General features: G+C 36.4%; 4 protein-coding genes, 1 long non-coding RNA gene and 2 pseudogenes across 7 annotated transcripts; 2 read left to right on the top strand and 5 right to left on the bottom strand.

Annotated features, from left to right (window-relative positions):
* Window positions 1-876: 876 nt before the first annotated feature.
* LOC105205357 lies at window positions 877-3132 on the bottom strand (annotated as a pseudogene).
* A 21175-nt stretch (window positions 3133-24307) lies between these two features.
* LOC120357716 lies at window positions 24308-33349 on the bottom strand (annotated as a pseudogene).
* Window positions 33350-50422: 17073 nt separating this feature from the next.
* Window positions 50423-52813, top strand: LOC105205356. Its single transcript, XM_011174709.2, has one exon. It carries the CDS (start codon window positions 50423-50425, stop codon window positions 52391-52393), a length of 1971 nt encoding a protein of 656 aa, XP_011173011.1. The 3' UTR covers window positions 52394-52813.
* A 4155-nt stretch (window positions 52814-56968) lies between these two features.
* On the top strand, window positions 56969-143172 carry LOC105206967. The gene is made up of 3 exons (XM_039449063.1): window positions 56969-57161; window positions 77073-77127; window positions 142081-143172. Exons 1-3 carry the CDS (start codon window positions 56984-56986, stop codon window positions 143093-143095), a joined length of 1248 nt encoding a protein of 415 aa, XP_039304997.1. The 5' UTR covers window positions 56969-56983; the 3' UTR covers window positions 143096-143172.
* LOC113005993 lies at window positions 92749-109129 on the bottom strand. 3 transcript variants are annotated; one of them, XR_005574751.1, is made up of 8 exons: window positions 108620-109129; window positions 108198-108282; window positions 107489-107734; window positions 102376-102764; window positions 102081-102287; window positions 101115-101444; window positions 93289-93464; window positions 92749-93207 (listed from the first exon to the last, which is right to left on the bottom strand). XR_005574751.1 is itself a non-coding variant. In XM_039449064.1 (7 exons), the coding sequence occupies exons 3-7, from the start codon at window positions 107717-107719 to the stop codon at window positions 99905-99907; spliced, it is 1194 nt and encodes a 397-aa protein (XP_039304998.1). In that variant the 5' UTR covers window positions 107720-107734; window positions 108198-108282; window positions 108620-108763; the 3' UTR covers window positions 99741-99904. The 3 variants fall into 3 exon arrangements, 2 of the variants coding, with proteins under 2 accessions (XP_039304998.1, XP_039304999.1); XM_039449064.1 differs by lacking the exons at window positions 92749-93207; window positions 93289-93464 and adding an exon at window positions 99741-99941 and having other exon boundaries at window positions 108620-108763; XM_039449065.1 differs by lacking the exons at window positions 92749-93207; window positions 93289-93464 and adding an exon at window positions 99741-99941 and having other exon boundaries at window positions 102376-102596; window positions 108620-108761.
* On the bottom strand, window positions 97517-98756 carry LOC120357728. Its single transcript, XM_039449066.1, has 2 exons — window positions 98561-98756; window positions 97517-98508 (listed from the first exon to the last, which is right to left on the bottom strand). Exons 1-2 carry the CDS (start codon window positions 98750-98752, stop codon window positions 98377-98379), a joined length of 324 nt encoding a protein of 107 aa, XP_039305000.1. The 5' UTR covers window positions 98753-98756; the 3' UTR covers window positions 97517-98376.
* LOC120357729 lies at window positions 123734-124512 on the bottom strand. Its single transcript, XR_005574752.1, has 2 exons — window positions 123957-124512; window positions 123734-123897 (listed from the first exon to the last, which is right to left on the bottom strand). It is a non-coding gene; the product is annotated as an uncharacterized LOC120357729 (long non-coding RNA).
* Window positions 143173-144179: the final 1007 nt, after the last annotated feature.

Here is a 144179-nt window from a genome sequence, read left to right as displayed (position 1 = left end):
TCTTTTGACTACTTTGCAATTAATCACCAGCCACACTCACAGTGCTTGAACAGTAGAAAAACTTTAGGCACCAACTGCTGTGAATGGCTGTGGTCAATTGCAACGTGGTTAGACAAGACGTTCTCATATACAACATAAGGCAAAGCAATAGGTGTGAATCCTGATTCATATAAAAAAATATGTATTCTGAATCACACTGTTCTTTAGTAATGTTATATGAAAATATTTTTATTTTATGCAGAAAAATCTCGGCAAATGTTGAAAAATATATAGAAGATCTTCGACAAGAAAAAAGTTTTAGAAAACGCTATGGAGAGACGTCACAGAGAAGTGATGCAGTCACGCAAACAATTTCTCCTTTCAATGGAAAAAATGCTCGAAATTATGAGCAAGAAATATTTAAAAAATTCTAAAATTTAAAAAGAGTGATGCCAAGATTTTATAAGCAGTTAGCCCTCTTATTATTTATAAGTTTAAAATAATTAATAATTATATAAGTAATAGCGATAAAAATGGTTAGAACAAGTTCATCATTGTGTGTTTTATTTGTGAATTTATTGAATAAATCAATATGACTAATTTTGTTACACCTCTTTTGATGCTCATTTTGCAATGTATATATTTTATTTTACTTGCAAGTAAATCGAGTTTCTTTAACCGAGAACCTACGATATACACAGAAGCCGATTTGTTCAATCTGACTTTTTACTTTTTTTATTGAATACAAGAAACGCCAAGACAGTTTTACAAGAAGTTATTTATAAGTTTATTTGTAGTTAAAAATAAACATAAACGAAAACATAAACATTTTGATTAAGATCATATATCTTATGCATTTCGAATAATTAAGTTATTGCAAATTTTATCTCTCTTTGTTTAAGCTCTATTGTTACTTTCTAAGTCTTTTAATAGATTATTGTGTGGATTATCACATTGATTATTTTCGCATATATCAATTAAAACATCATAGTTTAGCAAACATACGTTATATAAAACGCAAAAGGCAATAATAAATTCAGGAATTAAATCAACTCGTTCCATGTCTAGGATTGATAACAAGCTTCTAAATCTTCCTTTTAATAAGCCAAATGTCCGTTTGATAACCATTCGAGCAGATGAGTGGCAAAAATTATAATTTTTTTGTCTGTTTGTGAGATGTTCATTATCGTGATATGGTGTTAATAAGCATGCATAAAAAGTATATGCTGTATCACCTACTAAGTGACTATTATTAGGAACCTTTTCAAGCTCTTCCAAATAATTATAGATTTTAGACAAACGAAATACTCGTTGATCATGAACAGAACCAACATTTCCGGCATAACAATGAATAAATTGTTGCTCATGATCACAAATAGCCTGTCAGTAACAAAGAATTAATTATAATTAATTATATAACTGTATAACTATTATTTTATAAAAAGTATTAAATTATCATAAATTACTTGTAATTGTATTCTATGATGCCATTTTCTATTGATATACGTTTCGGGACTGATATGTGGAGCAGTTATATTTATATGTGTGCCATCTATGGCACCTAACACTTTAAGAAAAGCACTTGTTGTAAAAAATCCCTTCATAACATCTTCTGCTCTGTTATCTTCTGGCCATGTAATAAAAAAAGGAGATAATTTGGCAATTGCTTTAGATATCTTTCTTCCAGCGCGTAACGCTGTGACTTTACACATTGAATTTTTCATAAATTGATCTATTAGGAGCACAAATTGAAAACCGCCGTTTTCCAGTAGATGGCGCCAGCGGTAAATGCTGGCGCCAAACGTTAGATCAAAAATTTTAAATGTAAGGTTGGGCATCTGGCAACAATTTCTTATCATTGTAGTTGTGAATTTTTATCGGCGTTTTTTTGTGATCGAAAATGTTGAAATTTGTGCCCAATAAGCGTCATTTGCGGGAAGTTTTGCTTTTTGCCTTCAATTCGAAAAAATCTGCGGCTGAGGCGCGTCGAATGATTGTAAAAACTTATGGTGAGGCTTCCATTAGTGAAAGAACGTGTCGAGAATGGTTCCAACGCTTCAAAAGTGGTGATTTCGGCGTAGAAGACAAGGAGCGTCCCGGACAGGTGAAAAAGTTTGAAGACGCACAATTGGAAACATTACTGAATGAAGATTCATCTCAAACGCAACAGGAGCTTGCAGATTCATTGGGCGTGACTCAACAAGCTATTTTATATCGTTTGAAAACCATGGGAATGATTCAAAAGCATGGACACTGGGTGCCATACGAATTAAAGCCGAGAGACGTCGAACGGCGTTTTTTCGCGTGCGAACAGCTGCTCCAACGACAAAAACGGAAGGGTTTTCTGCATCGTATTGTAACCGGCGATGAAAAGTGGATCCATTATGATAATCCAAAGCGAAAAAAATCATGGGGCTACCGCGGCCATGCATCAACATCGACGGCCAAGCCAAACATCCATGGCTCGAAGCTCATGCTGTGTATTTGGTGGGACCAGCTCGGCGTGATTTATTATGAGCTGTTGCAACCGGGTGAAACCATCACAGGAGCTTGCTACCGAACACAACTAATGCGTTTGAGCCGAGCATTGCAGGAAAAACGGCCACAATATGAGCAAAGACACGAAAAAGTGATGTTGCTGCACGACAACGCTCGGCCACATGTTGCTCAGATCGTTAAAACCTATCTGGAAACATTGAAATGGGACGTCTTTCCTCATCCGCCGTATTCTCCTGACATCGCCCCTTCAGATTACCACTTGTTCCGATCAATGGCGCATGGCCTGGCTGAGCAGCACTTCCATTATTACGAAGAGGCCAAAAACTGGGTCGATTCGTGGATCGCCGCAAAAGACGAGCAGTTTTTTCGACGCGGGATTTGTATGCTGCCCGAAAGGTGGGAGAAAGAAGTGGCCAGCGATGGACAATACTTTCAAGAATAAGTATGTAACCATTTTTCAACAATCAATCCTCAAATTTTGACAAAAAACGGCAGTTTTCAATTTGTACTCCTAATATAAATAATTAAAGGACATTATATTTACAATTAAATTGTATTTACAAATTAACGGACAAGTATAAATATTTTAATGATGTACCGATACAAATTTGGTGTAGCCATTTTCCAAATTGCAATAAAAAATTGTTTTTCTGCAAATATACTTTTACGTCCACTCTTTATTCTTAATAATGATTTTATTAAATTTAATATCAAATTAAATGTACTTTGTTTCATTCTGATGATAAACAAAAAGAAATTAATTTGAAAAAAATATGTATGTGATGCTTACCGGAAAATGGTGGAACTGGTAAAGTTTAATAATAAGATTTTAATGATTTTATTTATACATATAGACAGAAACATTAAAATCTTATTATAGAATTTTACGGGTTCCAACAAAAATTACGATCTGCATAATCTAACCTTTATAGCATCTACAATTCAGACTTTACTTTTTAACATGAAAAAAAAAGGGAAAATATCTGTGCAAAAAATTTAATTAAAAAAAAACAGGTTTTTTACATAAAAAGACGTACCTAAAATGTAATTTGAATAACTCATCGTGTATAATAATATAACATAGTTTTTTAGCCGTAATATTGAACGTTTGCAATATTTGTTAAGATATATAATATTTATCAAATCTTCATCATAATGCAGATAACTTTCGTCGTCAAAAAATAATTCTAATGCAATTAACATGAAACATAGCAAACATAATAATTCATACGGCGGCATTTTGAAATGTACGCTCACGCAGGCTTACCAATGCTCACGAATCAAAAGAAATGATTTTACTTAAGCTCGTATAAGTGCTCAAGCGTCAAATGGAACGATTTAAAATAGCGCTCAAAAGCATAAGCGCTTACAGGGCGTGGGCGTTCAAACAAAACGCACCCATATTTTATATATGCTCGTACTTGGTTATTTTGTAATTGTATTTGGGAAGATACTTAGGCCCATATTCAGAACGCGTTTTTAACGATATTAGCATTTGTTTGCATCATTCTAACCTTGATTTATGTATAATATAATGAATGATAAAGATAGAATGATAAAACGTTAACATCTTTATAAGCTCGTCCTGACTATAGATCTCCGTTTATGTTGATAAAATATAATTAAAAAACGAAGTAGTATGTAAATATTAGTGATTTTCTTCTAGAGAAAGTTGAAGAACATACACATAGGGAAAAGGAGGGTAAATACGAACGCGGGGAAATCCCGAACTGAACGATTGTACTGTGTTAGAAAAGGATAAAAATATTGTGCTTGACACCATCTTACAAATCACGCCACCGCTAGTGCCAGACCGCAAGCGGAGTGAATCCGACGTGTACATCATTCAAAGTATGAATTTTTAAAATATTTTCTTATATACAATGTAAATTTTTCATAGATAAAACTTCTGGTAAACCTTTTTGTCTATAAATTGTTCGAGCGTAACATTTACAGGCCTAAATAGTAAGTAATCATAAACTTCATTATGAATGTTAGAAGGGGCGAAACCAAACCTAAAACAATCTTACATTTTTTGATTTTTAACCTTAAGGGGCAATGGCGAACAAACTAGGTCGGACAGTCTCAAACGTTCAACATTAGCCTATTCTATTGTAGTAGTTGCATACTTAGCTCTAATATATTTACCACTGCGCATCGCTATTTATTAAATATAATTTACTTTGTTTTAGATGCCTCGAAACTATAAAAAGAAGATAGAAATACGTTACAAATTAGAAGATCTGCAGAAAGCCATTGATGATGTTAGAAGTGAAAAGTTAACTCTAGGCAAAGCAGCAATTTTTTATTCGGACGGCTAAAACTACCGTCTTTGATTACTTGAAAAAGAAAATTATAAAACAGCCAAGATGTGGTAGGAAATCAGTCTGTATTTTACCAAAAATAAAGAAATGGAGTTAATGAAACCTATTATAAAATGCAGCAAAATATTTTACGGGTTAACAATAAATATGGTTCGTAAAATTGCGTTTAAATTTGCAGATCAAAATAAACTTCTGCATTCATTTGACCGAACAAAGAAGATGGCAAGCAAAGATTGGTATCATGGTTTTATGCAGAGCCATCCTAGAATTGCTTTGAGGAAAGCCGAGGTTACTTCACTGAATCGAATTAATGCCTTCAATGAAACCGAAATTAAGATATTCTGCTATAATTTGGAAGCTATACAGAATAAATACCACCTTGAACCAAGTAGAATTTTTAATGTTGACAAAACGAGTATAACAAATGTACAAAAGAATTCAAAAATTTTGACACCGAAAGGACAAAAGGCAAATAGGAAAGGCAACAAGTGACGAAAGAGGAACCACCACTACAATGGTATGCACTTTTAGTGTAGCTGGTCAGTATATATCCCTATTTTTTATATTTAAACGAAAACGAATAAATGCGCAGTTATTAAAAGGAGGTAATGCTGACATGATTGTTGCCGTGTCAGATTCTGGATGAATCAATAAAATCTTATTTGTAGATTGGCTTCACCATTTTATTTCTTACGCAAAACCTTCTAAAGATCGACCAATAATGTTGATTTTAAATAATCATGAGAGTCATGTCAGTCTTGATGCATACACACTGTGCCGAAACAATAGTATAATTATAGTGACTTTGCCACCACATACATCCCATAGATCCCAGCCCTTAGATTTGACATTTTTTGGTCCTCTTAAAAATGCGTACAATCAAAATTGTGAATATTACATGGTGGAGCATCCTAGAAGAAGTATAACACAATACGATATTGTGGAATTATTTACAAAGGCTTTCAATCGATGTAGCAATCTTGAGAAGGCTGCAAATGGTTTTACAGCTGCCGGTATTTATCCCTTGCGGCCAATAGGTTTCAATCAAGATAAATCTCAGACAGTTAGCACCCAAATTATTACCGAAACGCAGGCATCAAGAAACCAACTTGAAAGTAACCGGATAAACAGGCTACCAATACTCAAGCTCCTGATGCACAAGCTCCAGATACTAAATTTCCCGAAGCAGAAGTGCTATCCGTTTCTGATCCTCAAATTTCTAATGAAGATCCAAAAACCTCTGATACCCAAAACCTTTCAGTTCCACCAAATGTTCTACTCAATGAATCTATTCCTCTCACGGAAATCGTAAACCTGCCTACTATCCCCGCTAGAACTTCTAAACACAATATCAGAAAAAAACATTTAATCATTTTAACTTATACACCAGTCAAAGAAAAAGTGAAAATGAAACAAAATAAAACGTCACAAGAGAGTAAAAAAACCGAGAAAATATCAAAGAAATAAATTACAGTCAAGAAGATGAAAACCGAAGATCAAAAATTTAAAAACAAAGACACCAGAAAAGCAGTGAAAAATTTCAGAATCATACAAAAGTTTTATGATTCTGATAACAAAAATAAAAATATGGAAAATAAGGACAAAAAAAGGATGATAGTGACAATTGTTATTGTATTTTTTGTGATGAAAAATATATAAGCCTTCTTGATGAAGATTGGATTATGTGTTACATGTGTAAAAACTGGACACATGAAAAATGTACAGATGGACAGTCATCGTCGGCGGGCTATCTATGTGATGTATGCCGTAACTGAAGACTGATAGCTGTAAACTAGGCTAGGTCGTAATTACCCCACTTAGTGTTCTTGTTTAGCCGACATATGTCGAGAAAACACGGACACTAATGACACGGACACTAATGGTTTTGTGTTTGTTCTAAAATTTGATTTTTTTTTTTTTTAATTTTATTAAGTTGATTGTTTAAGTACCTAGATAGATAACAGACATGCTGAAAAAATAAAAATTAAATAACCTATCTCTAAATTCGTTCATTTTATTTTAAATTTCTCTTAGGTGTTCGTAATTTGCCAGCAGCTGAGCGTCTCGCATCGGAGATGACACGCGTTGCGGGGGGCCCGGGCGTCCGGATCACCTGCCCTATGCGTAGGGTGGGGGTCCGCGTGTCCGGGTTCCTCGACACCGCGACGCCGGAGGAAGTGGCAGATGCGCTTGCCGACGCAGCAACGTGCAGCGCCAGCGACATCAAAGTGGGTAGCGTGATTCGCGGCCGCCGGGGCTTGGGCTCTGTGATCGCGCAGTGCCCGGTCGCGGCGGCGGCGAAGCTCAGCCAAGATAGGGAGAGTGGCCCTGGGCTGGGCGGCTGCGCGCGTGGAGGTGCTCAAAGCGCCTCCTCAGCGCTGTTTCCGCTGCCTGGCCCAGGGGCACACGCAGCACCGGTGCCCCGGTCGCACGGACCGGGCCCGGGGCTGCTTCAACTTGTGGTGGGTTAGGTCACACTCGGGCTCAGTGCGCGAATCAGCCGCACTGCCCCGAGTGTGCGAGTCGAAGCAGGGCATCGGACCACCGCCCGGGTGGTCCGAACTGCCCCAAGATTCCCCCCAAGCCGAGAATGGCTGGGGGGCCTCCTCCCCCTCGCCCGGGTCCGGGGACAGGGGAGGAGATGGAGGTGGAGCGGCCGCCGTCTCCGCCGGACGTCGGCGCTGCTCGCGGCGCTCAGGCCGATGGGGGCGTCGGGTCCGTGGAGCCGGCTGCTGATGACGAGGTGGTGGCGTACCCTACCGAGGGGGTCCCTTATCATGGGTCCCCTTCGGCGGGGGACGCCGGGCTGCCGGGATCCTCCTCGGACGTGGAGTCCGAGGCGGATTCCCCGCCGCCCAAGACGTACAGGGTGGAGAGAGCGGCGGAGGACGTCAGCGTATCCGACGCTGTCAGCGTCTCTAGCCGCGCGTCGGAGGATCACCTCCCCGAGGCCAGGGTGGTTCTCGCACCCATCTCCCTTCCACTCCCGCAGAGGGAGAGAAGGGAGACTAGGACCTCGAGGGAGAGGCCTAGGGAAGGTGCGCCAAGTGCGCCCTCCCCGGGGCCGCCCGTCCTCGGCAAGGGGAAGCGGCGTTGAGTGCCGCTCCTCGGGTGCCCGTCCCTAGCTGCCCCCAGCGCTCGGGGGATGCAACGGGCGGGGCCCAGGCTGATGGGGCCGGGCGCTAGGCGAGTGTCTCTCCCCTGGCGCCCGGTCCGGCCACCAGAGCGCGGTGGACGGGGAAGAGGCGGGGCGGGCGGCGGCGACCGCTTGTCCCAGGGCGTGGGGCTCGCACTGGCGGAATGCCGGGAGCGGCACCACGGCCCTAAATGAGCGCGGGGGGTTCGGGACGCACCGCGACGTTCCCCCCGGGGTTGGGCTAGGTCCACTCAGCTGACGTATCTCGGCTGGGCCAGCAAAGCCCGACTCTCAACTCGGCGAACTGGCGCGTCGGGGAGCTTCACGCTCCAACCCCTGTGGGGGGACCGGACGGTATTCTGCACGAGTTCGCGGTCCCCTCCACGCACTGGGGTGAGGTGGGCTCGGTGGGTTTTTAGTGGGTAGGCGGGCCGGTGCCCCCGTCGCCTCTGTCGCGCGAGCGGCAGTGCCGTCGGGGTACCCGAGCCCGAGTCCCACACTCCCGTGGTCTAGCCAACCCGGGGTGCCATGAGCATTTTCCCCCCGTCAAAAAAAAAAAAAAAAAAAAAGGTGTTCGTAATTCCCCTACCTTCCCCTATATGGGGCATTCCACGTAAAAGGGGTCCACCTAAAAATAAACTGTTTGGGATTTTAAAATGATAATGAAAACATGTTTGTGGATGTATTGTATAAGGTTAATGATAAAAAAAGTAAGCATTATATGCCTTGCATTAAAAATATTGAAGGCTAACGTTTAAATTAAAAAAAACTTTTTTCTTTTTTTAACATTTTGTGCTAAAATTAAAAAATTTTTAGAGACACAATTTTTTTAAGATTTTTTCCGTACTTTCAGATAAAAATATTAATTTTAGTGACAAAAATTTTATAGTATGAAAAAAAATTATTTTTTTAGTTTTAAATCAAAAAATGAACAATTTTATCTATTTTTAAAAATCTGAAAAAATTCTCAAAAATACTTAAATACATGTAAAATATTGCACCATAAAGCAAATTTTGGGATCGCAATGGGATCCTCTCAAAAACAAATATTTTTTCCAATACAAAATTGTAATTTTAGCCGAAAGCTAGATAGTATCAATTTTTATTGATCAATTATTTAGTACTACGTAAATAACATATTTCTAACAAATAACTATAAAATAAAAAATAGTTGTGACGTCTGCATTATATATTATTTAGACTTATTTATTTTTTTCATTATTTTTTTGGAAAAGTCTTGTTTCTCATCAAAATTGAATTTTTTGAAAATTAAGGCTCCTGAGTACTCGCTGCGGCCATATTGAAGTCGTGATGACAGAAGCGAGAAATTGCGTAAAATGACACGTAATTTTGCCAAACATGCTATTTGTAAATAAAACCAATTTCGATAAAACAAACTAAGCAGATAGCTTTAAAACACTTCTAAATATCGGTCACGACTATCTTTTTTCCGCCTAACAGTCAGTAAATAGTCGTAAAAAGCATGTAAAGTGAAACTATTGAAACAGAAAAACACACGATCACATAATTTTATTAAACATGCCATTTGTAAATAAAGCCAATTTGAATAAAACAGACTAATCAGATAACTTTAAAACACTTCTAAATATCGGTCGACTATTCTTTTTTCGTAAAGTGACGCCTATTCAGACAGAAAAACACACGGATAGCTATTGAAAGGCGTGAAAAATGTACTTTTATGTATAATATTCAAAGAAACTTTACTCGCGGTCCATTTTTACGAATTTGATAAATACGAGACAAGTCATATTTTCACAATGAAACACATAATAAACCTAACAAAATGACATGCACGACAACATCTCATCGTCACTCTGTCACACGTTTCACGTGTATTAGTTCTAATTTTGTTCGCGACAAAATATCGCTACCGTCAACGCGGAGTTCTCGGCTAAGGAATCAGAAGCCTTAATTGATCTTCTCTCACAGAAATAATTGCATGATATTTTAATGTATCCGGAATTGTTTTCGCTAATATGAATCTTGGTTCCAAAAACCTACTTAATTTGTCGTGATTTGTCTTCAAACTAAATATAATTGTTGTCTCTTTCATATCTCTTTTTTAGCCAACGTGTATAATACCTCAGCATTGAGGTTTACTTCCTTGCACTTCTTTGCAAAGTAGCTTTTCTTACTAATCGTTAAAAATTTCCACCAATACCATCACCGAGACCTTTCCCATGTGCTGTACCAAAGAAGTGCCATTCGGCCGTAATATCAAAAAAATCACTCACATGGTAAACCAAATTCTAATTTAATAATTATAATTTAAGAATTGTAACTTGCTTTACCATGCGCAAGATTTTTTTATATCACGGCCGAATTGCACTTCTTTACTTTAGCACATAGGAAAAGTCTCTGTGAAGGTATTGGAAGAAATTTTAAACAATTAATAAGAAAAGCTACTTTGCAAGGAAGTGTAATCCTCAGGCTGAGCTATTGTACACGTAGGCTAAGAATGATATGAAAGAGACAACAATTATATTTAGTTCGAAGACAAATCACGACAAATTAAATAAGTTTTTTTGAAACCAAGATTCTCATTAGCAAAAACGATTCCGGGTACATTAAAATATCATGCGATTATTTTTGCGAGAAAAGACCAATTAATTTTTAAAAAAATTCAGTTTTGATGAGGAACAAGACTTTTCTAAAAAAATAAAGAAAAAATAAATAAGTCTAAATAATATATAATTCAAACGTCACAACTATTTTTTATTTTATAGTTATTTGTTAGAAATATGTTATTTACGTAGTACTAAATAATTGGCCAATAAAAATTGATATTATCTAGCTTTTGGCTAAAATTATAATTTTGTATTAGAAAAAATATTTGTTTTCGAGAGGATGCCATTGCGATCCCAAAATTTGCTTTATGGTGCGATATTCTACATGTATTGAAGTATTTTTGAGAATTTTTTCAGATTTTTAAAAATGGATAAAATTGTTCATTTTTTTATTTAAAACTAAAAAATTACTTTGTTTGATACTTTTAAATTTTTGTCACTAAAATTAATATTTTTATCTAAAAGTACGGGAAAATTCTAAAAAAATCATGTTTCTAAAAATTTTTTAATTTTAGCAAAAAATGTTCAAAAAAGAAAAAAAATTTTTTTAATTTAAACGATAACTTTTAATATCTTTGATGCAAGGCATATAATGCTTACTTTTTTTTATCATTACATACAATACATCCACTAACATGTTTTTATCATCATTTAAAAAATCCCAGTTTATTTTTAGGTGGACCCTTTTCACGTGGAATACCCCATATATATATACTCGTATATATACCCTGATAGCCATGCATGTTTTGCAAAATCAGGCAACTTAATGCTGAGCATGAATTTTCGACTAGTTGCTGTGTATTTGTTGAAAACGTAACGCATAGTCCTACATATCCAACAACATGAGAGCAGATTTGAGACATTTTATGTCAGCAGATTCAAAACAAACGGAGAGCAACTGTTGCTTATTGTGTTGCCAACAAAATGACTTCTATTCGTGGAAAACATTTTGCTTCATCAATCATTTTCAACAACATAAGAGCAACGTGACGATAATAAAAAAAAGATTATGATGCTGTGCTTTTGCCGTGTATTTGTTAAAAACATTAAATATATTAATTATTGTCTTGTACCCAAATAAAATGTCGAAAATGATTTGTGTGTGTGTGCGCGCGTGTGCGTATGTGATTGTGTGTTTGCGCGAGCGTGTGTAATGAAATAAATAAACAGGTGTAAATTAATTATTTACTTGGCTATGAGATCGGATTGAAATGGATTTAACAAGTGAGTGCTGGCGTCACCGCTAGACGGCCACGCTGCGGGAGAATTTCTCGTGAGTCGAGTGCGGCCACAGGCGTTATATTTAGGTGCCACCGCGGCGGTCACCCCAGCTCATACTTCCGTAAGCTTTTAGGACTTGCTTGTTGTAAGCTCGAGACAAATACTCGCTCTCATTCTTTTCAAACGTAACGTGTGTGTGGAACATTGGTCCACATAAAATTTTATATTTTTATATGTAAATAACAATTTGTATTGTTATTTAATCTTATACATAAATTAAATGTTTAATTTAAATTTAATTCTTTTTAACGAAAAGGATACAAGAAATATTTTTTTGTAAACTAAACATTTATTACTTTTACATTAATGTATTCTGTTTTAATAAATCTATCTGGATTCCGATCTCATTTTCAATCAGTCTTAATACCGTATTTTTGGTGTAGAAATCTCGATCGATTCGGATTACTTTTTTGAATCGGTTTTATCGCACATTTTTGGCAGGGTGGTGACAATTCAGCAGAAAGAAGAATTAACTTATTTATTTTTTATATATTTGAAAAAAAGTACAAAACATATATTTAACCGTTTTCGACATGTTGTTGAATTTTTTCTGAAATTTATGACTCAGCACATGTTGTTGGCAACTTGCTCTTATGTTGCTTTTTATGTATAGCGATAAACCATTGACAGCAAATACGCAGCATATTGGCAGCAAAACATGCTGAATTCATATAATGTCAAACCAAAGGCAAATGAGGCACACACCTTGTACTAAATTTGCTGAAAACTAATGCCCTTTGTTTTCAGCAATTTTACAGCAACAACACAGACAGGTGGCTATCAGGGTATATATTTACTTATAATTTTTCCTGCATAATTTTTAACTTGGTTATTATCACTAATTATCAAGATAAACTCTTAATGTTTGCCATAAATGTAGTTGTAGAAAAGCGACATAACCCTGATGGCCATGCATGTGCAAAATCGGGCAACTTAATGCTGAGCATAGTCTTACATATTCAACAACATGAGAGCAGATTTGAGACATTTTATGTCAGCAGATTCAAAGCAAACAGAAAGCAACTGTTGCTTATTCTGTTGCCAACAAAATGACTTCTATTCGTGGAAAACATTTTGCTTTATCAATCATTTTCAACAACATAAGAGCAATGTGACGACAATAAAAAAAGATAATGATTCTGTGCTTTTGTCGTGTATTTGTTATAAACATTAAATATATTAATTATTGTCTTGTAGCCAAATAAAATGTCGAAAATGATTTGTGTGTGTGTGCGCGCGTGTGCGTATGTGATTGTGTGTTTGCGCGAGCGTGTGTAATGTAATAAATAAACAAGAGTAAATTAATTATTTACTTGACTATCAGATCGAATTGAAATGGATTTAACAAGTGAGTGCTGGCGTCACCGCTAGGCGGCCACGCCGCGGGAGATTTTCTCGTGAGTCGAGTGCGTCCACAGGCGTTATATCTAGGTGCCACCGCGGCGGACACTCCAGCTCATACTTCCGTAAGCTTTTAGGACTTGCTTGTTGTAAACTCGAGACAAATACTCGCTCTCATTTTTTTCAAACGTGACGTGTGTGTGGAACATTAGTCTACATAAAATTTTATATTTTTATATGTAAATAACAATTTGTATTGTTATTTAATCTTGTACATAAATTAAATGTTTAATTTAAATTTAATTCTTTTTAACAAAAAGGATACAAGAAATACTTTTTTGTAAACTAATATTTATTACGTTTACATTAATGTATTCTGTTTTAATAAATTTATCTGGATTCCGATCTTATTTTTAATCGGTCTTAATACCGTATTTTTGGTGCAGAAATCTCGATCGATTCGGATTACTTTTTTTTAATTGGTTTTATCGTACATTTTTCGCAGGGTGGTGACAATTCAGCAGAAAGAAGAATTAACTTATTTATTTTTTATATATTTGAAAAAAAGAGTACAAAACATATATTTAACCGTTTTTGACATGTTGTTGAATTTTTGCTGAAATTTATGACTCAGCACATGTTGTTGGCAACTTGCTGTCATGTTGTTCTTTATATATAGCAATAAACCGTTGACAGCAAATACGCAGCATATTTGCAGCAAAACGTGCTGAATTCATATGATGTCAAACCAAAGGCAAATGAGGCACACACCTTGTTCTAAATTTGTTGAAAACTAATGCCTTTTGTTTTCGGCAACATTACAGCAACAACACAGACTGGTGGCTATCAGGGAAGTAATAGCATAATAATTAAATATACTTTTATGAAGATCTATTCCTACTCTATCAAATGTTTATCCTTGTGATTTACTAATTATAGCAAAAGCTAATTTTAACGAAAGTTGTTTTCATTTAAAAGTAAAAAATTATACATTTTTGCAATATAGCATATGATTAAATAAAAAACAATATCTCCTATTTTACCACCTAAGATTTTGCATTTTAATAAATGATTATTACGTCTGGCAGGGCCGAATTAAGACTTTGCGAGGCCGAGAGCTATAGGGAGGAACAAGGCCCTTTACGGACTAAAAAAAGGGGGGGGGATAATTATTGCAAAAAAAGTGAGGAACAGATATACAGAGCAGTGACATGTAACATTTAGCAAGAGTATTTATTATATTATATTATAATACGTTACGATATAATATTGTATTATATTATGTTATATTCGTTTACAATTTCGATTACAATTGAATTACAATTTCTTCCTTGCTTTTGCTTTCGCAAAATCTTGTATTAAATCATAAAAATTAAGTGATCTAAGTAATTCAGTTTCAATAGCTAACCTTGTCAAAGATGATAATCGATCATTTAACATTGTTGATCTGTACATATTTTTTATTCTTTTCAATACTGAAAATGACCTTTCCGCCTCACAATTTGCTATAGGAACGGTTACAATTAATCTATAAGCTATATAAATATTTGAAAAAACAATGATCATTTTACGATCAACTATCCAATTTAAGACTTTAAGTGGACATAATGTATTGTCATTCTCTTTTCTCTCTTTAATTTCGTAATTAGAAAAAAAACCTGCAGGCTGTAACTTTAGGTGTGGTATAAACTGTTCCAATTCAAAAACTAAATCATCTTGCAAATCATCTGAGTATACCTGTATAAGTTTTTTTGCACTAGATTCTATTTTATGAGCATCAATATCTAATAATTTAAAAAGAAAGCCAAATAATTGTGTCATACTATCGTAAGCTTCATTTCGTTTTTGTAACTCTGCTACAAGTTTGTCGATGATTACGTAAAATGTTTAAATTCTAAATTTATCAGAACCATGTAAATTATCGACTTCTGTTTCATTATTGCTCAATTTTTTTGTAATTCTTTTTCCTAAATCGGCATAGTCTTGCATAATAAATGAGCTTAGCATTTTAGCTTCGTCTTCTATTTTTGAAAATTCATTTCGTAAATTTTTAATAAAATCGACTAATGAAAGCAACATATTATTAGCTGAAATTAAGTCTATATCAATTTTTTGCAGATACTTGCTAGTAACATTAAATTGATTTAGAATACGATGCCAAAACACTGCCATAAAAACGTTTTCAAGTTTTATAATGTTATTTAGCAAAGCTGTAGCTTCATGTCGAGTATCCGATTTCTGATCTTGATCTTTAGCTATAAGTTCCAAAGCTTTATAAACACCATCAAAATTTTTTATTAAAGCTTTCCTTGCATCTGCTCTGCACGACCATCTAGTAACTGATAAGCTTGTTAATTTAGAATTTTGTTGATCTGTTAACACGTTCCATCTATGTGTGGAAGCAGTAAAAAAAAACATACAAGTTGTAAAAGACGAAAAATTTGTAGCATTAATGCATTCGTCAACACTACATTCTCCAACTAAATTCAAAGAATGGCCAACACATGGAACATAAAAAGCCAACTTATTTTTTTCTTTTAGACATGCTTATAGTCCAGAACATTTACCAGACATATTACTGGCGTTATCATAGGTTTGCGCTCAACAGTTGGCTATGTCAATGTCATGTTCTTTGAGCAACTCTAAGATTTCGGTACTTAGCAATCTACCTTTATGACGTTTAATTTGTAAGAAACAGAAAAAACGTTCATAAACGCGACCATTTAAATAATATCTAAAAATAACAGATAATTGATCGACATGGGAAACGTCGGGAGTAGAATCTACAATAAGTCCTCAATATTTTGCTTCATTTATGTCATCTTTGATATGCTTCATAACTTTTTTTGCCATCAAATCTATGAATTCCTCACAAATAGTTTTGGATAAATACGATACTCTTCCACGACCTATATGTGCGTATGAATCAATATGTTCTTTCAAAAAAGGATCAAACTCAGCAATCAATTCTAGTATACCAAGATAATTTCCATTATTTCGTGATCTAATTACTTCATTAGTGCCGCGAAATGAAAGTCCTCGTTCGGCTAAAAATCGAATAACTGCAACTATCCTTTCTAAAATTTTAGTCCAGTATTTTATTTCATTTTTCATCGTATTTATCATATTTTTATCTACATGCGCATTTTCTTGGATGTAATCAATCCATTCCATCATGCATCGATTGTGTTCTTTATTATTATCGTGAGAACACATTATTTTATCTATTTTTTCCAATTTGAAAATCCGCCTTTTACAAATACATTGTCATGGTCCTTTGAAAATAATTTACAAGCATAACAAAAAACTATCCCAGTAGATTCGGAAAACATTAGCTATTTTCTCTCACATTTTTCGCCATTTTGTAGCTTTCATTGGAAATAATTAGGAGAAAAATATCTATTTTGTTTTGCATATTGTCGTTTAGAAGATTTAAATGAAGAATTTTTATTTTGAAAAAATGCATATTCTTTATCTAAATATTTCTTACGTTCACTTCCATTTTCATTTAATTTTAATGGCCATAGAGCAGGATCTTGATACAAAAAATCTAGAAAGAGCAAAGAGCCGATCAACTTGACATGTGATGTAAAATGTAAAAATATTTTTCTTTTAAGAAATAAATAAAATAAAAGAATAATTTAATTTGAAAAAAGTTAAGAGTACATTCATTAGCAAGTTAACAATCTTGGAATATTGCAAGCGCAAAACACTATATACTATAATATGTATAAGAATATTCATTAAAAATACCAAATACCTGTATTATTATTATTTGCTGACATTGTACAATTGCCATTGCCATCAATAGTACACATATTACTTTCAGAAATTTCACTTGAAATCTCGTTACCACAGTGTCCACAGTCAGTGTTTTCAATATCTGACAATGAGTGTTCATCATGTCTTTGTACATTTGATTCGATCCGTGAAAAGTATTCTGTTACTTTAGGAAGCTTATTTCTTGATTCCTCTCTTTCTTTTTTTAATTTTCTTTTCTCAGCTTCACTACAGCTTCACGCAAATCTCTTCGACATCTTTTTAATTTTACATATAAAAATGACACCGCAAAGTTGAGAAAGAACGTTCCTCTTTCCAGTCTACACGTCAACTGTCGAATGTTATAAGCTCTATCTTGCTTACACATGGAGTTCGCGACTCGCGATTCCTTTGTTTTTCCGTGAACTGAAGCATGCGTCTCGCGGCAAGACATAAGACGAACGTTAACACGCACTGCCGCGTCCGCCGTCCGCTGCTATCTATTATTGCTGTGCTTTTCATTTATCGGCGTAATATCTTTTTTCTTTTAAGACTGTTCAAGTTTATGCTTATAGTTTAGAATTTAAAACATTATTTTATTTTTATTTCTCGATCTTTTTCGCGGTTGTTTTAGTTAAATTTCGGATAGTTGTCATAACAGTTTTATTTTTTTAATTCAAAATTTTCTTAATAAATTAGAAAAAAAGACTTTTATAAGGCGAGACCTATGACCTATGATACCAATTTAAGAGCCTAAGATAACAAATCTATTAAATGACATGATTTGACTCCTCAATTAATATCAAAAACAACAATTTCACAAGATCTAAATCGAGATGTCAGATAACCATTTGTCATGGATTCTTCCTTAAAAAAATTCTGATTCTTCCTTTATTTTAATTTCTAATCCATTTCTATATTCTGTATCTGAAAGTTTATTCTAATAATTCAAAATTTTTTTCTTGATCTTTGAAGCGAGGCCGCTACACTGGGCTATTTAAATTTATCCCTAATGAATTAGCCCTCTTCCAATCCATTTCTTTTTGAAAAAATTTATTTTAGTATTTAAAAATTTTTTTTGTGCCTTGGACGGCGAGGCCCCTTGTAAAGGCGAGGCTCAGGGCCCTGACGTCTGGCGCCAAAAATTTTTTTAATTTTTCGCACCATCCGTATACATCCGTTAATATAATTTGCAGCTAAATTTTCCTAAAAATACAATTAATATTGATTGTAGCAAAAATTTGGAATATAAAAATTAATTCAATTTAGAAGGCATTTTCAAATCAGAAATTATATAATTAAAACCGAAATAGTTACGCGTAATCGTTTATTTTTTTGTAATACTTTTCACTATATTTAAAAATATAAATGATAATAAAATAATAGATTCAAGATTGCGTGATGATAACGCGCACTGACAGCTATCGCATCTTACACGTTAAACTGAGATCACTTATACAAAATAAATTATATTAAATCGAATAATATACGCGGAATTTAAGGAATACGTTTCGTGGTACTCGCTCATACCTTCCCCGCGCTTCGCGTCTTCCGCTGGAGCCACGCAACGCGCGCGCGCATTGATTCCTTATATATATATATATATATATATATTTCAGGCACAACGAAAAATAATTTACACATAGTAACAATAACAAAATTGTAAGTTTCAACCTGCAATCTTATAATGCGCGCACTCCGCTATCACACTGTGCTCGCAGAATTAAAATAACGTTAAAGTTAAAAGCGTTAAAAATATATCTAAAATTTTGGAGCAAGTAAAATTACTTTTACAAAGCAGCAATATTAAAACTCTAAGTTTTTGATAATGTAACGATTTTACATGTAAAATACTATTGTGCCGCATATTCAAAATTAAAATCTCTTAAAATTTGTAATTTATATTAAAGTTCAAAGTATTAGGAATTAATTTTAGAATCGTACGCGTTGCCCCGCGTCTCGCAGTCCCCGCGAGCGCCAACAAGTTCCCATGAGCGCGAATTACTAAGGCGCGAGCCGCGTGGTGCGCGGTGAGGTGCGGTAATTAAAGGGCCTAACCCATATTAAAAAATGGGAAACCTTCCCCTCATTATCAACCTGTCAGTATAAATAGGGGCAAAACCAGAACTCTGGTCGTCAGATTGAGCTTATGATTGGTAAGGCGCGAACCTAGGGCGACTTCCAAACACAAGATCATTTGTTAAATCATGGGCGAGCTACCCATTTGCAAATTACGGAGTTTTGCCAAGACTAAATAACTTTCAAGAAATTATTTTTCTTTCTTAAAACCTATATAAATTTATTTTCTTGAAATCTGTTTTCTAAAAAATATATTCTCTCTAAATCTATTTTCTCGAATTCAGTTCTCTAAAAATGTAATATTTTCTAAACTTATTTTTTTTAATCTTATTTTCTATAAATTTATTTTTTTGAAAATAAATTACTCTTACAAGAAACCTTTTCTACTTCTCTTTTTCACTCAAAGGTAAAATCAGGACGAGCACTTCCTAGCATCCACTAGGATAGCAAAACCCTGATCTGCCTCCTACCCGAATAATGCACCTATTCCAAAATCAGGACGAGCGCATGCTAGCCACCACTAGGATAGCGAAACTTTGATCATCCTTCTTCCACAAAATTAAAAGCTTATTTCTGAAAAATAAATCTCTTATAAAAAAAGTTTTAACACAACAATATCTCACTTTATTTCTCGCGCACATTCTCATATTGGTCTCGGAAAAAATCTTTAAATTCATTTTCATCTATTCAAGATAATTTGGATTTTGCCAATTCTCAAATCACTAATCATCTCTTTTTTTATTTTAGAAATTTTTCTTTGCTTGTTTCTCTCTCAGCAACTCTACAGGATAATTATTAATGCTTGTACCCATTTTTTACTGTAGGAGCATGCATTTGTAATTTCTAATATAATTGTTACGTCCTGCGGAGTAACGATTCTTTTCCTTCATGAACAGCGGACTAATAAACGGGACCGAGCAACAATGATTCATTTAATATTATAATCTCGCCCGATTCTAAAAATACGGTGACACATAGGATGTCACAAATTAAGAAATCATAAATTCAGTAATTTCTGGGGAGTTTGAGATGACACCGTTGCTCGACGTTGGAGTTCATTGCCAAACCTGCCGTTCTCTTTCTTGGGATAACAATTACCAAGAAATATAAAAAAGTCCTAAAACTGAATATTGCACGTGGGCATATTAATAAGTAAATTGGTGCACATGGCCCTTCATAGGACAAAAAAAATCATAGACGAAAGCGGTATAAATAGGCGAGTTTTCTAGTGGAGATCGCAGTTCTTATTTTATCTTAATCAGATCCATAGTCCGTGACATTTTATGTGTCCGAGTCTGTGACTTTTAAATCAGCGATCTCCAACTTCAATCTGTAACTCTCGGTCGACAAATAAATACTAACTTTAGGTCTCGCGAATTGTGCAACCCACCCGCCGCCCTACTCGACTAGTCGTCTCCCGCTGGGGCACGCATCAGATTCTACCTGCGGGCCCGAGGGTCACACATTGTCTGCGCCAACATCATTATATCATCAACACTACCACCATCAAGTAGTAAGTTCCGAATTACCCATTTATTTTTTTATTTGTTCTTGTTTTCTAACCACCTTTTCTCTCTCTTGAGAGCGACTTTGTTATAAACATATATATACTTTATAAATTTATTTTCCTTTCATTCTCAACTCTTTCTCTCTCTTTCCCTCTTCTTTTCTCTAAATTCACTCGAACTCTGTTCGTGTTAATCCGAAAGACTCCTTTACTTCAATCATCCTTTATCTTCTCGATATATCAAACTAATTATAATCTGGTCAAATCACCCTTGAACATGTCTCATAATTATACATAAGCATACTTATATATATTTTGTAACAATTGTCTAATAATCTATAAATTATAATTATTTGAGTAATGTTGTAATAATCGAATAATATTTTAGATTATAAATTGTCAAATATGTAACGTTCGCAATTAAATCATCTCTTATTTACAATTCAATGAGAAAAATTAACGATAATCCAATATTTCCCTGGTAATAAAAAAATGCGGAAAATCAAATTCTCAAATGTAAAATCTTCTTTTCTCTTTTTATAATATATAATAATTACCTTATTATGTACGATAGTTTTCAAATATATGTTATGTTAGTTTTATAAAGAAATGTAATTGTTAAAATTTATTTCATTTCTTCCTCAAATTAACTCGTCTTGTCGAACGCCTTCTCCTAGTAAGAGATTACGCAAGGTTCGATCCCGAGTTAAAGAGATTAGATTTTCTGACTCAAATAAGAACCGACAATCGCACGACTCTCGGAAGGGCTTTAAAGCGTGTTGTGACACTTGTTCCGTCGAAATTAAAATCACGATTCACTCTCCGAGCAACAGATCAAGTCTTGATTGGCTGCCATCGACCAACAAGACACGACCCTCGAAAGGGTACGTAGCCCACGCTAGGGTCACGAATCTGTATATATATAGGCTGAAAAATGCTGTAAAAATCAGATCGTTTTTGCATTCGAATCAGTACTGATTTGGAAGCCGAGTCTTCAGTGCGTCGATCCACGAGCGTTAACCATTAGCAATATCAAAAGCCAAGTCTTCATTTGTAATACGTTGGCATAAGGAGGGACCGAGTTCTCTCCGCGTCTGAACCAGCGAATACTGCGAGCAATAAATATCTACGCAACAACACTCTGACCCAATTTCCAGATGACCTTTCTTTAACCATCTTTCCTTTAGGGCTGGATGTAACATAATAATATGTTAGAAATACGTTTCCGTCGTTAAATCATGCTTCTGTGGTAAAAAATGGGGACATTCATTAATAATCACTCTGTATGTATATCTCTCTCTATTGCCAAAAACCTATAGCTATTGCTATTGTCTCCTGCTTTTTTTGGCATTATGTTTTCTACTAGGAAATCCGTAAGCATAAAAATAAAAAAAAGTAACATTTGATTATTTGCATGGCAACCATACTAGTCATTCTGTTTTTTAAAATGGATTACACAGAGCATAAGCAAAGACAAGAGAAAACGGAAAAAATGCGTTTATTAAAGGGCTGAAAAAACAATTGCACGCGGCCGTTGAAGTTGACCGATCCTCCGCTTTTCCCCTATCTCCACCGCAGATATATCCAACTCCGGCATCAATTTCAAATCGAACAAGAAGGACTCGACGATTAAAACGGATTTCCTCGCCAGTCCCAACACGAAGCGCGAAGCCGCGGGATATTTTCATCCTTCTCCAAGTATCAACCCGACCAACCCTCATGTACGTTTACGTGCAAAAAAACCCGTCGGCGCCCCTTGTTAAATTGAATATAAAACATAACATCGCAGTACAATTAAATATTTCTAGAACACCCGACGGAGATTTCTTAATATCATAAGAATCATTATATTCAGTAAAGTTATATTTTTGTTATCATGAAGAGTATATTTAGTTTATATTCAGTCATTATAAAGATTATAATTAGTTATTATTTCTAACAAAGATTATATCCGGTTATTTTTTCCAATCAAGTTTATTTACTCTTTTTTAATAAAAGTGATATTACTAACTCTTATTCAATTATAACTGTGTTATATGACTGAAAGTAATGACGCGCAGTTTGGTTGAGTCTGAGAAAGTATATAAAATCACACGAATACATAAAAGCACTAAGATCCAGCTACGACCAAAGAAGCCTTGTTTAGATTGTATGTTACATGTATCGGTCAAATATCTTTCTAGTTTAATCTCTTTTCCTTTTTTTTCTATTCATTTAATAAACGTTCTAATTATTTAAAACGCTAAATACGAGCATTTTCATTACACACTTCTACCACGCAATGCCCTCATCTACGCACCAAACGTAGAAAATCTCTCACACTCAGAATGCACATACATTCAAATATCCAAAATTAATTCCATTTCATATTTTAAATAAGATCGTTATTAATTAAATGAGGAAGATCCTCAATTTAAGTAGAAACTAGTAACAGCAGCCGAAATAAATTTTAATAAACCAATTACGCCACCAGTTTTTAAACTGCCGGACATAACAATGATCAATTAGTTAAATAATTGTTAGTGCTGTTGCAAATACTTTCATTGAGATTTTTACTCAATATAACATATTTCGGCCTTAAACGCAATTCAACATATGGTGGAAAAGATGACGGAGACAAAGTATTTAAATATTCTAACAAATAATATGTAGTTAATTCAGGACTCTCAAAATTTAAACAATAGAAAGATGGAAATAAAGCGAATCAATGCGGGTATCAATACACAATTACAAACATTAATATTAAAATAAATATTTATTACCAAAGTCAAAACATTCGTTCGTTTTTTTAATTTAGGATGAATAAATATTTATTATAATATCAATATTTGTGATTACGCATTGATACTCGCGCGACTCTTACTAGTCTTATTTCCTATTTTTTGTTTAAATATTTTAGTAACAAAGCTTCACCAACGTCACCATTATCATCACAGTTTTGAGAATTATTTATACAAAATTATCTTTTCAAGAAAAGTAAAAAAAGGCGCTATGTGTGTGGGTGTACCCTTTAAATCTTTATTCTTTTATAAAACCCAAGTGGTATTATCTTTGTATCCTCATTGAAAATATTTCCTAATCTAACCCATGTGGTACTCTTTTTAATTTCTATACAATCTAAGTAGTTCTATCTGTATTCTCATTGAAAAATTTTTCTATTCCTAGCTCAAGTGGTATTTACTTAAAAATAAATATATTAAATTTACTCCAACCTAAATGTATTTTTCTCAAAAAGTGTGTGAAATCTTTAAATTGCAAATATAAAGAGACTATGTTACTCATTGAAATAACTGCTGTACTACTTTTAACGAATAAAGTGCAAGTGATAGTATCTTTATTTTTTAAATCAAACCCAATTAGCGGTATCTTTAATTTCTTTTTAAATAAAATTTAAGTAATACTATCAATGTATTTTTATTGTAAACTTTTTCTGTTCTAACCTAAGTGGATGTACTTAATTTAAAAAAGTTTCAATAGCATATATAACATTTAATCTCAAGAAATTAAAAAAGAAACAGAAATGAGAGTTTTATTAAAATAAAAAATTTGTAACCTACAAGAGCTGTTTCGCCGAGTATGACGAATTACGAACTCGAAAATAAGTGACGAGCTAGGGTTACAAAATCATATCGTAAAACAGTTAACTTTAATACTAATGAGGTATCATCATAGTACAACACTTTTTGAATTTTTTGAATAAACTTTTCTACCCCTGAGAAAAAACCGAAAATATTCGTGGAAAAATAAAAAGGATCTTTTTTCTCGAGCTTTTGAAACTGTAATCTACACATATCTACAATATTTATTTGACGGTACTATCATCCTTTTTTGCAACATAATCTTTTTCCGCATTAGCCTCTTCTACAATACCACTTTCATTCCTGTCATGCCCTCAATATTCTGTTCGGCCTCCGCTCTAATTTTTCACTTTATTTAAAATCTGAATCACTTCTTTAAACTGTTTTTTATTTAACATACTATTTCATTTTTTAAATTTTGATAATACAGTAACTAATGTGTAAAGATAAAATAAAATATTTGTAAATATAGAAAACCAATTAAAAAAAATTTTATATTAAAAAATTATAATTGTAAAGTAATAGAGAGAGATATTTTGACCGTTGCTGTATCAACACAAATTGAACAAGAATGCCTACTACGGTCGTAGCTAGGTCTTCGTGCTTGTATTATAATTGTAATAAGAACACTTTCTATACATTTATAAAATTCTGTTCCTTTAAAAACCATTTGGTAAATATGCCGATGGGAGAAAGCAGCCCCGATGATTCTGACTTTGACATATGTTGTCAAGGTCATGGCCGTGAGTAACCTCCAACAAATTTTAGCCGTCGTTTGTCCTTTGTTAAAAAGTTATAATCATAAAGGTTTGTGAAAATTAAAAGTAATAACTACACATATACTCACATATACACATAAAAATGCGGTACAAAGAACGCGTGCGCGGGGAGGGGCTTTGCCCCTCCCCTTGCACCCCCTCCTGTATTTTTTCTAACCTAATCTAACCTATAATTTCAAATCTAATATCATTACAAATTACAACAAAAACAAGGGTAGGTTAGGTTAGAAAAAATACGGGGAGAGGGTGCAGGGGGAGGGGCGGAGACTCTTTCCTGCCTAGGCGTTCTCTGTACTACATGTGAAAATTTGAGTGTGTGTGTTTTGCTTTTTTTTTTAATAGTTGGGAAACGCCTTTATGAGTCCCCGGTCCTGTGGGGACAGGACGCGGGGTATGTGAGACTCTCCGACCTACAAGTGGCCGGCATACTCACTAAAACCCAACTTTTTCTGGCGTCTGGGCTCGGGACGGATTACAGGATCGAACAACTAAGCATGCACCGCGATCCTAGCCCAAACGGGTCCCCGCCCGAGGACAGGGACCCGGAAAACAGACATTCGTTCAGTTGCGTGCTCCGGAGTGCACGTGAAGAAATTGGGATTGTATTACGAAATTGTACTCGCAAAGTAGTTGCCGTTGTATTAACGCAATAACTTCGTTGCATTAGAAACCTAGTGACATAGTGTACAAGATCATTATAATAAATATTATTTTTACTAAGATTTATAAAACTTTTAGTCGAGCGTAATCAAACGCGGATGCTCCCACGCTCACACTGGCCTCTCGCTTCCACACTCTCCGGTCGCCATCGTCCTCGCTCTCTCACACGCATGCCTCCCATTCATCCACTCACGACAATACACCTCACGCATTCTTGCGCGGTTGACTCTTATCGACAACAAAAAAGGAAACCAAATCTCATTTTCGCACTTCTCATTACGCGCTCTCTCTCTGAGCGATACCGGCGTTTCGGTTCAACCAATCGCGGTTCTCAAACATAAAATTGTGGTCAGGGATCCGGAGTTAGCAGCCAGGACTCGACCGAGATCGAGCCTCAGCCGCCCGAACCGGGATGCCAGGAGTGCGACGGGCCCCCTTGGAAGAAGACTCTAGGTTCGCACTCCCGCATCCCACGCTCCAAGGCGGGTCAGCCGAGCAACTACCCTGCCGCTGATTCCGCCCGAGGCGTACCTCCTCAACAGTGGGGAGGGTAGGGCCCTCTGTCCGATCTAGTCGGCGCTGTGAGGGTCCCCCCTCCCCGCTATTCCTTCTCGGCTCGGCTCAAACCCTCAGATGAGGGGAGCATTGAGCCGCTGTGTGCATTTTCCTAATCCAACCTAATCCCATTTTAGTTACAATTTGGCTATAATTTCAAATCTAATATCGCTACGTGGTAAATTTGTTATATCACGCATGGGTTTGCAAAATACTGTAAAGCATATAAATGGATAAATATGTTATATTTATATACAGGGTGTCCTAGAAAGCTCGCCTCCCCTTTTATGAGCAGATTCTTTGGAAAATTCTAAGAAAAAAGTCCTAATACAAAAATATCGAAAGTACAGGGTGTTTCAAACCACCCGTACACCCCTTTTCTCTTCGCAGGATTAGGACCAATCAAAAATATGTTCAGAGGAAAGTTGTAGGGTTTCGAAAGATCTATTCAATGATCTTATCAGTTTGACCTTGGATGGAGTCGCCAAGGTCAGATCGAAATCACATTAAGTTTTTTAAATGAAACACCCTATTTTTGATTCCAGAATCTAATAGCTGGTGTCAAGACCTTTCCAAAACACTACAAGAAAGTTTATTTTCGTTGACTACTTTCCGAGTTGTGCGGCTTGAAAGTTACACTACCGCCAACACCATGTAAATAACTATATAAAATCACGCGTTACGCAGAAAGCCGTGCAGCCGACACAAAGAAAGTAAACACGCGAGCCGGGCCAACAAAAACAGATCATGAAAAATCGTGAAAGTTAGCTGTCGCGACCGTAGATAGTCACATACATATGTATGTCATAATATTATGTAATTACATTATTACTTTAACGGTAGCACACGAGCAATAACGAGCGCGGCTTTCTGCGTAACGATGTCTAACTCGTGATTTTATACATATTGTTATTTGCATAGGATGTAGTAGAGATGTATTCACCACAACGCTATTGTGACTCAACTCAACACGAGTGACAATAACTCTCTCAAACTTGTCACCTACGTCTTCAATAACCGTCATATCAGTATCAATCGCGCAACAAAAATCCGACCCTCTTTATTAGTCTAGGTTTATTTAGCCATGTCCTATTCCAATGAAGAAGCATATGATATGCTGCTAATTTTAGGTGAGTGTCGAGGTACATTCATTGCAGCGGAAAGATTGTGGCGGGAACGTTATCCTGATCGGACTCCTCACTCGCGAAATGTTTTTTCACGTTTGGCTAAACGAATCAAAATTAAAGGTGTCGTTCAGCCTCAACATAACAAAGGTACACAAATTCGTCGTCCGATTATGGATGAAAGAACAGTGGAAATTCTTGCATCGACAGAATTGAACCCTTATGATTCTTTAAGACGACGAGAACAAGATTCTGGTGTTAGTAAAATCAGTGTTTGGCGCATTCTAAAAAATAACAAATTTCACCCTTACAGAATGTCTGTTCATCAAGCGTTGAATTATAACGATATTAGACAGAGACTTGTATTTTGCAACTTTATAAGACAGCAACCACTTGATTTCCACTTGAAAATTTTATTTTCTGACGAATGTACACTTAAAAGTGATGGATCTGTTAATACTTGGAACTCTCGTTATTGGGCACAAAATAATCCTCACTGGTTGAGAGAAGTAGATCATCAAACCATTTGGAAAGTCAATGTTTGGTGTGGAATTATTGGAAGTCAAATCATAGGTCCTGTTTTCTTTGACGAAAATCTAAACGGTGATAGATATTCCGCCTTGATAATGACAGATCTTCCTGTCTTACTAGAAAATATTCCTCTGCAATTGCGCCTGAACATGTGGTTCCAACAAGATGCATGTCCGTCTCATACATCGAGAGTTGCTCGTGCGGCATTAAATACTATGTTCCCCGACAAGTGGATAGGCAAATACGGTCCAATCAATTATCCACCCCGATCACCAGATCTCACCGTCCTTGATTATTATTTCTGGGGAAGGATAAAAAACTTGGTCTATCATGAACGTCCGACTACGAGGGATAATATGATTCGTAGAATAAGTGAAGCAATTCGATCCTTACGTGCCGAGGAAATTCTTCGAGCAACCAATGATTTTCAAAATAGAGTTGATGCTTGCGTCGCAGAGAATGGTGCTCACTTTGAACATTTAGTCGCTTAACAAAACATACACTCATTCATTCCCGAACGTGAGAGACAAGGGGACTCACGTGAATCAAGCACCCAAAACGTGAGAGGCAAGGGGACTCACGTGAATCAAGCACCCCAAACGTGAGAGGCAAGGGGACTCACGTGAATCAAGCACCCCAAACGTGAGAGGCAAGGGGACTCACGTGAATCAAGCACCCCAAACGTGAGAGGCAAGGGGACTCACGTGAATCAAGCACCCCAAACGTGAGAGGCAAGGGGACTCACGTGAATCAAGCACCCCAAACGTGAGAGGCAAGGGGACTCACGTGAATCAAGCACCCCAAACGTGAGAGACAAGGGGACTCACGTGAATCAAGCACCCCAAACGTGAGAGGCAAGGGGACTCACGTGAATCAAGCACCCCAAACGTGAGAGGCAAGGGGACTCACGTGAATCAAGCACCCCAAACGTGAGAGGCAAGGGGACTCACGTGAATCAAGCACCCCAAACGTGAGAGGCAAGGGGACTCACGTGAATCAAGCACCCCAATGGGATGAAATTCTCGTCACGTCCACGTCGTTCATTCTGGATAATGCTAAGCACGGGAAAATGCATACAGTCAATCTGGACATGATTGATCATCAAACATAATCAATCCAGTTAATAAACAAAAGCAGAGTACATAAAACTTTGACTCCCCTTTTCCTCCCCCATACACATACGCATGCACGTATGCCTACACCCACACACAAGATTAAATCCGACTAAGTAACCACCACATGGTACATCTTGAGTAATGCTGATGCTGGCGGTAGTGTAACTTTCAAGCCGCACAACTCGGAAAGTAGTCAACGAAAATAAACATTCTTATAGTGTTTTGGAAAGGTCTTGACACCAGCTATTAGATTCTGGAATCAAAAATAGGGTGTTCCATTTAAAAAACTTAATGTGATTTCGATCTGACCTTGGCGACGCCATCCAAGGTCAAACTGATAAGATCATTGAATAGATCTTTTGAAACCCTACAACTTTCGTCTGAACATATTTTTGATTGGTCCTAATCCTGCGAAGAGAAAAGGGGTGTACGGGTGGTCTGAAACACCCTGTATAATGGTTTTCAAATTATTTGCGATTAAAGTTTATGAATCACAGAGCTGACATTTAGCGCGCTCAGGCATGGTGACATGACAAGGTACCATAAAGGTACCTCTTGATATTGTAGATGTCATATACGAGGTGTGTTCAAAAAGTATCGCGAATTTTGAATTTTCGCGGGTTACGTATATTCGAATTTCAATCTTTTTGTGGCGTTATGTTGGTACTCATGTCTCTCACTTATGCCGACAAGCTCGGCCATTTTGAATGTTCACTTAATTGTTGACAGCTGCTTTGCTTGCACGTGTTTTGGATCGTCTTCGATTTTTACCTATTCAAAAAAATGGATCAAAGAACCTGTATCAAATTTTGTGTGAAAAACGAAATTAAGTGCGCGGATGCATTCCGAATGTTGACTGTGGCATACGGAGAAGCTACCTTGGACCGAAGCAACGTTTATCGGTGGTACAAAATGTTCTCAGAAGGCCGAGAAGATGTGAACGACGAAGAGCGTGCCGGACGCCCGAGCACTTCAACAACAGACGAAAAAATTAATGAAATGGAGAAAATGGTATTGGCCAATCGTCGAATCACCGTTAGAGAAGTTGCTGAGGACCTAAACATATCGATTGGCTCGTGCCATTCGATTTTTATCAATGATTTGGGCATGAGACGGGTCGCCGCGAAATTCGTACCAAAATTGCTCAATTGCGACCCAAAACAGCATCGCATGAACATTGCTAATGAGATGTTGGACTCTGTCCGCGACGACCCAAATTTGCTCCAGAGGGTCATAACTGGTGACGAATCGTGGGTTTATGGTTATGACGTGGAAACCAAAGCTCAATCATCTCAATGGAAGCTGCCGCACGAACCAAGACCGAAAAAAGCGCGCCAAGTTCGGTCGAATGTGAAAGTTTTGCTGACAGTTTTCTTCGATTGCAGGGGCGTGGTGCATCATGAGTTCTTGCCACAGGGTAGAACGGTCAATAAGGAATATTACCTGCAAGTTATGCGCAATTTGCGCGAAGCAATCCGCCAGAAACGCCCGGATTTGTGGAAGAACAAAAATTGGCTTTTGCACCACGATAACGCCCCTGCTCACACATCGTTGCTTGTGCGCGACTTTTTGGCCAAAAACAACACACTAATGATGCCGCAGCCACCGTATTCCCCAGATCTGGCCCCCTGTGACTTTTTCTTGTTCCCTAAACTGAAGAGGCCCATGAAAGGACGACGTTACGCTACGCTTGACGAGATAAAAACGGCATCGAAGGAGGAGCTGAACAAGATAAAAAAAAATGATTTTTTGAAGTGCTTCGAAGATTGGAAAAACCGTTGGCACAAGTGTATAATATCTCATGGGGATTACTTTGAAGGGGACAAAATAGATATTCATGAATAAATAAATAATTTTTGAAAAAACACAAAATTCGCGATACTTTTTGAACACACCTCGTAAATACGCAGTGACATTTATATTAAAACATTATGACTGTAGCAAACATATTTGTACATTACATGTGTATAATTAACGTTTTCAATAAAATATGAATTCAATAACAAGATATTATGATAGCTGTTGAATCAGCTGTCAAAATCAATTTATTACTATGTTCATATGATAAAAACTTTTTTTTTAATAAGAATTTTTACTTTTTGATATATTACCATAACAGTTCTTATCGGAATCCGCTCCATCGGCATATTTACCAACCATTTTGCCAGCCAGTTGTATAACGGCGTTATAATTTTGTGTAACGTTTTAACACGTATATTTCCGCATTATAGTTCCAATGTTACGGGATCATGTACGATGTTCATCGACTGAACATTTTAGTAAATATCCAGAAAAGGTTACACCTCTTTTAATTGACCTTAGTATATGTTATAAGGGTGAGGGTACTGATCAATATTTTTTTATAAAATAATCGGTGTTTTCGTATAGTTTTTGAGATATAATACCTACATAAAGCTTATTTTCAAAATCTCAATGATAAATAAATATATCTATTAAATCGTCGCTTTGCTTGGAAAGTAAGTACTTGGGCGAGAGAAGGGCTCCGCCCCTTTCCCTCCCAACAATTCTAACCCAACCTTAAATTTTGGTCATATGCATATGCTCACATCTGCATGCTCTATCATCATATGTGTGCGGTCACAGAACAAAATTTGAGGTTGGGTTGAGTTAGGATTCCCGGGGGTTGAGCCATCTACCAGGCGCATCTCCAGGTGGCGAATAGAAGAGTGTTTGAAGGGGCCCCAGGGATAAAATCCCGCGTGGGATTAGGGCACCTTCGGCAGCTGTAATTGACTCCCAGGTATAAAACCCTGCGTGGGGCTGGGAAAACCGCTGCCGTGGACTGCCAGCTCGCTAAGCCAAGCTGTAAAGGATCGTGGCGACAGCTGTATGCCACTGACGGGGCAGTGTCTCAAACGATACCTTTGGTGCACTAGGCGATACCTTAGAGTACTTACAAGGAAACACAGGGAAGTGTCCGCCTCAGATTAAAACGAGTTTTTAATATGTTGTAGTACAGATAAAAATAAGGGACACGTACTTTTTTATACGTGCCCATACGCACTTTAAGGGGGTGAAACACCCCTTTGAAGAAAATCGGTTTTTTTCTTTCGAAGCGTATGCCGTCGAAACTATATAAGAGATAGAAAAAAATGTTTTAAATGAAAGTTGAATGGCTTGAAGAGTAATTTATAACAACGGAAAAAAAAATTTTCTTTTAAATTCTTTTTTATACTTTCCCTCACCACTTACATATTTTTTTCAAAATTTTTATTTTTTTTATAAGCAAAATAAAGCTTATTTTATTACGAATTCAACGGTATATGATAAAGCTACGATACAACATTCCCATTTTCCAAACATAATTAAAAATCTCTCTATACGCACGGTACGCGCACCCGTCCGCGCGTTCGTGCGCTACGGAAGTGACTCCCTCCGATTTCGACGTACCTTTAATATGTTGTACAGATTAAAATAAGGGACACGTATTTTTTACACGTGTCCTAATACACTTTTAAGGGTGAAACACCCCTTTGAAGGAAATCGGGTTTTTTCTTTTGAAGCGTGTATCGTCGAAACTATAAGAGATAAAGAAAAATGTTCTCAATGAAAGTTGAATGCATGTTTTTCTCGCATAAGATGACAAAAACATTTCGAGGATAGTCTGTGTCTAACATGAAAACGCAGACATTGAGAAAAACATTTACTACAAAATAAAATGACACTACACTAAAGAATAACAACAATTACGGTGTTGTAAGACATTAATTTCTTGTTTAAAAAATAATATGTAATTAATATGAGTTAAATTTATTTACTGGTCTACATGATTCGACTAGAATATTTGTTCTCTTCAACATTTTATAAATAAGGAGACTTGGATTACAAAAAATTATTACTTACACATTCCATACCTTTACTATCTAACGCCAGCTCATCAACTAACAAGAGAACTAACATAAAACTAATTAAAAAATTAGTTAGAAATTTCATCTTTTATACTGCATTTATACAATTCAATTAATGTGTTTATTAAATTCGGTTAGTGTAGAAATATGCATAACCATGCTACTGGTGCGTGCACTTAGGGTCATTTCTTATCTTGAAATAGAATTTACGTCTCGGCAGTATTGACATGTATAAATTCAAGAGTTACGTATGTAAGGAAATGACCCAAAGACAATCGCTGTAAGAGCCTGTGCTGTTACTTCTGGACGTGCAGGAGGATTTTTGGCCAGACGTGGTGGTTAAAGCCCATGATGATCTGTTGGATCTACACTGCAATACTTTGACCCAGGTTTACTTACGCAGCAGTTGTGTAGTTGCTCAGGGTGCGAAAAAAAAACAGCCATGATAACGCTAAAGCATGTTAGGGGTTTGATTTTAGGAGGGGCTCTGAGTACAATGCGAATCACGCAAATAGCAGCCATGGGCATTTTGCTCGGGATTGAACCGCTTCACCAGGTGGTGGTAGGGGCGACCGCTGCACATTGACTAGCCTGCAAATTGAAGTGGAGGGAGGAGATCGGGCACACTAGGTTCTCCAGTGGCATTCTGACTGACTCTATCTTCAGAGGCAGGATAGGATGTCAGCAGTTCGGGCCTTGGATAGGCGCTTTAAGGTGCATATCACAGGGCTCGAGGACTGGAAGGGAACCAAGGCATTAAATCAGGCTTGGGACGAGGACATCTGGTTTATAGACGGCTCCAAAATAGACATAAGCTCCGTTGCGGGTATCTTCTGTCGTTAGAGGAAAATGGCGGTAAGCCTGCCTCTGGATGGGTACGCCACAGTATTCCAAACGGAGATCGTAGCGATTCTAAGATGTGCTCAACTGGCCCTGGAAGAGAGAGGGACAGGAAGGCGCGTTAGAATATGTTTGCATAGTCAAGCTGCTATTAAGGCATTTGAGGCTTCAATCTATACTTCGCGGCTGATCTGGGACTGTAGAGAGTCACTGGAGAGGCTGGCGAAGGACAAAGCACTTATCTTGACTTGAGTCCCTGGGAATTCGGGATCAAGGGTAAGCTGATCGGTTTACCAGGGCCGCACCAAAGATGAAGATGTTTGCAGTTTTTACTTTATTAATAACACATCGTTCAATAAGTCCCGAGACTAACCCAGAGATAACGCTAGTAGTACCAAGCTGGCCACGTTTCCCTAGAATGCGAACCTTCACATGAAACGTGTACAAATTTCACGTCGATCGGACCACAAACAGCTGAGTTATTGAGGTTAGAGCAAAGTCACTTTGTAATTTGTTTGAAAAATGGAAAAAAGTGAGTTTCGCGTGTTGATAAAGCATTGTTTTTTAATGGGTAAAAACACCGTAGAAGCCCAGCAATGGCTTGAGAAATGTTATCCGGACTCCTTTCCATCTAAATCAACGATTTGTCGTTGGTATGCTGAGTTTAAACGTGGTCGTACGGACACAAACGATGCGGAACGTTCGGGTAGGCCATTGGAAGCCGTTGTACCGGAAAATGTGAGTGAAGTGTTAAAAATCGTAATGAACAATCGCAAAGTGAAGGTCCGTGACATTGCAGAAATGACACAGATATCATCTGGAAGCGTATTTACAATCCTTCATAAAAAATTGAGCCTGAAAAAGGTTTTTTCCAAGTGGGTGCCGCGATTGCTTTCAATGGAACAAAAACAGCAACGAATCGACGATTCAGAGAGCTGTTTATCGCTATTTACTCGCAATAAAAAGGATTTCCTGCGTCGATACGTAACCATGGATGAAACATGGATTCATCATTTCACTCCGGAGTCGCATCGGCAATCATCTGAGTGGCGCGCGGCTGGCGAAAGTCGCCCAAAGCGTCCAAAAACGCAGCAGTCTGCTGGCAAAGTCATGGCGTCTGTTTTTTGGGATACACATGGCGTGATTTTCATTGATTACCTGGAAAAAGGTAAATCGATCAACAGTAATTATTATATTGACTTGTTGGTACGTTTGAAGGAGGAGATCGCAGCAAAACGACCGCACATGAAGAAGAAAAAAATCCTTTTTCATCAAGACAATGCACCATGCCACAAGTCCATGAAAACAATGGTAAAATTCAACGAGTTGGGCTTTGATTTGCTTCCCCACCCTCCGTATTCGCCAGATTTAGCCCCCAGCGACTACTGGCTCTTTGCTGATCTCAAAAAAATGCTCCAGGGAAAAAAATTTGGCTCGAATGAGGAGGTCATTGCCGAAACTGAAGCCTATTTTGAAGCAAAGGATAAATCCTTCTATAAACATGGTATAGAAAAGTTGGAGAGGCGTTGGAAAGATTGTATCACTCTAAAAGGAGATTATATTGATGAATAAAAATGATTTTTGAAAAAAAATGTTGTTTTCGTTGTTAGTCTCGGGACTTATTGAACGATGTGTTATATGTATTGTTTTTACAATTTATTGCACTGCAACGCATAGGCATCTTGATAGTGGTAAATTAATACTGTTTTACAAGTTTACAGCTTTATATGAATTAAAAAAAATATATATGCAAAATTCGACCTGTTTGACACATTTGGTTTAGTTTAAAAAATATGTACCTAATGCAATATAGTGTAGACAATACATTCATAAAAGTACAAAACGCCATATTACTGTAGCTAACCAATCACATTTAGCGTAGTAACCACCACTATTTAAATGGCCTACACTCCTTCTTATTGTTTCTTACCTCCATGGAAGTAAGCAACTGCCTTATTGAGTAGACTATAATTTATATATTTTTTAGACTCCCTTATAAAAAAGACTTTATCTCATTTCTTTACTCGTGACATTAGCATTATATTATAATAGTTACCTTGTGAATACATGTGTTTCTGGGGCCAAATTAATAGGCTATATGATAAGAATGTTATTTTTTACTTTGTAAACAATTTAAAAATGATTGATATTATTTCGATTAAACGAAAAGGAATAAGAAGGAGATAAAAGCAAATAGAGTAATTTACGCAGCGAGATAGCGCATCCTGTCTGACTATTGGCCACAACCACTCACAGTGCAATGTTTCTTTTTAAACAACCAACTAGCGACATAGACAATCGGGCGGCACTCAAGTTGACTTATGTTTGTTAAAAACTTAACTTGTAAAAACTGTGTCACTGCATGTTTCGATTGACGAGCAAATTAAAAAGTAAACGTATTATCTGCGAAATGGGCGTTTTTCAGCAAAAAGCACAGTAGGACACAATGCAACATAATAAATCGTTTCATCATTGTTTAATATTGACAAAAAAGCATTAATTGTTATAAAATACGAAACAATATAATGTCACAAAAGTTTACATTATATCACCTGATAAAAAAAACTTTCTACTTAATATTGTTACATTTGCGGCTCAAGCGCTCATTCGCAGCATTTATTTTGACGAAAAAAAAGGACGCTTAAACGAAAAAATAGTTTTTATTTTACGGAAATAATAGTAGTCTGCGTGCGTCAGCTCGAAAGCAGAACTCAAATTGCAAATCAATTAATAACCTATCGGCAAAAAACAATCTTCAAGTATCGTGCTTTTCGTCAATTAATCCTGCTGGTTTGTTAGGGTTTAGTAATCCGAAATGATTTTTGTTTTTCCGTAACATTTTTATGTGACAAGTGAGCGTTTCTGCCTTTCATGACTTTGTTTTATATCTTAACAACTTTACTGTGATTAATAAATTAAAAAAAAATTGTTTATTCTCTTTCTAAAATTTTTAGTTGTTACGTACGTTACGTTCGGGTCAATATGATACAAAAAAGAAAAAATTAGTATTTTAATAGTGTTAATTAAAATTTAACAGTGTTTTATGACAAAAGGAACATAATTTGATTGAATAATTATTATTGTGTTATAAACCAATGTTTGGCAACAAACTTATTGTCTTCAAGAATATTGTCAAATATTGTAAGAAAAGGAAACAAATTTTATTGCGTTATTATTTATTTATATTATTAGCCCACATAGCACAAAATATTTATAATAAAACAAAACACTTACTAATTATTTATAATATTTATTTTAATATTTTATAAACATTTATCATAAACATTAGTAAATGTTTTTATGATTTTAGATTTGACAGATCATAAGTTTTATTATAAATGTTTCAAAAATTTTTATGATAAATTTATTATTATAATTATTTTGAAAATGTTTATTAACTGTTATGATAAAGATTTATCTAAAAAATGCATTACATCAATACTCAATTTCTCAAAGTTTATTGTTATCACTTTTTTGATATGAATGGTTCTCATTCAGCGTTTATTTTTGAGCGTTTGTTATCGTGGAGATTGCATATTTTGACTATGTATGTTGAGAGGTTAATAGTGTAACATTAAATTTGTAATTTGTATAAGAAATTATGTAATATTGAAAGCTTTGTTGCATGCGCCTGTTTTGTTTAGTTTTTACAAAATTTATACAAAATTTTTTAGTAAGAGAAAAACAAAGCGCGGTAAACCTTTACAAAAGGGGAGCAGCCTCTGACGACCTTGACCTTGACATATGTTATCAATGGGAAGGTACTAAGTGACATACAAAAGGTTTTAAGTAATGCTCACATCTTATTAAAAAAATATTATCAGAGAAAGAAAAAACAGTTTTTTTTAATTATTTCACTAAATATTCATTTTACGAAAAAATGTGTCAAACAAAAATTAAGCTTGTAATAAGTTTTATAAAAAAGGTCATATACATTTTTTATCTAACTTCAATACTTTAGTCGTTATAGTAGAAAAACTGTTTTAAAATAACTTTTTTTTATTTTTAGTAGTTTTGTGTGAAAAGTAGATGTTTGGGCGGGGGAGGGGCTTTGCTCCTCCCCCGCACCCCCTTCCCCTATTTTTTTAACCCAACCTATGTGGGATATTGTTTTTTATCATCTTGATTAACTATCTTTATATTGTTTTTTGAGTCTGTTCATGTAGGTTGAATCAGTTCACCAGGAAGTCTGTTAATGTCTAACTATGTTTTTGGAATGGGTTCAGTAGATGGCGGTGTAGGATGGAGTGTCGGAGTGTACTGAAAATTTTTGTAACCACGAGGGGGGTCCTTCTTTCGTCCATGAAACTTGTAACGGAAAACACGCGATATTACTTCATGTTCACAAATCTCAATACATATACGAGGTGTGTTCAAAAAGTATCGCGAATTTTGAATTTTCGCGGGTTACGTATATTCGAATTTCGATCTTTTTGTGGCGTTATGTTGGTACTCATGTCTCTCACTTATGCCGACAAGCTCGGCCATTTTGAATGTTCACTTAATTGTTGACAGCTGCTTTGCTTGCACGTGTTTTGGATCGTCTTCGATTTTTACCTATTCAAAAAAATGGATCAAAGAACCTGTATCAAATTTTGTGTGAAAAACGAAATTAAGTGCGCGGATGCATTCCGAATGTTGACTGTGGCATACGGAGAAGCTACCTTGGACCGAAGCAACGTTTATCGGTGGTACAAAATGTTCTCAGAAGGCCGAGAAGATGTGAACGACGAAGAGCGTGCCGGACGCCCGAGCACTTCAACAACAGACGAAAAAATTAATGAAGTGGAGAAAATGGTATTGGCCAATCGTCGAATCACCGTTAGAGAAGTTGCTGAGGACCTAAACATATCGATTGGCTCGTGCCATTCGATTTTTATCAATGATTTGGGCATGAGACGGGTCGCCGCGAAATTCGTACCAAAATTGCTCAATTGCGACCAAAAACAGCATCGCATGAACATTGCTAATGAGATGTTGGACTCTGTCCGCGTCGACCCAAATTTGCTCCAGAGGGTCATAGCTGGTGGCGAATCGTGGGTTTATGGTTATGACGTGGAAACCAAAGCTCAATCATCTCAATGGAAGCTGCCGCACGAACCAAGACCGAAAAAAGCGCGCCAAGTTCGGTCGAATGTGAAAGTTTTGCTGACAGTTTTCTTCGATTGCAGGGGCGTGGTGCATCATGAGTTCTTGCCACAGGGTAGAACGGTCAATAAGGAATATTACCTGCAAGTTATGCGCAATTTGCGCGAAGCAATCCGCCAGAAACGCCCGGATTTGTGGAAGAACAAAAATTGGCTTTTGCACCACGATAACGCCCCTGCTCACACATCGTTGCTTGTGCGCGACTTTTTGGCCAAAAACAACACACTAATGATGCCGCAGCCACCGTATTCCTCAGATCTGACCCCCTGTGACTTTTTCTTGTTCCCTAAACTGAAGAGGCCCATGAAAGGACGACGTTACGCTACGCTTGACGAGATAAAGACGGCATCGAAGGAGGAGCTGAACAAGATAAAAAAAAATGATTTTTTGAAGTGCTTCGAAGATTGGAAAAACCGTTGGCACAAGTGTATAATATCTCATGGGGATTACTTTGAAGGGGACAAAATAGATATTCATGAATAAATAAATAATTTTTGAAAAAACACAAAATTCGCGATACTTTTTGAACACACCTCGTATGTTTTATATCAGCAATAGAAGGAAGAATTTTATTAATCATTCCCTGCCTTCGATCTCACAATTGGTAGCAGAGCGTGGTTGATGCAAAAAGAAGGTTGGTGAGTGTAATTGAGAGACCGAGTGTTGAGAGTTTGTGCGTGAACGACGAGAGAGAAGAGTCCGATTCAAGATGGAGAATTGGAATCTCACAAGTGTGGAATCGCTTGATGACAAGAACTATTTCCTATGGAGCGAAAAGATAGAAGGAATCCTGAGAGCGAAAAAGTTGTGGAAAAAAGTTATTAATGTGAAGCCACCTGAAAAACTCGTAGAAGGTACGGAAAATTATGAGACGAAATACAAGTCATGGAACGAATGGGACGACGACAATTACGCAGCCCGTGCTGTGATAATAAATACAATGAGTAGTTCACAATTGCTGAAATACAGTCGTGAAAAAAGTGCGGACAAGCTTTGGAGCTTGATCAAGAACAACATGGCAGCGGAAACCGATCAATTGAAGGCCAAATTCCTCAGCGAACTGTCGAACCTGCGAATGTATAAAGATGAGAGTGTCGACGCATATGTGAACAGAGCGGAGGCGCTGCGAAATTAGTGTGTGCAACTTGGAAAAAATATAGAAGACTATGAACTGAGAATGTATATACTCAACGGACTAAGATCCGAGTTTGATCAAAATGTTCGAGTGCTGGATACACAGAGGGAGCTGACGATCAATGATATAAGATACGCACTGAAACAAGAAGAATCCCGGAAGAATAAGCGAAAAGAAGAGAGGACATCGAGGGATGAATATGTGAGAAGAGCAAGAGATAAACCAAAATTCGACGTTGCGTGCTATAATTGCGGAATGAAAGGCCATGTATCGAGTGAGTGTAGAAACAAGCAAAAATGCTTCAACTGCCAGGGATTAAACCATATTTCGGCCGACTGTAAAGAACCGAAGAGAATCGCATCACGAGGAAAAGGAACAAGAGGAAACTCGAGAGGAAGAGGATTCGGCAGAAGACGCGGGCAAAGTGAGGTTACGTTGAAGACAGCGGATGAGTCGGTACTGACAGTAAGAGACAGCGCGCATGTGAGTATGTCGTTATGCAAAAATGGAGAAAGCAAGGTAACGAAAGATAATTCTAACGATTGCATATGGATATTAGATTCAGGCGCGACAAGCCATATGGCCAGTAATGAGGTTATGTTTGGGTATCTAGAAGACGAAAAAAGAGATATTCGGTTAGCAGATAAAGAAGGAAAAAAATTGATCTCTGACGGGAAGGGAGAAATAGTATTAAAACAAGATTCAGTCAACAGTAGAATCCGATTAGAAAATGTGTTATGCGTTCCTGATATTAATGTAAATCTATTGTCTGTGGCAAAGATTACTGATCACGGATATAATGTGAAATTCGATAAACATGGAGCTATCGTTTACAGAGATAAGGACGAGATAAAGATGAGAGTCGTGCGTGAGGACAATGCGTACTACGTAAAAACTACAACAATGAATGACGAAAAAGCAGCGACAATTACAGACATAGACATTTGGCACAAACGACTTGGACACATCAACAAGAGGATCATCGAAGAAATGAAGAGAGAAGACCTTGTCATTGGAATGAAGGAAACCAGTAAAGAGATAAGACAATGTGAACCATGCGTGGAAGGAAAGATATGTTGAAAGGCACATCCTAGATTGCCAGGGAGACGAACAAAGAAAATAATGGAACTGTGGCACACAGATTTGATTGGTCCTATAAAACCATCGTCACGAGGAGGTAAGAGATACATAATGACGACAATAGATGATTACTCAAGAGTAATTTTTATTGATTTTTTGAGAGAAAAGGGAGAAGCGGCAAAAAGGTTGAAGGAATTGATAATGTTGAAGGAAAATCAAACTGAATTAAAATTGAAAGCAATTCGATCAGACAATGGAGGTGAATTCATAGCGGAAGAGCTAGAAAACTGGTTCAAATCGAAAGGAATCAAACATGAATTTAGCCCAGCGAGAACACCGCAGTGCAACGGGGTAGTGGAAAGGGCAAACAAATCAATTATTGAAATGACGAGGACGATGATGATGGATTCGAAACTGTCAATGGATTTTTGGGCTGAGGCGGCGAGTACAGCAGTATACATCAAGAATAGGAGCAAGTCAACGGTTCATGGAAAAACACCGTATGAAATGTGGAACGGTTGGAAACCAAATATAAATTTTATGAGAAGGTTTGGCTGCATGGCATATGTCCTGGATAAGGAAAAACAAAGAAGGAAATTTGATTCAAAGTCTGTGAAAGGAATATTTATAGGCTATGCAAGCAATAATACATATAGGGTGTATGTTCCGGAAACAGGAAAGGTGAAAGCGGATTGCGATGTTAAATTCGACGAGACCAGGAATGGATGTGAGTTGATCAATAGAAAGGCAGACAAAGAGGAAAAAAATGAAGAAAAACTGATAATCATGGGAATCAATCCCGGAAACAACGAAGAATGGATGGAAAATCGAATGGAAATAGAAGAAGATGAAGAGGATAGGCGAACTGAGAGCAGTGTTTACGAGGATGCAACACAGGAAGATCTTGGAGATGATACACATGAAAATCTAGAGAATGGAGACGAGAGCGAAGATGAAAACAAAATTGATGATGGAAGGAATGTGAGAAATGAAGTGATAGAAGAAATTCAAGAACAACCAATTGAGATTAGAAGTAGAGGAAGACCGAAGGGAACCACTAAAGCTGTAATGGAATTACGAAGAGTTGAGAGATTAGAAGAGCAAGAAAGAAATATAGGACAAAACGACGTTAGAAGATCTGAAAGGATTAAAAATCAACAGTCAGCATTACTGGTGACAGACGACGAAATTCCCAAGAATGTTGAGAAAGCGATGGAGTCGAGTGATTGGAAATTTTGGAAAGATGCCATAAAAGAAGAGCTGACATCTCTAGATAAACATAAAGTTTGGGATGTTGTGCCGAGGCCAAAGGACAAGAAAGTTATAAAGTGCAAATGGATTTTCAACATTAAAGAAGACCCGAATACGGAACAACGGAGATACAAGGCTAGATTAGTGGCACTTGGATGCGGACAACGACCAGGAGTGGATTATAGAGAAACCTTTGCCCCGGTGGTAAGAACGGAAACATTAAGAATACTATTCAGTATAAGTGCTCAAGAAAGGAGAAAAATAAAAATTTATGATGTGAGAACAGCGTTTCTACATGGAACATTAAAGGAAGAAATATTTATGGAAATGCCAGATGGATTACGAAGTAACAAAGAGCAAGTATGTAAATTGAAGAAGAGTATTTATGGACTCAAGCAGGCCGGAAGATGCTGGTATGAATGTTTGACAGATGTGATGCAGAATTGTGGAATGAAACAATCGGTGGAAGATCCTTGTTTATTTTATGTAAAAAAGGAGAATAATTACCTGTATTGTGGAATACATGTCGATGATATGGTGATTATTTCGAATAGAGAAGAATTTGAAAAGGAGTACATGGATAAGATCAAACGGTACATTGATATTAAAGATCTCGGAGAAGCGAATACAGTTCTTGGAATGCAAATAGAACAAGAGGAAGGACGAATATATGTGCATCAAAGGAAGTATATTCAAAATTTACTGCAGTTATACGGAATGGAAGAGTGTAACACTGTCGGATCACCAATGGACGTAAATGTAATTATGGAAGAATGTAGTAACAGTGAACAAGCTGATGTTCATATTTATCAGGAATTAATGGGACGTCTTATGTACTTGGGAGTGTATACTAGACCAGATATATCGTTCACACTGAGTAACCTGTCGCAATTTAATAATGATCCAAGGATGATGCATATGACAGCACTGAAGAGAATACTTCGTTATTTGAGGGGAACCATTGATTACCGCCTGGAATTCGGAGAAAAGGCTGTGGAAGGACTAATTGAATGTGAAGCTGATGCATCGTGGGATAGGACGAAGGATGCTAAATCATATTCAGGAATATTGGTGTATAGAAACGGAGACTTGATACACTGGAAGAGCAAAAAACAATCGAAGGTTGCACTTTCTTCGACGGAGAGCGAGTTGGAAGCGATGCTGGAAGGAACAAAGGAAGTCGTATGGACTGCTAGGCTACTACGTGAAATTGGGATGTCGAATGGATCGCAGACGGAACTGAGATGCGACAATTTAAATGCCGTTAGATTGGCAAATGGAGGAACATTTAAAACAAAATCCAAACTATTGAACAGAAGATGTCATTATATCAAGGAGATTGTAAAGGAAGAAAATGTTCGTGTGAAGCATGTACCAAATGAAGTTATGACTGCGGATTGCTTGACGAAACCATTGAGTAAACCAAAACTGTTGAAACATGTGAGGAAGTTCATGAGCGTACCCGAATGATAAAACCAAAGGGGCAGATTGTGGGATATTGTTTTTTATCATCTTGATTAACTATCTTTATATTGTTTTTTGAGTCTGTTCATGTAGGTTGAGTCAGTTCATCAGGAAGTCTGTTAATGTCTAACTATGTTTTTGGAATGGGTTCAGTAGATGGCGGTGTAGGATGGAGTGTCGGAGTGTACTGAAAATTTTTGTAACCACGAGGGGGGTCCTTCTTTCGTCCATGAAACTTGTAACGGAAAACACGCGATATTACTTCATGTTCACAAATCTCAATACATATATGTTTTATATCAGCAATAGAAGGAAGAATTTTATTAATCATTCCCTGCCTTCGATCCCACAACCTAACCCTATTTTAATTGTAATTTGGCCAAGAATATCTAATTGACATTGCGATATTAGATTTGAAATTATGGCTCATCCCCTCCCGCACCCATTCCGTCATTAATGGACGCGAGACGAAGTGGGTTGGGTTAGAAAAAATACGGGGAGGAGGTGCAGGGGGAGGGGCGAAGTCCCTTTCTAGCCCACGCGTTCTCTGTATATTGTAAAAAAACTGTTTTGCGTTGAAAACCCTTTCGAAACGCAAAACAGTTTTTCTACAATAACGACAAAAGTATTAAAATTAGGTAAAATATGTATATGACCTTTTTTATAGAGCTTATTACTAGATTCATTTTTTGTTTGACACATTTTTTCGTAAAATAAATATTTTTCGAAATAAGTAAGAAAAACTGTTTTTTTTTCTGTAATGATATTTTTTTAACAAAAAATGAGCATTACTTAAAACCTTTTGTCACTTAGTACCTTTTCATTGATAACATATGTCAAGGTCAAGATCGTCAGAGACTGCTCCCCTTTTGTAAAGGTTTACCCAAAGCGCTTGTCAATAACTGTGTTTTACAACATAAATGCAAATTTGGTCCGTCAAGTAATAATAACAAAACAAATATTGTATCCAGTAATTGCCAAAAACACATTTAAGTCACACACAAGTTATTTTTATCCAAATTGTGGACAAAATCAACTTATAAAAAATGTTTTTCTTTATTTTTTTGGTGGATATATTTTTTTTTGTTATTCATCTTTGAATTTTTAGTAATAACAATTTTAACAGTTTGTTTTGTTTTTATATCTTCGCATATATATAAAATAATGAGTCAGGTCATATTGACCCGAACGAACCAACTGCATAGTAAATTCGAACAAATCAGCAGGGTTAATAACGCGACTGCTAGCGACTATAACAGGAGGGCGCGAAATAGCCAATCCGCGTCGTGAAGGTTTAATCTTTGTTTTGGAACACTTTAATTTAAAAACATTTTTTTGGTTGCTTTTATTTAATTCTTTATTTTAATAGGTTTTTGTTAGGAATTTTGGAAGGTTAATGTACGACACTTTTTTATATACTTGGCGTACGTTTTTTCTTTCTTAAAAAAAAAAAACTTTGTAATGATTAACTAAAGTATCGTTAATGAACTACAGTACTAAACGTTTCTTTAACTATTGCAGATATACTTAATTGTTACGAATATATTCAATTGTTACGAATAAATTTGGAAGAATCTGTCACCATTATGAAATATTCACTTATTTCATAATGGTGACAAGTTCTTCTAAAGTTATCTAAAATTTGAATATTATGTGTTTTGCTAGTTGACATTGAAATGTTTAACTAAGTTGTTATTACAAGTTAATATAGTAATACATTGAACGACTTCTTTGCTATTGAAATCTATTTAATTGAGATTTACACTTTTTGTACATACACAATTTGTTGAAGATGGCCCAAAATGGTGCCGAAATGTTCATTTAGAAAAATTAAAATAAAATTCGTATTTTGAACAAAAATAACTTGCGCACTAAGTACCGCGCCAACATTCTCATTAGTCTTTTGATTACTTTTTCTGATTAAGGGATAACACCAGTGTGAAGCCTCCAAAAAAGGCTTATCTTTGATCATTTTTTAAGGGAAAACGAAAACAATAACGTAAAATCCGTTTCAAGTACCTTATTTTACATACTTTGAAATATTTAAAAAAAATGCTTTTTGCATTTTTTTTTTTATTACAAAATGGTGACAAAGCTTAGCAACGATGTTTCGGCTACTTGTTTCGGAAGGTGCCTTATTGCCGCAACAAAATCTGCTCCAATTTTTGCTCTAGAACAAAAAACCAATTTTTTAAAATTCTTTATGCCATTAGCTAGCGAACTATGTATGGAAATTAAAAAATAACTTTTTTTGTAAAAATGACACAAGTTTGAAAAAAATATTCATTTTTTAGTGAAAAATTTAGCAGAAAATTGTTTATTAAAAAAAAGTTTACAACAAAACGTAAAATGTATGTAGTTCACTGAAAAATGTATTTTAGAAAGTACAGTTAAAATTTCAAGTAAATCGGTCAAGATTTATGGACGTTATGGGTGCAACAAACTTAAAAAAAGTGATTTCGAGAAAAATACGTTTAAAGTTTTATATAACAGAGATAGAAATTTTTCGTTTATCTTTAATCTGCTATGCCTGCACCATACAATTGGCCTTCCTTATTGATGTTCTTTTCCTGACCCCTCTCGGCCGATTTTAAAGAAAATTCACTGTAAGTAACTAATCCTCTTATTATTCTCAGAAGGATCCCTTCGCAAACGCTATCTTACCGAAAAGTACGATGTTTTAAACTTCCAAAAATGACACTTGAGGATCTTTCTTCGCTTTTAGACTTTTTATACCTTATTTCTAAGACCTTAAAGCATCATTTAAGCAAAAAAAAAAAAAAAAAAAGAAAACCGATTTTTTGAAAATTCTACAGTAGTGTTACCTCTTAATACAACTTTATTTTATTTGGCACATCATTCCTTTCCTACGTTATTTTACATTGCAAATAAAAAACACTACATGAGCTAAACTGTAGACGGCCCAATGAGAAACACTGTTGTAAGCTTTCAATTTAATGACACGTCGGAAGTTAACGTTTACGAGGGAGAATAAACGTTTGCTTATTTTACCCGGAGTAAACATTGGGAACTGAAAAAGAAAGATATAAGACGATAATGACGACGTTTCGAGTGGAGAGTAAATGCTAGGCAAGTTATGCAAATGTAATGTAATTATAGATCGGTTATTATTTGCTTATTCTTCGCCGCGTAGTATTTTCAGTAGTAATTTATAATAAATCTTTCTTATTTTGCTATTTAAATGAATTGAAATCCAATATTACAATATGATAATAATCCTATTAACATAGTACGTGACAACAAATACATCATTATGACACGGACTCGTTGTACATTACGTATAACGGTGTCTCTGGCGTTCGAAACGTGATTGGCACGTCACTGTCAGGTGACTAACTATCAAATTCTTAGTGACAAATATTGGAATGATTTGTATTTGTGATTTTATACGTCGTATACCGTATAATATACGGTATGAAAATAATTGACCAATTTTAAAAAGTTAAGATTGGTTTTTACTATTAACGAATTCGATTGGACTGCACTAGTGTGCACTGGTGTACATTAAAGTTGCTGTACACTTTGATCTAACCTCGTTTAAGAATAAAATATAAATACTTTGAATTATAAAATACATATTTTACCAAATAGCATAATAAAATATCGATTGAGGGTTTCATAATATAATGTGCACCAGTGTGCATTAATGCATCTAAACAAATTTGTTATATATGTTTTTACATTACGTAAAATACTTACCAAACAAAATATAATGGCAACTTATAGCAACTAGCATTTAAGGCATTATTTTATCGTTATTTTATTAGAATATGGATGAGAAGTCTTATAATATTGCGTATTTTATTCTAACGTGTATGGTTTTTTACTTACGAAAAGTACATGTACATACATATAACTCTGTCGCGTCCTATCGATGGTGATGCATGTACTGCTCATGAGTGAGCAATTTTATGTTATGTTATGATGACAAAAGACGAATCATAGTTTTGTGACTTTACGACCAAAGTAGCATATCTCTGTTACATACGGTGCAGGCAGGTAAGGATATTATTTTAATATTTTGCAAAGAGCGCGAAAGTATATATTTACTTTACCGATTCCAGTAATAGAAATCTTACTGTAAAAGACATTTGGCTGTACAGATATCTATCTATATGTCGTTGTTTATCCCAGCGAGAAATGATTCATCGAATTGACATCAAAAACAGTTACCGGAAACTAATCAAAATACTCATCGATTTCGATTAATTGACTTACACCTTTATTGACTCATTGTCAGAAAAATTTGATTTCAACTGATATCGAATACTGTTTTCCTACTGCAGTCGCATTAAATTGAATTATTAAAGTCTTATTCTTGAGCACATATGAATAACTACGCATACAAAAATAATAATTTTTTGACTGTGATTGGCCAATCGTATACAAAATTGCCAAAATTTTTGTATGCAAAAGTTATTCGTATAAAATTGATCCCCAGAAACAAAAAACAAACTATTGTCTTGTATTATATACTATAATCAGTTAATTTAATTCATTATTTATGTATTTAATAATATTAGTAAAATGCATCAAAAATTATTTTTCTTGTATAATACCTACATAGCTTACAATACAACTTTCTCCTCTTTTTATTAAACTATATCATTAAACACGAGTACAAGAGAAATTTAGAAATATTAATTAATTTTGTAAAATAAAAGATTCATATCTCTTACTTGTAACTAAAATTAAATTAAAAATTAATTTAAATTAATAAAATTCTATTTTATTAATCTAAAAAATAGATATAGTCTTTACGCAAGTGTAAAGACTATATCTATTTTTTTCATATAAATTAAGAAATCAAAGCTTAAATATAAAAATTGAATAAACTTTTTACAAAACTTTTGTAGTAGAATACTTATAAAAGAAATGAAATTAAAAAATCAGTTACGTATAAATTGCAAAACATAAACATTTAGACCCTGCGCTCAATAAAGGAATATTAGATATTAGAAAAAGAAAAATTTTTAAATCAGTTTTCTCATTGATCATTATAGATAAATACTCAAATTAAAAATTAATTTTGTAATGTAATTATTAATGCTGAAATCTTAAAAAATTGTTTAAACATTCTTTAAGTTTATTAATTAATTTATATTGTATTCTATATAATATAAATAAAAGTGATTAATAATCTGTTTTTTTTTTATATATATAAAGCATAGACTTCGAAATAGCTTCAAATTTTGAGTATTATTTCGATACAATGTACAGTCTATTAAATAAGAGCGTAATCCCTTATTTACAACTGGTAAAAGTATCGCTCTCAATTTTTTGTGAGCCGATAGAGGAAACCTTTGTCTTCAATGCACTTTGAAGAAAGATTCAGTTGCTGTAAATTTTTTGTAAGAAAAACATATTAAGCGCCATGAGTGCCAAATACGCGACGCGCTACAAGGCTGTGTTTCTATACAGCCATCCGAAAGGTCCAAAAATGTCGCAATCGGCGATTGTTAAATATATGGGAAAATTGAAACAATTCGTGCAGAAATAGATTCAGCGGTATAAGGTCACAAAAAATGTCGATGATTTACCGGAACGTGGATTGATAGGAAAATTGAAGAAAAGAGACAATAAAATGATCGCAAAGTTTTTGCGGAATCCTGGCCTAATACTGCGTCAAGGACAAGCAAAATTAAAGCAAAAAGGTTTAGATATATTGTATGTAACTATTCAAACTTATATCCGTGCTCATGGCATGAAATGCCGCAGTACAATAAAGAAACTTCTGTTGAGTGAGAAACATGTGAGAAAGCGACTCATTTGGGCGCACGAACTAGAACATCGATCAAGATTTTAGTGATGTATTTTTTACTGACAAATGTTCTATATGAACACGTAGTAGCTTCAAACAAATTTGGTCAACTTCAACAAACATATAATACATATCTTGAGACATTTTCGGACCTTTCGAATGGCTGCACAGAAACAGCCTCGTAGTGCGTTGCATATTTGGCACTCATGGCGCTTGTGGTTTTCTTACAAAAAATCAATAACAACGAATCTTTAAAGTGCATCGAAAACAAAGGTTTTCTCTATCGGCTCATAAAAAATTGAGAGCGATACTTTTACTAGTTGTGAAAATATCCATGCTTTTATTTAACAGACTGTAATATCAATAATTTTGACGTTGATTTAACATCAATTCAATAAGTAATTTTTTATTGGAACATTACTTCCCCGGCGTTATTTGACAGAAAAATTGTCTCCTAACGAATAAAAATAAAAAAAAGAAAACTGATGAGGGTAAATTTAGATCTGAAAGAAAGGAATTGTCGATTGCCAACATTGATGGATCATTATTTCGAAATGATGATAAATTTTACTTTAATATTCTGTTTTTGGATCGCACCAAGTGATTTACACTCTTTCCTCAATTTTACACACTCATAAAACATTAAATACTAATTTCACAGTGAATTCTCGATTCATGGACGATTAATACATAGACATAGTATATACGTGTAAACTTGTCAAAATGTAATAAAATATTACTTGGAAGGACGCTAACAATGTTCTTGTGCTGCGATTAAGCCTCAGTGTTTTTACTCCAGTGTTTTTATCACGCCTCCGATTTCTATCTACTGTAATGTGACAGCCTTCCTTCAAATGCATATTACTTTTTAACTATATATACCGACCTGTATCTGTATAAAACTTACACTTTTCCTGTTTTCTGACGTTTACCACTGTTCGAAACAGATTCTGCGGAACCGCGGAAAGGCGCTTACGTCGTTACGTTTAAAACTTTTGAACAGTTTCCTCCAATCATCATGTCACCGACAATATTGTTTTACTTATTATTGTTAATGTTATCATTAACAAAGGTAAAGACCACAACAGACGAAGCGTATAAAATCACAGTAAAAAGCTACAGATCAAGGTTAACGGAAAGTGATAATTTGAAAATTATCTTGAATTACATTCGAGGCAAACAAAAATTTTATCCGTCGATATTCTCTCTCGTCTTTTCTGATGACCGCTCTAGTCTCGTAGATCTTTTGTCCAAATACGTGGCAGGCGAATCTATTGTTAGCTACAAGATTACGACAAATGATTTCTCACAAAAGTATACATGGCAAAGTAGCGTAGATCTTACGTGGATCTTTATTGTCGACGATATGAATATCTTCAATTCTTTTGTGTTTAAACAAAATCATATCTGGAAAGCTGTTAATCAATACCTAGTAATTATTACTATGCCAAATACAACCTCGTTGCGCGAGATTTTTCAGACAGTTTGGAAGACCTACGGCATTTACAAGATGGTCATTATTTCGATAGAAGACGACTTTCGATGCCTAAGTAGATATCTGCCGTTTGAGAAGAATCGGCAAAACGAATATGGTATCGTACATAAGATCTGTTTAATGAACAAGAAAGATGACATTGAACTCTACGCTAACTTTGACAATTTAAACGGGTATCCTGTGCGCGTAGTCGTATTTCCATCTCTGATGATGAAGATTGCATCTGACGAAGACATGACGAGTCCCAAATACAGCGGAGTGGACGCGAACGCAATGTTACTATTAGAACGAGCGATGAGAGCGCGATTTGACATTCATGTATCTCATGTTTTTCGTAACATTACTGACGAATATTATGGAGATCCATTTCAACGTACTCTTCGATACATTGAGACTGGCAAGTCAGACATGATTGTTATCAGCTTCTTTACTCACCGATATAAGGATTATCAAAAATATGAATTCACAGCTAGCATTTATGAAGATAAGCTATGCCTAATCGCGCCCACGGCCGGCTTTGTGCCGAAATCTTACATGCCAATAACATCATTCGCGCCCAAGCTGTGGGTTGCTCTCGCGATATACAATGTTTTCGTGTCTATTCTATGGTTTCTTATCAAATATTACAGTGTCTCGTTTCGTCGGCAGGAGATCGTTCTTCTTCCTCTGGCAAAAATGACAGACAACGCTCTCTTACGGCGATCAAATCTACCGCCGAGAATACATCCTTACGTTTCGTCATGTTTTGATCTCTTGGAAACCTCGTGTTATCCTTTGAAGGAGGATGGTGGTAACGGTGTTGGTGGCCCAACAATCTCTCAAAGAGCCTTCTTGATCAGCACGCTTTTCTTCGGACTCATTGTCACCAGTCTTTATCAGAGTTGCCTCATGTCCAGCTTGAGCAATCCCTTTCATTATCCTGAGCTAAACACTTTGGAGGATGTCGCTTCCTCAAATTTTACCATCATTACCAAGTATTACAACTTGAAAGAGAACACGTTCACAGGGAATACCACTCTAGATAACAAATTGCAAAGTAAGATTAAGATATTTGTCTCTGAAGAGCATACCTACGACGTCGTCGCTTTTGGCAGAAAGACAATCGCTATTAACCGTTATACTTCAGTCAAGCTGGGTGATATGTCTAAGTATTACGACGTAGACGGCAACGAACTGCTTCACATAGTTGAGGAATGTCCGGTCACTTATTTGTTATCCTATATAATGAGACTCCATTCGCCATACCGGGAGAGAATCAACGGATTATTGCTACGGATGCAAGAAGCGGGTTTCATTAATTTGTGGTATGAGCGCATGGCTTATCCATTGCATGTAGCCGAGCAAAGAAGAAGAATGGATAAGAGTGAAAGGAAAATTAAACTGACTATGGAACATTACTCTCTTACTTTCGTCGGACTTACAGTTGGTTTACTTTCTTGCACCATTGTGTTTCTCGCAGAACTTTATTTTGCCAAAAAATCTCAGTCGCCGTAAAATTCAAAATCATTCTCGTGTTACTTCTCGTTGGTACACACAGAAATTGTGATATATCAGAATTAAACTCTGATCATTAAATTATTGATCATGCATTACGATACACCAACTCATTTCATTTTCAATTGCTTTGTCCCTACTCGTCTTCATTCTTTAAAGTATTCAAATTCACAATTTCGAAATTAGTGTTGTTAATTTTGAAAAATGTCTAAGAGAAGCGAAGCTTCGACGTCGAAGTTTATCTGTCTTCAAAGTTTCGAAAAACACTCGTATATCCGTGCGAATGATAAATTAAGGAATGCAAAAAAATATTGTACATAAAAATAATATACACTTGTCAACAAAAAATAGGGAACACTAAAAATTAGGCTATTTCCAAATGAATGCAGCACGGCGAAAAATCATCGCAGATAAAAAATGAAAAAAGCATTTTAAAGCTTGAAGTTTCAACTTTAACTCTGAATTGACAGATTATTAAAGTTCTTTTCTTATGCAGTAAAAAAGCACACCTTGTTTTGTTCCTTAAAATTTCGTATCTTTGACACTTTCTTGTCTTATACAGAAAAAAAGCACACCTTGTTTTGTTTCTTAAAATTTCGTATCTTTGATACTTTGTAGCTCGACAAAAGATTTTTTTCGACAATTCAAACAAAGTTTCATAAACTACAATACTTTGCCTATAGAATGCTTTTTTTAAAATTTCTCTACGATTTCTTTTGAGCGAGTTACGCAACTTTGAAGCTAAACCTGCACTTTTTACAAATAGTATCCGTACTCCGTGAAAAATCATCATAGATAAAAATTAAAAAAGCATTTTTAAGTTCAAAGCTTTAGCTTTAACATGTTATCAATAATTTTCTCAATTTCTTAGTGCTATGCCCCAAAAAAGATACACTGTTTTTTCTTTAAAATTATATATATTTGATAGCCTGTAGCTCAATAAAAAAATTTTTTCTTGACAAATACAATGCAAGTGCCATAAAGAATGATATTCTCTCTACAAATGTTTTTTTTTTTTTTTATTTTCCTACGATTCTTTTCTTACCGAGTTACAAGACTTCGAAGAAACACATTAAAGTACATTTTTCCGAAAACTGATTCTTATCACTAACATTAGCATTATCCAATGTGCACCACGTAGAGGTTGCTGGTCGGATATTTGCACATCGTGTGCACGCACGCACGCACGCACGCACGCACGCACGCACGCACGCACACAGCAGAGAGCGTTTGGAGTCGTTATTGCAGAAGTCATGGTGTAAGAAACAAGGTGTGCTTGTGCGCAGGCATTTTACTACCCAATAAGAGAGTGTGACAAGTTTCCACCATCTTGTAAAATTTAAATGGTACTTGAAGCATAACGTTTGTTTTCTGTTCCTGAACTCCCTGAATTAAGGAGCACTTAAAATGAAATAGATTTAAAAAAAAAAATTTAATTTAATTTTAAATTTTACTTTTTGAACGTAATAATAAAAACGCCATAAAACGTAAATAATAAAAACGCTATAAAACACTGCAAAAACTATAACCTCTATATCGTGGCACTTGATAGCACTTCAAAGCCTATCGCGTTTTAAAAACATTCGATTTTTAAACATGCGATTTTCCTTTCTCCCTTTTGCGCATGCTTGGTGATGTCAAAGATGACTGAATCTTGTCACATTTTACCATGCGCAGAACGTGACAAAAATGCGTCCACCAAATGAGCACACCTTGTTACTTACACCATGGCAGAAGTGATGAACTTCGAGGTCCTTATGCTCTTTGCTGTAACCCACGCACACTCATGCGCACACATTTACACACACATACACACACACACACACACACACACACACACACACACACACACACACACACACACACACACGCACGCACGGACGCACGGACGCACACATTTACACATACACACACACACACGATGTGCAAAAATCCGACTGTTAATCTCTATGTAGTGAACATTGGGTAATGCTAATATCGGTGGTAAACATCAGTTTTTGGAAAAATGTATTGTAAAAAATGTGTTTCTTCGAAGTCTTGTAACTCGGTAAAAAAAAAATCGTAGAAAAATTAAAAAAAAAATCATTTTGTAGAGAAAATTTTATACTTTATGGCACTTACATTGCATTTGTCAAAAAAAAATTTTTTTTATTGAGTTACACTCAGTCAAAAATATTTAATTTTAAGGAAAAAGCAGTGTATTTTTTGAGGGCATAACACTGAGAAATTAAGAAAATTTTTAAAAATCATTGATAACATGTTAAAGCTGAAATTTCGAGCTTTAAAATGCTTTTCTAATTTTTTGTTTACGATGATTTTTCACGGAGTACGGATATCAATTGTAAAAAATGCAGGTTTAGTTTCAAAGTTGCGTAACTCGTCAAAAGAGAAATTAAAAAAAAAACATTTTGTAGGAAAAATGTTGTAGTTTATGAAGCTTTACTTGAATTGTTTGAAAAAAAATTGTTTGTCGAGCTGCAAAGTGTCAAAAATACAAAAGTTTAAGGAACAAGACAAGGTGTGCTTCTTTACTGCATAAAACAAAGAAGTTAAAAAACTTTGAAAATCTGTTGATACAGTGTTAAAGTTAGGTTTGTGATTTTTCACCGAATTACAGGCATTTGAATATAGCCTTATTTTTGGTGTCTAGAAAATGTTTTCTATTTTTTTTTTTTATGACTGTATATATGTGTATATTTTCAAAAAATGTGGAATTATTTCTAAATTGTAATTTATAAGTATAACATGAAATACTACATATATTTGATATGTTACTCTGGTGAACATTTTTCTGAGATCTTTTCATATAATTTTTCATAATTTAGGTAATTTTGGAAAAAATATTTAAAAATTAAATTTTTTTAGCTTTTCTTTATAAATTATAATATAAGAAATCCTGAAAAGAATTCACATATATTAGAATTCACATATACATATAAAGATTTTTAAAAGTATATAGATTTTTTCATATTTTCTCTTATTAAATATTTTTCAGGTTCTATAAGATTTCTTCAGCAACTATGGAATGAGAAATTCTTACAATTAGAATATATCAGAATACACGTATATATGCATATTACTATATATCGAAATTTTTAGAAAAGATAAAACTTTTTATACGTATTTATATTCCATGTATTCATATTTACTTATGTTAATATTACAAAGAAATATAGACTTTTACATATGTAATCGTATTTTTCATATTTAATTTTTCTTAAGAAATTATAGAAAAACAATTTCTTAAACTATATCAAAATTCACATATATGTATAAAGATTTCTAAAAAACACATTTCATATTTTTCATAATTGCTTTGAAAAAAGTCCTTTTTCTATTATAATAGAATAGAATGAACGATACCTAACATCGCCTCAGCAATATTCTATTTCTTATAATGAAAAAACCGCACTGAATAGAATAAAAAACAGCACTATAACATTTCTTAACTATGTGTATTTTAACGAAATGATAATAAAGTGATGTTTTAGTGAGCCTTCAATCTTGGATTTCAAAATAAAATTAAATATAATATTTTGAGACAGAATTGTATACTATTTTGAGACAGAATTGTATACTAAATAATATAACTATGTCTAGTAACTTAAATTTTCTCAATATCATTATGTCAAATATATGTAGTGTTGATAAAAAAAGCTGAAAAATAATCCGATTTTTTTAAATTATTTTTGAAAATTGTATTAATTTGTTTAGAAAATCTGAAAAATTTTCTAAAATTATTATAAAATGTATACAAAAATTGTGAAAAAAAAATTTATATGAAAAATTCTGACAAAAATTTTTATCAGAGCAAAGTTTTAAACAAAGAATAAGGCGGTTCTCATTAAGTGTGAATATGAAGTGAATTTTCAGAATAATTAATTAATGTACAATAAAGAAAAAAAAAATAATGGTCAATGATATGATGCACTCATGAAGATTAAAAAAAGTAAAAATTTTATTCTCAAATGAATGAATATAGAATAATAAATTAATATGAATGTTTTGACTTTATGAAGTTCTTCTCAGCATAAAATAATAATCGTAAGAACAGAAAGTACAGAAAAAAAATCAATAAAAGTGATTAAAACTAAGAATTTTTTAATTAAACGACATAATTACAATATTAGAAATTTTATTTCGATTTTGTGAAATTTTATAAATGTTTATTTTTCGTGGTATGATTATTATACTATTATATTAATTTTTAATTAAAGTGTCCAAGTTTCAAAATTTTAAAACAAATTATCAGTCTCTTACTCGAAATCTCATTTTAATTAGAGAATCTTTAGATCTGATAATGAATTGGTTAATATGTATTGTACGCCATATATATGCTCGCGTGACAATACCGAACTCGGCTGCGATGATTCGATCAACAGCTGTTTCATTCTCACTGTTCTCGAGTTTGATTAATTGAGCGTAATACGGGCTATGACTCGTTCACTATCGATTGCGAAAAAAAAGGTACTTTATTCGCTATATAATTGAAATAATAATATTGCGGTAATGTGTTGGCACTATATAGCAGCATTTTAAAGAGAAACGGAGTTTATTTTAAGAATTTACGAAAATACACACAACGCGCCTATGTGTCCCCCCCCCTCTTCTCTTTCACTCTTTCTTAAAAAAGAAGAAGATGATGTGGAGAAGAGCAGGAGAAGGAAAAAGAGGAAGAAGCTCAGTCGTGGGTCGTTCCTCGATTATAGAATCATGGCTTCTCAAAGATATTTACTATTGGCAGTGATCCTAATCACAACTTGTTTAGGTATGTATATTCAAATTATATTATGTTCAATCGCATTCATGTTAAACTATAAAAACTGTAAATACAGTGTTCAAAATTCGATTAGCACATATAATAATTCGTAAAAAAAAATTAAAAATTAATTAGATGAGTAATAAAGTACAAGTTTTCATTGTTTTAGTTTAACATTAAAGTTGAAATTTCCGTCATGATGGATTTTTTATTAATAATGACGGAAATTTCAACTGTCAGAGGAAAGGAGGCAATTGTGGAATACCATTCTGTTGTTTTATAATAATTCAGTAAATATTAATGCGACACAATTCTAACAAACGTCAGTTTATTAGCCATAATGTTTTATCAATCATTTTATAATTAGAAATTGATCAAGTATATAAAAGGTATATAAAGGTATATAAAGTATATAAAACGAACGGGTATATTTTATATTACAATTTATTATAGAGAAAAAAAGTTTGTGGAACAGCAGAGAGATCGTGGAATACGAACAACTAATGTCATGAAAAATTTTATTTATAAAAATATATAATCTTATAATCTTGCGTAGCTTTTACACACAAATAAGTGCCATAAAACAAGTTTTACGAACATTTTATAAAATATATTTTATTAAAAAAGTTTTTGTTAAATAATTTTTTTATTTTCTTTGCGTGACTATACTTGTCACCACGTAGGCTTGTCTCTTCTGCATATATCCATAGATGTATGGAATCTACAGTTTTAACATCGGTTTTGAACGGTCTATTAAAAGAGACTTTCCTCGGAAAAGTTACACTCTACACGGTTTGTCTTTGCTTTCCGAAAGATAACAAATAACTTTTTGACCTAAAAATTTTTTAAATAAAACTTAAACTTTATTAAAATAATTTCTTTGCTTTTAATAAACATTATACAACGTCTACAAGATTATAAAGTCGTAAAAGAGAGATGCACTTGGCAAACGACTACATTCCACAACCATAACTTATATATATAACAGGACTTTATTTGTAAGATTCATATACACATCACGACATATACTAAATTCAATAATATTATTTGAAATTTACATTCAAGGCCTTCAAGTTAGACTAAAGTTAAAAAACTAATATGTAACACTTCTCAAAATTACTTAGGGAGTATATACACTTATAAAAATTTTTGCTATTTGCAAAACTGAAATTCAGTTTTTATAAAAACAAATTAACAATAACTATTTACAGTCAAAATAGAATGTAACAAAGTAATTTTAACTATTGCTTTTAGAATTTAACGAATTATACAAAATATCATATTTTACCATCTTAAATATATTCCACGACAGCCGTCTTTCCTTTAATTATCAAAGCTTAATATAATTTAATTTTTGACACTAAAGATGATCCAAAACTAGAGCCAAAACGTTTAAATTGTTCCGTTTAGATACAATAAATTTATTTATATATACAGGGTGATTCAGAATAACATATTGGTCCCGTTACTGGCATATTCGTAATCGAATTCCAAGACGATTTTTTTTTTAGCAAAAATTTGTCCGGAGCTCAGTTTTTAAGTTATAAGAAAGAATAGCGTATGACAGGTCAGAAACAAGTGGGAGACAGGGGCGGTGCGACTCACTGTTACACGGGTGTTTCCGTGAGGCGCCTGCTGAGCTCAAATGACTGACAACAGTACACGGACGATACATTCCCATTTAAACTTTTTCTCTCTCTCTCTTTCTCTTTCACTTTAATTATGCTATATTTAACGTCAAATATTGATCTTTATTATCCGGCCGTCAAATATCGGGATGACTGTGAAGTCTTCAAGTTTATGGTTACAGATGCGACACATGGGCGCAACAGTATTATAATAAATGTATGCCCGCGAATAATAAAATTTAATGCAAGTAGGATTACTTAAATGTCATTTGCAAGTTAAAAGTAGCACATTTAAAACGCACAAGAAGGAAAAGAAAGAGAAAGAGAGAGGGAAGGGGGCGTTCGAACAAGTTTGAGCACGTTTACTCACGCACCATCCCGTACAGCGATTAGTTTATTGTTGCCACAATGCAACAGTTCGATTAAAATTTGTTCTCTATCCCTCGAAATTGTTTCACATTTCACCACATTTACACTATTTATTCACTTGATCGATAAACGCAGAACGACTCGGCAAACCGATCGATCAATTTTATTAATTATTATTAATCACTACTGATCATTCGACGCATTAAAATTACTCGAAGAAACACGTGTTTACGTTACGATCACACAACACGTATTTACTCAACGATAGCTAGTAGTCGACTGGATGCTCTTGGTTATGTTGTTATACAATGTCGAATAATTAAAGCCATAAGTTAAAATGCGACAATTTAAAATAAAATATTGATTAATATTTACATTAATACAATTTATTAGAAAAATGTTGCAAATGCAGAAGAAATTGATTTTGATAAAATCAATTTTTTATTATTTTAAAAAAGTAATAATTATCTTGATAAACCCACACAGCCCGGAATGTCATTAGAATATTGTAGAAATATTTCAAAATGTTTTTTTACACAATATTTTATTTGAAATATATCTGTAAACTTGTAAAGATATTACGAATAGGATATTTCATTTGAAATATTTTATAAACATTCAATTTAAAATATTACATTTGCAATATTCTCTTAATATTCTACAGACATTTTGCTTTAAATCTTTCCAAACGTTTTATATAAAATAGTCTGGCGACATTCTATTTGAAATGTTTTAAAATGTTGCAAATTAAATATTTTAGAGACATTCTACGAGTATATTAAATATTACATTCGCAATATTCTCTTAATATTTTGGAGACGTTTTGTTTCAAATCTTTCCAAATGTTTTATGCGCCATCGCTAGACGGTTACGCCGCGGTGGACTTACTCGTGTTGAATGCGGTCACAAGCGTTATATCTAGGCGCCAGTGCGACCGACTCATCCTCAATGCTCACACTTCAGTGAGAATCTTAATTAGGAAATGCTCGTTGTAACCTCAAGACGAATACTCGCTCTCATTTTTTCAAATGTGACGTGTGTGCGGAACGGTGTTCCACATAAAATTTTACATTTTTACAATATACTTTACAATATACTTTACAATATACTAATTAGCCGTCAATATACTGTTAAACGCGGACAGCAAACCGATAGCAACAGTTGCTATCATACGTATGTTCATTACCTTATTAAAAATGATAAAAGTCGTATAAGGAGAACGCCATTCCGTATATGCAATGCCTGTTTCAAAAAACACATTAGAATTATAGACATTTTTTCAATAGTGTTCTAAAGTAAATTTGTGGCAAGCATGAGACATTCTGCTGACATTGTCAGAATGTTTCTGAGATATTCAACAAAATATTTCAAATTTTAAATGTAATATTCTAGTGACATTCTGTGCTGTGTGGGAAGTCATTTATGGATTATACAATTTTTAATGAATAATGTAAACATGCATTTTTCTAATAAATTGTTTTAATGTAAGTCGTATCGTTGTGTTATTTGAGCGCAGCAGGAGCCTCACGGAAACACCCGGGTGTAACAGTGAGTCGCGCCGCTCCTATCTACCATTTATATCCGACTCGTCATACGCTAACTATTCCTTCTTATAGCTTAATCTTTAAACACATAAGTGGATCTGAGAGACACAATATAAAGTTTCAAATGCTTGTTGTGTGAAGACGGAAGGAGAAAAGAGGTTCGGAGCAAGACATAAAAAAAGTTTGAAAATAAATAAAAGATGGTTTAAAATTACACGTTATATTTCATGTATTTTTTGTTTATCGAAATTTTAAATCCTCCGTTTAAAATTACTAAAAATTTCATATTTAAAAGATAGATATGTATGTCAATGTTTTTTTTTAAATATTTTTGTCATTTTTTTAAGTATATTTTAATATGGTAATATTTTAATAAATGAATAATGCATTGTTCAAATATTTTATATAAAATTGCACATTTATATTTATTAAAGTATAATTATTAGTATTTTTTTTACTTCCAATTTATAAAAATAATATTTTTTGAAACATTTAACTTTTGCTGGAAATTGTAAGCATATTACTTTTTTTTTCTCATTCTCATTTAATAGAGACGCTCACCTGAAACAATAAAATTAAAAATTTTTCAAATTCGAGATAAGCATACTGCTCGTTATTTTAACCCTTAAACACATAAGTGGGTCTGAGAAATTTTATGTGAAGCTTCGAACGCTTGCTGTATGAAGACAGAATGAGATAGGAGGTTCGAACCAGGACGTAAAAAAAGTTTGAAATCTCCTCTTTCGATTGATATGGTTAATCAACTTTTTTGGTCAACTAGAATTCGGACGGCACGGTAGCAAAGTTTTGTTAGGGTCAATGGGACCCATATAGTGAGTGAGTGAAACTATTTTGTGAGTAACCTTATGTAAAAAAACTGGACAAAACACGTTCAAACAGATACGTACGCGTATGTTACTCTGTCTAAAGTTAAAATAGTATAGTGCCGTGAAAAAGAGGACTTTTGCGTAGTATCCGAAATCTATTATCAAATACATCAATTTTCAACTTTAGACTCCTTGAGTTAATCAAAAATACCTAATATTCGCCTTGTTACGTATGGTAAGTATATTTTTTAATAGAATGGCAATGACATAATTTTTTTTTTGAAAATATGATTCTTTAGCTTTAAAATGCTGTATTATAAAGTTCTCTAACAAAAAGTTTTTTCTTGCAAAGATATGATTTTTTTAAAAAAAGTGGATTTTTAGACATCCAAAAATACCTCATATTCTCTTTATTGTATACTTACACTTTAAAAAAAAATGACAATACCATAATTTTTTTTAATGTATGACTTTTTAGCTTTGAAATGCTGTATTTGAAAGTTCTTAAAAGTTTTTTGTTGCGGAGATGTAATTTTTTAAAGGAAAAGTAGATTTTTAAACAATTTCTAATTTTTGCTTAATGGTTTTTCTTTTACAACTGAACAACAAATCATTTTTAGACAAAGCCGATTATGCAATCACATTTCTGAGATTCTAAACTTTCATGTGGAAAAAAAGTTTGTTGAAAAATGTTGATTAGAACCAAAGTTATAACTTTTCAAAGTTGAAAGTCTCCCAGATCCAAAAATGTGTTTACGTATTTTACGTGATCGGTTTAAGGGTTAAAAACTAAGCTCCGGACAAATTTCTGCTAAAGAAAAAATCGTCTCAGAATTTGATTATGAATATACCAGTAATGGGACTAATATGTTATTTTGAATCACCTTGTATACATAAATATCCGGTACTGACTTTTATTGATAATTTTACCTTGCCGACTTTAGTCTTCAAAGCCTCAATTAAGTTATTAATTTGCAGTTTAGTATTACAATAAAAGTTTAAATAGAAAAATTTTTTAATAAAAATTTATTGTTATGTTTTATTTATAATTATTTTTATTGTTACGTTTTATTTTTACATAAAATTGTTATAAATAAAGGGAAATATTCCATTTGAATATATATTTTACATTGTATAATATCATTTTGCAACACAAATGTGAATATTTATTTGAAACGTATTTTTACCTGCTGAATATGAATCCATTGTCAAAATATGGCTATTATTACAATTTTAAAAGAAATTGTATCAAAGAAGTTAAAATCTTGAAAAAGTTTTCATTCTCACTTAAAAAGAATTTTGAGAATTTTCAGTGTTGCATTATATTATAGCAAATTTTCTAAATTCTATTAACGTCATGTAAAAACATCAAAATGTAAAACGCACTTCAGTTTGTTTCGATATACTTCTTCATTTTCAAGATTTTCTAATTTGAAAAGAAGATTACAATCTTTCACTGACATATTGCATTTGTTCTGCAAACCGTTACACAAACGTAGTGTAACAGATATCTCTTTCAATAAAATTTCTTCCTTTATTTATAAAAATTTTAATTTTAAAATTTTTATTAGTAAAAATCTATTTTTTTTCTGTGTGTATTATTATCAGTACAAAATTACCTTTTCAAAAAAAAAGGAAAAAAAATGGCGCCAAGAGTGTGCGTGCGGGTGTGTGTGTGTGTGTGTGCGTGCGCGCGTGCGCGCGTGCGTGCGTGCGTGCGTGCATGCGTGTGTGTATATGTGTGTGTGTACCCCTCAAATCTTTAATCTTTTCTACAAAACTCAAGTGGTATTATCTTTGCTTCTTCATCGAAAATTTTTTCTAATCTAACCCATATGGTACAGTTTGCGCAATAAATACCTTCCAAAATGGCTACGCCACGTTCACTGATGAGTCACCGCGTTTATCTTTTTTTCACGTTCATGACTGTAGTTGGACAGATCAGACAAGCCGCGCAAGTTTCTTCAATTTCTATAGCCCGTGTTTCTGTGACTACATAATCATCTATAACCATATTTTTGGAGTATTTGCAGTTGATACATAATTTTATCAGGTAAGTTGTATGTCATTTTTATTTATTAAATATAGCTTAAAAAATAAATCAAAATATATTCTCAGTGTATTTTTTAATTTCCGTTATAAGTAATAAATGAGGACAAGGATTATATTAATTAAACATCTTTCAGAAATAAAAGTAAATAACACATAAACATTTAACAAATTAATAATTAACATATTAGCAAATTTACAATTAATAATTATTTATTTTTTATATATAATTCTTATAGTTAATCAGTATTTGATCCAATAGCCATCTTTCTCTATGACTTTTTGTAATATATTGTTCATAGAGTTCACCAGATTGTGGTAAATTTGTGGTTTCTCCCGAAGGTTGTTCCATGTTGTATAGACGTGGCCGATTAGGACTTGTCAAGTTCTAACTTGGCCTGACCGTCACTCTCTAACCCTAATGTCCCATATATTTTCGATGGGATTTAAATGCGGGGACTTAGCAAGCTAATCTACTTTAATAATATCTGGACGATTGGCAAACCAGTCCCGTGTTATGTGCGCTGTGTGAACGGAGCTATTGTCTTACATGAAGGTAAGTTGGGGATGTTCAGCTTCTGGGAAAAGTGCTCTTGCTGAAGGCACCATTATTTGTTTTAGAATGTCAACGTATTCCACTGTTCTCATATGAGCTGAAGTTTCATGGATTTTCATGACGCCTGCTGCACTCATTCATCCCCAGAAACTACAAGATATTCGTCCGCAGTGATGATCTACAACTACATAACGCAAATCTAATCGTGAGTCTCCTTTAGATCGCCCCATGTAACCTTCCATCTTCAGAAGACAAGAATATTTAATTCAAATAGAATCAAAAATTCAGATGGACATGAATAAGGTATTCTTGTTTAACAGTATTTACAAGATCAGCAAAATAATAGAGTTTTATTTTCGCTGATATTTTTAAGACACTGAATCTTTAAATATTTACTATGAAGAAATCGACATGTAATAAAAGTTTCTCATAAAACGTGCATTTTTGAAGCGAATAGATTACTATATCAAATACTTGCATATTTTGTATTTAATATTTCCATCATTCAAAAAGAAAATGGTTTTCCAAGTGGTCACAATTGTTTGGGCGCTAAAAATTAACTAAAACGAATAAATAATTAACAAATATTGATATCGCATATGTTTGATACTTAATCTAAATAACAAAGACAAAATTTATATCTAAACTGTTTGTGAAATTTAGAAAGTTTGACAATAGGATTTAAATTTTCCAGAATCTAGAAGGTATTGCTAAAATATAGTTGCTATAAATTTTAATTAGTAATGAGACTTAAAAATTTCTAAAAGATATTGTTAAAATATTATTGTTATAAATTCTATATGTGATAAACAATATTTTAGTAAATAAAATATTGTTTATCACATATGGAAAAATTCTATCAAAACTATAAAAATAAATAACAATGTTTGATAGTTTCAATAGAATCATTATAGGGCATGTTTGCACAAATTTGATACACGAATCTATCACTCGCTTAAAAAAAAATGCATTTTCTGTAACAATCCCATCATATAATGGTTTAATTAAAATTTAAAACTAAAATTAAAATTAAAAACTCTAGTTTTGTTATGCATGTATAGAATTAAAAATGATCATTGTCCAATCATTATAATCAACTTTTTAAGTATTTTTTTTTTTTAGTTGTAACGTGGCGCCTCCCCATCGCGCCGCCACTTCACTTCCCGCCGTACATCCAACGTAAGCCGAGCACGTGCGTGCGCCCGGCTAACCTCATCGCGATCACGCGCCACGACGGCGCGTTACGCGCCGTGTTTGGCAAACGTTCCCACTCTGCCCGGCCCGGCCGCGTGCGCTGGTTAGTGCTAGAGGTAGAAGTAGAGAGTCTGGACATCTGTTCCTAAAATGTCGGTGATGATTATGTCAGTGTATGTACGTGAGCTTTATGTGTGTGTATGTTTATCGTTGTGTGCACTTGAACGTGTTGTATGCTGTTATCGCATTGGCTAAAGAGGATTAAACAGGGATCCGTATTGGTGCTGCCATTTTAGGTGCACAATCACGTGTATCCAATCACGTGGAACCCCGAGATGTCCAGACTCTCTACTTCTAGGGACTCTAGTTAGTGCGTCCAACCGCGCGGACCGATATATAAGTCGACAGTGGGAAGTCAGTCGCTCCGAGCCACCGATCTCTGACCTACTCTTCTCCAGCGCCGGGTATCCTCGGCACCTTCTTTCCTCGCTTGGGCATTCTCGAGCAACTCCTCGGGAACGGGAATTCTTGTTCCAACCACCTTACGACGGGCATTCTCATTGTTCCTAGCGGCTGGGAATACTCGGCCAATAGGAACCGTCCCGCACGTCCATTCCCGGGAATTCTCGGGATTGACACCGTCGTCGAGGATACTCGACGCCGTCTCCTGTATATCTCTGTATATCCCCTGTATATCCCCTGTATGCTCAATTGTAAACCGAATCCCACGGGATGACAGCATCCCGCGGGGTGAGATCACTTGGATCTCTACCGCCGACTACTCTCGCGTATCGCGGAACCGTCCGCTGCGCCGCGCGCCGTTGATTTCGCGATCGCGACCAGCCGTTGCGCGGGCCAATCACGGCCCGTTAAACCATTTCTTAAGTTCGCTGCTTCACTGCAACTCCGATCACTTACTTCGCGCGTATATTGAGTTATACAAATCCGTCCGTTTAGCCTTTAAGATATTCAAATTCGTTCCGTTCTTGTCTATTTATTAATAAATCATTTACGCAATCTGTTCGTTTGTTTTCGGTCAGAATCATTAGTTAAAGCATTACAGCAAGCCCGCACCGTTATTCAGACCGTTCTACAAGGCCGTTTATTTTGGTGAACTGATTGATGCGAGTCCGCGCCAGTGTTTACGTTTTCGAACGCTTCGACTGCTTATTTTGTACTAGAGTATATTTAGCAAAATATATTTACGTTTTTATATTTTACTTTAAAATCACAAAGTTATCATTTCTAAGACCCTGGCATCCGGCGAGCACCTCCAAGCAACCTCTCCCGATATTCCGCACCGAAAAGTACCCGCGTTACATAGTTACTTTTTCATCTGACCAGATCCATGTGTCCCATTCTCTCTGTGGCTTATCAAGGTGATGATTCGCAAATTCGATTTGTTGTTTTCGGTGTTTTGTTGTCAATACACTCTTTTTTTCAGCCGGCATGGTATTACACCACTTTGTTTTAATCTGTGATGTATGTACAGTACGTTCGCAGATATTTAAGCCAGTTAAGGCTAAAGCCAGTGCAGAACTTTTAAAAGGATTTTCCCTCACCAAAGTTACAAGACGCTAATCTTGTTCCGCTGTAGTTTTGCGAGGTGTACAATTATTTTTTTGATGGTCTTTCAAGCCCACTGAACTTGTCGCAAAACTTTTTTCTCTACAAATAAACAGTCTTAATGCTGCAGCCAACATTTTCTGTAATTTCGATAGGACTAAAATCAGCGTCCGATAGTGTAGCAATTCTTCCTCTTGTAGCTTCACACAAATTTGCGAATATATTCTTTCACTCAGACTCCATTTTAATGAATAAGCAGATAAAATAGTCGATAGAAGTTAAAATAGTCATTTGTTTTAACAAAAGACTACAAAAATGCTTTCTATGGCCGCGGTCCGATTCGCGCTTAAACCACTATTGCCTTTATTCTATGCTTATTTAATGAATAATAAAGGTAGAATGTTGCCAATAGCACTTTAAACATTAATCGAACCGCGGCCTATGTGTGTAACATTTTATCTCTAAGAAGAACATATTTATACTTACAAATATTTTAAAAAAATTGTAGACTGGTATTTGAAAGGTTTGCGAATCTTCCGGAGATGATAAAAGACATAAAAACATAACTTTTAAGATAATTAGTCGATCTAAATAAATTTATACACAATATTTATTAGAGTTTTGTTAGTATATAATATTACAATTTTTACATATACAAACAAAAGTCTAATAAATATATGTGCAAAATTGTTATACATACATCTACTTGTCCGTTTAAAAGCTATTTATAAATGAACAAAAATAACTTTTAAATAAATAAGAGAATTGTATTCACATTTTATACAGATATGCAGAGAGAGAGTTATTAGATTATAGAAATAAGCGGAGCAAGAGTGGCGAGGGAATAGCTAGGGTATGCGTGTAAAACGGTATTTAGACTAAAAGTAGACTAAGTTAATTGTAAGATAGATTGTAGTTGATGTAAATACATGTAACCCCAAAGGAATCATGTAATATAAATAAAAATGTAAAAACATTAACATTTTATAAAAATGTTTTTTATACACGTAATAGTCATAACTCTGTGTGTATAATAAAAGTTTATAGTTAATTTGTTACTCGTTTTTAGTCTACCTTAACAAATTGATTAGTTTTTGTTTAACCCTTAAACACACCGATTCTGTAAAATACGTAAACACATTTTCCGATCTGGGAGACTTTCAACTTTGAAAAGTTATAATTTCGGTTCTAATCAACATTTTTCAACAAACTTTTTTTCCACATGAAAGTTCAGAATCTCAGAAATGCGATTGCATAATCGGCTTTGCCGAAAAATGATTTGTTGTTCAGTTGTAAAAGAAAAACCATTAAGCAAAGATTAGAAACTGTTTCAAAATCCACATTTCCTTTAAAAAATTACAAGTTACTCCGCAACAGTAAACTTTTAAGAACTTTCAAATACAGCATTTCAAAGCTAAAGAGTCATACTTAAAAAAAAATTGGTATTGTCATTTTTTTTTAAGTATAATTATACAACAAAGAGATATGAGGTATTTTTGGATGTCTAAAAATCCACTTTTTTAAAAAAAATCATATCTTTACAACAAAAAACTTTTTTGTTGCAAAGATATGACTTTTTTAAAAAAGGTTTGTTGTATAATTATACATTTAAATCACGCGCCTAGAAATGCGTTGTCACTCATATACTAAATATTGCGAGAAATATCACTGTGCCCCAGTGGTCGAAGTGGTAAGACACCGGGACCGGAGATTCCGGAGATGCCAGGTTCGAACCCTGGTGGGGTGTTATTTTTCGCAATAAATTTCTTACAGTTTTTTCAGGGGGAAATGGGTATATAGATGCAAATCAGCATCAAGTATTATATTAAATTAATTAATTTAATATAAATAGTGATATTACTAATTCTTACTCGACATGCTGTGTTATGACCGAAAATTAATTCGGCGCACATTCTGGTTGAGTTCGGAGAAGTATACAAAATCACATAAATAAAAATAAAAGCATTAAGACCTAGTTACGACCGATGAAGGCTTTCTTACTATTATTGTGTTGTTACACACTATCGGTCCAATAACATATTTGTAATAAAAAACTTTTTGTTAGAGAACTTTACAATGCGGCATTTTAAAGCTAAAGAATCATATTTAAAAAAAAAATTATGTCATTGCCATTCTATTAAAAAATATACTTACCATACGTAACAAGGCGAATATTAGGTATTTTTGATTAACTCAAGGAGTCTAAAGTTGAAAATTGATGTATTTGATAATAGATTTCGGATACTACGCAAAAGTTCTCTTTTTCACGGCACTATACTATTTTAACTTTAGACAGAGTAACATACGCGTACGTATCTGTTTGAACGTGTTTTGTCCAGTTTTTTTACATAAGGTTACTCACAAAATAGTTTCACTCACTCACTATATGGGTCCCATTGACCCTAACAAAACTTTGCTACCGTGCCGTCCGAATTCTAGTTGACCAAAAAAGTTGATTAACCATATCAATCGAAAGAGGAGATTTCAAACTTTTTTTACGTCCTGGTTCGAACCTCCTATCTCATTCTGTCTTCATACAGCAAGCGTTCGAAGCTTCATATAACATTTCTCAGACCCACTTATGTGTTTAAGAGTTAAAATAACGAGCAGTATGCTTATCTCGAATTTGAAAAATTTTTAATTTTATTGTTTCAGGTGAGCGTCACTATTAAATGGGAATGAAAAAAGAAAGTAATATGCTTACAATTTCCAGCCAATGTTAAATGATTCAAAAAGTATTATTTTTATAAATTGGAAGTAAAAAAATACTAATAATTATACTTTAATAAATATAAATGTGCAATTTTATATAAAATATTTGAACAATGCATTATTCATTTATTAAAATATTATCATATTAAAATATATTTAAAAAATGACAAAAATATTTAAAAAAAAACATTGACATACATATCTATCTTTTAAATATGAAATTTTTAGCAATTTTAAACGGAGGATTTAAAATTTCGATAAACAAAAAATACATGAAGTATAACGTGTAATTTTAAACCATCTTTTAATTAAAACTTTTTAAGATTTTTCTATAAGAAATTATCTAATTAATGTAATTTTCTTTAGCTAATTACACTATTGCCTACCTAGAAAGTAGAAATAAAAAAATTTATAAAATTAATAATTGATTTTATTGATTTATTGTAATTAAGTTACATTTATTAAAAAAAGGTACTGGAATCCAAATTTACAAATTTGTTTCTTTATCCACATACATATTCTGTAATCAAATAGATAAATATAATAAAATAAAAATAAAAATTGCAGGAAAGTGCAAGAAGTTCGACTAAAAAAAGAAAAAGATTGTCATTTATCCAATCTAATACGACTGTTGGTAACTTTCTCCCAACGTTCTATAAATTATCATCAACTATCCATTCTCAATATTATTTTGCAATAGATTGCCCATTTCAATCTGATGGATCGTTTGCTTGTTACACTGAACTTTTTTGTTGCTTGTTTATTAGTGTCTTCTTCACCTGGTAGATAGGTTCATATTCCCTTAGTTGCGTCAGAAAACTTTTATTCAATTTTATGCAAAATCTTCTTTGCTGTATGAGCGAGTATGCATGCCTAAAATTTTTAAAGATTGTTTGACATTGCAATTTCATTAAACAAAAATATGTAACTATGTAAAGTAATATGTAGAATAAATGTACAGTATTTTCTGTAATGTAGAAAAACTATAAGGATATATATGTGAGGAAAAGGAGTGGGAAAAGGGAATGTGATATCTAGAACTTGTTATATGGAAAAAAAATTTACATTTGTGAAATTTTATAAGTTTTCATAATATATGCTACTAGCTCGGCAGATCTTGAAATACCCTGTTTCTATGAATCAGAACTCGATCGCCAATAATCAAGGCTTTATCAATAGAAACCTTCACTGTTTTGAAATGCTGAATGATATTTTTTGTCTTTGTATCAGCAATCTCCAAGACTAGGTATCTGTAAAAAAATATAACTAAGCGGAATATATCTAAATATAAGTCATGAAATAAAGTTTAAAGAAAAAATATATAGCATAAATTACATGAGAAATTAAAATAATCAAAATGATTTATAAATGAATAAATTTTGCACTGGCATCATTATAAAATAAAAATATGAAATTAATAGTAAAATAAAAATAAAATGTAAGAATATTAAAAAAAAAATTAACTACTAAAAATGTTAAAGATTTAAAAAACTTAGAAATTAGAATTTTTTTTAGTCACTCTTCTTTCTTAAGTAACCATTAAGGGGATGCTGGATAAACGACCAAACTCCGACGGTCCTGCGACATCTACTAAGTGGAACTAAAAATGTCGATAATATCGATCGATAATGTCAACATTTTTAATTTCATTTCTTTTATTATCATATGAGCATTTTAGAATTGTCACTAGAATTATCACTAGGACCATGGTTTATACATGTGCATATACAAATAATTACAGGTGACTTATTAAATTGTCCTATGTCAATATTTTAAAAAAATGTAAAAAATACGTAAAAACCATTTCAGACAAAAGTGATATAATCTGAATCAAAGTTATGCCGTATATATTAAGATTACATCTGTACAGATTATTACACGTATTATTTACCAGGTGTATGCATAAGTTTTTTCCGGTTTCACTAAGAGATAGTGCCAGCGAAAAGTACGCAGCGTATTAATTTGACACATACATCATTTTGTTCGTCTGACATAGAACTGCAAACACACACAAGTAGAGTCCGCCAAAAACTAACGTCTTTGTTTTATTGTTCAGTGATCATGTCGAGTTTTGTGCCTGAAAAACAACATTTGCGGCACGCATTGCTTTTTTTATTTAATCAAAAGAAAAAGGCTGTTGAAAGTCATCGTTTGCTGGTAGAAACATATGGGGAACACGCTCCATCGATTAGAACATGTGAGACATGGTTTCGACAATTTAAAAGTGGTGATTTCAATGTGAAAGACAGTGAGCGCTCTGGTAGACCACAAAAATGCGAAGACGAGCAATTGCAGGAATTATTGGATGATGACCCAACTCAAACTCAATAGCAATTAGCAGAAGCATTACATGTATCACAAGAAACAATTAGCAGACGTTTACGAGCAATGGGAAAGATCAATAAACTCGGTAAATAGGTCCCACACAATTTGAATGAACGTCAAATGGAAAATCGCAAAGTCACTTGTGAAATGTTGCTTCAACGCCACGAAAGGAAATCATTCTTGTATCGAATTGTAACGGGTGACAAAAAAATAGATTTATTTTGAAAACCCGAAGCGGAAAAAATCTCGGCTTTCACCTGGCGAAGCCGGTCCATCAACACCAAAGCCAAATCGCTTCGGCAAGAAGACCATGCTCTGTGTCTGGTGGGACCAGAGCGGTATTGTGTATTATGAACTCTTGAAGCCCGGCGAAACCGTTAATACACAACGCTATCGCCAACAAATGATTAATTTAAACCACGCATTAATCGAAAGACGACCGGAATGGGCCAGAAAACATGGCAAAGTGATTTTGTTACACGACAATGCGCCGTCTCACACAGCAAAACCAGTGAAAGACACCTTAAAATCTCTTGGATGGGACATCCTTCTGCACCCGCCGTATTCCCCAGACCTGGCGCCATCTAACTATCACCTCTTCGCATCAATGGGATATGCGCTCGCAGAGCAGCACTTCAGCAATTTCGAGGAAGTTGGAAAATGGCTCGACAAATGGTTTGCCGCAAAAGACAAACAGTTTTTTTTGGCATGGTATTCATAAATTACCTGAAAGATGGGCGAAATGTGTTGAAGCCGATGGCCAATATTTTGAATAAAAAAAAATTAATTTTCTTTGAAAATTACGTGTTTCTTTTTACCAAAAAACCGGAAAAAACTTATGCATACACCTGGTATACATATAGTTTACATCGTATACACATAAAATGTGTGTTAATTATTTATATTTTATTTATATTTTAAACGCAACCGTGGTTTGAAAGATGATGTACATGTTTTTCATCAGTATCGTCTGAATAGACGTTTCTGATATTTATAATCAGGCAGTATTGTTACACATAGTTTTATTGATTTTATTAGTATTGTCTGAATAGACGTTTCTGATATTTATTTAACCAGTATCGTCTGAAAACGTTTCTGGTATTTATTTCAGCAGTACCAACAGTATTGACGCTTCTGCTCAAATTGCTCAAGTGTATTTTATCATGCATAACCTCTGTGATTGGGAGTCGACCTTTCTCCTTTTCAATTTCGCTAGTAGCACAAAATATTGGTTCAATATTGGGAAATAATGTAAACCTAATATTCTATATTGGGTGTGAATTGATTTTCAATATTGCAGAGTATGATATCGATCCTTATTTAACTATTATTGGAGTTGCAATATTGGTCTAATATTGAAAAATCATGTAAACCCAATATTATCTATTGGGTGTGAATTAATTTTCAATATTGGTCCAATATTGCAAAGTATGATATCGGCCCTTATTTAACCAATATTTAAAAAAACTATAAATACGATATTGGTTGTGCATTGGGTTTTCAACATTGCTCCAATATTAGAAGGTTGTAACATTACGCCCCTCCACCGTGCCGCCACTCAAGACCGACCAACCGTCGGACGCACCGCAGCCGAGCACGTGCGTCTTACGTAAGACCCACGCGCGTACATAAGACCACCGCATGCTACCGCGCGCGAACGGCGCGCCACGCGCCGCGTTTGGCAAGCGTTCCCACTCCGGCCGGCTCGACCGCGCGAGCTGATTGGTACGTCCAGCCGCGCGGTACGGTATATAAGCCGGTAGTAGGCCGAAAAGAGATCCTTCCGAACACATGTAGTTACTTCGTAACGCTGGTAGTTTCTCGGTGTAGTAGGTTACGGGATTGGAGTCAGGATCGGTTGCTCGGATGTGCTCGCCGGATGTCCGGGTTCGTGTCAAATGATAACGCCGTGGTAGTGGAAACGAAATAATTTAAATATATTTTGAGACGTTGGTTTAATACAACATAATCATACAGTCCCGATATCGTTATCGGATAATACTGAACTCCACGAATAGTGTTACGGCACTGGAGTGCTTAATTGTGCGGTCGTCAGCCTGCGTGAAACTAAGAGAACGGTCACAATGTTTTCGCGGCGTGCTTAATATCTAGGTACAAAGAAGGAACGGTTTCATGTCACTAGGGGAAACGGACGGACACAGGCTATGCGCTATGCGCTCGGAGGTAGCAATTGGAGTTGCTCGGTGAAACAATCTTTGGTTTCGCGGACAACATATATATAACTCGCGGCGGAACGTGCTATACAAGAACGGACTCGCGGTTATGGAAACGGACTCGGATGAGTCATGCGATATACGGACGGATTCGGCTTACGCTCTAAGCGTACGGTATCCGTATTTAGAGTGGTCGCGCGGCGGCGAACTCTAATGCCGTGTTTGGGTCGTGATTGGCCCGTGCGGCTGACCGGTTACGGTCTCGGATTCGACGGCTCGCGGCGCGATGGACAGTTTCGCGCTGCGCGAGGGTTGTCGACGGTGTCGGCCGGTTCGGCCTCATCTCGCGGGGTTAGCACCCCGGGAGGTACGGTAAGCGGACACAGGAGCGGTGTCGGCGCGGACGGTCCCCGAGAATTCCCGGGGACACTTGGAACGGTCTGGTCGGAGTGGCCGGACGCACGAGAATGCCCGTCGTCTGGCTGAACGGTCTCGATTGGCCGCGCGACGAGAATGCCCGTCGCGCGGCGGAGCGGATCGGAGTGGCCGAGCATACCCGGCCTCGGGGACGACGGTTATACCCGTCGCGGGAAGGTTGGAACAAGAATGCCCGTTCCCGAGGAGGTGCTCGAGAATCCCCGAGCTAGGAGGCGCCGAGTATGCCCAGCGCTGGAGATGATCCGAGGAGATCAGGTGTTCGGAAGGATCTCTCTTCGGCTGCCCACTGCCGGCTTATATACCGTACCGCGCGGCTGGACGCACCAATCAGCTCGCGCGGTCGAGCCGGCCGGAGTGGGAACGCTTGCCGAACGCGGCGCGTGGCGCGCCGTTCGCGCGCGGTAGCATAAGGTGGTCTTACGTACGCGCGTGGGTCTTACGTAAGACGCACGTGCTCGGCTGCGGTGCGTCCGACGGTTGGTCGGTCTTGAGTGGCGGCACGTTGGAGGGGCGTAATGTTACAACTTTATCTTATTTAACCAATATTAGTCGAATTTTTTTTTAACCCAAGCGGTCACCCATCCAAGTCGCGACTCCGGTGAATGTTGCTTGACCTGTGTAATTGCTGCGAACTGATCTCTCGTGATGGCCTGTGAATACTTTGTGCTGATACGTGTATATAACTGGTAGATCAGGTCAATATACGTTATCGGAAAAATGGAACATGTATAATTAAAACACGTTATTTATATAAACAAATATAAAATTATAGTTCTTTTACTATTGTATAATTGTTAACTCGTAACATTGGCAGCACATTACCATTTCTTTAAAAAACAATATTTGCTTTTGATTGGCAAATGCACTTCCAATGTAAGTGTAATATTGTATATTAATTAGCGAGCAATATTACAAGTACATGTGCAATTAATTCTATGACCAATATTGGCTCTTCTTTAAGAAATATTGGCCAATGTACTCCCAACATAACCAATGTTTCGCCAATTTTAACCAATGTAAAGCCAATGTACTGTGCTATTAACGTTGAGGTCTTGAAACAAGCTCATGTTTTCTATCTCACACGAGCTGCTCATAATTCCAACACGCGATGCGCAGCAGCAAAGTTTTCAACGTTGACTCCGTGGTTGCTCTGCCGTTGTCTGGTGCTTCCCAGATAGTTCTACTCCTCCTCCTCCTCCTCCTCTTCTATTTCTGCTTGTTACTTTTTCTATGGTACTCACTTACAAAAACACTATACTTAGCAATAATCACCTCGACGATCACGCGACATTCTGGATGATACTCCAGTGTATGACGTGCAGTTCATTACATTGCGACAACGGAAAGTCAACGCGAAACGACGCAAACATTATCCGCATCACCGTCATCCGCGGCGCCGTCGAGGAAGCCAACAAATTTGGCAGACAACGAATTTCAAGCACCAGGGGATCGTACAATCATCTTCACGCCGCGCCGCGCGGCGCAACATAACCTTTGAAACGCTTGGCCGTAGTTGTTACTGATACACAAAACACGCGTGTCTCCGGACGATTATTATATCCGCATTTCGTATGTACACTTACAAATATATGAATCGTGATCGAAAACAAACAGTCGAGACCGCGAATTAAACAATGCGATCAAATCGACCGACGGGCGATGGATCACTAATGCCGTCGCTCGCACGACGAGCTTTGATCGAACAAAGTTCGCAATCTAACAAGTTGCCAGTTCATACGACATTAATCATTTTAATATAAAGATCGTGCGGTGCCTTGCACTTGCAAGACATTTCCGATGTACGCGATGCGTAATTTAATTATGTCGTGACAACGGAAAATGAACGCGAACCGGCAAGCAAACTGAGATCCGCGTTACTCGGCACCCAACTTACTTATAGCATCATGTTGTATCTCTCGACTCAGCCGCAAACGAGAAGGATGCAGAAAGTAATGGGAGACACTACGAGTGCATCTTCCTCGCTTGATACTCGGTCGAGAGAGAAGGCATGATACGACGTGATGTTATGGAGAAATGCGGTATTCTCTGCTTTGCACTATGCAAGCGGACGGTATATCACAGTATCTTTTTTTTAAATTTTCTATTTTAAAAAATCAAGAATTTTAAAAAAGCACTTCGATTATTAATGAAAACACAAAAGATGTAAAAAGTTGAAACACTCATTTTGACGTTTTAAAACAGTTATTGTAAAGTTTCATGGCATATATACTTTTTGTGTTCATGAGAAATTTTAATTTAATTTATAATACAATAGAAGTGCATTTTCGAATTTCTTAATTTTTTTAAAAATAACATACTTTGTATTAAATAATCAAAGACGATTTAAAAATTGTATAACAATTTAGAAAATTCCTACTAACTTTTATAGATAATTCTATATATATTAGTGAATAATTGTAGTACATATATGTGTGCGTGCGTGCTTGCGTGCGTGCGTGCTTGCGTGCGTGCGTGCGTGCGTGCGTGCGTGCGTGCGTGTGTGTATATGTATGTATATATATTGATATTCTTTTATAGATGTATCACTCATTATCACTGCCGCTGCTGTCGTGTGGAATCCGAAAACAACTAGGTAATTATTATTATTTTTTTTTTTAAATACATTATTCTTTATATAAATATTTCAACTTCAGTCTTTCCTTTACGGACACAATTATTTAGTGAATTATTATCTTAGAAGTGAGAAATGATTTTTTGCTATACATCGTAATAAATTAGTTTTTTTTTTATATATGCTGTTACTCATATTTGGTAAAATATGCATTAAAAAAATACATTTCCAATTTTGTTTCTTTTTTTTTCATCTCGCAATATTGAATTCTCGTTAGAAAATGATTAACTAAAACTTACATGCAATTAGTTTAATCAAGAGAAATCTTGTCCAGCCTGATTTAAAATAAAAACGTTTACAAGTTGAGATAAATTGCAACAAATGTTTGATACTTTATGACTATGTACAATGATTTCGTGTGACAACATTAATTTATTTTTTCAAATTAGATAGATTTGATTTTGTTTAAGGTTTCTAATATTTAGTTTTTACATATTTTAATATTTTAATAATCTGTAAAAAGATTATTAATATATCAAATAATTATTAAAAATTTTCATTCTAACTTCATATTTTGAAAAATACTTATCAAAAGCTATTGTGTAAAGTAATATGTTAGAGGAAAATAGTATAAAAAATACCTATGCTATAATATAATAATACATATGCTAAAGTTTTTATTTATTAAAATTTGTAACAAATTAAAATTTAAAAACTAAAATTTAAATAAAAATGTAAAAATTTCTTGCCTAGAGTATTTCCGTTGGTTGGGTTAGATTAGATTACGTGATTAGTGGTGTCCGATTATGTCTGTGCGCAGCTGGGTCTTACCCATTATAGTCATGGTGGAAGTAACATGGTGTGTGCAGTTTGCAAGCATCTCTCTCTAATTCTTTGCCCTCTCGCTTGTTTTCTGACCATTCAGACCCCAGGTGTACCAATCTTATTTAACTCCACAAAGTTGTTACAACTGAATGTAGTTGTCTTCGTTGCACGCACATCATGTTGTATTCTCTCGGTCTTTTTTTATCGCATACGTGAATATCGTACGAGAGCCTCGAGCAGAAGGAAGAATGTGATTTGCACGTAAGTAATATTTTTTAATATTTTACAATAATTGAATAAGTTTGTTCATATATTAACATAAATTAAACTGGAAAGGCTTCAAATAAAATTACATAAAATTCAATGAAATGACTCTTTGAAGGTCTCTTTCAATATATAAAAAGAAAAAACAAATACAAAAATTTAATTTTAAAGAATTCTCAGTTAATTATCTCCCAAATTAGTTCGATCCGCCATAAGGCCGCGAACTGCACTATATATAGTGCTTTTCCTAGATCGCTTCGCTTGAAAAGTCGCAATTTTTTTACTCAATCCGCATAAAATGCCGCGAGTAATGTATAAAATTCTTAAGATCGTTCCGCTTGAAAAGCCGCGATCTTTTTATTCGATCGGCACAAAATGCCGCGAGTAAATGTATAAAATTTTTAAGATCGTTCCGTTTGAAAAGCCGCGATCGTTTTACTCGATCCGCACAAAATGCCGCGAGTAAATGTAAAATTGATATTTTACAAACTTTGATTAATTTTTGTGGAAGTTTGACTAGTATAGGTTGCTCATCTACCACGAAAGTCGATGCAGTCTTGTTGAGATAATAACACTTTAAAGGAAGCAGGATCAGTCTTTCTTTAAAAATTTTCGCAAATCGTTGACTAAGTCACCAAAAGTTGGTCTATGTTTATTTTTTGTTGCGGAAATAATTTTTTCATTTTTTTATTTTTTCTCCTTTCATTATTTTTTAAGTATTGCTTCTTATTTATTTTACGATGCACCGACGCACCATCTTCACTAAATTTCACATAAAATCTCTCGAATTACGTACTTCTCTCGAAATCACGCGTACTACAAACGGTACAAACTGCAATTCTTTCAGAGAAAAGGACACAACGAACGTATAGCAGAGTGCGACAAAGATGCAATCATAACAGTTGTAGTAACCTGATATTATCACACATTTAATTTTTCGAAGTTGGTACACCTAGGATCTGAGCAGTATCCGAAGCGAAAAAGGGGCGTGGTTTGCGGATTTTGCACACACCATGTAATACTTCCACCATGGTTATAGTTGATCAGACAACCAACTGTGAAAAGTAAAATTATTTAGCGTTGACTAGTTGGTATGCCGAGTCATCTGTCCTTGTTTCATGCACTTATTCAAGTATCTGAATTTCTCTTTCTAATGGGAACAGTTATGCACATGAAGTGTTACACTAATTTTTGACCGAAGGTTAGTTTTCTCTTTATCGCGAGAACACGTAAGAAAGAAATAGAAAATTTAATCTGTTTTGCACATTGTCAATAGCAAATTCGAGAGATAAAAAGACCATCATAGTTGATAAACGATGCGAGACAAAAGAAAAAAAAATAAAAAAAAGTTACTTCCTCCAGAGTAAAGCAAAAATGATAAATACGCTACATATATTGTACATATTGTATATAGATTATCAGGCTTGGGTAGTAAGTAGTTAAAAAGTTAAAAGTTAAGCAAAAAGTTAAAAAGTTAATAACTTTTAACTTAATTTATTTAATATTAAATGCATTAATTTTTAACTTTAATTAATTATTTTTAAATATTAATTTATTAACTTTTTCTACGTTAAGTTTCTTATCTACCTTATAAATGACAGTATAATACATCAGTACCATCCTCAGCACTTGTAAAATAAATGTTTTTAGTGCAAGTGGTTTGTTATTTGATGATTTACTACGAAAGTAAACCGATCGTTATTTTTAAATAATATTTTTATTTAAATTTAATAATCACTTCAATAATGATAAATTTTAATAGGATTATATTTTATCGATATATCATATGTAAGGTTATATTTTACATTATACGTGAAATCGTATTTTTAATAATTTAATTACAAAATGTAAAAATTGTAAAAATATATATATCTATATATAAAAAACAATATTTCTTCTGATTTTATATACTTCTTTGAATTCAACCAGAATGTGCGTCGCATTAATTTTTGGTCATAACACAGCATGTCGAATAAGAATTAGTAATATCACTATTTATATTTAATTAATTAATTTAATATAATACTTGATGCTGATTTGCAACTAGATACCCATTCCCCCCTGAAAAAACTGTAAGAAATTTATTGCGGAAAATAAGTAGTCGAGGTGGCAAGACAGCGGGACCGGAGATTCCGGAGGTGCCAGGTTCGAACCCTGGGTGGGGTGTTATTTTTCGCAATAAATTTCTTACAGTTTTTTCAGGGGGGAATGAGTATATAGCTGCAAATCAGCATCAAGTATTATATTAAATTAATTAATTTAATATAAATAGTGATATTACTAATTCTTATTCGACATGCTGTGTTATAACCGAAAATTAATTCGGCGCACATTCTGGTTGAATTCGGAGAAGTATATAAAATCACATAAATAAATATAAGCACTAAGACCTAGCTACAACCGAAGAAGGCTTTCTTACTATCATTGTGGTGTTACACTATCGGTCCAATAACATATTTGTAATATTTCTTCTTTACTTCAAATAAACTTAAATTATAAATGAAAGAAAAAAATTTTTTGATAATTTATACTATAATTGTTTGTTATTTTAAATAATGCAATTTTAAAAATTACAATATTCTAATTTTATGTAAATAATGATTTTGAAAATTAATTTTTATTTTAATTTACATTAATTTAATCTTAGTGTAACTTTAACTGAGTTAATTTTTTATTCATATAACTTTTAACGTAACTAAATTAATTTTATGTGCCATTAAATTTAACTTTATTTAGTTAAAAAAAAAATTTATTAACTTACCCAACCCTGTAGATTACATTTGTGTATTGTATATCTGATTATATAGAAATATGCATATATTTGTTTACGGGCAAGCGTTGTCGTACTCACTTAAGCGACTACGTCGCGGAACCATCGCCGGAACGCATGTCAATCGGCGTGCCGCATCTCGAACCTTAAAGCTTCGCAATTGATGAAAGGGAGAATTAAGGGTTTTAGTGAAAGACCCTTAACATTGCAACACAGCGAGTCACGCAAGTTTATTGATTATTGATGATACACTCGACAGTGACGAGTGAACGAGAAATATTAACAAGGAAGGTTTGCGAACCCGGAAATTCAAAAAATCTGAAATTTGGTGTACACATAGAGGAGTTCATCCGTAACACAAAAATATTTTTTGTTCGTGTCCAATTTTAGTTTAAGGGGGTGAAACACCTTTTTAAAAAAATCGGTTTTTTTCTATCCAAGCGAATATTGTCGAAACTATAAAAGATAGAAAAAAATATTCTGAATAAAAGTTAAACAGTTCGAAGAGTACTTTACAATAATTAAAAAAAATTTTTTTTTGTTATTGTTTAACAAAATACCCCCACCACCTAACGTTTTTTTTAATTAAAAAAATTTTTTTGCAGCCAAATTAAAGCTTATTTTTATACGAATCCAACCATATATAATAAAGTGTCATTCCTATGTATCATTCTTAAAAAATAATAAACTCCTTATATATGTATGCTATACGCACCCTGTTCATGCGCTCGATTTTTCCCGCTCATCGCGTATTACGCGAAAGAGCATTAAAGACAAATGAGTATAGTACAAAGAATATTAAAATACGAGTTTTTTAATAATAATAATAATTGAAATAGTAAAATAATAATGAGTTTTTTGAACTCAACTGCTAAAATCAGTCAAATATTTTTGGCGATGTTAAGGTATGTACGTAATACTTTGTACAATTACTTGTACAATTACCTAACCTTGATGTCTAGACTAAAAACAAACTCGGTCTGTTTTCGCTTTGCGTGTCATTTAGCGTGAGACGCGACCGCGCCTCTTAATTTTGAATACCAGACGGTAAATAAGATATTGTCTGGAACTCTATTTTTCAACGTATAATAACGCAATCACATTGATAACTAGACTGTATTTTGCATACCAGACAATAAATAAGATTAGATAAAAAGATTTCTTGGAAATCTATTTTCTAACGTTTAAGCTATTTGCGCAAAATCTATTCGCGCGGTAAATAAATTCATGTAATTGCGTCTTTTGAATCATATAAATATGTCGGAGGAAGTATCATTTTCAGTTTCATTTGCGACGTCAATCAGTTACCATTCTGTTGAAAAGTTAGTAATCATTACTTGACAGAAATTTCTTTAAAATGACGCCGATTAATGTAGCAAACGTAATAAACATGTTAGCTACTACGTTTCAAATTGCGAGTATAACACAAGCACTTATAACACCAATGGAAATTAAAGTACATGACGAAATTAAAAGTATTTTACAAAAAGCTCAGGACACACGTTCAGTAATATTGATAGATCATAATTACATGCTTGATTTTGACGATCCATTGGAGCCACATACCACGCAAGTTGTAGAATATATTACACTTGAAGAAAAAGAAGAAGATGAAGGTAGTTTCGAACGTGAAGTGCATTGTTGATGATGAAGGAGGCGTAGTCGACTACAGTTATAAGAGAAATGCTGTGGAGTTTTGGAAAAGTGGAAAAAAGGCCTGTAGAACTTTACGTGCAGTACAACACAAGTTCCGCAAGGTTAAATTTTATCAGCAACTATACAGGTGGGAGACAAGTATAGCAAAAGGTGGAACAAATGCAGATAAATTTGCATTTATTATGGAATATGTATTGCACAAATTTCAAGAAGCTTGTGATAGAAAATCTATCATTCATGATATGAATTTAAGATTATGGACCTTGGAGGCAAAGGATCAAGTGGATCTACCTGAATTCAGGGCAAGTAAATCGTGGATTTGGAATTTAGCAAAAAAGTTTAAAACACCGAATTGTTTCTCGAAAATTCACCGCATTCCGAACGCAATTTACATTTAAAGATGGAGACAATATACAAAATGTGGCAAAAGAATTTGATACAACTATAAAAGCTAATATCTCAGCTATAGGACCAGAAGAAGTTTATAACACAGACGAAAGTGGCTTCAACCTTGAAATACATTCTGGGCGGACATTAGCGAAATCAGGAGAGAAAGTAATTGAGGCATCAGTTCAAAGTATATCTTCAACAACACATAGTTATACCATTATGCCACTTATTTCGGCAAGTGAAAATCTTCTTTCACCACTGTACATCGTTTTGAAAGAGTCTACAGGAACATTTGGATCAAGGGTGGAAGAAATTCTATTTTGTCCAGTTAATACATACATTTAGGCTTCCAAATCAGGAAAATTCACTGCAGAACATTTCAAAACTTGGTTCACCGATATCTACCGAATACTGGTTGTAGCATACTTTTACTTGACTCATGGACGGGACACGGTTCGAGTCAGTTAGAGCAACATATACCACAAGGTAAAGAAGTTACATTTTTCACTATTTCCAAAAAGACAATAGGTATCATTCAACCCTTAGACGTCTTCGGATTCCGAATTTGGAAAAATTTTGTGCGAACGTTTTCGGATAATGTAATTCTTCAAGAAGAAGATATTAATTTGCACTCCCGTAATGAAATAATTAAATTACAATCCTTAACACATAATCAGTTTTCTTCTCCTAGATTTAAAAATCTTTTCAAATATTCGTGACATAAAAGCGAATATTTGGAAACGCGTCCCGAACATTTTCAAAATCCCGTGGAATTTTGTTATTTTAAAACTGAAAAGCATATACCTAAATATAGTATTTGTGGAAAAACCGCCTTTATGCGCTGTGCATGATGTGGCCAGTATTTGTGTTTCAAACATTTTTACGAAGATTATCATTACTGTAAAAAGTATAATCCGTAATTTTTTTAGTACCAGCGTTTTGTACTAGATAACTCTTGCAGGATACGATTAAACAACAAAGCATGTACAATTGCTTACAAGTTACAAATAAATAAATAGAAGTCAATAAAAGTATAAATTACACAGGAAAAACTGCTATATACAATTTTATATATATATATATATATATACACAGGGTGATTCAAAATAACCTATGGTCCCGAATCTGGCATATTCGTAATCGAATTCTGAGACGATTTTTCCTTTTGCAAAAATTTGTCCGGAGCTTAGTTTTCAAGTTACAATAAGAATTAGTTAGCGTCGGGTCAGGTACAAGTGGTAGACAGGGGCGGCGCGACTCACTGTTACATGCGGGTGTTTCCGTGGGGCACCTCCTGCGCTCAAATGACTGACAAAAGTACATGGACAGCACATTCCTATTTAAACTTTCTCTCTCTCTCTCTCTCTCTGTCACTTTAATTATGCTACATTTAACTTGTCAAATTTCAATCTGTCATCCGGCCGTCAAATATCGGGATGACCGTGAAATTTTCAAGTAAGTTTACATCATTATAATAAATGTACGCCCAAGAATAATAAAATTTAATGCAAATTAGATTACTTAAATGTGCACTTGCAAGTTAAAAGTAGCACTTTTAAAACGCACAAAAAGAAAGGAGAGAGAGAGAGAGAGCACAAAAAGAAAGGAGAGAGAGAGAGAGAGAGAGACGGGGGAGGCCTTTTAAACAAGTTTAAGCACGTTTATGGTACTTACGCACACGGCGATCAGCTTATTGTTTTCACGATACGACAGCTCAATTTAAATTTGTCCTTTATCCAGATCTATCCTTCGAAGTTGTTTCATAGTTCATCACATTTACACTATTTACTCTGCATTTGATTGATAAACGCGGAACTACGCGACGAACCGATCGATCGACTTTATTAATTACTATTAATCACTACTGTAAACACTACAATCCTTCGATGCGTTAAAATTACTCGAAGAAACATGTATTTACGTTACGATCACATAACACGTGTTTACTCGACGATATCAAGCAGTCGACTGAATGTTATTGGTTATGTCGTCATAAGAGTGTCGAACGATTGGTTAAAGCCATAAGTCAAAACGCGGTAATTCAAAATGAAAATATTGATTAATACGATTTACATCGATACAATTTATTAGAAAAATGTGGCAAATACATGTTTATTATTACTTGTTAAAAATTGTAAGTGACTTTATCAAGATAATTATTTAGAATATTTATTATAAAAAAAACTTCAAGAATATAATTCTTGAAATCTCCTTGCAGCAACGGATAATCTGCCCTTTTCAGGGCAACCAAATATTTTATTTCAAGGAATATTTTTACAGTTTTCGCAAATATTAAAAAATATGAAATAAAAAAAAATATTTAGAAAAAATTGATTTTGATAAAATTATTTCTTGAATATTCAGAATGAATAATAATTATCTTGATAAAGTCATTATCATACAATTTTTAACAAATATTGATAAACATGCACTTGCAACATTTTTCTAATAAATTGTATTGATGTAAATTGTATTAACCAATATTTTTATTTTAAATTGCCGCGTTTTGACTTATGGCTTTAACCAATCGTTCGACACTCTTATAACAACATAACCAATAACATCCAGTCGACTGCTTGATATCGTCAAGTGAACACGTGTTGTGTGATCGTAACTGTAAGGCGGGGAAACTAGAATTTGTCAGGAACCGCCTGGGAATATTTAGGAAGCCAAATGAAAGGGCAAAAGGATGACACTTGCAGGTCTCAAGAAATATACGTTTAATGTTAATGACCAGATGTACAAAGATGTCCGTCAACGACGGTTGTCGCACAAGAAGTGCCGTTCTCCTCGCTTCTCCTGCCATGCGGCTTCTTTAAGCCACCAGATGGCAGGTCCGCTATCTCAAGCGACCAATCGCAGGGCGTCCTAGAGATCACGAGGCCTGAGGGGCCAATGTGGTCTCGCGCTCAGTTTCGCGGGTAACTGCAGCCAATCGGTTGCAACGGTACGCAAGTAAAGGCGATTCGCAGCGCCATCACGCTCATGTCCTAACCTAACGTAGGACTCCGCACGAATCTACAGGGTGTCGCTTACAGCTCGGCCATGCTGCAGGATATGTTCGTCCCGAACATTAAATCTAGCGTAAAATAAAAGAAATGAAAACAAACAAAATATTGCCTTCCTGCAGACTAGCGTTGCTTCTTCTTAACTTTGTAAGTTATCACGAAGAACTTTGGTATTGATAATTAAACGAAGAACGATATTGGGAGTGAACCCAATGAACAAAACTAAAGTTAATACGCTTAAACTAACGCATGTGCTTAAACTAGCGGGAACAAAATCTCAATACAAAATTTACTTAAAAGTATACAACGACTTAAATGTACTTAAGATTATCGGAAACGAAAATTTAAAATAATGAAAGAGATCAAGGATACTTGAGGCATTAATTGCGCCCATCCCTATTATGTGAATATGATTACTAAGTTAGGGGTTTAACCCAAGGTTTAATTCGGTCTGGTGACAGAATAGTGTTCAAAGATCTGGAAGTTAACCCAAAACCAGGAATGTCTTGAATTACATATCTATTCTTATTTAGAACCTTGGCTACTAAGTAAGGACCTTTGTAAGATGGTTTCAATTTACGGTCTTCACCAGGTTTGAGAGTGGTATCTCTAATCATGACAAAATCACCCTCCTGGTAACGTGAAGGAGTTTTATGGCGTTTATCGTAATATTCCTTATTATATTGCTTGATCTTATTGGAAACATCTACAGCAATCTCTCGGTTTTCAGTTCTATCGTCATCGAGATTGATGGATGATTTAGTCAAATTGTTAAGGAATTGAACTAGCTGAGAGTCGGACTTATTCCGCCCGTCATACCCTAATAAGAGTTTCGAGGGAGTATTTTTAACAGATGAGTGAAAAGTGTTATTGATAACATATTGAACGGTAGACAGATGATCTGACCAATTCAGAGAGTCTTCAACCAATTTTCTCAAGGAAGATTTTAAGAACCGGTTGACTCTTTCAACAAGACCATTAGACCAAGGCGCCGCTACGGCAATTAAACGGTGTTTTATATTTCTTTGCATTAAAAATCAGCAAAATCCCTGGAGGAAAAAGCCGTACCGCGATCAGTAACCACCTCATTCGGATTCCCAAACGCGTTAAATGTTGGAGTCAAATGATTAATAACTTCTAATGTACCCGTCGATTTGCATGGGAACAAACAGGTAAAGCGCGTACATGCATCGACCAATACTAAAACATGTTTAATTTTATTCCGAGACTCTATCATCGGACCAAAGTGATCTAGGTGAACGATTTCGAATGGTAACTGGGGTGTTCCTACATATTGAATTTCACCTTCTTTAACGTTATTCGAAGTGTTTGCAAGTAAACACGTCAAACAATTTTCTATGTGATTCTTGATTTTTTTCCGCATCGCTGGAAACCAATAGTTTGCCAAAATACCTTGTACGGTTTTGTCAAATCCACAATGGGCAGACTCGTCATGGTAACGACGAATTATGTTGAGAACCATACAATCTGGTACATAAAACCGGGGTTTATCATCGAATTTTTTGTAGACTAAACCTTCAAACAAAGTAAAATGATCATGCTCCTCGGTTTCGAGGTGAGAAGCTATTGCTCGAATATGCGGGTCAGCCAATTGCCTGATTTGCAATTCACGTTCAAGCGGTAACGCGTCAACTGCCGCTACTACCCGACTAAGAGCGTCCACGTGCGTCATTCGCTCCCCTTTTCGATGAACAACTTTAAATTTATAGTTCTGTAACCTCACTGTCCATCGCGCGATACGCGAATTAACGTGAGCTTTATTCAACGCGTAGACAAGCGCGTGACAATCCGTGATAACGGTGAATTCGATACCGTAGAGATAAATGTGGAAACGTTCCACCGCTTTCACAACCGCGAGCATCTCGAGTTCGAAAGAGTGATAGCGGCTTTCCGCATCATTGGTTGCCTGACTATAGTACGCTACAGGCGTCCATTTGCCTCGGTTCTGTTTTTGAAGGAGAATCGCTGCCAAGGCAATCGAACTTGCATCTGTATGCAACTCAGTTTCGAGGCTAGGGTTGTAAATGCGTAAAATTGGATATGAAATTAAAACTGTTTTCAGAGAGTTAAACGCGAGGGCGCAGCCATCATCGAAATTAAACGGAATTCCCTTTCGCAAAAGGTTATATAAGAGTTTAGCCTTAGCAGCGAACTCGGGGATGAATCTTCGGAAAAAACTTACGAGACCGAGGAAACGCTGAAGCTGTTGAACGTTCCGAGGAGATGGAAAATTGCGCACTGCACTCACGTGTCTCTCACTCAAAGTTATACCTTCTTTAGAAATTTGGTATCCGAGATATTCGATACTTTTCTTTAAAAATTTACATTTATTATAGTTAACTTCAAAATTATACTTCTTAAGAAGAATGAGTACTTCTTTTAAAACCGTTAAATTCTCTTCGACGGCATGTGAAGGAATTAAGATATCGTCTATATACACCAGCACCTTGTCTTGGCGTATAAGCGGTTGCAAAATGTGTAAGAGTCTTTTTTGAAACTCGGCCGGGGCCTCACAATACCCGAAAGGAAGTTTCAAGTATTCGTATTGACCATCCGGAGTCGCAAACGCAAAATATTTAGTCGAATCGCGATGTATATCTATTTGATGAAAACCATCGCGTATGTCTAGCAGAGTCATAACTTCAATTCTATCACCGATTCCGGCGATACAGTCTTCTATCATTGGAAAAGGATAATGCTGTTTGACCGTTCGGTCGTTGAGTGGCCTAAGATCCACGCACAAACGCAAGCTTCCATCTCGCTTCCGTACCGGAACAACGCGAGAACAGTAGGGAGAGCTGCTTTCTTTAATTATGCTCCGCGCGAGCAGGTCATCAATTATTTTCCTTAATTGAAGGCGCTCCATCCAAGCGAATCTTCTTGGCGCAAATGCGAAGGGAGAATGATCTTTCAAAGTGACAGAGACGCAATAACCGTCTTCGACTTTAATAATCTCGGTATCAATTACCTCGTTAATGATTTGAATCACGCTCTGATCGGCTTGATAACCGAAATCCGTTTGTATTTCGATCGCGGGCGATGACAAAAGGTTATCTTCAATAATGTCCGCCGAAGCGACTTCGTTAAAAAGTTGAATTCGATTTGATGCAACAGGATCAGAAGGATCGTATAATAATTTGAGATTGTTAGCAGTTATAAAATCTCGACCTAAAACCGCATGAGTTGACCATCCCGAATTTTTAATCAACTTAAAATTGACTTTGGAGAGAAAGTTAGGCAATGGTTCTAACTCGATATCCAGACTTACTTCCCCGTGAGTTGAAATAATTGAATTATTAAGAGCTTTAAAGGAAACCGTATTATGAGTAACAACATTCGAGTCCTGACTTTGAATATTTTCTAAAGCTGAAATTTGCAAGAAGGAAACTGGGCTACCGGTGTCAATCAACGCGAGTAAATTTGATTTAACGCCGTTAACCGCGACAATTTTTACAATTGTATCGCTTATCTTAAGCTCGTGCTGCAGATTGGTCTCGACGCATCCTACAGTCTCAGGCTCCTTTGGTGATGAGGCAGCGGGCACCGTTGAAGTGACTGGATCCTCAGCAACACAGCCGACCTGCGACGAGGCAACCTTGAAGTTGGCAGATGAGAGTGATGATTTGGAAGACGCTGGTGCAGTAACCGAAGCTGTGGCCTGCTCCCTTCTTTTGAGTTTAAAGCAGTCTTCTTTGCTGTGGCCTCTGGCTTTACAGTAACCACAGTGTAAATCCTTGGCGTCCTTTGACGTCTGGTTAGACTTCGTAGGAGAGGAAGGCGAGACTTTGCCTCTCTCTTTTTTAACTGGTGGAGGAGACATCCTCTTCGACGTGGTAGCGTATGCGCTGGTGATCTCGTACATGAGATCTAAGAAGTCGTCAATCGTTTGAGCTCTGAGAGCAGCAGCTGTGCCTCTCAGTGATGCACTACTAATGCCGTTGATCAAAAGCTGGATGCAATCACGCTCAGGCAGTTGCAGCGGATACATAAGCTTCAATTTCTGTCTAGCATATTGCTGGAAGCTTTCTTTCAGGAAGTTCCACTTACGGGCGTCGACCTTTTGCATGGCAAAGTGAATAGGTATTTTACGACGGAATGCTTTGATTAAAGCGGGTTTCAGCAAAGCCCAAGAGCTGGTAGCTGGTCCGATATTCATGTCATGCCAATCCTTAGCATCATTGGCAAGTTTCTCAGATGCAGCTAATTTTATGACTTTGTCCGACACACCATAAATATCGGCGATGTATTCTACTTTTCGAATCTAAAGTTCAACATCTTCCTCCTCTGTTCCACTGAAAGAAGGAATCTGAGATGTAAGCAGTCTCACGGCTTGTCCTGTTGACATGTCCGATAGATGCTGATCCTCACTCTGAGTTGAGGTATTAAGAGGCGAAGGCCTTGAAGGTCCTGGAACCTGCGCACCGGCGGCATTTCCAAGATTCAATTGAACCAACAGTTTGATTTGTTCGGTTAATGCTGCGTTTTTATTGGCTAGCTGCTGAAGAGATTGCTGCAGCGTAGCATTGGAGACATATGAAGGTGTCACCGTTGATGAAGAACCACTGTCTGGGTTGCCTGTGCCCAGCAGATCCAAAGGGCCGTATCTTTCCAGATGAGCCACAAGAGCATCAATACAACGAGTCGGATCCTTGTGCGTCGGTAAACCATATTTTTTAAGTTCGGCGTGCAACTCTCCCACAGAGAGCCCTTCAAGCTGCTGGCGATCAATCCTGGGTTGAGAACCACTTGCGAGGACACTCGCGAATCCGCAAGACCGAATGCGCAGCGACGCGATTGAACACGCACCGACAAGTTTGAACACGCACCGACAAGTGTGAAGGTGACGCACACACCCTTATAAAATGGCGGCACTTTCGAGACGTTACGAAAGGCGAACACGCGGTCGTCAACGCTGGCTGTATTGCAGCAGCGGGAAAAGTCGAATAGACACGACGACGCTAATGCGCGGTAATGAACGCTGGCTGAGACAAAGCCGCGGGAAAAAGATGTAGACACAACGACGATTTTCCGCACCGAGCCAATGGCGCGAGAATGCTGTCGCGTGTAAAGCGTAACACAACGCGGAACGGTGGCGACGAAACACCAAGGCGAACGGGCTAGCTGTCCATGCTGCCTATGCAAAACCGAGTAGCGTAAATGCACTACGGCGAGAATACCGTAAACCGGTGAACACTGCCCGATACACGTGGCCGTGTGGAAAACGTAACGCGTGTCGTAGCGGCCACGCTCGCGTCCTCGTGAAACCGTAAACCGGGGAGAACTTGAAACAAGGCACGAACTTTAAGAGCACACCGCGAACACGAGAGACGGGAGAACTTGACTTCTGTGCAGGCTTCTTTTGTAGAACCGTCGTGCTGACAAGGACAGAGGAAAAACGAGAGTGTATCCCACTTCTGAATTACTTTGGCTGTAAGGCGGGGAAACTAGAATTTGTCAGGAACCGCCTGGGAATATTTAGGAAGCCAAATGAAAGGGCAAAAGGATGACACTTGCAGGTCTCAAGAAATATACGTTTAATGTTAATGACCAGATGTACAAAGATGTCCGTCAACGACGGTTGTCGCACAAGAAGTGCCGTTCTCCTCGCTTCTCCTGCCATGCGGCTTCTTTAAGCCACCAGATGGCAGGTCCGCTATCTCAAGCGACCAATCGCAGGGCGTCCTAGAGATCACGAGGCCTGAGGGGCCAATGTGGTCTCGCGCTCAGTTTCGCGGGTAACTGCAGCCAATCGGTTGCAACGGTACGCAAGTAAAGGCGATTCGCAGCGCCATCACGCTCATGTCCTAACCTAACGTAGGACTCCGGACGAATCTACAGGGTGTCGCTTACATAACGTAAACACGCGTTTCTTCGAGTAATTTTAACGCATCGAATGATTGTAGTGATTAGAGTAGTAATTAATAAAGTTGATCGATCGGTTTGTCGCGTAGTTCTGCGTTTATCGATCAAGTGCAGAGTAAATAGTGTAAATGTGGTAAAATATGAAACAACTTCGAGGGATAGATTTGGATAAAGGACAAATTTAAATTGAACTGTCGCATCGTGAAAACAATAAGTTGATTGCCGTGTGCGTGAGTGAACGTGCTTAAACTTGTTTAAAGCCCTCTTCTCCCCCGTCTTTCTCTCTCTCTTTTCTTTCCTTTTTGTGCGTTTTAAAAGTGCTACTTTTAACTTGCAAGTGCACATTTAAGCAGGCTTGGGAAAGTTACTTTGTAAAAATAACTAGTTACAGTTACAGTTTCTGTCTTCCAAAAAATAACTAGTTACCGTTACAAGTTACTGACTTTAAAAAATAACTCGTTACAGTTACAGTTATTACAAAAGTAACTTAAAGTTACTTTTCAGTTACTTTTCTGTTTTTTTTTTGGTAATATTATAAAACATTGATAATTTAAATACGAGAATGTGAATTATGTTCTAAATTTTCGAGGATAAAGGTTGGTTTATAATAGCCGTAATCGTAAAAAATTGGTCAATCATAGTTGATTTATAAAAGAATAATCGATTATGATTGGTCAATTTCTTAACGGCTATTATAAACTAACTTTAAGACTAAGTATAGAATTTAGACTCAAAGGCATTCTTAGTAACTTCCTATATCAAAAAAAGAAAGATTAGTTTATGTTTACCCATTACGCAATTTTATAAAAAAATAGGGAAAATACAGTACGCAGGAAAACAATTCTGAACCTTTAATAAAAATTTTTGTTTATTTTTAAAAGAGTTTGGTATTCCATTGTGTTATCATTAAGTTTTCCTCTCTGTGGTGTTACTACAGAACCACTAACGCTGAACATTCGTTCAACCGATGCACTACTGGGCAGTGCCGTGTTATATTTAATAAAAAATTTTTTTATTCTGGGATAATCGTTCAACATATTTACATGCAAAGCGTTTGATTTTAGGAAACGGTACAATTCCTCTTGTAAGGATTCAACTTCCTTAACTTGTTTATTGAAATCGAAAAAGTCGTCATTATCTTCAGTAACATTTGGGGAACTGTCATCAGAACTATTAACTCCTAACAAGTCTTCTAAATAACCTTTAGCCACTTTTTTTCTCTCTCCATGTAACCAGTTTAATTTAAATTTTGGGTGTAGGCAACTTGCGACGATCAATTCCTTTTTTTCGAATAATGTGGAAAATCTAAAATTTAAAATATAATGAAATAAAAAAATTTTTTTTTGAAAATAATTGTTAATAAAATTAATTTATGTATTAAGTTACCTTTTATTTAAACCTTCTTGAATAGCTGTGATTAGTGATTGACAATGTATAAATCCGCTTTTATCAAATTTTTCTAATCTTTCTTGTAATGTTTGCAAGACGGGCAATAAATATCCCATATACATTCCCGATTCTTTCTGTAATATGTCTATGGCCCGTGCCAAAGGATCCATAATCTAAGTTAAGGAAAAAAATAAGGAAATATATATTCCACTAAATTTACATATTATTATTTAATATACCTGACAGTACTCTTCTATGAATTTAATTTCATCTTCTGTTAATCTTTGCAAATCGCAATGATCAAAACATTGATTGACTTTTTCAGAATTATTTTTTAATAACTTTATTAGTTGCGTTAAGGGGATGCTTAACATGGTCCTTTTTTACCGACTAAACACGATTAATTTTTGCAGACAAAATTCTTGTAATTGCATTTACAGATTTCAAAATCCTTCTCGTCAATGAAAGTATAGACATTAATGGACCTCATAGTAATTCACTTTATGCCGAAAACGTTGAATTTATATCTTTTTTATCTAATCTTAACTGGCTCTGTAATCTAGAGTGTCAACGGGTGCCAAATATTCGCTTCATACAAATATTTAACGGTCTTTTCGTATAAAGTGAGTGTACTATGAGTTCCAAATTAGATGCCGGAACAACGTAGATTTTTCAAAATTTGGCTTAGAAGTCTAAAAAAAAAGATTTTTGTCTGCAAAAATTTGTGAGCATATGTCCGGTCCGATGCCGGTATATCTCAGCTGATTGCAGCAGAAGAAAGAGAAAATTAGTTGCCCTGTATTTTGACAGATGGCAGTGTTCAAGTCGGACGAAGCAATCGATCTGTTTATCGATCGATTGGATTGAATCTAAGCTAAGCGATAATAGGTTAGGTTTCCTGTCAAATACAACTCTGCAAGCAGATTATCTGCTTTGGCTTGAACTTCTTGGCATTCTGCGTTTCGAAATTCACTGTTAGTACTAGAAATCTATAGTTTCGTATACTGTAGACGTTACCTATAATGTAGTTTTACAATACTAACAGTGAATTTTGAAACGCAACCGTAATACAAAAATAAATAAAGGATAGACTTTTTTAGAGTTGATTATTTTGTAGGGTAGATTCGGAACATCAACTGCATGATCTCATACCTTTCTCATAAATTTATTCATTTTTAGAATACAGATTTCACATGTCAAAGCTTGAACATTTTATACAGAACACTTATTAGAAAATGTTAATTTTTTAAATTCCCTCTTTATTTTTTTTAAACGTGCACTATCAATTTTTTGCTCTGGACGCAGAACCTGTCGTCTATTTATGACATCCATTTTTCAAAAGAAATATATTCATTACACAAAATTAAAGAGTAAATGACAAAAGTATCATAAATTAAGTATCAGGCTATACACCATTTATACATTTACAGATATGTACCGTAGAAATCTTACCATTCGAAAGTTCGCGGATCGTATACAGTTACGCTATATACTTGGTACGAGAGATTATTGCATCTCATTACAATAAAAATCATTACGAATTGATTGATTCATAATAATTCATGCTCTTAGATTTCGTAGAATCTAAGAGCACGATTGATACATCAGCACATATGACAAGTGCACGCACACTTTGCGAGGATCCCACCGTGCGCATTACTTAGTAAATTCATACGAATGGCAAATTGAAAACCGAATATGGTGCATAGTCTGATACTGACTACAGTTTTCGCTAAAGATAACATAAAGTAAAATAAGAAAAGTATAAAGAAAGAAACTCATTTATACATAGTTTTTATTTCTATCGATTTTGATGAGTAAATATTTTTATTTTATGAATAAATATTTTCAATACAGATACATTATTATTATTATTACACATGTGTATAACCGACTATTCAAGCATTCTTGAGAAAATGATAAAATACTTTCAGCAGCTATAGTATCAATACGGAAAAAGAATTGTAAACGGACCTCTCTGAGGATGTTTATGATTCTTGACTGTTATGCTGAAGATTTCAGGTTCGATTCCTCGGGACAAGATTTTTTTTTGTAAAGTGTAGTATTAAAAAAAATCAATAAATTCAAAAATGCTTCTCTACAATTATATTAACTTCAATTTCGACACAAAAAATATGTCACAATTTTAATACTTTTTTTGACGTTCCTCATTGTAAATTTTTATGGCGACTATATCTTTTGTATTCTTGAGAAAATTTAATTGAATTGATAATAAAAGAGCGTTTATAAACTTACTAATATTTTTTAAAAATTGTTATATATATAAGTTGTAAAAATAATTTTTATATCATACTAATTTGACACAATTGTGTCAAAATGACATTAAAATGAATCGTAATTGATTGAAAAGTGACTTTTAATGATCATTATGTAGTCACTTTGATGTCATTTTGATGTCGTGATGACTCCTTGTTCTGCTTGGGTAGTTAATGTTTTTCCACGCATGCAAACTAGTAATTCTTCTTCGTAATGTTACTATAGGTGCTAGAAATATTTTATTATTTTCTCGAGAATGCCTAAATAGCCGGTTCTATGGTTTTGCTGTATGTAGTAAATTTACGAATGAATACTACATAATCATGAAATTTTTGATTAGAGATCGCCGAGTCCCCGCAATATTGAAAAATTTTTGTCCCATAGCCAACAAAAACGAGAATATTTTTTAGTAGAAAAACCCTAATAGGATGTAACAAAGCGCCTAGAACGGCGCTCCGTGCACGCTAACTATCGTCGACCAATACACGTGTACTCGATCGACATCCGTAACGGCGAGGACACCGCGGTTGTCATAAGTCTATGTCACATCATGCTTTCTCTCTCGACCCAGCGTCAAGTAAGAAAGATGCGTGAAGAGTTCTACTGTCTTTTTCTTTCTCAAGCAGTCTATTCTTCTCGACCTATCCTCTTCTGTCTCGAGCGTTCTTGATTTCTCTCATTACAAGCCGGCAACACTGCACAAGCCGGCAACACTGCACAGCTTAGCGAAACGATTTCAGATTTTCTTGTCGCGGATCAGAGTTGCAACGCGCGCGCGCGCGCGCACGCACGCGACGTATTATTCTATATACATTTTTTACTTTTATATATATATATATATATATATATATATATATATACATATATTATATATTACATATATTACATATATTACATATATTAGTAGGAAAATCTCGATAGGACAACATTTATTATATTATATGACAATAAAATCTTGCATAACAATTTTAATCAGCAATTATGTAGGTACATTTAGAAAAATAGATGTAAAAGTATTGACGTTTTGTAAAGCATTGATAACTGCTGATGTAATTTCAAAATAGTATTTTGACAAAACTATGACAATATATATCAATTTTATATCATGATATATTTACAAAATTAGGAAAAAATTGATAAAAAATATAGCTACGTTATGGATGAAGCACTTATAAATATAATCCATATACATGTTTACAAAAATGCTTAATTCTTTCAAAATTACCATTGTAAGAATAATGCAGTATGAAATATATTACAATTTAGTATTGAAAAAATAAAGAAATTAAAAAATGCTTTATTTGTATTAATTAAATGGAAATTGGACATAGAACATATGTAAAAATTGTAACACTTCTTTTGACGTTCAAACACCCATTGTAAATTTTCATGGCAAATACATCTTTCGTGTTTTTTAAATTTTAATTCGATTGGTAATAGAAAAGCATTTTTAAATTTTCTAACATTTTTTCATAATGACTTACTTAGTGTTAAATAATTAAAAATAGTTTAAAAAATACATGTAACAATTTTAAAAATTCCCACTAACTTTTATATAATTCTACGTACATTATAAATAATTATATGTACGTATGTATAAAGAATAATTTTTTTACAATTTTTACAATATCTGTGATTTCATTTGTCACATTCTTCACTAATTTATATATATATGAATAATTGTAAAAAACATTATTTTTGATACATCCGTAAAAACAACTATTTATAATGTATGTAGAATTATATAAAAGTTAGTAGGATTTTTTAAAATTGTTATGTAACGTATATTTTTTAAACTATTTTTAAATATTTAACACTAAGTACGTAATTAGAAAAAAATATTAGGAAATTAAAAAATTCTTTTCTATTATCAATCAAATTAAAATTTTTCAAAAACACGAAAAATGTATTTGCCATGAAAATTAACAATGAGTGTTTGAACGTCAGAATAAGTGTTACAATTTTTACATATGTTTTGTGTTCAATTTCAATTTAATTAATAACAGAACAGCATTTTTTAATTTCTTTATCTTTTTCAATACTAGATTTACAAAAAAAAAAATTGTCCTAAGGGATCAAACTTGGAAACTTTCGGCGTATAAGCCACGCATTTTACTATAGAGCTACATGCCCAACTTGACACGTCTTTTTTCGTAACGGTACTATAGGTGCTAAAAGTATTTTACTATTTTCTCAAGAATGTCTGAATTGTACTACAATTTGTATGAAAATTACAATCCTACTGCCGCAACGCGCGAGCGTGTACTGCCACTCTAGTAGTATGGCATCTGATGGCATCTTTGCGGTGTGCTTCATGCCGTTTGTCGCTGGTAGAGTTCTTTTTACACGTACGTCTGAGTATTCGTGAGTAACCCGCAGTGAAATAAACGTTCAGACAATATAGTTGTTATCGTTGCATGGTACGGATTAAGATAATTTACTCCGCGCGTACTTCTGAGCATCATCTCTTTCTCCTCCCCCCGCCCCTCTCTCTCTCTCTCTCTGTCTGTCTGTCTCTGTCTCTTTCCTGTCTTTCTTGTTTCTTTCACGTCTCCATCGTGACGCGTTGTCACTCGTGGTCACTCGCATTCACCGTATCGTTCCCGCGCAATAGTTTGAGGTTATAATGTAGAGGCAGTAGTCAGTTCGTACCACAATAGTGGGCGACCACGACAACGGTAGCGGTAGCGTCGTCGTCGTCGTCAGTGATAATAAGAATAGTGGACGACTACGACAACGGTAACGGCAACGTCGTCCTCGTCGCCGTCGTCGTCGTCGTTAGTGTTGGTGATAATAGCTAGTGAACGACTATGACAACAGTAGCGGCAGCGGCAATGGCGACGTCGTCACCGTCGTCATTGTCAGTGATAGTGATAATAGTGGACGACCACGGCAGCGGCGACAGCGACGTCGCCAGTGATAGTGATAATAATGGACGACCACGGCAGCGGCGACGGCGACGTCGCCAGTGATAGTGATAATAATGGACGACCACGGCAGCGGCGACGGCGATGTCGTCATCGTCGTCGTCGTTGTCGTCGTCAGTGATAGTGAGAATAGTGAACGACCACGACAACGGTTGCGGCAGCGTCGCCGCCGTCGCCGTCGCCGTCGTCGTCGTCATCGTCATCGTCACCGCCGTCGCCGTCGCCGTTGCCGTCGTCGTCGTCGTCGTCATCGTCATCGTCGCCGTCGTCGTCGTCATCGCTGCCGCCATTGCCGTTGCCGTCGTCGTCGTCATCACTGCCGCCATTGCCGTTGCCGTTGTCGTCGTCGTCGTCGTCGTCGTCATTGATAGTGATAATAGTGATCGACCACGACAACGGTAACGGCAACGTCGTCCTCGTCGTCGTCGCCGTTGTCGTCGTCGTTAGTGCTGGTGATAATAGCTAGTGAACGACTACGACAACGGTAGCGGCAGCGGAGGACAACGGGAAGCCGCCGTATCGTCTGCGAAGACGAACTACGTTATGTAAGAAACCTATAATGAGATATCAAAAGGTTTCTTGCTCCATAGACCGGTAAACCGTTCTAATTATAATTACATTTGTAATTACTGCCAGAGGCGTTTTGTGAGCTGGCTTGTTATAACAAAATGCCACAGCTGTAAATCGTGCTGTGGATAGTTATAAACAATTTTTGATTATTGCCAGAGGCGTTTTGTGAGCTGGCTTGTTATAACAAAATGCCACAGCTGTAAATCGTGCTGTGGATAGTTATAAACAATTTTTGATTATTGCCAGAGGCGTTTTGTGAGCTGGCTTGTTATAACAAAATGCCACAGCTGTAAATCGTGCTGTGGATAGTTATAAACAATTTTTGATTATTGCCAGAGGCGTTTTGTGAGCTGGCTTGTTATAACAAAATGCCACAGCTGTAAATCGTGCTGTGGATAGTTATAAACAATTTTTGATTATTGCCAGAGGCGTTTTGTGAGCTGGCTTGTTATAACAAAATGCCACAGCTGTAAATCGTGCTGTGAATAGTTATAACCAAATATCGGAGGCGTTTGAACTATCTAATTATGACACAATACTATAAGTGTTTATCATACGCATATAATTTTTATAAAACGCTGTACTTCATTGTACTACTTCTCTTCTCTTTTTGTTATGTAACAAAAAGAAATAGAGTATCTGTCTAATAGAGCTCATGTGAAAATAGAAGAGAAACAACGCTTATATGATAAATGTCGATAAAAATGTTGGTATTATCGATATTTATCATTTTTAGTTCTGCAGAGATCCGCAGATGTCGCATTTAGTTCCACAGAAGGCCGCAGATGTCGCAGGACCATTAGAGTCTAGACCGACCTCGATTGAGTTCGCCGGTCACTTTAGCATCCCCTTAAGCAATCGAAGGTAGAGTTCCACCTAGCAAAATAAAGATTTGAAAATAAGATAAAATCATTTAATCAACAAACAAGAGGTAGAAGAGAAGGTATTATCCCCACATGTACATTTTAAGCAATGACAAATAACATAATTTGTTAATCATTATTTTATATTGAATTTTAAGTTAAGATTACATTTATCAAAGCGTTGTTTAATAGATTCTAAACTCAAAGTTATGAAATATTTATTACATTAAATATGATTTATTAAAAATATAGTTTTATATAAATATGATTTATATAAAACACAGCATGTCGAAAAAGAAAAGAAGTAATATGAGCCACCTTGAAAATAAGTTTAAAAATTGGTTTAAAAAAATAGTTTTTTGTTACAAAATTATATATTTTTTATTTTCCTAAATTAGAATTTTCTTGCATTCAGAAATATTAGTCATTTTATTCTTGTATAACATTAAACAACAAGGATAAAATGATATTTCTAGTGTTTCTGAACGTAGCTCTGTAGCTGTAACAATCGATTTATTGAATAATTATTTCAATATGACAATCTCGATGATAGCCATATTACTATCTACCATGCTTATACATATGATTGTATTAACAAAATGCTACGCTATTATTTAAAATTGCGTAATTTGCAAGAAAGCTAAATAAAAAATTAAATAACAAAACAAATACTTGAGTTTACATAATTCGTGATAATACGCTCGAGTTTGAAAAGAAAGTATACGTAATTAAATCTTGAAAGTTTTAAACTGCTTAAAAGTAAAAATGCCTTATAACAAATGTCAATTGTGTATTGAAATATTAACATCATTACATAACTACAGTCTACTAAACAAATAATTTCATTAAGTAATTACTAGAACTCGTCCTATTAATGAAGATAATACGAGTGGCTATTATATCTATATAATATCATCTTCTCTAACTGCTTTTATTATTTCGAGGCAAAATATATTTCTATTTAGTGATTAATAACAACGCATTGAGAAATAAAAATATCAATAAATGTGATTAATATCGAGAAAAAAGAAAAAGAAAATCAAAATAAAACTTATTCAGTTTAACAGCTAATGAAAAAAGATCTAATGTTTTTTCCTTTTGATATAATAAGAAAACATATCTAAACAAGTTCTAAAACCGAATAAGTTTCATATTTTTTATATTTCATAATAAGCAAGCTTTTTACCTGGTAATAACGGGAGTTTTTAAGTATACACCACAAATTTCGTTTATTTTATCTGCTGTTTGTGTAGATTGGTTTTGTTTATTCCACAATTTTACTAATTTGGCAAATGTCACTCTATGTTTTTTCTTGTATACAGCATCGCTGTCTAAAGCTTTCTCAGAATCTTTCACTGCGACAAGGTTCAAAGTGTGGCTGACACATCTATGATGTAGTGGAAGTGTCAATAAATTTTCTGCATCTACATTTTCTACATCGTCCACATTTAAAAGATCACTTAAACCATGAAACACTTCCTCAAAGTCCTCATCATCTTCACTTTTCTTAAAATATCTGAAACGAATTAAAGTTTGCAAATTATATTAAAACATTTCATCTGTTAATTACATATTAATAATTATATGTTACTTAATTATATTTTATTTATAGTAATTATACTCTTTTTTATGCTTTAAAGTAGAAGTTTTTATTTTAAAATGATTTTAACAAGATTGTTGTATGATTTCTTTTCACGAAGTTATAATAGTTTAAAAAGAAACAGTCTAGACATGTTTATATCTTTTTTTGTCAAAGAGATTTCATATTAATGTTAATCAAATTTTTTTGTGTATTTATATTATATTAGTACATATATACTGTATTAATATAATATAAATACATAAAAAGTATTAATTACATATAAAAAATTTTAAATATATATAAAAGTAGAGAAAGGACGGCAGTCGTGAAATATACGAAGTGGTGGAATATCATGATATTTCGTATAATTTACCTTGAATTCTAAAAGTTCGTTAAAATTACTTCGTTATTCAAACGTTGTAAGATGATTATTGGTTATTAGTGTTTTGTTAAGTTATTGTCAAAAAACAAAATAGTATTCCACGATTCCTCCTTACCTTTTATATTAATACATTTTCTTAAATGGTAACAATTTTTTAAGGTATACAAAAAATATATTTAAAAGCTTACTGAAAGGCTTTGACAAAATTTGATCCGTTGTCCGTTGTCATGCAACATATTTTGTTTTGAATATGATACTCCAAAAAAATCGAATAAATTGCATCAGCTAATATGTCATATGTATGTCGTCCTTTCAGCCTTCGACAAGCTAATGCAGCTGATTGTCGAGAGAGAGTATCAGGATTAATCCAATGGATTGTTATTCCTAAGTAACTTCTATAAATTTTTATTTTAATTATTTAACAAAATAATATAATTACAATATAAATTAATATAATAAATTATATACACTAGTTATACACACTTTTTCGCCTTGCTCCATAAATCTGCCGTTGTCGCAACTATTTCTATTTCTGTTAATTTTTTTTCTAGGGTACTCTTCATTTCAAGATACGTTTGACAAAGTTTTTCTTTTAATGTTTTCCTGCACATTATACGAATATGTGAAGAAACTCCAATTCTTAAGAAATTAATGAATGCTGGACTATCAATAGTGGAAAGGGGTTGAATGTCTTCGATAATAAACTGTAATATAGCTTTATCAAATATATTTTGAGTAATCTTTGAGCTCCCAGAGCCCCACTTTTCCAATACATGACACTTATTTGGAATATTGGCATTTTCATCTTTATTTGGACGTTTCAAATTAACTTTTGTCTCATCTATTTTTTTCAATATATGTTGATGTTTTGCCTATTAATTAAACACACACACACACACACATACACACACATATACACACACACACACACACACATATATATATATATATATATATATATATATATATATATATATATATATATATACAGGGTGCGAGAAAAGTTCCGGGATGGCAAAATATCTCGAAAACTAAGCATTTTAGGAAAAAGTGTTTCAGACAAAAGTTGTAGGGTTTCAAAAGATCTATTTACTGATCCTATCAGTTTGACCTTAGATGGCGTCGCCAAGGTCAGATCGAAATTATATTAACATTTTTAAACGGAACTGCCTACTTTTTATTACATATTTTTGTAGCTTATTTCAAGACCTTTCCAAAACACTATAAACAAATGTATTTTCGTTAAGTATTATTTGAGTTGTGAAGCTTGAAAGTTACAGTACATTACAGCTTCCAAGCCTCACAACTCGGAAAATACTCAACGAAAATAAACTTTCTTGTAGTGTTTTGGAAAAGTCTCGAAATCGATTACAAGAAAATGTAATAAAAAATATGCAGGGTGTTCAAAAAGTTTTGGACCGGTTGAATATTCCGGACTTTTTGAACACCCTGCATATTTTTTATTGCATTTTCTTGTAAATGATATTGTGACCTTTCCAAAACACTACAAGAAAGTTTATTTTCGTTGAGTATTTTCCGAGTTGTGAGGCTTGAAAGCTGTAATGTACTGTAAATATCAAGCTTCACAATTGGAAAAATACTTAACGAAAATACATTTGTTTATAGTGTTTTGAAAAGGCCTTGAGATAGGCTATAAGAATATGTAATAAAAAGTAGGAAGTTCGATTTAAAAAAGTTAATGTGATTTCGATCTGACTTGGCGACGCCATCCAAGGTCAAACTGATAAGATCAGTAAATAGATCTTTTGAAACCCTACAACTTTTGTCTGAAACACGTTTTCCTAAAATGCTTAGTTTTCGAGATATTTCGCCGTCCCGGAACTTTTCTCGCACCCTGTATATACCGGGTGTCCCAGACCACCCGTCCCACCCGATTTTTTCGTAAACGCGACATTTTAAAGAAAAATGTTTCAGACAAAAGTTGTAGGGTTTTAAAAGATCTATTTACTGATTTTATCAGTTTGACCTTGGATGGCGTCGCCAAGGTCAGATCAAAATAACATTAACTTTTTTAAATAGGACACCTCATTTTTGGTTCCAGAATCTAATAGCTGGTGTCAAGACCTTTCCAAAACACTATAAGAAAGTTTATTTTTGTTGAGTACTTTCCGAGTTGTGAGGCTTGAAAGTTACGGTGTACTGTAACCTTCAAGCGTCATAACTCGGAAAGTCCTTAACCAAAATAAACTTATTTATAGTGTTTTGGAAAGCTCTCGAAATCGACTACAAGAAAATGCAATGAAAAATATAAGCAGAGGACACCGACTTCGCCCATGGTATCACGTCGAATAATGCTTTCTCTCTCGACCCAGCGTCGAGCGAGGAGGATGCACTATCGTAAAGCCCCCCACCACTTTCCGCCCGCACCCCGATCGTCGCCGCGCAACCTAGACACACGTACGAGCGCGGCTCCGCGTGTGTGCGGCAGCCGAGCGCTAGCGTCGAGAGACACCATTTCTGCCGGTGCGTGTACCTATAGTCCTACGCGTAGAGTTTTGAAGATACCTAATTACCGAGATCTCTAACATTCGGTACAGCTCTATGATGCCGTTTATTCTTGATTTATTAATATTAATCTTCATTTAATGTTGATTATTGTAGCAATAAAGTAATTTTCACGAAAAAGCACCCTTACATACCACTCCTAAAAGTCATTGCTTAGAATTCATAATATTACGCAACTCGTCACCAATTCACGTTTTCTAATAAGCAACCCGGTCGTAAGCGTAATTTGTAGTTATGCCTTACCCGAACGAAGAAGCTGCGTTAATGATGTCAGTTTTGGGTAGAGCTGGAAGTTTTCGAGCAGCTGAAATAATGTGGCGAAATGAATATCCCGATCATACACCACATTCGCGCAAAGTTTTCAGTCGCTTACAACGTCGAATAATTGTAAAAGGTATTGTTCAGCCGGATCATAATAAGGGAAGGCAAATTCATCGATCAGTTCGTTCAGTAAGAGCACCTGATGTAATTGCATCTGCCTTTGTAACCCCGAATGATTCTTTAAAGCGACGAGCAAGAGATAGTGGAATAAGTCGAAGCACGATCAGTCGAATTTTTCGTGAAAATTCATTCCATCCATATCGAATGTCACTTCACCAGGCCATGACATTGAACGATCATAGACAAAGACTGATATTCTGTAATTGGATTACTCAACAATTACCTAATTTCCATAGAAGTATTTTATTTTCTGATGAGTGCACCTTTAAAAGTGACGGCGAAATAAACACACATAATTTTCGTTATTGGGCACAAGAGAATCCACATTGGTATCGAGAAATGGATCATCAACGTATCTGGAAAGTCAATGTTTGGTGCGGAATTGTTGATACGCATATCGTGGGACCATTTTTCTTTCAAGAGAATTTAAACCATTTTTTATACGCCGATTTACTCGAAAACGAACTTCCACGTTTACTTGAAGATATTCCACTCCAATTACGTCTAAATATGTGGTTTCAACAGGATGGATGTCCCGCCCACACGTCTGTCATTGCTCGTCATCAACTGAACCGCATATTTCGCGGCCGATGGATAGGTAAACATGGTCCACATAATTGGCCACCACGATCACCGGACCTAATTTTAGATTATTATTTGTGGGGACGAATAAAAGACCTTGTATACCGCGAACGACCTACGACTGCAGAAGATATGAAAAACAGAATTCGACAAGTCATTCAGTCTCTAGATACTGACGAAATTCGTCGGGCGACGGATGATTTCCAAAGTAGGGTAACAGCCTGTATAAATGCACGTGGTGGACATTTTGAACATCGAGACTGAACAACATGCGTATGCACAAAGGTGACGGCAAGGGGAACCACCTTATGAAAGCACCCCGACAAAGGTGACGGCGTGGGGAACCACTTTAAAAAAGCACCCCGACAAAGGTGACGGCAAGGGGAACCACCTTATGAAAGCACCCCGACAAAGGTGACGGCAAGGGGAACCACCTTATGAAAGCACCCCGACAAAGGTGACGGCGAGGGGAACCACCTTAAAAAAGCACCTCGACAAAGGTGACGGCAAGGGGAACCACCTTATGAAAGCACCCCGACAAAGGTGACGGCAAGGGGAACCACCTTATGAAAGCACCCCGACAAAGGTGACGGCGAGGGGAACCACCTTAAAAAAGCACCCCGATAAGGTGTAAGTACGATCTTGTTACCTACACGTGGTACACCTTAGGTAACGCTAATACCTACAGGCGGCACCGATTATTTCGTTTTTACATTTTAAAAATGTTACTTTGACTTATACCTTTATGCGCAAGATCGATCTCAAGGTCGAATTCAAGATCATCATCAGGTTGATCCCTCGAAATCATGCAAATTTTGTCTGAGCCATTTTTTTGTACAAGCACATCCCTACGTTTTAAAAGGGTGGGACGGGTGGTCTGAAACAGGTATATTTTTCATTGCATTTTCTTGTAGTCGATTTCGAGAGCTTTCCAAAACACTATAAATAAGTTTATTTTGGTTAAGGACTTTCCGAGTTATGACGCTTGAAGGTTACAGTACACCGTAACTTTCAAGCCTCACAACTCGGAAAGTACTCAACAAAAATAAACTTTCTTATAGTGTTTTGGAAAGGTCTTGACACCAGCTATTAGATTCTGGAACCAAAAATGAGGTGTCCTGTTTAAAAAAGTTAATGTTATTTTGATCTGACCTTGGCGACGCCATCCTAGGTCAAACTGATAAAATCAGTAAATAGATCTTTTAAAACCCTACAACTTTTGTCTGAAACATTTTTCTTTAAAATGTCGCGTTTACGAAAAAATCGGGTGGGACGGGTGGTCTGGGACACCCGGTATATATACACACACACACACACACATATGTAATTAGAAATATATAATAAAAAATTGTATAAATTTTAAAAACTGTTTAAAAAATAAAAAAAATTAATTTTTTTAAGCAGTCACTTTTTACACCTACTATTTTTTTTATATATGACTTAAGTTTGAATGTTTTATTTAATTGTGTAGATTCCATAAAAATTTAAAATTCCATAAAAATATAAAATTTTAATTAAAAAAAATTTTTTTTTAAATATAATCTCCTTTTAGTATCATTTAATTTAATTTTATATCTATTTTAAAACATAAATATTTATTTAAATATCAGTTTTATTAAAAATATTATCAGTTTATTATTATTATATATAACTATTACTATATATGTATAGTATCAGTTTATTATTACTATATATAACTTACAGTATATATTTTCTATGCAAAAATGAGGAACTTATAAATTATTAACTTTCCTATGGCATTTTAAAGCAAAACATTATATTTAAAAAAAATTACGTCATTATAATTCCTATTACAAAATATACTTATGTAACAAAGCAAATATGAGGTATTTTTTATTAATTCAAGGTGTCTAAAATTGAAAATTGATGTGTTTCGTGATATATTTCGAACCCTATTCAAAAGCCCCCTTTTCCATAGCACTATCTAATATTCTAACTTTAGACCGAGTTTATGTGATAATATACGCAAAAATAATTTTAATTTTACGCAAAAAACAAAAATAAGATAATAATAAAATTAACTTACAGTTAAATGTTTTCTTAAGTTTGCTGTTGAAGTTCTGCTAGCATGTATAATTTTTTTTCCAATACAAATTTTACACAAAAGTGCTAAATTTTTCTCATTTCCCAATTCTTCCTGCACCTCAAATGCCTCTGCATATGCTGGCCATGGTATTTTCTCTGTAGTCTCTTTCGAAGACTGTGGGTCTGTTTGCAGTCTCAGTTCTGATGTATTCTCAGCCGTTATTTCGTCCATTATTAGAAGTAAAAACTAATTAAAAAATTAGAAATGAAACAATTAATAATTTTTAACTTAGGTAATTTTTAACATTAGCTAATTATTTTTAAAACATAAATTGAATTTATTTTTTTTTTTTTTTAGTTAAAAATTCATTTATGTAAAAGTAAACAATGTTCAAAAAATTCGATCATTTCCAAATAAAAAATACTTTTCTAATTTTATATAAACTTAATTTATAAAATGATAAATTTATTTATTGATCCATAATTGCCTTGTTATTTTTTAAATATTATGACTTTAAAAAATTATGAAATTTTATATATAATTTAATATTAATGTTTTATAAACTAACTTTTAATTGAAATTAAATTAATTTATTTGTAATACAATGTTTAACTAGTTTAATTTTTGGTTTATGTCAATATTAATGTAATTAAAAATTAATGTTATTAACTTTAAATGAATTTAGTTAAAAAAATATATATTAACTTACCCTGATTCTTATATAAATAAAGCAAAAGTACTTCGAACAGAATGATCTTCTCAATAACGCAACACTAGTAACACTACAGGAATCACTACAGTAGTTACAGGTTATAAGTTATTTACACGTAGATACACGATTGTATGTACGTGTAGGGCCCGGATACGAGTCCGGGATGCTCGTGGAGAATCACTGCGTGTTGTGTGATCGTCTGGCTGGTCTATCGTGTACGTGTGATAATCAGTCAGCAGAGAATTGGTGATTATCACAGTCCGATAGACCAGCCAGACGATCACACAACACGCAGTGATTCTCCGCGAGCATCCCGGACAATCCCGGAATTGTACTTGAATGAATATCCGGGCCCTACACGTACATACAATCGTGTATTTACATGTAAATAACTTGTAACCGTTCACTGTCACGTGTGCCTTTCTAGACAGAACTTTCTTGGATCACATCATCTTCTTCTTCTTCTTTCTTTAATTTGGCACCCGTCTCCTGGGAATAGTCAGAGTGGGGACGATTCGGCCATTAAACAAGGTTATCACTGGTTACGATGGTAGATTATGTGGAATCGGAATACAAAACAATAAATGGGAATACAAAATATAATTAGGCAAAGTCTAAGGAGGATTGCATCAGCAATCCTAACCGCGCTTTTTCACTCTATTACAAACACGCTTACTGGTACGCGGACAACCAACGACTCCCAATTCAAATATTTACCGGATCACATTTCTCTCGGATCACAGAAGCATAGAACATAGAATTGTCACTGCATTGAGCAACAGTGGCTGCGTTCAGCAAACTCAGTAGTTGAGTGAGCGCTCACTGCTATTAGTGTATTCTTTTAGGTCTAACCAATCACATTAAAGCTGCGTTCGAAAACATCAATTAAGTACCCTCATATATATCATTTTATCCTTGTTGTTTACTGATTGTCAAATAAAGATAAAATGATACACGACGCCACTCGGGTGATGTTCGCAAATGCTATCTAAATTGGCAAATAAGTTTGAAATATGTAAAGTAACTATAAAACTAACTATTAATTTAGTTATTAGTTACACAAATAATGTAACTAAGTTAAGTTTATAGTTACAGTTGGAAAAAAGTAACGAAGTTAAGTTACAGTTACCAAAAAAAGGTAACTCTAACTGTAACTTCGTTATAAGTAACGAGTTACTTCCCATCCCTGCATTTAAGTAATCTAATTTGCATTAAATTTTATTATTCTCGGGCGTACATTTATTATAATGATGTAAACTTATTTGAAGATTTCACGGTCATCCCGATATTTGACGGCCGGATGACAGATTAAAATTTGACAAGTTAAATGTAACATAATTAAAGTGACAGAGAGAGAGAGAGAGAGAGAAAGAAAGTTTAAATAGGAATGTGCTGTCCATGTACTTTTGTCAGTCATTTGAGCGCAGGAGGTGCCCCACGGAAACATCCGCGTGTAACAGTAAGTCGCGCCGCCCCTGTCTACCACTGTATCCAACCCGTCATACGCTAATTAATTCTTATTGTAATTTGAAAACTAAGCTCCGGATTTTTGCAAAAGGAAAAATCGTCTCAGAATTCGATTACGAATATGCCAATTTCGGGACCAATATGTTATTTTGAATCACCCTGTATACCTGTGGCATACACGTTAAATTATGGCTAACTTTGTATTGCACCCCAGACACAGTCTAGGTATACCAGTTCCGACACTCCACTTTTTTCGATGGGACAAATTTCCAATGCGCATGCGTTAGTTTGTACCAGAGAAAATGGCTGCTTTTATAACGTAAACAAATAATTCAAAGAACTTCAATCACAGTCAAAAGCTCAAGAATAAAAAAAATAACATCAATTAAACGAAACATGCACACATAACAAAAATTGATCCCAGGAATATCCTGCGGATGTATGTTAAGGGATTTCTAATATCCTGAGGATGTGCTTAGATAAATTTAAGAGATCCTAAGGATATCCTGTGGATGTCTAAATGTCCGTTATATAGAGTCCTAGGATATCGTAATTCAGATATCCTCAGGATGTCTTTGGATAATTAAATTTGATCCCGAGGATGTCCAATGGATGTCTTAAAATAACTTTTAGGACTTTCTAATTTTAGGAATTTTTCCAAAATATTTACATTAATATTATTACACCACATAATTCCAATGAACAAAACAATATTTTTGTAACATTTTAAAAAACATTTTTCGCAAAAAAGGTCTTGGGAATTTTTTTTCGGAAATTCGGCGGTCACCCATTCAAGTTGTGACCGCGGTGGATGATGCTTGACTTCTACGACTGCTGCAAACCGGATTCCTCGTGATGATCTGTGAACACTTTATACTAATACGTTTATATAACTGATAGATTAGGTGAATATATATTATTAAAAAGATTGTTCGGTATTTATAATAAGCTTCGAAGTTACTCATAAGTCGTGATTACTATAAATAGAATTTATTTTTCTTTGCGTCCATTGCCAAGCGCGCTATGCTTAAGTTTCCCGCGCCCTCTAGTCTTCGCTCACACACGGGCCCGTTATCTTCGCGGCTCTCCGGTAGCCTTCGTTCGCGCTCGGCTCTCGAGACGCTCTCTCTGCAAGAAGCCGTCCGACAGATCGGATCGTTTTACGCCGGCTGTGAGTAATTTCTCGATTGAGATGTAAGTGCTCGTTCTAGTGTGCTCAATTAATAAAGAAAAACTAAGAGAACGTCAGTCTCTCGGCCACGTTTATTGTGACGGCCTATTTATCCCGCAAGCCAACGTGGAGCGCATCTACGGCGCAATCTACAAAGATGAACCGTACAATTAAAGCATATTATTTATATAAATATATATAAAATTATAGTTTTTTCAGTGATTTTTACAAATGCAAAATAGCATCTGAAATAACTTCGGTTATTTGTTTAAATAAGAATGTAATTAGAAATATATTCCAATATAATACAATAATTAAATTAAATATGAAAAAATTGTTATTAAAAAAACATTTAAAAAACATTTAGAAATATTGCTTGCTCATTGGGATGTAAATCGAGGTTTTTTTCATCCATGGACTTTTTTTATCTATCGATAATATTGACGTTTCTCAATAGTACTATTTAAGATAGAAATTTGGAACTCTAAAATCAAAAGAGCAAAAACACAAGTTTTAAATAGTTAATGTACGCTATTCAGAAACTTAAGTATTTACATATAGCTAAATGGAATAATCTCGTAGATGTAAAAATCATAGGAGTTATCAAAATCATACACGTTTGACGTGATTATAATCCAGAAGGCAAATTTCTTAGGGACGTCCTAAGGACGTCTATGAGATATTGTAACGCTTTAAACTTATCCCATTCACGTCCTTGGACATTCAGAACGGATTTAGGATCGTCTTGAGGACGTTTCGTGCTGTTAGGGTTTGTATATTGTTAGTAATATAAAAAATTTTTTTCTCAGATCAGAATAAGATATACTAAGGACTTTAATGTCAATTACAAATATCCTAAGGACATCCTATGAATGATTTTACATTTTGGATCAGAATAGGATCAATCCGATCAAAATAGGATATCTTAAGGAGATTCATTGCTATGTGGGTGTGTACGTATTATAATTAGAAATAAATAGTATTATTAAACGTAATCAAAAATTTTTGTATTATTGTTATACAGGGTGTTTCAGACCACCCGTACACCCCTTTTCTCTTCGCAGGATTAGGACCAATCAAAAATATGTTCAGACGAAAGTTGTAGGGTTTCAAAAGATCTATTCAATGATCTTATCAGTTTGACCTTGGATGGCGTCGCCAAGGTCAGATCGAAATCACATTAAGTTTTTTAAATGGAATACCCTATTTTTGATTCCAGAATCTAATAGCTAGTGTCAAGACCTTTCCAAAACACTATAAGAATGTTTATTTTCGTTGACTACTTTCCGAGTTGTGCGGCTTGAAAGTTACACTACCGCCAACACCATGTAAATAACAATATGATCTGCACAAAATTTAAAGGAAAGGCAATGACGGATTTCCAAACACGGGATATAAGAAGTTACGAACAATTAAAAAGAGAGCTAGAAAATGAATATTTAAGTAAACGAAGCACTGCGCATTTACAAATCGAATTTAACTCACTAAAACAAAAAAGTGGAGAAAGCGCACAAGACTTCGGACGCCGAGTAGATAAACTGGCAATGGATCTGTACGAATCAATGGAAGAGGGCAAGGAGCACACTCAAGAACAACAACGAGCCATTTTAGAAAGCATTAGAGAACAAGTCCTCCATAATTATCAAACCGGATTGCACGAGGATATCAAGCTCCTCGTACGCGCACAGCGATATCCGACGCTAGCCGAAGCGATAACCGGCGCAACGGCCGAGGAAAAAATTAAAGGCCCAGGCAATCGAAATCCGAATTTCTATCCAAGGAATAGATTAGAGTCCCAAAAACAGATCTCCTCGTATAGAAAACCGCAATGCAAAAAATGCGGGAAAACCGGGCACTACGGACAGGACTGCCGTAGTAGCCGATATACAAACCGCTTCTCATTACCGAGACCGGACAATCGTTCTCACATAAATACTTTCGAAAAATATTGCAATCATTGCAAGAAGAAGGGGCACACCCGCAAGGAATGTTGGTGGCTAAACAATCAAAGAGGCATCGCAACGAAAGAAACAAAAACATACCAAAACGGTAAAAATAATAAAACAGAAAAAATACGAGCCATAAAAAACTCGGGCGCACAAAGCAGCGAAGAAGAAGAGAAGGAAGAGCCAAATAAGATAACGTCGCGCAACGCCGCCGCGTATCGAGTATCACACATGCGACACGCGCCAAGGGAAGATACCGGGCTGGATATGATATCGCTGCCGGTAAAAGAGGACCAAAGAAATCATATTGCTTTCTTGTTCGACACAGGGGCAACGATCTCAATTATAAAATTGAAGACATTAAAAGATGAAACTATAACACAAGATGAAAAAATAAAACTAACTGGGATAACAGGCAATTCGATTACTACACTTGGGAAAACGTATCTACATATACAGGTACGAGATGCAAAAATAAGTCATCCAGTATACGTAATTAAAGACAACGAACCTCTAGAGTACGATGGAATACTCGGGGCCGACTTTGTCAGGAAAAATAATATGACATGCGATTATGGATCGAGAAAAGTGACCATTGGCCAAACAAGCTTCAACTTATTTCCATATCGAAGGATAATACTAAAACCACGAAGCGAAACTATCGTACAAGTGTCAACAAACCAAAATAAAATTGGTATAATCAAATCAGAAGAATTAAAAGCAGGAGTCTATATCGGATGCTGCTTGGTAGAACCAAATGAGTTCACGTGCCCCGCGAGTATATTAAATACTATGGAAGAAGAAATAGATATCCAAGCACCACAGATAAAAATCGAGGAATTAATATGTGAAGATACTCTCGAAAAATCAATAAATAAAATCGAGAAGAAAAACGCACCAAAAATTTCAAGAAAAGAGCAAATAAATAACCTCTTGAGAATAAGCCATTTAAATGAAGAAGAGAAGAAAACTCTCTTAAATATTTGCGAAGAATTTAGCGATATCTTCCACTTAGAAGGAGAACGGCTAACGTGCACCTCTAAGGTTTCGCACGAGATAAAAACACGCGCGGATACAGCAAGTGTAAATGTCAGACCGTACCGATTACCCGAAAAACATAAAATCGAGGTAAATAAGCAAATAAAAAACATGCTAGACCAAGAAATAATACAGCCGAGCACAAGTCAATGGAATGCGCCATTACTCGTAGTCCCCAAAAAATTAGATGCGTCAGGCAAACCAAAATTACGCATCGTAGTCGATTTTCGAAAACTAAATGATTTAACAATTGGAGATTCGTTTCCAATACCCAATATCACTGACATCTTGGACCAGCTAGGAAATGCGAAATATTTCTCAACACTAGATTTGGCATCGGGATATCATCAAATCCCAATGTCCGAAAATGACAAACAAAAAACAGCATTCTTGACAGCGCACGGACATTACGAATTTAATCGAATGCCGTTTGGATTGAAGAATGCGCCTGCAACCTTCCAACGCCTAATGAATAGTATTTTGACAGGATTGCAAGGACTAAAATGTCTAGTATACCTCGATGACATCGTAATATACGGTTCGAGTTTAGAAGAACATAATAAACGATTGATTGAAGTATTTAAACGACTACGGAAAAGTAATCTAAAACTACAACCTGACAAATGTGAATTTCTAAGAAAGGAAGTGATATATTTGGGACACATTATAACAGAAAAGGGGATCTCACCAGATCCATCCAAGCTCGAAGCTGTAAGCAAATATCCGACTCCTCGTCGAGTAAAGGAAATTCAAGCTTTTATAGGATTAGCAGGATATTATAGAAAATTTATAGAAAATTTTTCAAAGATCGCCAAACCGCTCACTAAATTAACGAAAAAAGGAGAAAAATTTGAGTGGACGAACGATCAACAAAATGCATTTGATGCATTGAAAAATAAGTTAATAACGGCGCCCGTACTGAAGTATCCAGACTTCAACGCGGAGTTTATCGTCACGACGGACGCATCAGATTACGCCATTGGAGCCGTACTCTCGCAAGGGATCGTAGGCCAGGATCAGCCGATCGTATATGCAAGCCGAGTGTTAACAAAAGCCGAACAGAACTACAATACGACCGAGAAGGAATTATTGGCCATAGTCTGGGCTGTTAAACATTTCCGACCATATGTATACGGTACAAAATTTAAAATTATCACGGATCACAAACCACTGATATGGCTATTCAATGTAAACGATCCGGGTTCTCGATTAATCAGATGGCGGCTTAAATTAGAAGAATACGATTACGAAATAATTCACAAGGCTGGTAAAATAAATAAGAACGCCGATGCCTTGAGTCGAAATCCGATCCGAACGGACGAGCATATAAACGCGATAAAAGATGACGACGACAAGGAAGGAGAAGACGAAGAAGGACAAGTAAATTACTCCGAAGATGAAAAGGAGAAAATATTATATGAATACCACGATGCCCCCCTCGGAGGACATCAGGGAGTAAAAAGAACTCTTGAGAGAATTAAATTAAAACATCAGTGGCACGGAATGAAAAAATACATAGAAACATATATCGCGAAATGCGAATATTGCCAAAAAAATAAATTAAGGCAAAAAACTAAAATGCCGTTAGTAATAACGGATACGGCTAAAAAGCCATTTGAGAAATGTGCGTTGGATATAGTGGGACCATTAACGGTCACTACATCCGAACATAAATACGCACTAACATTTCAAGACAACTTAACAAAATTCAGCAAGGCAATTGCATTAGTCAATCAAGAAGCAAATACTGTAGCGAAAGAATTCGTAACAAAAATCGTGCTGGAACACCGAATACCCGAAAAAGTTCTCACAGACCAGGGTACAAATTTTACAAGTGAAATTTTTAAAAACACATGTAAACTTCTAAAAATCGAGAAAATTCAGACGACCGCTTACCACCCAGAAACGAATGGAGCATTAGAGCGATCGCACAGAACCTTAGCAGAGTATCTAAGGCATTATATTAATGAAGATCAAACAAATTGGGACGAGTGGTTACCTTACGCAATGTTCACATATAACACCACGCCCCACACAGCAACAGGCTTCACGCCATTCGAATTATTGTACGGATATCAGGCAACCATGCCCACGGCGTTAACAAAACCGCCAAAACAAGAATATACATACGATGATTATGCACAAGAAGTGCGAGAACGAATAAGAGCCTCAAATCAAGTGGCAAGAGAAAAATTAAAAGAAGAAAAACAAAAAGCAAAGCTCCAATTTGACAAAAAAACCAACGAAGAAAATTTTCGAATAGGAGATCAAGTACTACTGTTTGATGAAACCCTACGACGAGGAAGATCGAAAAAACTTGACTCGAAATGGACAGGACCGTACACTGTGATCAAGAAACACAGTGACATAAATCTTACGATAAAGAAAGGCCGAAAGGAAATACGCGTACACGCAAACAGATTAAAATTATTCATAAATCATTAACGCGACGCGAGCGACAAAAATAAAATAAATACAGAAAAATAATAATAATAATAATAATATAAAAAAGGGGAAAAAATTTATATATACAACTATATACATACTTATATACAAAAGAAAGAATAACGTAAACATAATAAACTCACCAAAAAGATGGGAAAAATCCAATAACCCAGGAGTAATCCACAGTCCAAAAAATTGAAGTATAATCCAAAGGAGAAGAACAAAATAAAACAGAAGTCACTACACTAAACTATAACTAACTGCACTACAAACTAAACGTTTCCTTATACCAAACTACTCAGTCAGAGAGGACCTCGTCCTCGTCTTCCTCCACATCGAAATTGTCCATAACGAACATTGGAGGAAAATCCGGATCCAGCAAGAATTGAACGTTATGTTCACCATTCACTTCTTCGGGAAAGATAAAGTCAATGTTACCGACGTCACCCTCGAAGTCATCGGGAAACTCGTCGAGTATGGGATCATCGGCAAGCTCTCCATCGCCCTCCGACTCATCATCGGAAGGAACGTCTAGGAGATGAGGAAATTCCTCATCATCGCGGACCTCATCACGAACTTCCGCGGCGAAATGCAGCTCTAAGAGCTCGGGATCCACGCCAGGATCCCCGATATCCCCGATAACACCCGTCTCGAGCTCCACATCCGGCTCAGGCACTAAATCAAACATATTCCCTTTATGCAAACCACGTAGCAGTCAAAGAACAACTGAGAAGAAATAAAGAACAGAAGTCGCAAGAAGAAAAAATAATCAAAGCTGAACCAGCAGAATAAAAAATTATCAGAGGAAAGCGACACCAGGTAAAAGAACCTGATAGTCGAAAAGAGAGAGAAAGAGAGTTCAAAGACTTTAGAGAAACTCACCAGAACCTCTCCAGGATCTGCCAGGAAGAGCACCTCCAAAATCAAAATCATCTAACAAAACTGTCTCTGCAGAATGCAGAGAACAATTATCATCAGACGAACTTTCGTCATCCGAGAGTACCTCCGGCCCAGGCTCAGGAAGCACGCCAGGAACCTCGTCAAGTTCAAACGGCTCCTCATAACAATCACACACTGTATCGGGAGGAGAAAACCGATCCCATATATTAATAGGAGATTCCTCCCTAACGACCGAAATTGCCTCAATGTACGGGAGACGAGACATTTTCTCAGACACTCGACAAAAGCGACGAGAAGACTGATAAACCGAGTAAAACATAAAGACGGCACAACCAGTGCCAAGAAGAGGATCCACGGAATAAAATACGATAATATGTAACCGGATGATTACAGGTTATACACCATATGGACCAGCGTACAAGAAACGAAACAAAATCCCACCTTATCAGAAGATGTAAGAGAATCAACGAGCAACGAGCCGTACGAAGTAGAAGAATTCACTCACCATCCAGGAATATATTATGAAAAATTAGGAGAATTACACCCATTAGAATCAACCTGGAAAATAGTTATAGAAATAGACTTTACCTCACTAATAAAACGACAAGAGCAATTACATGATTACATGCAAAAAACAAAAAACATGTGCCAACTACTCGCATTCGCGCACAAAGAAACATGCGACAACCTCTACGAAATAACAAAAAGAGATTTCGAAGAAATAAATAAAAAGATGGAAAAAATAAAATTAATGTACCAACCATCACGGATAGAAAGAAGAGGTATAATTGATGGAATAGGAACCATTGCGAAATTTCTGTTCGGCACAATGGACGCAAATGACGAAAAATTAATTAATGAACAATTAACTTTACTACAAAACGAACAACAGACAATACAACACGCGACGAAAAACCAAATTAAGATACTACAAGAGACAATAGCCCACATAGATAAAACCGAGGAAACAATACAAAAAAATGAAGACCTCCTCGGAAACGTGACAAAAAATTTAAGGCAACAACTAAAATTCAATGACAGACAAAACAACATACACGAACACTTTCTAGTAATCAACGCGATATTAGGAAATTTAAAACGTGACACAAAAGACATAGCAGACTATTTAGTATTAATAAACAAGGGATACTACACCCACAATTAACGCCAGCAACAAGTGTAATAGATAATCTAAAGGAAGCAAACTTGCAATTACCGGAAGGACTTTATTTTCCATTTCGGATTAACATAAATAAATGGTTTGAAATCGAAAAAATAACCACAATAAACGCATACTATAATAACGGTAAAATATTTACGATATTAAAATTTCCGTTAATTTCACACACGGAATATAGCATACTTAACGTAATTGCATTACCTATACCAAGAAATGAAAACCAATATGCAATCATTAAAATAAAAAATCCGGTAATAGCGATTAACACAGAAAAACGCTCATATATTACACTCTTGCAAAACAACTTAAATACATGTAAAAATATAGATAGAAAATACTTATGCGAAGAAAACTTTTCAATACAACGCATAAACACAAGTCCAACATGCGAGATAGAGATATACGTAGAAAATAAAGTACAAAGCGACAATTGCGAAATAAGATACATAACTTCTAATAACACAATTTGGATACCTCTAGGTAATCCGCATTCATGGTTATACTCGACAACAAGAAAACAATCAATAATCATCCAATGTAAAGACCACGGGAAAATAAAGAAAACGATTGAAAATACAGGTAAAATCACATTAAAAAATAATTGCAAATTAATAACACAAGAGGTAACACTACAATCACCTAAAATATTAAACGAGACAAAAATTGAGGCATACATGCCAGATTACAATATTTCATTACCGAAAGAAATAACGCAAGAAAAAATGAATATGTCTCAAATAAAAATAGAGAGAATAGTGCAAGACCATCCAAAATTAAAAAATTTAGAAACTAAGTTAAAAGAATTAAATGAGGGTCTTGACACTCCGTATTTTCAATCAAAAAACTTTATTTACCCTATGGCAACAAGCAGCGTTACCATGTTGATAATCGTAGCAGTTGCAATAGGGATAATATTATATACTGTAAAAAGGAAACGGAGCAAAAAGAGAGAAACGTTAGAATACGAAAACAAGCATTATAATACTTTACCTAGATCAATTTTAAAACGCACACAAAGCACGCGTTTCTAGATACCCAACAAACTAAAAATACTAAATCGATCTAATATATTTTATAAAATGTAAATAATGATAGAAAACTACATGCTTCCGTTTTCTTTCCCGGCGAGGGAGGGGTCTTAAAAGCGAAAAACTCCTTTTCCTCGTTTTTCTTTCCCGGCGGGGGAAGAGTGTTGTACCCTGTACAACTACGATAATTATACGCATAGCAACAGGAAATCAAGATTCCTATTGCTATGCATACATGGTGCGTTCCATAAGTAATGCGACCAATTTTTTCCTGACGCGACGATACACCGCAGCGTGTTCTAACCTGTTGGGAAAGGTGGAGGGGAGTGTTAGCTTCAAAATGCGCCCGGTCTCGGTCGCTTCCGAGCAGCAGGAGAGTCAGGACGTGCATTCCCGTGAACCGCGTTTGAGGTTAACGTAACACGGCGCGATGGATCGTACTGTGGAGCAACGTTACGCTATCAAATTCTGCGTTAAACTTGGAAAGTCCGCCACCGAAACGTTGCCATTAATTCAGCAGGCCTTTGGGAGTGATTGCTTGTCAAAATCACAAGTTTTCCGATGGCACAAGTCGTTCAAGGAGGGCCGAGAGGAAGTCACCGACGAACCCCGCATTGGACGTCCATCAACCTCCCGAATTGACGAAAATGTGACGCGTGTGAGTGATTGTTTAAATTTTGACAGACGGTTGAGCCTTCAATTGATAGCAGAAACTCTTAACATTACGAAAACAACAGTTTTTCGTATTGTAACCGACGATTTAAACATGAAAAAGGTGTGCGCCAAACTGGTCCCTAAAGTGTTGACCGACGAACAAAAGAACATGCGAGTGCTTCGATGCCAAGAACTCTTGGAAATGTGTGAAAATGATCCTAATTTTTTAAACTCAGTTATCACCGGTGATGAGTCGTGGATTTTTGAGTACGACCCGGAGACAAAAAGACAGAGTTCAGAGTGGCACACTCCATCGTCGCCCCGCCCCAAGAAGGCACGCATGAGCAAATCCAGAATCAAAACCATGCTCATTGTCTTCTTTGACGTCAGAGGCATTGTTCACCATGAATTCGTACCTACAGGGACCACTGTGAACGCAGCTTTCTACTTGGAAGTGCTAAAAAAATTGAAAAAAAGGGTCACACGTTGCCGAAGCGACATCAAGAACGCGTGGAAGCTGCATCATGACAACGCGCCAAGCCACAGCGCCTTCGTTGTCAACGATTTCCTGGCCAAGACCCACACCCCATTGGTTTCCCAGCCTCCCTACAGTCCCGACCTGGCACCCGCAGACTTTTTTTTGTTTCCTCGTTTAAAACAAGGCCTGAAAGGAAAACATTGGGGCACAATTACAAACATCCAGGCACATGTGACATCGGCTCTAAAGGACATCCCGGAGAAGGCCTTTCAGGATGCCTTCCAGGCCTGGAAGCATCGCCTCCAAAAATGTATCGATGCGGGAGGGTGCTATTTTGAAGATTTCTAACCATTGGTACAAATATATTCAATAAATAGTTTTTTATGAATTTGGTCGCATTACTTATGGAACGCACCATGTACGCGTAGCGGACTCGAATTCCGCATACGCTAGAAATATCGAAAAGACGCTGATGGTCTGTCGGGCTTCCGGCCCGCAACACCATCGCGCTGCGCCAGCTAATGCTGAATCGCTTTCCGGTATTCGGATTTCGGCTAAGCGTGGGAGCTGCATGCCGCAAGGAACACGATTGGCCGAACCAAACGACGAATTTCCGTATAAATATCGCGACAAAATCGGAAAGCGACGGAAGAGTTTGACAAACAGCTGTCCGGTGTGTTACTCGCCGTGCGTGACTTACACGTCGAGCTTGTAACACAATCCGGAGATAACAGCCGACCTATATATACCGGGCCGTCCGGGAGAACAAGAAAACGAGCGACATACATAATCATACTACAAGTGTAACGAAAGCAATACTGAAGAAAATACATTATTTTAACGTTGGAACGAGCAAGTGTTTTATCCTCAACCACCGAGCGGCCCTTCCTACGAGTCCTAACTCCTAAGGCGCCCAAAAGATCCCGATATACCTACCGACGTCTCTGGAGCCATCACCGGGGCACAACAAGATCTTGTTGAAGAAAAATCAAAATCTCCTGCATGCAATGTAGCAGTTTTAATGCTTAAAGGAATGTGCAATAATTGGAAACAGCCTTTGGCATATTTTTTTCTTTATTCTACATTTCCTGCTATTAAACTAAAACCTATTATAATTAAAACTATTGAAAATTACAAGATATTAATTATAAAATAATTGCATTTGTGACTGATATGGGTGGAAATTTCATGGCAACAGCAAATGCATTGGGTGTTACCGAAAATTCACCGTTCTTTATTGTTCAGAAACAACAAATTGCTTATTTCATTGATTCACCGCATGCTATAAAGCCATTCGAAATAATTTTTATAAAAATAACATTAAATATAACAATTCATTTATCTTGTGAAAGTTTGTCGAACAATTTTACGATATTGATAAAAAAAAACGAATTTAGATTAGCATCATAATTTACAGATTGCCATATTGCTCCTAATAATTTTGAAAAAATGAAGGTTCGCTATGCAACACAAGTTCTGAGTACCACAGTAGCTGCCGGTCTATAAAAATTAATAATGACTTCTTCTATATCAAATGATGCTCTTGTTACAGTTGATTTTATTCAAAAAATGAATGATCTATTTGATATATTTAATTCATCAACACTTGTTCTTGCTGCAAGATACAAATAAGCTTTTGCTAGTGAGAAATATCAAATTGAATTCCTTTTACAAATAAAAGAATATTTAAATAATTTTACTGTATTACAAGCTAAGGTACAGACATATCTAATAGAATTAAAGTATTTAAATATTAGCGCCAAAATATTAATTCTCTTCTGAAAATGTGGGATTATTTATGTATTACTGCTCCTGAAATTAAATATTTATTTATGCATTACTGCTTCTGAAATTAAATATTTATTTATGCGTCGTTTTAATGAAGATGCACTAGAAAATTTTTTTGGTAAAATTCGAAATATGAATGGCAATGCTTATAATCCCACTTCTATACAATTTTACTTTACTTTTAAGAAATTGTTCTCCGTAAATTTTTGTACTCCTGTAAGAGGAAATTGCGAGCGAGATAACGATAAAATGTTATCAGTAATAACAAATTTTGCAAGGCAAAATAAAATTTATGTTAAAGATGAAATAAATGAAGGCGAATCTGTACATTTAAATGATGATGATTATCGTAAAATGGATATCAACAAGACGCATTTTGCTACATTTGTCTCATTCGTAAATGTTTAAAGAGACACTTATGCAATGTATGTTTAAATTACACAAAAAAGTATACAGACTTGAACAAAACATCGTTCTATTGCTTTTTTAGAGCATATAATTCTAATGAGGAAAATTTATTTGGTAGCTTGTATATGCCAAATGATAACTTTATTTTATATATAAAAAATTTAGAAGATTTATTAAAACAGAATATTGAAGAATATATTTTACAAAAATCCATTATTAAAAAATTTGTTCAACTTTTTAGACGAGTTAATTTTGTTCATCCATGTCAATATTTTCCACAAGATTATATGATAAAACTATATGCTAGAATACGGTTATTCTATACTTTAAAGTTTATAAATAAACGTTTTAAATTACAAGCTAGTCGTAGAAAATGTGTAATTTTATCTCATAGTTTAAAGATCGTTTTATTCCTCGTTATGCTTCAATAAACTTTATGAATAGTTCTATTAAAATATTATATGTTCAATGCTTGTTTTTTGTTACATTTGCATGTTTACAATGTATACATTTTATGTACACCCAAGGACTTTGATTCTGTCCATGGGGAAATTTTCCAAACTGAGAAGTCACCACTTTCTACATTCTTGCAGTTCATGATTAATGAAACGACTAGATTTTATTGGTCGTTACGTTAATCATGAACTGTAAGTATGTAGAAAGATAGCGACTTCTCAGTTTGGAAAATTTCCCCATGGACAGAATCAAAGTCCTTGGGTGTACATATTTTGTTTTACTAAAACTGTTAGGGCCTATCCAGACAAATTTGCATATTATAGCTACATAACCATATGCATAAAGAAATTAATTAATCTATTAGCACACGCATAAGAAAATGGACCAATCAATTTCCTTACGCAAACGGTTATGCAACTATGCAAATTTATCTGGATAGGCCCTAGACTATTTTTTTTCTAATTTCTAAATTAATACAAATAAACTAATACATAAACAATAATAATAGTAACAAAGGCGGCGAATACGAGTCAAGCGCGGTAGACGGTGCGCAAAAGTAAATAATCTGTAAAGATTTCAGATATACATAATTTATTATTAAACGTTTCGGCTCATTCTTCGAGCCATCTTCAGTAACAATTCGAAGGCGCAGCTGAGGTTGAGGTGAAGGGCTTCCTCATCCGGAAGATGTAACGCTTATACGAGTTGTTAGGCTCGAAAATCGGAACATGATTCGGACTATGGCAGGAAAGTTATAATGAGTACTAGTTTAAATTAATTGTAAAATAAAAACTCACCTCAACGTCAGTAGTTGTCCATGTACAAAAGAATTTTGTCAGCGCAAATAACCACATGTCAAAAGGCGTAAATAAATAAGTAATTGAAATTGAGACAAATCGAGAACGTCTTGTCTGTACAACGGTCAAACTTGAAATGAGAAGGGAACTGGTGCTGCCGGTACGAACAGATATCCGGAGAGATAAACAAACATACAGATGAGGATAAATAGATAGCAAAACAAGCTATAAACTGTCGACAATAGATAAATATGCGTGGTGTAAGAAATCCGTGTCAGATTGTAAATTGAGCCCGTTACATTGTTGTTTAATGCATAAAATTTCAGAAATCAGTCGCTTATGATAAAATTTCTCATGATCGAGAACCTTAACGCCATCCCAGTCGAAATCATGACCGCACTCAATCCTGTGGTCAGTTATCAGTGTACTGTGTATCCTGTTATTTACTATTATAAAGAAAATTCTGAATTGAAGCACAAGAGTAATGTATTTTTATTAGAGAGTTTGAAACACGATACCGCTGCCGTTTACACTGTACAAACATTATTAATTCCAGAGATTTAAAAAAATGTCAAAAATCTTAAAAGAGTATTATACATGACGGATGGGGCGAAACAGCATTTTAAAAATAAATTTCAGATTGCTAACTTAGTGCATCATAAACATGATTTCAATATTCAAGCAGAATGGCATTACAGTGCGACTGCTCACGGTAAAAGTGCTTATGATGGCATTGGTGCTACTTTCAAAAGAGAGGCATATAAAGCAAGTCTTGTTGCTAAACCACAGGATGCAATACTAACATCTCAAGTTCTTTTTAATTGGGCTAAAAAACATTTCAAAAACATAAAGATATTTTATTTACAAAAAACTGACCATGAGAAGGTAAAAAGAAAACTTAAGAAGAGATTTGAAACTGCACCGCCTGTACCGCAAATTCTTAAAAATCATGGGTTTATAGTTGTGGACGAGAATAAAGTACTAATCAAAAGGTATTCCAATGATACAAATGGAATACTATGGCAGTTATGAGAACAAAAGTAAGAAATATAGGATAAAAATAAAAAAAATATTTCATGAAATATCTATCTACATATACAGACACACATACACATACACGCACACACGTACACACGTGAGAGGCAAGGGAACTCACGTAAATCAAGCACCCCAAATGTGAGAGGCAAGGGGACTCATGTAAATCAAGCACCTCGAATGTGAGAGGCAAGGGGACTCACGTAAATCAAGCACTCCGAATGTGAGAGGCAAGGGGACTCACGTAAATCAAGCATCCCGAATGTGAGAGGCTAAGGGATTCGCGTAAATCAAGCATTTCAAACATAAGAGTTAAAGTGACTAATATAGATCAACTATCTCAAAAAGAGTAATATAAGTATAGTATAAGTTTCAAAGTAATTTTAAGTAATCTTACTATTATTCTGTGGAGAAAATGTTTTTTAAAGAACGATATTTTCTGTACTGTAGGTTTTTTGTGACGTACTTTTTCAGGACAAGGATAATGAAATGATTTGAAATTTTGTATGCAAATGTCTTAATAGCCAGATCATGTTGAGCAAGGATTTTTACGTGATTCATTTATACACGCACGCGTATGAGCGCGCGTATCCCCCCTCCCCCCACCACCCCCCACACATACACTCACACACACTCACACACTTACACATAAGGATTAGACCTCTGCTACGTCATATCTTGCACATTTATTCACGTTATTATGTATTTTTTCAAAGGCTTTTTTCATTCTAGCCGTGATATTAGGTCCGCCATTTTGAATTTTCCGAAAGGCCAAACGGCATCAAAAAATAGACATTTCAACGAAAATTTTAAGCCCTTTTCGAACATTTTATCTCAAAAATTGAAATGGGCAGCAGGGGTGGCCTTTTTGACGGAGAATGCCCCATATATATATATATATATATATATAGACAAGTAGCATTATAAATACTTTGAATGTCTACATATTTTCTCAAAATTTTGAAATGTATTTTTTAAATATATAACCATACGTTATATATAATTTAAAAACGTAGTTAATTGAAAAAATAAGAAAAAGTAAAATCATTTTGTTGTTTGCGATTTCGGTGTTCAGAAAATAAGGCAATAAGTCCGTATTTTTACTTTATTCATTTAATCTTGTTATACCTAACAAATTATGTTTTTTTCTGCGTTTTTAAGCTATTGTTCATTAAATTTAATTAAATAGTCATCAAGTAATTGTTTTTTTATCAAATCAGGTTTGCCGTGGACAATTTTATGCATCCATCTTGAAAGGCGACCAAGTGAGACCAACTATAGTGCCACTAGTACAGTATAGTGCAGTGTAATGCAGCTAAAAGAATGGACTATAACTTCATTTTTCTTTCGCGTACATTTATCCAACCGCGCGTACAATTACCCAAGGCGCAAGAAATTTTTTCATTTATCCACTTGCCTCTTTTTGCTGAATATAGCATTACCAAATGAAAAATTGTTCAATATGATAATACATAATGATTAAAAAATGTTTAAAGTTTCTATTTCTGTACTCGTATCGATTTCAACTTCAAAAATTACTTCACTGCGATAAATTTTCCTTAGGTGCGTGCAATTTACCTACTTTCCCCTAATAATATGTCAGAAATACGTATGCGTCGGTAAATCATGCTCCTGTGGTAGAAAGTTGAGACATTCATTAATAATCGCCCTGTATAAAAGATATATAATCAATCACTAAATGCGAATAAATATGTTTACAAAACAATCCTTCAAAATATTAGACAATTGTAAACTTTTTATATTTTGTATATTTTTTCCACTAGACTTGTTAAATTATATATTTATAAAACAAATGTGCATTTATATACCTCATATGAGGCTCATATTGCTCACACGCACGAGAGGCGCATTTCACTCGCATATGTGCGGTCTCACACGTGTGAGCGATATCGCCATCAATTGAGGACGCATCTGTCGAATCCAGTGACATCACCGCATGCGGATAATCCACCTCCGTGAACTTAGCTGTCGGACTAACAGATATAACAATTGTGAAGGTGCCATTCGTTTGCTAGTCGTTTGCTAGTTCCGAATATCTAAGTATTATTATAATTATATTGATAAATAATGTAATAATTCATTTATTAATAAATGGGATTTCTATAGTAACTTTAGCTCTAGTAACTTTCTAGGTGACTCGATGCGCATATGCCATTTTTATCCCCAGTAAAATCTGTGGCTAGCATACCTGAACAACTGCATGAGAATCCGGTGTGATTGAACTATCTTCTTAAACTTATAGTAGACAATACAAAAGGCCATTTGGACCTTAAACATGTGCGGAATGTCACAATACCGAATACATTTGCACACGCTCAAGGTCCAAACTGGCTCCAACGGACTCTTGCCTCTTGTGTTGTTTAAAGTTTAAAAAGATAGTACAATCACACCGGATTCTCATGCAGTTGTACAGGTATGCCACCCACAGATTTTACTGGGGATAAAACTGGCGCATGCGCATCGAGTCACCTAGAAAGTTACTATGGCTAAAGTTACTATAGAAATTCCATTTATTAATAAATGAATTATTACATTATTTATCAATATAATTAGAATAATACTTATTGTTCGCGCGGAATTGTCGCTGCGAATGGGTACTCCTAAATAATGCTCGAGCTCCGCGTGCGAGCATTACGAATACTCACAAGGGGGTCTCAACAGTAGTGAATTTATAGAGTCCCTAGAAGTAGAGAGTCTGGACATCTCGAGGTTCAACGTGATTGGATGCACGTGATTGTGCACCTAAAATGGCAGCACCAATACGAGTGACAAGATCACGTGATCATAGCCATATTGAGAATTGTACACGCGCTTACATTTACGAGTATATGCTTTATAAGCTATAGATGAATTATGCATGTTCCACAAAAAACAAATTTACACAGTGTAACAATGCAAATTATTTCATTTCCTTGTTCAACATTAGCAAACAACAAGGATAAAATGATTAACTGCTTCAAATTATATTAAATGTGTGCCTCTTACTAGAAAACGCATATCTTATGTAGTAAATGAATAATTTTTTGTCATAAAATTTATTATTATTATATAATATTGCTACTCGTATATATGTATATATATACACAAGTAGCAATATTATAATTTAAAATAATGTTGGATATAATTGTAATATTTTTTCCACTAGAATATTATAACATTAAATAAAACGAAACAATAAATATTTATACATGTTTTATTACGGTAAATCAAGTTTACATAGTAGTTAAAGTGAATCGTAGTAGAATAGTAGTAGAAAAGGAAACCGTGGATTCTCTGGCTGATTATTTAAAAAAAAGGTGCGTTCCGTTATTTACTCAGAATATTGAAAATTTATAGTATAAATAACGTGAACTGTAGATTTTCAGATCTCATTTAATTTTCGAAAGTAGCTCTATAGTATTCATAAAAAATAATATAGTTGCACATTATAACCTATCATTAACCTGTATAGCAAACACGTACATGAGCACGTTCTGTTTCGCGTACGATGCGCATAATGCATTATTTATTCTTGTTTAATATTTAGTGAACGATAAGGATAAATAATACATGAAACTCACCATGCGTGAAATGCCGAAACGCAACCTATATATGTGCAGGTTAATAGTATTATAGGTTATGGAACATAGATTAACAAAAAATATGCAAGAATCAGAGTGGATACTATACTAATATATATATTTATTAAAAAATGTACTTACAAATAAACTTCTCGTTCGTTCTTCTAAAATATATAATCTGATCTGCTCTCGCAATTATAATTGCACACGGCACACGGGGGCACATGGACGAGCAACGTATACCGGATGACGCATTCAACTTTCATGGAAAGATGACCGAGTAATGTTTTATTACGCGTGATTGCACAGTGATATCATTTGCGCTCACACTTGTACCCCCGTCACGTTGTGAAGGCGATATGATGGCATTCTCGCACGCACGATGTGATAATCACGTGTGAGGGCAATATGAGCCTTTATCAATTGTTATCTGTAGTTCTAAACATATCTTAATGCTTTTAAAAGAATTTTGATGATATAAACAATTTGTTTATTTTTTAAAAATTGTTATCTTTGAAAAAAGCCTACCCAGATAACATTTCGTAAATTCACGTTATTCTCACGACGTGATAATTACGCTGTGCATGCAAAAGTGCATCACAGTGTTCTCACAATGTGATGGGCGCACACGAGTACGAGTAAAAGGCCGCATAGTGCAATCACGCGTGATGGGAACATTTCACGGCGAAGGTAACGTGATAATTCCGCTTTGCGCATAAGAACGTGTCATACTGTTTTCACGATGTGATGAGGGTACGCTGTAATCAATCGCAACGTGATCAAACAAAACCCTTTTTTTTTTACATGGGGAAATCCTCATGGATACCCTTCCCTTCCGGGGGGAAGGAAGGCGGTTATGCCGGACTCTTACCGGCTAAAACCCCATGGTGGTCCACCTTTACATGTGACGTGGGGGGCGCCCCGGGCTTGCGAAAGCATACTCTACCGGGCGCCCCCCGAGCCACTTCCCCTCTCCCATTTGGCGTGGGAGAGGGACGTCCTAACTGGAGACCGTTGCGGGACCACCACGCAACGGTCTCCCCTGCCGAGGAGCTGCGTGCAATGGGATGGGGTGCCCCCGCACCCGATCCCTGCAACTCCCAGCAGTCCTGGGCTGGAGGGCCAGGCACATCTCGCCCGTTCCTCCCTCCAGCCCGTGACTGTTTTGGGAAAGTTACAGGGCCCGTGCAAATGCCCAGGCCCTTCTCTCAGCTCTCTTTTTACGGCAGGGAGCGGCATTCGGGGCCGACTTCCTACGTCTTTCGTCGCTCTCCTTCTGTGAGATAACTGACTCACAGAAGGAGAGCGCGGCTGCCCAGTGCTCCTCCCCTTCGAGCATGGTACGTACCATGCTCTCCAGGGAGAAGTCAGCCTGGTTTAAACCTAGGGCCCGGAGTAAGACCGGAGTAAGACCCGACGGTCAACATCCCATGCTGGACATTCCAGCAGGGTGTGATCCGCCGAGTCCATCCGAGCCCTGCAGTGGTGGCACACACTGGTGGGTTCACGCCCTATGCGGTGCATACTCACCGAAGCAACCATGCCCGGTGAGCACCTGCCCCAGCCTATATGTGAGGGATCCGAAACGTCGCCGGCCCACCCATTCCTTCAAAACTGGCCCGATGGCGCCGATGACGCGGGAGCTCGGCCCATCTAAGGACAGGCCCTCGCCCCAATTCTCGACAGCACGTCTCCTCGCTTGGAGGCGCCACACCTCTTGCTCTTTTGGTGTCCAGGGGGCCCCGGGGGCTCGACGGCGCGCGCATTTCTCTGTGTACGCGTCAGCGTACACGCGTACCTCGAGCACCCACGGGAGCGCCCCAGCCACCAGCATCGCCGCCACAGTGGCGATGGTCCGATAACCCCGTGCGGCACGGACGACCAGCCCGCGCTGAGCGCTCTGTAAGAGCTCTTTCAGGCGACGGCTGGCCGCCACATCGGCGTACCACACGGGGCGCCATATAGCGCTATTGACCGGACCACGCCAAGATATAGGCGGCGAGCTCCTCCACCAGGTCCCCCGAGATTGGGCATCAGCCTGCCAAGGCTGGCAGACACCGCCCGCATCCGGGGAACCAACCGCAGGAAGTGCGGCACAAAGCTCCACCTGCTGTCGAGTATGAGACCCAGATACTTCATCTGGGTCCCAATTGGGACTCGGACCCTCTATACGGTAAGCTAGGCCCCGCGCGGTGGTCCCCTCACCCGAGGTCCGGCGAACCAGACGACGTCGGTCTTTTGGGGAGCCACGCGTAAGCCCAGCATCCGTATACGACCCACCAGGTGCGCCATCCCAACCTTGGCGAGGCGAGTGGTGCTCCCCCAATCTTTTCCCCAGGCCAGGAGCAGCGTGTCGTCAGCGTAACACACTACTCCCAGCCCGTAAAGAAGGGCGCCGGAGGACCCAGTCGTAAGCTAAATCCCACAGGAGCGGTCCAAGGACCGATTCCTGTGGGACACCCCGGTGGATCCCCCGTCTGTGGGGTCGCCCGTACCGCCCCAGGTAGCGTATGCCCCTGTCCCGGAGGTAATCCCCGATTACCTCCTGCATATACGCAGGCACCCGATGAAAACGGAGTGCCTGACGTATACACTCCCACGGGAGAGTGTTGAAGGCATTGGCTATGTCTAAGAAGGGGAAGTTGGCGAGACCGCCAACACCTTCTTCCCGCGGGAGACAGCCTCATCCGAGAGGGCACGGATCCGCCGAATAGCATCGACGGTTGATCTGCCCTCTCGGAATCCGAATTGGCAGTCGGCCAGATCGGGGCCCTCGTGGGGTAGGTGCTCTCGGAGACGAGCCGCTAGAATACGCTCCAGCATTTTGCTCGTCTCGTCGAGCAGGCAGATGGGGCGGTAAGCCGAGGGCGACCCCTCGGGCTTACCCTCCTTCCGGAGGAGCACCAACTTCGCCTCCTTCCACGCGGTGGGAAACCGCCCAGCTTCCAGACACTTCCCGAACAAGTGCTGGAGGCCGCCCATCAATACACCTGACACCAAAGCCAGGACCTTAGCGGGGATGCCGTCCGGGCCCGGGGCTGTTTTCTTCGCCCTGAGCCGTTTGGCGATCCCCATCACCTCCTCCCTCGAGACCTCGTGCGCGTTTTCCCACCGGTCAGGCACCGTAAGGGGGGAGGGGCACGCCGAGATGGGCCACCTCCCCCGGCCCCAGAGGGAACAGGGTGGTGACCACGGTCTCGAGGAACCGCTGGTTGAGACTCTCCGTTAGGGGTGCACCCGCCGCCCTAAATTTGTTTCTTACAATATTATAGGGGCGCCCCCACGGATCGCGATCGACTGTCTCGACCAGCTCTTCCCAGGCCCTGGCCTTGGACTCTCCAATGGCCCGCTGAAGGGCACGTTTGGCGTCACGCCGCTGGTCCCTCAGAGAAGCCATGATTTCGTCGTCTCTTACGCGCTTGCGCGCATAGTGGGTGCACCGGTGGATCGCCCGATTGCACTCACGTCTGAGCTGCGCAATTTCGGGCGTACACCCCCTTCTTGCGGGGGGGCTTTTCGGATGCGGGGCATCGCGGCATCACAGATATCTGTGAGCACTCCCCGCAGCCGCGCTGCTCCCTCGTCCACATTGGCCATTGGCCTGGTCAGGATCCCCGACCAGGCCACAGACTCGGCCGCGGCCATCAGGAAGTCGACATTGAGCTTCCTGACGGCCCAGCGGCATGGCATCCGGCCCCCCTCTCGCCGCCAACAGCTTGCTCATGCGCTTGCTGCTGACGGCCGCCAGAAGGATCGGAGACGCGGAACCGAATATATCGGTGGTCCGACAGAGTCTCCTCCCCCTCCAGCACCTTCCATCCGGACACCATGCGCGAGGCACGGGGACACCCCAGAGTGAAATCCACGATGGAGCCCCCGTTGTGGCTCACGCATGTGTCTACGGACCCCCTGTTGAGGAAGTTGAGCCCCAGCTCCAGGGCCCAATTTCCAAGGGAGTCCCCTCTTATACACGTCGCCGGGGATCCTCCAGCTTGGCGTTGAAGTCCCCGGCAACGATCGTTGGTGAGGGGCGGGATCGGTCAACAACCGACCCCACCCTCTCGATCAAGTCCTCAAATTGGAAGAGACGGCGGCTCGGGGGAGCATACACCCCAATGACTACCGTCTCGCCCCATTTAGCGGCCACGTAGCCATCCCCCCTCTCAACGAGAGAGAGAGAGAGAGGCAGGGCACGCGGGCCACCACCACCAATGATTGCCACCAAGCCATCCTGGTCACCGAGCCAATCAGCCCGATCGTGCACCAGGTATGGCTTGGAGGCCACAGCCAAGTCGATGGACCACTCCGCGAGGTGTTGGCACAGGAGATCCTGCGCCCTTGCGGAGTGGTTCAGATTAGCCTGGAGGAAGCGGAGACCGGTGTCTGGCATTACTTACCGGTCTCCATGGCCTCCTCCGGGCTCACTACCTCCATGGGAGAGGGTGCAGCAGCTCCCTCTCCCACGGCAGGAGAGACGGTGCTTCCCGCCGCCTTTCTCCGGCGCAGCCACCGCTGCCGCGCCCGATGCCGAGGCCGTTGACTTGGCCTGGCCGCCCCTCCTCCTAGGAGGGGGTGTGGCCACGCAGGCCTTTCCCCCCATCCTATGATTGGAGGGGCGACCGCGCACCTCGCACCTTGGGCACTTCGGTGGGGCCTGGCAAGCCCCCGCAAGGTGACCCTCTTGGCCGCAGCGGTAGCAAAGCCCACTCTGCGGTCCACCTCCGAGGGGCATTTGTTACGTACATGTCCCACCTGTAAGCAGCGATGGCACTGCATTGGGCGGGCTTCTAATAGCTCAACCCGGGCCATCGTCCACCCGACCCTTAGTTTTCCCGTTTTTGCCTCCTTAAGGGCAGCGGCTTTCGGGATCCGGGCCCATGCTCCACGAAGCCCGCTCGCGCCAGGCCTGAGCCCGCTGACCTGGATATCGGCCGCGGGCATCCCCCCTCCACCGATATCGCAGCGGCCACCTCTACCGCGGTGACGGAATCGTCCAAACCGGTTACCCTGAACTCTGCCATGGGCACCGGCCTGGAGACCCTCACGCCGCTTTCCCCCAGGGCAGCGACCAGCTTTTCTGCAAGCTGGTTCGCTTTGGGGGCACTTCCCTCCCCGGGGACCTCGAGGATGATGCCCCCGGTGACCGCCCTCCGCATGCGGAGGTGGTCTATTTCCAAGGCCGCGAGGTCCACCTTGGACCTAGCGGCCTTCATCACCTCCGCATACGGAAGGTCGTTTACTTTCTCAGGGGGGACCGTGAGGACGACCGCAGCTGTCCTCACTTTTCACCCCTTCCTCCCCTTATTCTTTTTGGATTTGGGGGGGGGGAACCACCTTGGCCGAAGGAACCACGAGGCCTTCTTGGCGGTTGGAATCGTCTTAGGAGCCGCCACGGGCAGCCCTTTTTTATTAGAGGGCGCCGCCTTCGGTTTGGCGGCAACCCCCCCGGACTGCCCCATAGAGGGTGGAGGAGGAACCGTGGGGGCAACTGTCGCCCCCTTCTTTTTCTTACCCCTCTAGACTACCTCGACGAACGACAGATTGTCGTTGTCGGGGGTCTCTCCAGCCTTTCCCTGGGCACGGATCGGAGGCTCCGGCCGTGCCGGCTGGGGGCGGGACTGGTTCTGGGACTTGTTCCGCCCCTTCTCAGTCCCGGCGGTCACCGGCAGGGTCGGCTTGGACTTCCCCTCTTTGGCCGAGGGTATCGTCGCCGACCCAGTGCCGCTCTTCTTTGAGGCAGCGAGGGGGGGACAGAGGATTTCCTCTCGGGGAAGGCGAGACTCAACTACTGCGAGTTTCGCACTCACCATATCCCCCACCTGCCTCATTATGCGCGCAGCTAGTGCTTCCATCCAGTCACCCGCTTCCGAGGCCGGAGGGCAAGTTGCGCCCAAGTTGTCATTGCCATAGGGGGCCGCACCTGGCTCTCTCTCCTGGACAGAAGAGGCCATAGGCAGCTCCCCCTGCATTTTCCGTTTTTTCACTTTACGTGATGTACGGGAGATCACCTCGTTGCCACCGCAGTCAATAGAGGGAGGTCCCTCGCGGTGCAGTGGCTGCACCTCCAAGTAGCTCTTCCTGAAGGAGGCCACTTCAGCCCTGAGCTGGGCCACCTCCTCGCGGAGGTTAGCGTTGTCTCGTTCCAACCTCCGCACCTCCTCATTGGCAGACAGGGCCCCCAGCGCACTGGAGTCCTCGACAATATTGTCGGCTAGGTTTTTGAGGGCCTTCGCCCCGCCTTGGAAACGTCCGAGCGGCCCGAGGGCCGTCCCGACCCGATGCACCGGGGAGAGTTTCCCGCGATACACGCGCCGGGATGTCCCACGCCGCTCCGACCCTGCCCCGGAACGAGTCCGGGCGGCCCGGAAACGGCCCAGCCCGACGGGTTCGGTGACACCGAAGTCCCGCCGGGCCGTCCCCCTCCGCGGGTTGCCGGCTCCCTCCATGCCAGGAGACGAGCCGCAAAGCGACACCGTCCACCGACACAGGTCATCGGCCACCCCTCCTAGCAATAGGCTCTCCGCCGCGCGAGCCTTGGGCCCTGCGTTCGCCTTCGCGCTGAAAGCGAACGCCTTCGCTGCCCGCCCACTACCGAAGCTGACGTCCGCGACGCAGAGACCAGCACCGCTGTTACACGGCCCAGGACCCCGCGCCACGGACGCCACCCTTGGATTTTTTATAGAGGTTTACTCCTCGCGGCCCGGGCGGTAAAGCCTAGGCCCCCGGTCTATCCCGTGCGTAATTTCAGCACGTGATATCAAACAAAACCCTCCCGTATATTATATTATATTAAATTAACAAATTTACAAAATATTATATAAACTTCCAATTGCGCATTTTTCTCAAGTATTTTTTGTTTTTAATTTTTTTAATGCTAATTTACTAAAAATATTGTAAATAATAATATTATTAATCTTTAATTGTCAATCATAAAAAAAAGAATAAAAACATTGATATATGTATAGTATAATGCATTTAAAGTATCCCAATCATCAAACAATATTTTTTAAATGTTTTTTTAATATTTATTTAATATTAATTTTTTATTGTACAATTTATTATAACAAAAATATTTATTAAACTTTTATTAAATATTTATTTAACATTAATTAAACATTTAAAAAAATGATTTTGAGAAAATATTTATTTCATATTTAACGTTTATTTAACATTAATTAAATATTTAAAATAATGATTTGTAAAAATATTTATTTAACGTTTATTTCACCTTTATTTAATATTTATTTCAAAATAATTTTTCATTTAAAAAACATTTTTTAAAATCATTAATTTAACATTTATTGAACTTTAATTTAATATTTATTTCACATTAAATTTTTATTTAAAAAATTATTTTTTAAAAACATTAATTTAACATTAATTTAACATTAATTTAACATTAATTTAATATTAATTTAATATTTATTTTACTTTTTTTAAGTAAACGTTTTTTAAACCTTTATTTAATATTGTTTATGTATTTATTTTTCATGAATTATTTAATTAAAAAAATTATTTGAGTAAGCATTTTTTATGTTTATTTAATATTTATTTAATGTTAATTATTTTATTTATTTATTTAACATTTAAGCTTTTCATTTTTTAATTATTACTGATTTTAAAATTTGTTAATATTTATATAAATTATTATATAAATTTATATAAATTATTATATATATTTTAAAATATTTATATAAATAATATACTTTAATTATGTATATGTAACAAAATGCCCCTCCACCTCGCGCGCACCGTTACTTCGCTCTGACTGTCCGAGCACCGCGACATGCGCGCACCCGTCTATCCTTTCGACGCGATCACGCGGCAGCACGCACGCCGTCCGTAGCGTTCCGCAAATTTCCCATTCTGGGCCAGCTAATCGAGTGCGCGGATTAGTGCATCCAGTCACGCGTTCGGATATACAGGGGGTCCCAGAGCGATGTATACAGATTATTACGATGAAGTAGAAAGGATCGAGATAAATCAAAAAGTTTAATACCATTAACCGAGAGGGTTTCCGGATGGACGCCACGTGCGTGTTGATCACTTTGCCGACGTTTCGCAAACATTGCAGCTTGCATCATCAAGGCTGAGAGCTCCGATACTGAGCTCCCTTCGGTTGGGTGGCCCCGTTGCGCCCGATGAGAGTGAGGGTGGGTGGTTGATTGGTCAGCTAATCAGAGCCAATCAGAGTTTTGATTGACCGGCTGGTCAATTAAAAAACCCGGGAGGACGGTATGCCAAATAGGATTTACTTAAAGGCCTTTGTCGCGGTTGAGGTTGTCAGGATGTTTCAAGATTTCCAGACCTTCCCAATATTTTCTGGTGAAGTTGCCTTGTAACGAGGTCAATATGGTAGACTTATTATATCATACTGCACGGCATGTCCAGTCTCCATCCAAAGTTCCGTCAAGGCTGATTGTCTTGGCTGTACGAGGTGTGTTCAAAAAGTATCGCGAATTTTGAATTTTCGCGGGTTACGTATATTCGAATTTCGATCTTTTTGTGGCGTTATGTTGGTACTCATGTCTCTCACTTATGCCGACAAGCTCGGCCATTTTGAATGTTCACTTAATTGTTGACAGCTGCTTTGCTTGCACGTGTTTTGGATCGTCTTCGATTTTTACCTATTCAAAAAAATGGATCAAAGAACCTGTATCAAATTTTGTGTGAAAAACGAAATTAAGTGCGCGGATGCATTCCGAATGTTGACTGTGGCATACGGAGAAGCTACCTTGGACCGAAGCAACGTTTATCGGTGGTACAAAATGTTCTCAGAAGGCCGAGAAGATGTGAACGACGAAGAGCGTTCCGGACGCCCGAGCACTTCAACAACAGACGAAAAAATTAATGAAGTGGAGAAAATGGTATTGGCCAATCGTCGAATCACCGTTAGAGAAGTTGCTGAGGACCTAAACATATCGATTGGCTCGTGCCATTCGATTTTTATCAATGATTTGGGCATGAGACGGGTCGCCGCGAAATTCGTACCAAACGCCCCTGCTCACATATCGTTGCTTGTGCGCGACTTTTTGGCCAAAAACAACACACTAATGATGCCGCAGCCACCGTATTCCCCAGATCTGGCCCCCTGTGACTTTTTCTTGTTCCCTAAACTGAAGAGGCCCATGAAAGGACGACGTTACGCTACGCTTGACGAGATAAAGACGGCATCGAAGGAGGAGCTGAACAAGATAAAAAAAAATGATTTTTTGAAGTGCTTCGAAGATTGGAAAAACCGTTGGCACAAGTGTATAATATCTCATGGGGATTACTTTGAAGGGGACAAAATAGATATTCATGAATAAATAAATAATTTTTGAAAAAACACAAAATTCGCGATACTTTTTGAACACACCTCGTATTTGGCACACTTCTGGTGTTCCTTGATCCGTGTACTGATCTTCCTCCCGGTTTCTCCTATGTACACTTTTTCGCAGACGCAAGGTCTTGTACACCTCTGGTGTTTTCAGGCTTGATCTTTGATCCTTGGGATTAGAGAGTAATTGAGCAATTTTCTTCTAGGGTTTGAAGATTACTCTGATGTTGTGCTTACTCAGAATTCTGCCTATGCGCTTTGTTGTACCTTAAAAATACGGAAGGACAGCTGTCATTTTCCTTACTCTTTCTTCATCCAGAGTTTCGGTGTCGTTGGGACTAGAGATCTTGTTCTTCAATCTCTTGAAATATCTGATCAATGTTCTTGCTGTTATACCCATTTCTAGTCAAGGTCTGATTAAGATGTTGTAACTCTTCATCCAAAAACGTTGGTTCAGAAACTGTGTGGGCTCTGTATGCTAATGAGCTGATAACTGAATTTTTTTGTGACGGATGGTGATGGGAGATTGCGTGAAAATATCGGTCAGTGTTGATTTTCGTTAAACCCGATGGCCTAAAATACCATCTCCGTTTCTTTGAACCAACACGTCTAGGAAGGGAATTTGGTTTTCCTGTTCTACTTCCATTGTAAACTTAATGTTTGGATGTTGGGCATTGAGAAAAGCGAGGAAGAATGTGAGAGTTTCTTTGCCGTGGCTCTATATAACAAATGTGTCATCCACGTATCGGAACCACGTGGAAGGTTTGAGGGGTACGTTCTTCAGAATTTTGTTTTCGAGATATTCCATGAAGATGTTAGCAATAATGGGTGAAATAGGGGATCCCATTGCTGCTTCTGAGGTTTGTTCAAAGAACTCTCCTTGAAACCGGAAGTAGGTCGAGGTTAGGCAATGTTTTATTAGTGGGAAGAGGTTAGTCGGAAGTTTGTCGGACTTTTTGATAATGTCCAACGTATCCTGAACCGGGACATTTGTGAACAATAAAACAACATTAAAACTCATCAGGATGTCATTGGGTTTTGTTTTGATCTTTGCAATTTTGTTCACAAAATCAATAGAATTCTTGATGTGAGATCCATTGAGACTAGTAAGTTTTTGAAGTGGTGTGGTGAGGTAGCGGGTCAACATGTAGGAAGGTCCCCCGATATTGCTGACGATAGAGGGCGAAGGGGGATCAATTTCTTATGAATCTTGGGGAGGCCGTAGAATCTGAGAGCCGATGATTCCGGGGGGGGGTAAGGTATTTAGTAGTTTCGGGAGGGAGGTCTGCATTCTTGAACAGAACGGATGTTTTTCTATATGGTGGATGTTGGGTTTTGTTTCAGTTTTCTATAAACGCTGCAATCCGAGAACATAGCATTGACTTTATTATAGTAGTCTTCTTTGTCCATTACCACTGTGGCATTTCCTTTATCCGCCGGTAGAATTAGAATGTCTCAAATTCTGTCTCAAATTCTGAAGTGCCAAGCGTTCTTCTCTGTTGATGTTTTGGCTGGGTGGTTTATGTTAAGTACAAACGTACATTTACACAGGCGCGTCGTGCACGACACCCACATACATACTACTGTGTCCAAAAAGTAAGGTGACATTGCATTTATTTCGAAAATTCTTTATTTATTCTTGCAAATCAATTTCGTCCCCTTCAAAGTAATCCCCCCCCCTGATATAATACACTTATTCCAACGGATTTTCCAATCTTCGAAACAGTTGTAATAATCGGTTTCAGGAATGGCCTTTAGCTCCTTCTTCGCAGCGGCTTGAATCTCTTCTATCGACTCGAAACGGTGTCCCCATAGCCAGAAGTCGCATGGAGCCAAATCAGGTGAATACGGTGGTTGTGGAACGATATTAGTCGAGTTTTTGGTTAAAAAATCACGAATCACCGTTTCGAGTCGATAGAAGAGATTCAAGCCGCTGCGAAGAAGGAGCTAAAGGCCATTCCTGAAATCGATTATTACAACTGTTTCGAAGATTGGAAAATCCGTTGGAATAAGTGTATTATATCAGGGGGGGATTACTTTGAAGGGGACGAAATTGATTTGCAAGAATAAATAAAGAATTTTCGAAATAAATGCAATGTCACCTTACTTTTTGGACACAGTAGTACATGCGAACATAAATATAATAAGTAAGGCACGCACTCGCACACACGTGTGCGAGTGTATACATGTGTTAACGAGAGTGGACGATGGACGGGTAGCGCGACGCGATTAAAACAAAAGATGAGTCTCGGTCAATTCAAGGAATTTGCACCTTGGGATTGCCTGTTACCAGGCAGACGTGCGTCTCGGGATTGCCTGTTACCAGGCAGACGTGCGTCTCGGGATTCCCTGTCGCCAAGCGCACGTCTTTTCATTAAAAATAATTGCAATCCAATATCAGTTTTTTGTCCCGAATCCGCGTCTCGGATTCATTACATCCTCGATCGCAGAGCTGAGCAGACGAGTCAAAATCAATCACTGATCAAGACGCGGAATAGTCGCCTAATCGCGTCGCATCGCTCTACGGCGTCGTCCTCGTAGACTCAGGACGGCTGCCCCTTAACGCTACCGAGACTGAAAAAACGCGTTATTATAAAGACGTGCACGCGAGTGATTCTCTGCGATCGAGAAATAGACGCGCTCACAAATTTTTGTATTCACAATTCCGCGACTCAAGGCAGTGGTTCCACGGTGTTGTCCTCACGGACTCAGGGTTACTGCCTCTCGGCGTTGTCGCAGTGAATACGTCCTTCTGGACACACGCGTGCTCATCCAATCGTTATCGTTTCGCAGTACGTGGTGAATACACGTGTGAATTGTATTAATTTGATTGAACTTTGCAATTATAAATAAAACATTTAAAGAAATACAATGTGTGAAATTTAAGTATTTCTCACTGAACAGTTTAGCTTTGCGGAGAATGTTGACTGCTCGTTGTCTAATGTCAATAATGTTTTTTTATGTCCTAGTCTTATTTCCCAATGTTATTTTTTAGCCATCTTTGCTTATCTGGCCATGGGTTTTAATAGGTTAATCTATGCGGAAACTTGCTAACGTATTGTTTTGTCTACATCCATTGTTGACACAAATTACTTCTATTCTTTGTAATTAAAAACAAGTTATGAATAAATAATAATTTCTTTATTCACAATTCATTTTTTATTACCCTAAGTATTTCGTTACGTACTGTAACATATCAACAAAAGATTTGACTAATTTTAGCGATTCAAAGAAGTCACTATTCTTTTAGTACTGATATTATTGTTATTATAAAACTCTTATTTCAATATTTATTGTACTGTACTGATAGTCTTCAATGCTCTCTCGCGTGGTCAACGCTGTATGAAACGAATCCGTTTTATTATGAAGAATCGAGCGCACGAACAAGTATCATGCGTACAGAAACGTTTTTAATTATTTTTTGGCAAATGGAAATGTCGGAACATAACTTTATTATGTACCATTAAATTTGTATTAAAATGAACTTAATTTTGCTTATTAAAACAATAAAAATTTAAAAAAAACGTAAGTAGTGGGGAAAATATAAATGAAAATTTTAATATTTTTTGTCACTATTATAAAGTACTTCTCAAGCTATTCAACTTTCATTCGGAATATTTTTTTGTATCTTTTATTGTTTTGACGATATACGTTTTAAAAGAAAAAAATCGATTTTCTTCAAAGGGATATTTTGAAGATTAAAAATAAGTATGGGCACGTATAAAAAAAATACTTGTCCTTTATTTTAATCTGTACTATAACGTATTAGAGACTTGTCAAAATCGGAGGTGGACACTTCTGTATGTTTCCTTGTAATAGAAACTTTATTTCATTGTGAAACATTTTTTGTTAATAATTTTTAGATTTGAGGTGGTGAAGAGTGACTGCTACCTAAAACTTTTGAAGATCATTTGAGGTCATAATTTTGATAACGTATCAAGACTATGTCAACGGCGCGGTGTCCTCTAAACTAAATATTTACTTAAAAACTATTACATATTTTTTTATGTTTAATGTACACGCAAAAATAAATACTGGGTTATTCAAATTTAAGAACAATTTGATAATTTTTTAATTTTTTGAAGCTTTGTAAAGGCATCTTAAATTTGGAAGGTTTAAAGTTTTCAATGCAATAACCCTAAAAATTACTATCGGCTATTGTTTCTTAATATGTTGCATTAAATTGTAGGTATATTGGAAGTTATAACTTGAGCAAGGGACCAGTATTCTACGAGGCACATCCGACTACTCGAAACCCTTATCAGAAGAAACGCTACTTCGATCAAAATACAATATTTGAAACTAGTTTTCAAATGCCTTTGAAGCATCTCGCGTACTCGGTCGAGACGAATCATCCAGTTTCGATTAATGAATCATTCGTTGTTGTGGATGATAATATGGAAATTTCGTCGGGGGAACAACGGACAGCGACAGAACGCAATTACCACGTTGCAAATCAACTCTCATCTTTCCCCAGTGAACGTTTAATGATTTCCGATCATGATAAAAATTCGCGAGTTGTGAGTACCGAAGAGATTTCTAAATTTGTTAGAAAAATGATATTCAGTGATTTAGAAAATTGGAATGTTCTCGAAGGATATCTCAATCGTATCGATCATCAAGGTCAACCAACGCCTCAGCCAGAAATGTATTCTGGAGAAATTTACAAAAATGAGAAAGACGGTACTTATATATTTTCACTAAATCATACACCAAAAGATTCGAAACAGTCGAATCTCGAGGCATCGTTGCTTCGAAAACTGGATGTGCGTAATGCGAAATCACCTCGATATTTTGAGGAAGTCGATGTGAACAGAAATACAATGACGAATAAAATAAGTGTCAGCGATATGACAGCACAAACAGTCGATACACCATTGATCAACGTTCTCTCCAATTCGTTACTTTCGGAGAACATTTTTCAACCGCGGCCTCAATTAATCAAATATAAGTTTTTCAAGAGACTGATGCCTTCACAGCTCGGCAAACAAAATAAAAAGGTGATCAATGTGTCTACATCACAGCGGTCTTACAGTAACAATCTCATTCATAAGAAAATTATCAATGGTGACCGAGTCGACAACAAACAAGGAAAAGAAAACGTCAAAGTGACATCTATCCAAATAAGCGAACTGCCGCGGCACAAAACGCGTCATCATCACAGTGAATGGCCTAAACGAGATTATTCTAGTCATTCTTCGTAACAAGTTACTTATTTAACTGTCTCATAAAAATCAAAAGCATGTAATTGAAACGATTAATATAGAAAGTACACATGCCACGTCTTTTATGAAAATCAATTTTTTTATTGAACTATGTGGTTTTTTTTTTTAGTGGAAATATGGTTTTTATAAAGCGATTTTTAGGTTTTTTGTTATATCTTAAAAACTATTCAAGATATGTTTTATATTATACAAAAATTTTATAATAAAATTACCTTTATTTATTTCCGCCAATAATGATTTTTAAAAATGAAATAAACCGTAATTTCTATTGCATGATCAGCACAGATCGAGATCAGGAATAGAAATTGGTTCGAGCAAAAGGGAAGAAGAAATTAATATTTGTGACGGATGTAATGTTGAAAATAATATAACGTTTATTTAATCGTTCAATTTTATACAGAGATTCGGTAACGGAACGAGAGTTTTATCAACACGGACTATTTGTATTTTGCGTAAAGTTACGTATCTTAACGCAGATAATTTACACTAACGTAGACAATTTATATTGAATATTTCAGAGACGCGGACAAATTATATCTTAGACAGATAGTATAAGCAAAAAATATGGAATATGCGGTTGAAGCTTGTCTTCAAGGTGCGGTCCGTATAACAGCGCACGACGCGGAGCAGGTTACGAAGCAAGTCGGGGCTTTCAAGTCGGTGGGTGAGATTCACGCAGAGCGGGAGAATTTGGCGCGACTTGCAGGCGAGCGTTCCGAGGCAGGGGTTTTAACGTTTGCCTGTGTACTTTCCAAAGCCCCGGGACATAGATCCGCGGATGGGAATTAATGGCAAGGACCACCAGTGTCTGAGTACCTCAGGAGAGAATTTAGGCTGCTTTTTACGCGATGAATAGATGTACGGAGTCGGCATCCAGAAACCTCAGAAACGGCAAATAACCTACACCGACTTGCAGTCGACTAGTCAGAGAGCGAGATATACTTAACTGCATTGTTTCGCTCAAGAACCTTGGCGACGTGTGCCTAGAGTACTGGTGGATGTCAGGAGCGGTCTGAGAACCTCAGAAAGGCAGAGTACCTCTACCGCGCTTCGTCAGTTGCCT

The sequence above is a fragment of the Solenopsis invicta genome, chromosome 5 (genome assembly GCF_016802725.1).
Source record: "Solenopsis invicta isolate M01_SB chromosome 5, UNIL_Sinv_3.0, whole genome shotgun sequence".
Classification (NCBI taxonomy): Eukaryota; Metazoa; Arthropoda; class Insecta; order Hymenoptera; family Formicidae; genus Solenopsis; species Solenopsis invicta.
The sequence above is the reverse complement of the archived record's forward strand: the minus strand, read 5'-3'. Positions and strand labels throughout refer to the sequence as shown.

Excerpts from the sequence above, each read along its gene's own strand:
- LOC113005993 (XM_039449064.1), bottom strand. The coding sequence starts at position 107,719 with ATGGACGAAATAACGGCTGAGAATACATCAGAACTGAGACTGCAAACA. Across the intron at positions 102,288-102,375 it reads TTATGGAGCAAGGCGAAAAA|AAGTTACTTAGGAATAACAA; the intron begins GTGTGTATAACT and ends AAAAATTTATAG. Across the intron at positions 99,942-101,114 it reads AAAACTCCCGTTATTACCAG|GTGGAACTCTACCTTCGATT; the intron begins GTAAAAAGCTTG and ends TTATTTTGCTAG.
- LOC120357728 (XM_039449066.1), bottom strand. The coding sequence starts at position 98,752 with ATGACGATGACGACGACGACGACGACGGCAACGGCGACGGCGACGGCG. Across the intron at positions 98,509-98,560 it reads TCGCCGTCGCCGCTGCCGTG|GTCGTCCATTATTATCACTA; the intron begins GTCGTCCATTAT and ends GCCGCTGCCGTG.
- LOC105206967 (XM_039449063.1), top strand. The coding sequence starts at position 56,984 with ATGTGTCCCCCCCCCTCTTCTCTTTCACTCTTTCTTAAAAAAGAAGAA. Across the intron at positions 57,162-77,072 it reads CCTAATCACAACTTGTTTAG|ATGTATCACTCATTATCACT; the intron begins GTATGTATATTC and ends ATTCTTTTATAG. Across the intron at positions 77,128-142,080 it reads TGGAATCCGAAAACAACTAG|GTATATTGGAAGTTATAACT; the intron begins GTAATTATTATT and ends ATTAAATTGTAG.
- LOC105205356 (XM_011174709.2), top strand. The coding sequence starts at position 50,423 with ATGTCACCGACAATATTGTTTTACTTATTATTGTTAATGTTATCATTA.